The sequence below is a fragment of the Miscanthus floridulus genome, chromosome 17 (genome assembly GCF_019320115.1).
Source record: "Miscanthus floridulus cultivar M001 chromosome 17, ASM1932011v1, whole genome shotgun sequence".
Lineage (NCBI taxonomy): Eukaryota > Viridiplantae > Streptophyta > Magnoliopsida > Poales > Poaceae > Miscanthus > Miscanthus floridulus.
This window is the reverse complement of record NC_089596.1, coordinates 42,377,142-42,521,320: the sequence shown is the minus strand read 5'-3', so window position 1 is coordinate 42,521,320 and position 144,179 is coordinate 42,377,142. Positions and strand designations below refer to the sequence as shown.

The window sequence follows — 144,179 nt, the reverse complement described above, 5'->3', positions numbered from 1 at the left end:
TGGGCCCTCTGGATATTCTTCTCCGAGAGGTTCCTGGCCTCTTTGAGTTTTTCATTGTCCTCAGCAAGGGGCTCCATTCGCTTTATCAACTGGCGGCGCTGCTCGGTAACTCAAGATATTTCCTGTGAAATGCACGATGATAGTATCGTTAACCAATTCCAATAAACAACCAGGACCTTTCTAGATGAAGTATTCACATTGATCTGTTTCATCACACCGGTAAGGGCAGTCTCCAGTCTCCTAAACTCCTTGGTGGTGTCCTCCTCTTCGACAATCACTATTTCATCATCGCGCTTTTGGAGGATCCATACTACTTGGGGTTGAGGTTCATCACGCACAATCTCCTCCACCTCGTCCTCCTCCGTTGCAGCCGGGGCACCACCTGGGGCCTCGGTGGTCGGATAGTAGGTCCGACCATGCCCTCCAAAGCATCGGGGATTACCGTCTGCACCTTCGGCGCCGAAAGCTTTTCCACTCCCGATTCCACCATTGCCAAAGGTGCTGTCGCCGACTCAGTCACCGTTGTAGATAGTCGCTCACTGCCATCAAGCCCACCAGGGGTAGCAATTGGCACCCCCACATGCTCCCGAGCACTCGGGGACTCTAGGATGTGGTCTACTGGCATCTCCACCGCTCCAAGGCCAGTTTCTGGTTGCTGCTTAGTCTGAGCGGGCGAGGTTGGATCTGTTGTTTGCCTTGCACTGTATCAAATCGGTTATTTAGTCACAACAGAAGTAAGCAAAATACAGCAAAGTAATGTCAGCACAAGGACACTTATGGTTTGGTCTGATGGTTCAATTTCTTGAACCGGCGGTGCTGGCCTGAGCCTCCGGGCGCAGCCGTGGGGTTGACTCCCGTGCTTGGCGGGGGAATTCTTGGCTCTTCCTCGGTCGGCCTTGGTTCCGCCTGCTGCTTCGGGTCTGCTTCCTTTTGTTGCTCGGGGATTTCCATTGCTCGCCCTGTGGGGACTTCTGTCGTCTACTGCATAGAAATTCCCTCCGCTCGTTGCTCGAGGACTCTCCTTGTCAGAGCTTCATGGACTTCTTCGCCTACCCCGGGTTGTTCTTCTACGCATGGGCTGTGTGGAGGATTTTTCGTGCTCGGGGGAGGGTTCGCGATAATCTCATCATCGTTAGACCAATCGAACACCGCGGTCCTTCGTGTTCGATTGGTCTGATCATTGTCAAGTGAGATGCTGCCTGGTTTGCGGGGAGCGGTAGCCACTGTTTCCTCTTCTTTTGGGCCAGCTCATCTACCGCCGGCCTCTTCTCCCAGATTTTCGTCGACACCGGGGGAGGACTCTCCGTCCGACCAGTATCCATACCTCTAGACTCTGAGGGGACGACAACAGAGCTTTCTTCAGGTTGAACTGGTCGTCGTGCATCCACTGACGGTGGCCAATTGTTCTTCGGCACACTCGAGAAATACATTGCCCTATCCTGTGAATGGATCTTCACATGAGTAGGATCAGTTTATTGCTCGGCAAATTACAACATATAAAAACAAAAAACTTCTCAAAAACACATAGTCAGGATATTCACCTGAGGAGGTAGATTCTTGCAATTGAAGGGCTTTGTGTACCCTGACAACCTAAAGGAGGCTAGCGGAGCAAACAACTCGGCAGTCCGCTCTTCGACGATGTTCCTGGATAGTATTTCTAGCCTCTCTCGAGTACCGTCGGTCTCCCCTTTGAATTCAAAGCCTGGGTGCGCCCTCTCTTTGCAGGGCTATAAGCGGCGCACTATGAAACTTGCTGCCACCAATCCACCAATGGTCTTCACACCCTTTATCAAGCCGAGGAGTTCATTCACTTGCTCCATGTTGTCGTTGCTCGGCTACTCCGACCAACTCCTCTAGCTTTCTGGGATGTGGTCGGCATTACAACGAACCACTGGGTGGCTTTATTTCATATAGAACCATCTAGTGTTCCACTCCTTCAGCGACGTGTTCAGCGGTATGGTAAGGTATTCACTCGCCATTCCATCCCAAAGCTGGAGATACACCCCGCCGACCACCTTGGAACCAGCGCCGCCTCTCTTCTTTAGCCAGAATAAGTGACGAAAAAGATTGAAGTGGGGTAGGATTCCGAGGTATGCCTCACAAAAGTGGATGAAGATTGAGATGTGCAAAATGGTATTGGGGTGGAGATTGCATAGAGTAACCCCCCAGAACTCCAACAGATCCCTCAGAAATGGGTGAACAGGAAACCCAAACCTGTGCTAGAAATAGTCTTCGAATACCACTGCTTCGTCGGTATGAGGCGTGGGAAAGGACTCGCCGAGGGCTAGCCGCCATCCGATGGTAGCACGATCAGGGAGAACACCAGCTTCCACCAATCGGTTCAGCTCAGCTTCTCCTATTCGTGATGGCACACACTCCTCGTCGTGTTGGGCCACGGCGTCTGCCTTCTTGGGACTCGTATTCTTTGATTTCGTAGCTCCTCTCTTCGGCGCCATCTCTTAGATCTGGTTAGGGTTTGGTGGTGGAGGAAAATGTGGTTGCGGATTCAGCGGAGCGAGAGATGAGGAGGAAGATGAAGTGGAAAAGGTGGGAACGGGGTCTACGGCGGCAATATTATATAGGATTTTCGCCACCGTTCCGCATTCAAGGGTTTTTTGGGAACCGTTCCCGCGATCTGCGCCGCTCCGATTTCTTCGATGCGGCATATGGGCCTTTACCTAGGCTTCTGCGCAACCACAGCCCATGTCACTCATTTATCGTTGCCATCAGTTGCTCCTCGCTGAAATATCGCTGACGTCTCTACCATTTATTGAGGCTCAGTAACTGACACTGTATAGCTGTTACTCTAGTTTTTTCTCCATAGTTCGATTTCTCCGATGACTCTGCCTGTAGCTTGGGGACTGGTGGCCTGCTCCATTGGTCTTTGATTGTTTTTCTATTTCTGAACCTAGCACCACGTGACTACGTCACCTACTATCAGGCTTGGGGACTAAGTGGGCACACTTCACCTTGCGGTGAATGTGCTTTGTCTCTTTTTGGGCCACGCCTGGGGACTGGCTGCCTGCTCGGCTGGTTTTCTACTATTATTCTAGTTTCTGACCCTGGCACCACATGACTACATCATCTGCTATCAGGCTCGGGGACTAAGTGGGCACACTTCACCTCGCGGTGAGTGTGCGGGACTTTTTCTTGAAGACTACATGCCTATAGAGGAAGATTGACTCCTACAACTTTGTTTGGACTCTAAGTGGGCACACTTGGTCCACTGCGGAGAAATTTTTGATTATGAACTTGAGCTCCTTACACCCTTATGGCAAGCCATACTTGGGTCACACTGCTCGGCGATAGGTCACACTGCTCGGTGGCAGTTCATGCTGCTCGGCGATGATTCATGCTGCTCGGCGATAGGTCACGCTGCTCGGCGACAGGTCACACTGCTCGGCAATGGTTCACACTACTCGGCGACGGTTCACGCTACTCGGCAGTTCAGCATGGTGGTTGGACCATGAGCTTGACTGCTTGGTGTTATTCGCACCTGCTCAGACGAGCTCAAGACGGCATTGCACAACGGGTACAAGGCGCTCGAGGACTAGCTGTGGGGTGTACGACCCCAGATACCCATGGCAGGCCACATAGGCTACGCCCCTGGGGTGGCCTAGCCCACAAGAAGAAGCATTGCGGGGCACAACTCTGCTCGGTGCCTCTCGCATGGCATCGGAAACATATCCTAAAGATACTATGAGATATGTTAGGATATGTATGATCCCAAGATTCCTGTAATTAGTTATTACTTTCCGGTTATCTCTCAGATCTAACTAACTTGTAACCCTGCTTCTTGGACTATATAAGGCGGGCAGGGACCCCCTCTAAAATTACGGCATATCATACGATAGCTAATACAAACCAATAGACCACAGGAGTAGGGTATTACGTCATACTGACGATGTGAACCTGTCTAACTCGTGTGTCTCTGTTGCCTTCTTGTTCTTGATCTTACGCTCCTCTGCCGATCAATCTACCTTCTTGGGATACCCCTTGGAGGACTATCGATGATATTCTATCGACACAAACCCTACATGGTGATGCCCGTGACTGCATCAACACCAATCTCGATGCTCGTAATCGCATCGAGAACAGTCGTGCCCAGCGTCATCAGGCGGAACTCCAACACCGACAGGAGTACAATGACCAACACGATGACCCCGTCGGCCTCTGACCACTCCCTACTATTGAGCCGATGGGACCTCTCCCCTTCATAGTAAGGTTGCGAGCCGTACAGTGGCCCGCAGGCTTCAAGATCTTTGGGGTCGATCCCTACGATGGCAAGGCTAATGCCGAGCAGTGGATGCAGCTCTATGAGATCGTTGTACGTGCTATCAAAGGAAATGCCGATGTAATGGCAAACTATTTGTCCGTCATGCTGTCCCAATCAGCCAACAATTGGCTTATGGGCCTAAGGGGGGACTCCATCAAATCTTGGAATGATCTCAAGAAAGTCTTCGTCAAGAATTATATGGCGACATGCCAGCAGCCTGGCATGAAATATGATCTAGAGAAACTCCATTAGATCTCTAGGGAACCTCTGTGAGGCTACATCAAGCGCTTCTCAAAAAACAAGGAACACTATCCCCAACATCGAGGATAGCGAGGCTATTGTCGCCTTCACCAAAGGACTCCATCACCATCAGGAGCTGCGCTCTAAACTCTACCGCAAGAGGCCGTAGACAATCGGCGAACTCCTCAAGATTGCAAACTCATACATAGATTTAGAAGAAGTTGATTGGTAGTTCAAGGACAATGTTTCTCGTGCTTCCTACTTGGATCGCCACCCATGTCGTGATGATGATCGCCGTGAAGAACGATGTTATGAAGATTGCGACTGGCGCTACGATGATCATGAGCGCCATCATAATGACTGGCCAGAGGGATCAAGGGCTGCATAGCCACGTCACCGCTGACCAAAAACTTCATCAACAACATAGAGCAGCCACATGCTAAACGCAATTTCAATGCTGCCTATAAAAAGCTCCTTGACAGTCCGTGCCCAATTCACAAGAACAACAAGCACACCATACGGCAATGCTATGGCATGGCCAAGGTTTTCTACGATGAGGAACACAAACAGCAGACGCACAAGGATGATGAGTCAGACGACACCAAGGAGGAGGAGTGTCCTAAGGATGCACGACCTACTTTCCAAGATGCCAACAAGACCGTTGCTACAATCTTCGGAGGATACGCCGCCTCTGAGAGCAAATGTCAGTAGAAGCTCACCGCTCGGCAGGTCATGTCGATCACCAAGTACGACACGGTCACCGATCCCAAATATCTAGACTGGTCGGAGCATCCTATCACATTCAATAGGGCCGACCAGTGGATAGATATCCCATACCCTAGGCGTTTCCCACTCGTGCTGGATCCAACCATCCGTAATATGCGGTTCAAGAAGGTCCTCATTGATGGCGGGAGTGCCCTCAACATCCTCTTTGCCGGAGCCCTAACCGAGTTAGGACTCATGAAGGATGATCTCGTTCCTATTGATTCTCCATTCTGGGGTATTGTACCTAGCAGAGCGTCCCAACCTTTGCGGCAGATCACCTTGCCAGTCTAGTTTGGCAGCGCCGACCACTTCCGTACTAAGTATGTGAATTACTTTGTGGCAGACTTCGACACCGCCTACCACACCATCCTTGTCCTACCAGCTGGTCGTGCCCCATTATGTCTACCTTGTGTTGAAAATCCCAATGGAGCAGGGCGTTCTTACCCTGCGTGCCAACGTTTGTACCGCCTATGATTGTGAAAGAGAAGGACTCGCCATCGCCGAGGCAATAGACCTCTCCGCCAGAATGGAGTCTTGCATCGTCAGCTCCAAGAAGGTCCATACATCATAAACGCTATGATCCGACCAGGGTCATATAGGCTCTATTGTCAAGGCGGTGTAAACATCCCTAACTCATGGCACATCGAACACCTTAGGCGTTTCTATCCTTGAGACGTTTTACAAAAGATATGTACCTTTTTTATGTATATATGCATTTCAATAATGATTTTATCTATGAAGTTTTCTCCATTTGTTTTCCATAATTTTTCTTGAATTACTTATTTCTCCATACTAAACATCTTTGAGACACGCATTCTATCGCCATTCGATTCGCTAATCAGACACGCTCTCATTTGCGCTACCCAAAAGCCGCTCTGTCCTCGATTTAGCATCCAAGTATGCACAAGCAGTAGCGCTCCACGCCATGGGGGATTGGCAGCGGCTCCTTGGTGATGCTTATATCCCCAAGTATGCATGAGCAGTAGCGCTCTGTGCCATGAGTGATCGGCAGCGACCCCTCGGTGATGCTTATATTCTGAAGCATGCATAGGAATCTTGGGATAGAATGCCCTCCACGGTCTCCAAATTTTGCCACGGTCTCCAAATTTTGCCACGGTCTCTATATTTCGCCACGGTCTCCATATTTTGCCATTGTTCTCCATGTTCTACAATGTTCGCCACAGTATAGTGCTAAGCACTCTCCAAATTTTACTCCAATGTCCAGTGCTAAGCACGAGGATTTCATTCTTCTTACGAATATGAACAAACTCCAAATAAACATAAACTGCTCTATAGGATATATAATTCACTGATATATCACTCGTGATAAACTCTACTCTACTTTCTTCATCACTGCGTTCATATATTCTGTTATCCATCCTACATATTTGTATTGCAGGATTATCGTGTAGATGGTTGCACCACCTGACCTTTGGATTTCTCCGCTGATCAACTAGTTGGTCGGACTGTTTGGCGTTCACATCTACTCGACGTCACTTCATCGCCGACCAGTTGTTTGGGCTGCTCGGCGCTAGATTCTTCACCAACCAACTGGTCGGATTGTCTATCCCTTCATCATCAGTGATGTTGGGGCCCACCTGCTAGGCTGGGGACTCTTTGGTGTTCAGATTATTCGTGCAAGCGTCGCTAGCTAAGTTGGAGACTCCTCGGGCGATCGAATTTTGCTATGTCTCGACTATCGAGTCGCCTTTTGGCTCACTACATTTTGCCGACACTGCATGTCATATGTGCTATCAAGGTGCTCCATGTTGTCCAGATCAGGGTGCTAATACTAGGCGGCACGTCAGGAGCCTTGAAAAGTATATCTATCGCAACAACCCGGTGCTAAGTACTTTCTGTTTTCTCCATGTTTTACTTTTCGGTGTTATTGAATTTTACTACCCAGTGCTAAGCACGGGGACTTCATCCTTCACACTTAATTCTTTGATCTTGCTATAAGATGTTTCTATATCTTACAACAGGCTCAGGGACTAAGTGTGTACATGGTGAATGTACTGTTATTCCTTCTTACTGGTTTTTAGCTAAGCTAGGGGCTAGTTGTGTGCTCGGCTATGCTGGGAGTTGATTATCCTGATTTAGTGATTGTTGTAATTCTTTGATCCTGACACTAGGTACATTCTTCACCTACTATCAGGCTCAGGACTACAATGTATACATTGCACCTTGCGACGCATGTATCAATATGAACATCCTCTTTGACTAACCCATAGATGATGATCATCTGACTTCCCCAAAGAAGCCTAAGTGTGTACACTTCACCTAAGGTCGATGTCTCTGGCAGGCTCCGCCGCTGCTTTCTTCGCCGATCAACTGGTCAGACCGCTAGGTTCATGACCTTCGTCGTCAACCAGCTGATCAGACTGTTTGACACTCACTTCTACTTGATGCTCACTTCACCACCGACTAGTTGGTTGGGCTAATCGGTGTTCATTTCTTCACCAACTAACTGGTCGGATTGTCTGTCGCTTCACCGTTAGTTACGCTGGGGGCTCGCCAGCTAAGCTGGGGACTACTCGGCGTTCGGTTTGTTCGTCGCTTCATCGCCAGCTAAGCCGAGGATTTCCTTGGCGATTGGATCTTGCTACGTCTCATTGGTGTGCTATCAGCTCGCACCATGCTGTTCAGATCAGGGTGCTAATCTTGGGCAGCACATCTGGGTCTTGATACACACATATCAGATGATGTAGCAAGCTTTCAGATTGATTTTCTTTGACCCTGCTACAAGATTCATTCTTCATCTTTCAGCAGGCTCGAGGACTAAGTGGCTACACTTCGCCTAGCGGTGAATGTAGTGCTCTTTTCTTGATTTACCCTCCATATTTGACTAAGTCATGGACGATTCCTCGCAAACGGAGTTTTAGTGGCTACACTTCGCCTAAGGTGGAGAATTTTTAAATTGTTATCTTGAGCCCCTTACATCCTTCTAGCTAGCCTTACTTGGCTAAGTCTGAGATTTACGTACTAGTTAAACCGGTTGGGTTTGACTTTCACTGCTCAGTTCACCAGTTAAACTGGTCGGTTTCAACTTTCACTGCTCGGATCACCGGTTAAACTAATTGGCTTCATGTTAAACTGCTTGGACTTGCTCAAGACGGTGTTGCTCAGCGGATACAAGGCGCTCGGGGACTAGCTGTGGGGGGTATAACCCAGATACCCACGGCAATGGACATGGGCCACAGCACCAGGGGTGGTCCAGCCCATAAGAAGAAGGCGTGTGATGCAAGACACTGATCGGCATGCATCACACGGTTTTAGGAAGGAATCTTGAAGATAGAGAAGGATCTGTTTGGATATGATAGATATCATATTCCTTGTAAATACTTACCATATACCCGAATAGATCTAGATCTAACTGACTTGTAACCCTACCCCCTAGACTATATAAGACGGACAGGGACCCCCCCCCACGAACTCATGTCACATTCAATACAATCTAACAAAGACACATGACATAGGGTATTACGTCGATCAGACGGTCCGAGCCTGTCTAAATCGATGTCTCTGCGCTTGTGTCACCATCCGGTTCCTATTACGCGCACCCTCTACCGATTCATCTACTACCGTGGGTATATCCCTCGGTAGACTACCGACCAGATTTCATCGACACATATATATTTTAGAAAACGTATTTCAGTCGATTGCACTTACCATGCATATACACACGGTACAGCCTTATCTTTTTTTCCTGTTATTTAAACCTCTATATCCATGCATTGGTTGAGAATTCTCTGTCCACCACTATCAAAGCTCGGTAGGCCATGCATGTATGTCGGATCGCTTTCCTTTTTCTTCTTCTGGAATAACATCATATGTGTCTAAACCGATACGATGTGTGGTCAAGAATATATCAATTGTCGCCATCTCTTATATAAAAAAATTTTGTCACTATCATAGTTCATCTTTTAGACTTTTACTAGCAAAAATGCCTGTGCAATACGACAGGAATAAAATATTATCCGACCATAGATAATACACCAAGATAGAGTTCAACGGTAGCAACAACATCATGGCAACTGCCAGCCTTTGCAAGTGATACTTAGTTCAGTAGCTCTTTTTGGTCTTCCATGAACTAAGTATAGATAGACCTTTGAAACTGGACGGAAGAGGGTGCAACATAATAGCGCTTCTGTCACATCTTTGGGAAAATGTAGTAAATGTGGTTGGCTGACAAAGTTTATCTGACCATCCATTAGTTCAACAAAACATTTGCTGATGGTCAATCCAATTTCAGTACCACTCGCCTGCGTGAAAAGTGTACACACCGTGCCTTGGGCATCCAATGGTGTGGACATCATAGGGCATTTCAGTTTTCTCATAAGCAAAAGCTTGAAGCTTTCCCAACTATTTCAGCTCTCAGCAGCTTCAAAACCACTTAAGTGTGTTGAGAGAAACACTGGTTGCTACAGTAGTTTTCTCATCTTTGTATGTAGTCATCCCATTTGCCACTGTCTCAACTTTGGCTTTTGTTGCAAGATTTGAGAGATTTTCAATATGAACTTGTTCAAAAATATGTCCCTGTTCTGTGAACTGTTAATGCAAGCAAATATAAATCATAAACTAAGCTAGCAAACAAACTTCAGAGTACTAATAAAACACTGCAGTACATTTTGCTAAAACTATGTGGATCTATCCCTAGTCTAGATAAAATGGCCCTCATTGTTTGGAGACATGCTTGGAAGGAAAGGTCATGCAGGCTTACCTTAGTTGAGTTGCCCACTAAATTTGTAATTTTCTGTCAAGATCTTCCAGGACCACCCAACAAGATTTCAGGAACTCTTTTAGAGCCATATACATCAAGCTACAATTTTGCAAAATAAAAGGAAATTAGTAAGGATAGAACAATAAGTTAGATATGCCCGGATGTATGATTATGAAACAAGTATCAATCAAAAGCTTGACAATACTCATACAACAGCAAAACATTTTAATCCTAAGGAAGTTGGTATTGGCTAGACATGAAATTGAAAACCAACAAGTCTCTACTATATTTTTTTTGAAAAAAAACAGTCTCCTATCAAAGCACTATTTGTCATCAGACACTACTCCACACAATTGCAGTACATAACGTGGTGTTGGTTCTAATTAACAGACAGACCAGACACTTATGGGTGACCTGAGCTATCATGGCCAGGATGTTTGCAGTCCAAACCACCAGCAAATATTGACCCATGGATGATGGATCTGTTAGCCCACTGGATCACCGGCTCAGGTGAGTCGACCACTCACCAGTCTTGCCGACCATGGCCGAGCACGATAGACGTTATCCGACAACACACTATGGTCAGAGGTAGAAGAAAGAAGTGAGAACAGAGCACACACACAGTACAAACACCAGCGTTGGCCAGAGCCCTGTATAGGAGATGACAAATATAAACTCTCTTTGTTGAGTTGCAGTGGCAAATTTATATATACAACTCTATCCATCTAGTCCCAGTACAACTGTCATGCTGCTACAGTGACTAGATAACACAGTAGGACTGACTTCTACGCCTGTCCCTGCCATGGCTACAGTGAGGCAGGTGAGCCGTTCGGCACCTGCCCCTGCAACGGCTACAGTACCACAGCAGGGAGCCTTTTCGGCGCCGTCTTCCCTTGCTGCATGTTCACACAAGGAAGCAATATATTATCTAACAATTCTTCCCCTAATCCTACTGCTATCCCTTCTACCCCTCCATGCCGATCATCTTCTTTAGCTCCGCGAGTCGAAGACATCCGAGCGGCTTGGTGAGGACGTCCGCGAGTTGCCGACCAGTTTCGACGAACTCGATGACGATCTGCCCTTCATCAACACAGTCCCTGAAGAAGTGGAACTTCACGTCGATGTGCTTGCTCCGGTCGTGGAGAACCAGATTCTTTGCGAGGGTGATGGCGGACTGGTTGTCCACCATCAGTGCTGGTGGGTGAGCTTCCGCACCAGTCAACTCGCCTAGCAGTCGGGGTAGCCACACAACTTGGCATGCCGCTGGGGCCGCCGCTACGTACTCTACCTCGCACGTAGATAGCGCCACCACCTTCTATTTGAGCGACAACCATGAAATTGAAGCCGACCCAAGGAAGACGAGCATGCTAGAGGTGCTCCATCGTCCATCGATGTCCCCTACCATATCTGCATCGCTGAACACAGTGAGCTGCAACCTACTCTCGCCGGTCTTGGGAAAGATGATCCCCTGATCCACCGTCCCCTTGACGTAGCATAGTAGCCGCTTCACCATAGCCCAATGATCCTCTCTGGGATCCTCCCTGAAGCGACTGACATAGCCCACAGTGAACGCAATGTCCGACCTCGTGTGGACTAGGTAGCACAGACCGCCAACGATGCTCCGGTAGAGTATTGCATCCACCTTCACCGTGGTGCTGGCCTTCGTCAGCTTCAGCTGCTCCTCCATCAGAGTCACGTCAGCTTTGAGGCATACGCGCTCTGACCGAGCATGAGTTCCTCCTTCCCCTGTCTCACTTTGATGCCGAGGTAGTAGGAGAGTACACCGAGATCGCTCATTCGAAAATGAGCTGCCATCTCGCGCTTGAAGCAGTTGATGTCCTCCGTACACGTGCCGGTGACGATCAAGTCATCCACATATACGCCGACGATGAGCTCCTCCTTCCTCCATCGCCGCATGTAGAGCGTGTGCTCGGTTGTGCACCGCTGGAACCCAAGCTCGCCCAGTGTGGCATCAAGCTTGGCATTCCACGCTCTTGGGGCCTGCCGCAGCCCATAGAGTGCCTTACGTAGTCGGAGCACCCTGTGCTCCGCTCCATTGACGATGAAACCTAGAGGTTGCCTGATGAAGACTGTCTCCGCTAGCTCACCATTGAGGAAGGCTGATTTAACGTCCAAGTGATGGACGCGCCAGTCCTTTGTTGCTGCCAAGGCTAGTAGCAAACGGACAGACTTCATACGCGCTATTAGTGCAAAGACTTCCTTGAAGTCGATGCCCTCACGCTGAACAAAGCCTCGGGCAATGAGGCATGCCTTGTGCTTAACAATGGCGCCAAGCTCGTCCTGCTTGACCTTGTACACCCATTTCAGGCTGATCAGATGGCATCCTAGAGGTGGATCAATGAGCTCCCAAGCAGCGGCGGACCCAGAAAATATTTCAGGGGGGCTGAACAACACTATTGTTCGATCTTAAGTCTCAGCCCCCCTACACTAGAATTTTGCCTAAAAATTCATGGGGGCTCCATAGGGGTTCCACTGCTGTGAAATGGGTAGGGGGCTTGAGCCCCCCCGCCCCACCACTGTGTTCGCCCCTGCTCCCAAGTCTCATTTTCCTCGACCGCCTTCATCTCCTCTAGCATCGCCCGTTGCCAGTTTTCGTCGTGCTCCGCCAGCATGAACGTGGGCGATTCCTCTGCACTGACGAGCAGCAACTCTTGGTCATTGAGCAGTCTTCCAGCCAGGCCTGAGGACCTTGTGCCATCGATGATGTCATCCAGCCTATGGAACCGCACCTCCTCACCTTCGTGGAAGGCATCCACGAACTTAGTGATGTCACTTGGAGGTGAGGCGAAGTCGATCGGCATTGATGGAGTTCCTTGTTCCGCCGGAGTGCTCAGCACGTCACCTTGAGTGCTCGGCACCCTAATTGCAGTGCTCGGCCCTACTCCTGGATAGCATGTCACCACTCCTAGAGCGGTTTGCACCCCTCCCAGAGTGCTTGACACACGTCTTGTAGTGATCGGCACCACTGCAAGACCTCTCAGCTCCGTGAAAGCATCTAGGCCCCTAGTTGGGTTTCGGTGATTAATGACAATACAAGATTACTATGACTAACATGTGTTTTGTAGATGCAATTAAGTTAGGCCATGGTAATGGAGATCGATCGGGCAATCAAAGTTGTCATACCCCTACGATGGAAATCGTTTCGGTTTTCAAAGGATGGACGACAAGACTTAGAGTAGTTTAGGACTTTGTTTTTTCCTTTGGCCGTACTATTAAGGGGGGTATGGACGGGTAGCTTGACCTAGTTGAGTCTAGTGAGTTAGGTGTGGTGCACACTTGTTAAAACTAGCTTTAGGTAGCTCCTATGAAGCCCTTTGATCCCATGGAGCAAACTTCATTCACAAATGATCGAGAGTTGGAAGTGAATGGAGGGTCAAATACTGACCGAACGCTGGCTCCGGTGCGACCGGACGCTGGCCGTAGGGTCCGGTCAGTTCATTTGACCGAGGAGATCAAGTCTGGTGTGACCGGTAGCTGGAAGGTCAATGTGACCGGACGCTAAGGTCCAGCGTCTGGTCGACTCCAGTAAGGGTCCAGACTTGAGAAAGTGTGACCGGACGTGTCCAGTCAATACTGACCGGACCCTGAGTATCCAGCGTCCGGTCGAGTCCAGTAAGGTTCCAGTAAGGGTTTTACGCGACCGGACGCGTCCGGTCAGTGCTGACCGGACCCTACCAGCGTCCGGTCAACTCATTACTACTGGTTCGTAGGTTGAACTGACCGGAGCGTCCGGTCAACACGATCGGAGCGTCCAGTCACCCCGTAGAAGCTCATAACGGTTCATTTTTCAGGCTGCCTTATAAATAGAAGCTCCACTCGTGTGTGGAGTCACTTTTGCTCATTTCAACAGCTGAGAAACATGTTTGTGAGTGCCAAGAAGAGCAAGGTCCTAGTGAGGTGTTTGTGATTTGAGAATCCAAGAGTGAAACCTCATTAGTGAATCAAGAGTAGACAAGTGTGCATCCATCTTCTCATTAGGCTTCGCGTGGTCAAGTGAGAGTTCGTGCTTGTTACTCTTGGTGATCGCCATCACCTAGATGGCTTGGTGGTGATTGTGAGCTTGGTGTTCACCCGGCGGAGCTTGTGGGTGACCCAACTCAAGTTGTGAGCGGTTTTGGGTGATTCGCCGCGACGGAGTGTCGAAGAATCAACCCGTAGAAAGCACTTGATCCTTGCGCGGATCAAGGGGGAGCTACACCCTTGCGCGGGTGCTCCAACGAGGACTAGTGGGGAGTGGCGACTCTCCGATACCTCGGCAAAACATCACCGTGTTCCTCTCTCCATTTACTTTGAGCATTTACTTTAAGTATTTACTTTGAGCAATTCAATACTTGTCTTTACATTCATAGAATTGCCATGCTAGAGTAAGTTTGGAACATAGGTTGCAAGTTTTTTGTGTGTTAATTTGATAGAAACACTTTTCTAGGCACAAGGGGTTAATTGGGCTATCCATAGGATTTGATTATTGCAAGAAAATTTAGAATTAGCCCAATTCACCCCCCCTCTTGGGCATCTTGATCCTTTCAATTGGTATCAGAGCCTCGTGCTCACATTTTTAAGCTTAACCGCTTAGAGTAAGATGTCTCACAGGGATGGACCTCCTCCTATCTTCGAGGGGGATGATTTTCCATATTGGAAAATTCGCATGGAGGCATACCTAGAAGCTCTAGATGTTGGAATTCTTAGAGCCGCCTCTCAAGGGTTCCCAACACCTAAGAATGCCGCACAACTTCAAGGTGATGAAGTAAACTATGAAAAATGGAATGCAAAGGCTCACAACACCATCTTTAGAGGCCTTTGCAAAGATGTGTTCAATCGTGTAAGGAACCACAAAGACGCCCATGCACTATGGTCGGATGTTTGTGCGCTCCATGAGGGAACCAAGAGTGAGTGTGAGGAACGCTATCATCTTGTAATTAAAAAGCTAAATTCTTTTGAGATGCTTCCCAAAGAAAGTGCTAATGAAATATATTCTCATTTAAATGTTCTTGTAGAGGAAGTCAATGGGCTTAGACTTACTCAAATGTCACCATCCGACGTTGTGAGAAAGATCTTGAGTGTCCTCCCCATTGACAAATATGGGCACATTGTGACCATGCTACATCAAGGTGATCTTTCTGCCACTACACTGACACAAATCTTGGGAAAGATCAATGCTCATGAGATGTATATGCACATCACGCCACAAGATGGCTCATCCTCTACAAAGAAGAAAGAGAAAGACTTAGCATTCAAAGCTAGCCAAGATAAGGGCAAGGCAAGACTTGAGTATGAGAGCTCAAGTGATGAAGATGATGAAGAAAGTCTTGCTCTCATGGTGAAGAAGACCGCCAAGATGCTAAAGAAGCTAAACAAGAGTGGCATCAAGTTTGATGGCAAGAAGAAGAAGTTCTTCACTAGCTCAAGAAGAAAGCCAATCTCTGAGATTGATTGCTACAATTGTGGTGAACTTGGACATCTAGCTCATCAATGTACAAAGCCCAAGAAAGACAAATTCAAGAATAAGGGCAAGAAAGATGATTCAAGCAATGAAGATGAAGACGAGAAGAAAAAGAACAAGCCATACAAGAAGAGAGATGGCAAAAAGAGGGACTTCTACAAGAAGAAGAAAAGTGGCAAGGCCTACATTGTCGGTGATTGGCTCATGGACATTGATTCATCCAGCGGATCATCCGATGATGATAGTGACAATGAGAAGGTGGCCGCCATTGCTATTGATCGTGCATCCTCACCACCACCATCGCCATCATCCTCTACACACCTATGCCTTATGGCCAAGGGTGAACGCAAGGTAACTAAGAGTGATGATAGTAGTGATGATGAGCAAGCTAGTGATGATGATAGCGATAGTGATGATGATTCACCTATATATGATGATCTTGTCAAAATACTAAGAAAATACACTAAGATCATTAGAAAGAGTAGAGCTACAAATGAAAAATTTGATGCTAAAAATGATTCACTCTTAGCTAAGTGTGATACATTAGAAAAGGCTAATGATGAGCTCAAAGAAACAAATGATTCTATATCATCCAAACTCAAGGAGCTCAAATCTTCTAAGAAAGAGCTTAAAGATAAACATGATAAACTTGAGTGGGTGCACAATGAGCTTATCACTAGTCACAACAAGCTAAAAGATGAATATACAACTCTAAAGATCAATTATGATACCCTTGTTATTGCACAAGAATTCTTACCAAATGAGCCACATGATGCTACTAACCATGTTGTTAAGATTGATATAGCTACCTCATGTGATGATTTAATTGGTGAGAGCATTGAGCATGGATCTAGTAGCAAAGGCAAGCAAGTGGTTGAGTGCAATGACTATGATGAGTATGTCAAGCTCAAGAGTGACAATGAGAAGCTCATGAAAGATCTTGAAGAGATGAAAAGTCACAACACCATTGTGCTAGAAACTCTTGATCATGACAAAGAGTTGATCCTTGAGAATGAGAAGCTCAAAGAAGAAAACAAGAAACTCAAGGAAGAGAAGAACAATGATATTCTCAAGGAAGAGAACAAGAAGCTCAAGATGGAGAAAGAGCATCTCAAGGTGGGATTGAGCAAGTTTGCTAGAGGCAAGCATCTCCAAAGTGAGCTACTCATGAATACCGTCATGAAGATGGATAGAAGTGGCATTGGATATATGGCAAGTGTAGAGAAGATGAAGGCCCAAGCTCAACACCAACAATCAAAGCCAAAGCCAAAGCCAAAGCCAAAGAGATGTTTTGAGTGTGGACAAGAAGGCCACTTTGCTCATGAGTGTCAAACTCCACCACCACAACCCTTGCCCAAGCATGCTAGACCCTTTGCTTTCAATGCTCACTACATGCTTAGAAAAGATTCTAGTGGAAAGATGAAAGTCATGTTCTTAGGACCCCCAACAAGAGTAGGCCTAAGAAGATTTGGGTGGCTAAGTCACTTGTTGAGAAGGTGAAGGGCCCTCAACAAGTTTGGATCCCTAAAGCTTGAATCTCTTGTGTGTAGGTGAACTACAAGACCGATGGAAGTCATTGGGTTATTGATAGTGGTTGCACTCAACATATGACCGGTGATCCTTGTATGTTCACCTCACTAGATGAAGAGGTAGATGGACAAGAGAAAATAACATTTGGAGATAATTCAAAGGGCAAGGTTAAAGGATTGGGCAAAGTGGCAATATCAAATGATCATTCCATCTCCAATGTGCTCTATGTTGCTTCATTGAGCTTCAACTTGCTATCCGTTGGGCAATTGTGTGATCTTGGCTTTCAATGCTTGTTCACCGAGAAGGAGGTTGTTGTATCCAAGGTAGATGACAATCAAGTGATATTCAATGGATTTAGATACAACAACTTATATCCAGTTGACTTCACCTCCGAAGATGCAAACTTGAAGACTTGCCTATTCACCAAAACAACACTTGGGTGGCTATGGCATAGAAGACTTGCTCATGTTGGGATGAGCTCACTCAAGAAGCTTATGAAGAATGATTTGGTGAGAGGGTTGAAGGATGTGAAGTTTGAGAAGGACAAGCTTTGTAGTGCATGTCAAGCCGGCAAGCAAGTTGCAAACACTCATCCAACCAAAGCTTTCATGTCAACCACAAGAGTGCTAGAACTCCTACACATGGATTTATTTGGACCAACAACATACAAGAGTTTGGGTGGAAATCTCTATTGTCTTGTGATTGTGGATGACTATTCAAGGTATACATGGGTGTTCTTCCTTCATGACAAATCCAAAGTTACATCTTGTTTCAAGAAGTTTGCTAAGAGAGCTCAAAATGAATTTGAAGTGAAGTTCAAGAAGATAAGAAGTGACAATGGCAAAGAGTTTGACAACACAAACATAGAAGCTTATTGTGATGAAGTTGGAATCAAACATGAAGTCTCCGCCACCTATACTCCTCAACAAAATGGTGTAGTTGAGAGGAAGAACCGGACTTTGATCACTCTTGCAAGGACAATGCTAGATGAGTACAACACCCCCGAAGCTCTATGGGTGGAAGCAATCAACACCGCATGTTATGCATCCAACCGCCTATTTCTTCAAAAGTTCCTTGTCAAGACACCGTATGAGTTGCTCAATGGGAAGAAGCCGGACGTCTCCTTGTTTAGGGTGTTTGGTTGCAAGTGCTACATCTACAAGAAGCGACAACACCTAGGGAAGTTTCAAAGACGTTGTGATATAGGTTTTCTTGTTGGTTACTCATTGAAGTCCAAAGCATATAGAGTATTTAATCATGCCACCGGCTTGGTTGAAGAAAACATATGATGTGGAATTTGATGAATCTAACGGCTCCCAAGGAGCACATGAGAATCTTGATGATGTAGGTGATGAACCATTGAGGGAGGCTATGAAGAATATTCTGGTAGGAGACATCAAGCCAAAAGATGATGAAGATGAGTACAAGTCATTAACCAACCTTCTTCATCAAGTGTGCCACAAGATGGTGAAAAAGATGGGAGAGTAGAAAATGAAGATACTCATATCTCCCATGAGCAAATGGTGGTACAAGCACAAGATGTTGATGCTCCACAACCTCCTCCTCAAGTGGTCAATAGAAGAAATACACCTCTCCTACAAGATCATCCACAAGATCTCATCATAGGGAGTCCATCAAAGGGTGTAATGACTCGATCTCAAAAACTTACTTCATTTATTGCTCATCACTCTTTTGTCTCTTGCTATGAGCCTACCAAGGTAGAAGAAGCTCTTAAAGATCCGGATTGGATAAATGCCATGCATGAAGAGTTGAACAACTTCACTCGCAATGAAGTTTGGACTCTTGAAGAGCGACCAAAAGGTGCAAGAGTCATTGGAACAAAGTGGGTGTTCCGCAACAAGCAAGATGATCAAGGTGTTGTTGTGAGGAACAAGGCAAGACTAGTTGCAAAGGGATTCTCTCAAGTTAAAGGTTTGGATTTTGGAGAGACCTTTGCACCGGTTGCAAGATTAGAAGCCATCTGTATCCTTCTTGCATATGCATCACATCATGAAATGAAACTATATCAAATGGATGTGAAAAGTGTATTTTTAAATGGCTTTATTAATGAACTAGTCTATGTTGATCAACCTCCCAGGTTTGAAGACCCTAGATATCCTAATCATGTTTATAGGTTGTCCAAGGCACTATATGGGCTTAAACAAGCCCCAAGAGCTTGGTATGAGCGCCTTCGGGACTTCCTTATTGAGAAGGGCTTCACCATTGGGAAGGTCGACACTACACTATTCACCAAGAAGCTTGATGGGCATATCTTTATTTGTCAAGTATATGTTGATGATATCATCTTTGGATCATCAAATAAAGACTCATGCAAAGAATTTGGTGAACTGATGTCAAAGGAGTTCGAGATGTCCATGATTGGTGAGCTTACATTCTTTCTTGGTTTTCAAGTCAAGCAAATGAAAGAAGGCATCTTCATCTCTCAAGAGAAATACACTAAAGATCTTCTCAAGAGATTCAAGATGGATGAATGTAAGCCAATCAAGACACCAATGCCTACAAATGGACATCTCGACCTAGATGAGGGAGGTAACCCGGTTGATCAAACTCTCTACCGTTCTATGATTGGTAGCTTGTTATATTTAACCGCATCTAGGCCCGACATCATGTTTAGTGTGTGTATGTGTGCTAGATTTCAAGCTAGTCCTAAGGAAACACATTTAATTGCCGTAAAAAGAATCCTTAGGTATCTTAAGCACACACCAAGCATTGGCCTTTGGTATCCCAAAGGAGCTTTATTTGAATTAATTGGCTATTCCGATTCGGATTACGCCGGGTGCAAGGTTGATAGAAAGAGCACATCCGGAGGGTGTCATTTGCTTGGTAGATCACTTGTGTCTTGGTCCTCCAAGAAACAAAATAGTGTGGCTCTGTCCACCACCGAAGCATAATACATTGCCGCGGGTGCATGTTGTGCACAAATTTTATACATGAAACAAACTTTGCTAGACTATGGTGTAGTTCTAGAAAAGGTACCTCTTTTGTGCAACAATGAAAGTGCGGTAAAACTTGCAAATAATCCGGTTCAACACTCTCGCACCAAGCATATAGATATCCACCATCACTTTCTAAGAGATCATGTGGCTAAAAATGATATATCACTAGAAGGTGTAAGATCTGAAGATCAATTAGCGGATATCTTCACTAAACCGCTAGATGAGGCTACATTTTGTAGATTGCGGAATGAGCTCAATGTACTTGATTTTAGTAACTTCACTAAAAATTGAGCTTGTGTTGTCCCTTGCATTCATTGTATTATACAACATGCTTAATTTGTGGCAATGCATATAGGGCTTGTCTAACATGGTTAAGATAACTGCCGAAAAGCGTGTGAAGAAGCTTAATCTTGGATCAAACTTGACAAGCAACTAGATTTACTTACAAGTATTGCATATGCATGAATGTTGTTTTGTCGTTTTGTTTCATTTGCCCTCTTGTTGCCTATTTTCTTAAAAAGAATTATAGCCTAAGGCAAAATATTTTGAAAAATATGAGGGTTTGAGAGAGGTCACTCACATCAGTCCCAATTGGTGTCTATTTGGATCTTATTCAAGTTGGGACTTGATTGGGAACAGGCAGCGCGAAGGAAGTTTGAAGATTTGCTGGAAAAAGTGCTCCGGACGTTGCTGTCCAGCGTCTGGTCAGTTCACAGGAGGTGAACTGCTACTAAAGGAGTGATCGGACGCTGCGTCTGTGCGTCCGGTCAGGAGAGGATCCAGCGTCCGGTCGATTGAAGGAAGAACAAGTTGTACTGACCGAACCCTGCCTGTGTCCGGTCATGGACCACCGGATGCGTTCGGTCCCGATTCCAGAGGAATTGGACCTCTCTGGAATCGACCAAACGCTGGGTGGTAGTGTCCGGTCGCTACCACCGGAGCGTCCGGTCAATGGATCTCGCGTGATTTCAAGTCTCTTTTCCGTTTCCTTCTCTGTCACGTTCGGGACCCTCATATAACCATGCCTTTCGGGCTCTTTTCTCCTTGACCTAATCCAGTTAGCCCCCAGCGCCGCTGCATCCAGCCCTAGCCCTTGCCGCCGCCAGGTTGCCGCCGCTGCTCACCCGCGCCACCGCAGCTCCATCCTGAGCTCGCATCTCCCGCGCCCAAGCTCACCGCGGCGCCACAACCCCCGTGCCGTTGCTCCTTGCGCCAGCCTCGCTGGTCACCGCGCCGCCGTTGAGGAACCCTCTACCGAGCCTCACCACCCATCTCTCACGTGTCTGCGATGCCGGAGTCAAGACCAAGGGGCTCTCAAGGCCTTTGATTCAACCCTTACCCTACCTCCTTGATCGGTAAGGCTAGACATTTTCAATCTTGATCTATTGTGACCTAGATTGAATTGCAGTGCACTGATTCCCCATTGCATTCAGGGCTTTTGACCTAACCCTAGCTGGTTCCGAGGTTCCCCCACGTGACATCTCATCTTTTCTCGGATCGCTGTTCGTCAGGTAGAAAGCCATTCATTTCAAGTTTGTATCTACATTGCTTTCTCTATTAGGGTTTCGCATCTATTAGACATATTGTATTTATTTGTATATCCATCTATTCTATCATGCAGCGTGTCATGCCGCTGAGTTTCGTGTGACAGTTGTCAGATAACTCGGGGCCAAGCTTGTGAGTACGGACCAAGGCCAAGCCTCGAAAGCGGCAGTTTGACAGTTAATCTTGGTCAGTGACAGTTCATCATCTTGTCAGTTCAGATGGCTCGCACCAAGAACATTGGTGGTGGCCCAGGTGATGATGATCGGAGGCCCCCGCCTCGCTAGCCTATAGGATCGAAGGGCAAGTCAACCAAGCAGGTGACATCCAAGAAGCGCAAGTACCCCGACGCAGAGACAACGAGAGCAGCAGCTGTTGCAGAGGCCGTAGAGCGTGCCGAGAGAGGTGGTGCCCACAGTGGAGTTGTCATTGCAGATTAGCCGGTTTCTCTAGCAGTGAGAGCTATGCTTGAGGAGGTAGAGCGTCGTCATGGTAGTCCAGCTAGGACTACCACGCTTGCAGGACAACGGGTTGCCATTGAGGAGGGTCAGTCAGCAGAGCAGGAGCCAGTTCAGCAGACTCAAGAGGGCGAGCAGGCACAGCAGACCCAGGAGGCCGAGGGGACAGAGCCGACACCCTAGCTTCGCCGCTCTGGACGGGCCCGTGTACCAGTCTCACCGAGGCCGCCGACACAGCGGAGGGGATCACGTCCACCACCTAGACCACAGGGTCCACCTCCAGTGGTGCATCTTGACTTGAGGGCCACCACTGCCAGATAGGTTCAGCAGCTGCAATTTATAGAGTTTGAGGTTTGGTTTCCTCCGAGGAGGGATGAGAGAGTAGCTGAGGGTTTCTACACGCCACTGCAGGAAGATTTCTACAATGCTTATCTCAACAGTAGGGCAGTGTTCAGATCTCAGAGAGTCTGTCGGATAGAGTCTATTGTGGCAGCAGCCGGAGAGCACATTCGGCCTTACTTATCATATTTGTCAGGGTTGACAGATTTGATTGGACAGACAGGAATATATGTACCATCTTGGGTTCGTCAGTTTTATGCTTCACTCTTCATCGATCCACATCACAGATTTATTCACTTTGCTTTCAGAGGCAAAGACTACAGAGTGATGAGTGGCAGGGCCAGAGAGATACTGAGGCTATAGGAACAGCCTGTCAAGATGCATGAGGTTTGTTATGGACAGCAGGAGCCTCCCAGGCATCCTCATGGAGGGCAGGTGCCCCCTATAGATTTAGTGCGACATTGCTTCAAGGAGCCTTTTGGTGAGGGGTCGAGCAGAAACCCCAGTGACTTGACTCCTACAGCGAGAGTGCTAGAGGCCATTATCAGGAGGACACTGCTTCCCAGGTTGGGATATAGGGAGGGCCTGACTCGCTTACAGCTTTGGCTTCTCAATGCCCTGATGCAGCAGACAATATTTGATATCTAGGATCTTCTTCTTTCAGAGATGGAGGATACAATAGCTGAGGGATTCAAGGGTCGCAGGCAGCTTCCCTATGCTCACTAGATCACGTTTCTCATTCGCAGAGTAGTGCTTGATAAGCCCCCAGGTATGATGGATGAGTATACAGGTGCCACCATAGAGTTCCCAACTTACAACCTGTCATAGAGGATCAGACACAACACTCCTCAGGCACCCAGATAGCCTAGCCGTCGTCCCGACATGCCAGAGTCAGCAGCTCAGCAGGATGAGATTATTAGAGGGATTGCATCCACTGAGGAGGAGGAGCTAGAGGCACAGCAGGAGGTGAGCGAGTATAGTGACAGCTCTAACGACGACTACCAGCCTATTTCTCAGATGCCTCCACGCAGACATGATGCAGAGGCCGGTAGCTCCAGTTCTGCTCCACCTGCTCCGCAGATAGACCCCGCTCTCATTGCTATTCTTGAGCGGATGCAGCAGACACAGGATAGATAGGCATAGGAGATAGCTTCTACTTTTGCCCAGTTTTAGACTCGATAGGACGAGTTCCAGAGGCAGCAGCAGGCCATGCAGCAGCAGCAGATGCATCTGCAGCAGATACTCTTATAGCAGCAGCTTATGGGTTTCATGCAGCATGTAGTGACAGCTCTTGGGGCCCCACAGCCACAGTCTTCGCCCCAGCTTGCTCCGCCTGCCACCACTTCGACGATTCCAGCAGTACAGCCCAGTGGGCTCCAGAGTCAGGGACAGCCTCCAGCTCAGTTTACTTCACCTCTTGTATAGGTGTCCCAGTGGTTGGCCTCACCCGTGGTAGCCCTGCAGTTCACTCCACTTCAGACGGGCTTCACACCAGAGCAGTCTTCCTCGCTATTTGTGCCTGACACGTCTATCTCTAGGAGTCTTGGAGCATCGTTCCGCAAGTTGACCAGCATGCCTACTCCGCCTCATATGCATACCGCCGGTCCATCTACAGCAGCTCCAGTCGCAGTGGCTACTCAGAGGCTCCCCTCATTTGTCGCCTCGTCAGATCCTACGACAAATATACTAGCAGCTTCATAGGCAGCACCAGCCCCAGCTCAGACCCAGACTGCTTCAGCGACACTTCCTGCTTCAGAGGGTCAGCCAGTTCAGAGCTCAGGGTTAGATGATGATGGCGCCCAGTTCCAGCTTGCTCCTCGCACCTCAGCGCCCGGCTCGTCTGCTGCAGCCCCACGGACCGACCCCTAGGTTTTGGTGTTTGATGCAAAAGAGGAGAGGGTTTGAGTATGTAGTCTCAGGGGGAGCTACATTTAGGGGGAGCTAGTTATCTAGTATTAGCTTATTATATATATTTGGAGTTCTATTTGTGTGATACACTATTACTTATGCATTCATGTGTGTTTACTTTCATGCATTCTATTATATATATGTGATAGTGCTATCTATATGATTGTGATATATGACATGTGTGCTTTCTACTTTGCATTATTTAAATGTCATATCACTTGTGTTATGCTCATTTGACTTTGCTTCCACATTTAAACTCTGTTGCAAATGAGCTTTGTTAATCGTACTCATGCTTATTTCACATCCTTTGAGTACATTGTGTTGGCTTGGGTCATGTAAGCTTGACTAACAATTTTGTTCTTATCGACAAAAGCTTATATGAACCAAGCCCGTCAAAAACCTCACTCTTTCACATACTCGAGGTGGTATTGTCATCAATCACCAAAAAGGGGGAGATTGAAAGCATCTAGGCCCCTAGTTGGGTTTCGGTGATTAATGACAATACAAGATTACTATGACTAACATGTGTTTTGTAGATGCAATTAAGTTAGGCCATGGTAATGGAGATCGATCGGGCAATCAAAGTTGTCATACCCCTATGATGGAAATCATTTCGGTTTTCAAAGGATGGACGATAAGGTTAAGGATGACTAGTTCTAAGTGTCGATTGGAGTTGGAGAGACACTTAGAGTAGTTTAGGACTTTGTTTTTCCTTTGGCCATACTATTAAGGGGGGTATGGACGGGTAGCTTGACCTAGTTGAGTCTAGTGAGTTAGGTGTGGTGCACACTTGTTAAAACTAGCTCTAGGTAGCTCCTATGAAGCCCTTTGATCCCATGGAGCAAACTTCATTCACAAATGATCGAGAGTTGGAAGTGAATGGAGGGTCAAATACTGACCGGATGCTGGCTCCGGTGCGACCAAACGCTAGCCACAGGGTCCGGTCAGTTCATTTGACCGAGGAGATCAAGTCTGGTGTGACCGGACGCTGGAAGGTCAATGTGATCGGACGCTGAGGTCCAGCGTCCGGTCGACTCCAGTAAGGGTCCAGACTTGAGAAAGTGTGACCGGACGTGTCCGGTCAATGCTGACCGGACCCTGAGTATCCAACGTCCGGTCGAGTCCAGTAAGGTTCCAGTAAGGGTTTTATGCGATCGGACGCGTCCGGTCAGTGCTGACGGGACCCTGCCAGCGTCCGGTCAACTCATTACTACTGGTTCGTGGGTTGAACTGACCGGAGCGTCCGGTCAACACGATCAGAGCGTTCGGTCACCCCGCAGAAGCTCATAATGGTTCGTTTTTTAGGCTGCCTTATAAATAGAAGCTCCACTCGTGTGTGGAGTCACTTTTGCTTATTTCAACAGCTGAGAAACACGTTTGTGATTGCCAAGAAGAGCAAGGTCCTAGTGAGGTGTTTGTGATTTGAGAATCCAAGAGTGAAACCTCATTAGTGAATCAAGAGTAGACAAGTGTGCATCCATCTTCTCATTAGGCTTCGCGTGGTCAAGTGAGAGTTCGTGCTTGTTACTCTTGGTGATCGCCATCACCTAGACGGCTTGGTGGTGATTGTGAGCTTGGTGTTCACCCGGCGGAGCTTGTGGGTGACCCAACTCAAGTTGTGAGCGGTTTTGGGTGATTCGCCGCGACGGAGTGTCGAAGAATCAACCCGTAGAAAGCACTTGATCCTTGCGCGGATCAAGGGGGAGCTACACCCTTGCACGGGTGCTCCAACGAGGACTAGTGGGGAGTGGCGACTCTCCGATACCTCGGCAAAACATCGCCGCGTTCCTCTCTCTATTTACTTTGAGCATTTACTTTAAATATTTACTTTGAGCAATTCAATACTTGTCTTTACATTCATAGAATTGCCATGCTAGAGTAAGTTTGGAACATAGGTTGCAAGTTTTTTGTGTGTTAATTTGATAGAAACACTTTTCTAGGCACAAGGGGTTAATTGGGCTATCCATAGGATTTGATTATTGCAAGAAAATTTAGAATTAGCCCAATTCACCCCCCCCTCTTGGGCATCTTGATCCTTTCACTCCGCTATGGGAGTGCTCGGCACCCGTCCTGGAGTGGTCGCCACCACTACAAAACCTCCCGGCATGACTCCTAGCGTGCTCGGCATCCCTTTAGGAGTGCTCGGCACTCCTCCCTAAGTGCTCAGCATCCCTCCCAAAGTGCTCGTCACTGCCCCTGGAGTGCTCGGCACTGCCCCGGGAGTGCTCGGCTCTGTTGCTGGAGTGCTCGGCACCCCTTCTAGAGTGCTCGGCACCTCTTCCCCAGCGTCTCCACCACCATGGATGACTAGGTGCTCGACGACAAAGGTGCTGGTGAAGCCACCAACTCCCCCCGTGCTTGGTCTGTTCCAGTCCCAAGCCGCCTTCTCATCGAACATGACGTCGCGTGATACAAGTACCTTGTCTCCACGTGGGTCATAGAGCCAATACGCCTTGGTACCCTTCGCATAGCCCAAGAACACCATCGGTGTGCTCCTGTCCTCCAGCTTGGTGAGGATCGGTTTCGTCTCCCTAACGTGGCCGATGTAGCCGAATATCCGGAGGAAGGACACGCTCGGCTTGCGCCCATACCAAGATTTGCACGACGTCTTGCCCATCAGGGCCTTGGTCGGAGCGTGGTTGAGGATGAACACTGCCATGGTCACCGCCTCACCCCAGAACCTTGCTGGCATGCCTTTGGCCTTCATCATTGATCGAGCCATGCCGACCACCATCTGATTCCGCCTTTCCACCATGCAATTCTATTGTGGTGAGTACGGCGTCGTGTGGTGGCGCACCACACCCTGATCTGCGTAGTACGCAGTCAACTCCACTGAAGTGAATTCGCCACCGCGATCAATCCTCAGCATGCGGAGCTTCTTGCCGCTCTTGGCCTTCGCGCACATCTTGAACTTCTTGATCGCCACCGCCGCTTCGTCCTTACTCGTTAGGAGTTGCAGCCACATGTAGCGACTACAATCATCCACGAGCAGGACGAAGTACCGCCTACCACCGTCTGTGGCTGGCGTGATTGGCCTATAGAGGTCGCCGTGGACGAGCTCGAGAGCGTCCTCCACGCGATACTTGGCCGCTTTTGGGAATGGTAGCCTCTTCTGCTTCTCGGCTAGGCAGCTGTCACACAGCTCACCTCCGTGCTTGATGTGGGATAGCCCTCGGACCATCTTCTCTAACCGACCAAGCGCGTCGAAGCTGACATGTCCGGGTCAGGCATGCCACAGCCATGGTTCCTTGGTCTGCCTTGCCGCCAGGCACACTGGCTGCTCTACCTTCAGGTTGAGTAGGTACAACCGGTTCAGGGACCTCTTCACCTTGGTGAGAAGTTGCTGCTCTCGGTCCCTGATCCTAAGGACTCCATCCTTGATCAGTACATTGCTACCACGCTCATCCAGCTGACCAATGCTGATGATGCTAGAACACAACTGTAGGATGTAATATACATCTGTTAGTGCGTGGTGCTCCCTGTTCAAGAACCTGAAGATGATGGTGCCGCGTCCTCGGATAGCCACCCTTGAGCCGTCACCAAACTTCACCTTACCGGTAACATCGTCGTTGAGCTCGGAGAAGGATGCCTTGGAGCCTGTCATGTGGTTGCTGGCACCAGAGTCCAGGTACCACCGCTGCTCCTAGTCGACGCCCACACATCCGAGGTGGACTTAGGCGCGTGGTTCATCGAGGTTGACAGCCTTTAGGGCCTTCCTAGGTCCTTCCACCGTCGTCACCTCTTCCTTCTCCTCGGTCTCGACGTCGTGCAGTGCACATAACATCTCCATCAGGATAGTGGTATCATCATCATCATCGGCTTGCGCTAGATGAGCCTCAACCTTCTTCTCCTGCTTGCGGTTTGGGCACTCCCGTGCCCAATAGCCCGTCTTCCAGCAGCGCCGACAGACATTGGGGTCGATCTGCTTCTTCTTCATCGAAGAAGCCTTGCCGCGGCGTTTGCCATCGCCACCGTGGCTGGAGGAGGCTACCCCGGAGTTCCTCCGAGCAGCCCACTCCTCCTCTATTAGCAGCAGTTTGCCGCTGTCCTTCGTTGCTATCGCCTGCCCTAGGCGCTCGTCCACCACCCGCAGATGGCCTGTCACATCCTCAATGGTGAGGGTGGACAAGTCCAGCATCGTCTCTATGGAGAGAGTGATCTGGATGTACTTTGCCGGCACGGAGTGAAGGTACTTGGAGACCACCTCCTCTTCGTCGATGGTGACGCCGTGGCTCTTTAGCTTGCTGATGAGCGTCTATAGGCGGAGGAAGAAGTCCTCGACCGTTTCACCATCCTTAAACTTGTGGTTGGCGTACTCATGCTTCAGAAGCTGGGCCGTCGCCTTCTTTGCACGGTCGGAACCAACGCGCATCGCCGCAATAGCCTTCCACGCCTCCTTAGCAGAGCTCTTTGCCCCCAACGGCTCCCTATACTCCACCGGTACAGCAGCGAGGATAGCCTCCAATGCTGACATGTCATCCTCCTCATTGTCGGTGCTCTTGTCAACAACACTCCAGAGCCCTCGGGCTCTGAGCTTGACCTTCATGGTCACCGACCACTCTCCATAGTTGGTGCGAGTTAGCGTCTGCCAACTGGTGCCGCTGACCTCCCGCACCGTGCAAACAACGACCTCCTATCGTGGTTGGATAGCCATAGCAGTGTCACTGCTGTCGTCCATCTCCAAACCATTCGTCATCGCCAGCGGTTAGTCCAGCGACGGCGCTTACTCGGCTTTGATACCACTTGTTAGCCCACTGGATCATCGGCTCAGGTGAGTCGACCACTCACCAGTCTTGTCGACCATGGCCGAGCACGACAGATGTTATCCAACCACACACTATGGTGAGAGGTAGAAGAAAAAAGTGAGAACAGAGCACACACACAGTACAAGCACCAGCGTTGGCCGGAGCCTTGTATAGGAGATGGCAAATCTGAACTCTCTTTGTTGAGTTGTAGTGGCAAACTATATATACAACTATATCCATCTAGTACTGGTATAGCTGCTCTACTGCTACAGTGACTAACACAGCAGGACTGACTTCTGCGTCTGTCCCTGCTGTGGCTACATTGAGGCAGGTGAGCCGTTCGGCGTCTGCCCCTGCAGCGGCTACAGTACCACAACAGGAAGCTTTTTCGGCGCCGCCTTCCCTTACTGTGTGTTCATATAAGGAAACAGTAGATTATCTAACAGCATCCAGCAACGGTGCAGTTACCAAATGTGGAATACTCGTTGTTCAGCACTTGTTACCATTTAACTTTCTATCTGAATCCAAAAAATCTGGTTCAGAACATTTAATTTTCTTCGAGGGTCGATTATCAAAATCCTCAACAGCACTTGATTCAACAATATGATCCATTCTATGTAAAAACAGCAATAAACAAAATATTTAAGTCAAATATGTTTGCAGCAATAACCAAACCAGAAAAAAAAAACAAATTTCACATATTACAATGAATCACGTATTGGCCAGCAATAACCATACCATAAAAAATCTGATCTTTTTCGGTACATAAGAACAATCAGTGAGGAAGCTAACCTTGTTGAACATGTGTATGGCGAGACCAGAATATTTGGACGTGTGTACGGCAAGATCAGGTGCTCGGCGAGATAAGCTACCTGTTGTGCTTGTCGAGGTTATCCCAAAGGCACTAGCAATATAAAAGTACGAAAAAACCAGATCGAATTCGGGTCGTATGTGGAGTTCGTAACATACCATGGATTTGATTTTTCGATTTGATTAGAATCCAATTCCGATCCGATTCGGACTCCCTCGGCCAACACGGCGGCGCCTGCAACTCGAAGAACGTGGAAGCTGGGCGGCCGGGATAAGAGGGTGGAAGGTCCGGATGTGAACGCGCGTGTGGCCACGCCGGCCGGCCTACGTGGCCACGTGCTCCGTCCGCGAAGCCTGCAACGGCCGGGACGGCCAGGCGGGTTGGCAGCATGCGACGTTCGGGACGAGCGGGCGGGTGGCCTGCTGTGGCCGCGCTGGGCGTCCCGATTTGCTGGCGGAGCCGTCCTGGTTAGCCGAGGGGAGCGGCGGCGGCGCTGAATGGAAGCATCGGCGGCGCGGGAGTGAAGCGATGCGGCGGCGGCATGAGGAGACGTGATGAACCTTTTTTTTAATCCGCGACGTGAGGAAAATCGGGTGAGTGCGCTGCATGCGAGCAAATGGGATCGGGGTGAGTGGACCGGGACGGTTGGGCTGAATTGAATGGGCTGGATGAAAAAAATGCCGGAAATTTTGCCTTTTGAATTTCCTTTTGATTATTAGGGATAGATTATGAACTCTGACATACTTCCTCTGGTCCTAAATAATTGTCATCGTTGGCATGAGTGCCGTAAGTTTAACTCGATTTATAAAAAATATGTGCAACATTTATATTTCCAAATAAATTTATTAAAAAACTAGATATAAAGATCTTTTCCAATGATACTAATTATGTATCATAAATATTAATATATTTTAATATATATTTAGTCTAAGTTGTTTATCGGGAAACCAAAACGACAGATATATTTAGTCTAAGTTGTTTCTCAGGAAAGCAAAACTATAGATACGTAGGGTCAGAGGGAGTACCACAACAACGGGCCATGCACGGTCAAACATGAAACCTTTTGCACACGCAGAGTAGCTCATGCTACTGTGTTGCCGCGCTATGTATAATGCCATGCAGTAGCAAATTAATTATTCACGCAACAGGAAGAACGACGTTGACAAAAAATGTGATAGGATTTACTGTTTGATGTACTGTAGTTTCTATGATCTGAGCCGCACAAAATGGACCTAACAGTTGACGGTACATATGCACCTAGGGAGGCGATGAAGATCGCAATTCACATGTACGGGTAGATATTGCTCATATCATATTTATTTTCATATTTTTTAAGATTCATCAGAGCTATATACGGATACAAATGCAGATTTGTTTTTGTTATAAATAAGAATTAATGTGCTTCGAATACGGGACAAGTTACATCTAGATAACGTTGCTCAAGAATATTTCTTGGAAACTGAATAAAGACAACACAATATCTACATGTATAAAATACAAAAAGCACAAATTACCTCATATTTAAAGCATAAATTTATTTATGATCAAATTGCTCAAACTATTCTCAAACTTATTTTTTCTAAATTAAAGAATATTTGCATTCACTAACCATTTGTATTTATTTAGTTTACTTTTAAGTTTTTAAAAATAGTAGTTGAATTTAAACTTTGTTCATAATTCATAGTTCTATATGAATTTTATAAAATATGGCCAATTATTATTCACTTACCGTTTCTGGGCTGAAATTTATCTTTTATTTTGAGTCTACAGAGCCGCGGTGATAATGTTTCACCGAGGCCGGCAGGAGGCAAAAACAATTTTCACCCCTGGCTTTTCGCTCACTACACCACACTTACAAACCAACGGAGGAAACCAGTTTCACCATTTATTTGAAAGCCGTGGACACGCGCAGTGGCCAACTGGCCTTTGAGCTAATGGGACTGCCAGCTTGGTGAACGATGCAACGATGAAAATCACCACTGTTACCACCGCAGTGATAGCTATTTTCACCGCTGGTTTGTTCGGCCACTGCGCTCCACCTGCTACAATGATCCGGTGGTGAAAAGCAGCGAGAACAAAAAACACTTTTCAATCCTCTTCTTCATTACTCCCTCCACTTCTTTGCACGTTCCTTCCACCCTTTATTTCTTCCCCATTCTTGCGTCTTTTTTCACTAAGGTCCTCATGGAGGCGTGTGTTAGCTTGAACTTGTATTCTCAAACTTATATATCTCATGTTCTTGAGAGAACAATGTGGTCGGATTTGATGTATGGACTCTTGACTAGAACCGAATGTATATTTAAATGCATTGTGTAGGTTGTGGGCATGATGTGATCATAATACTAATGCTACTATTTATTATACTACAATTAAATTAGTATTTTGAAAATCCATTATGACCTCCTGCTCTAGACAAAACGTTTTGTTGATATGGTAAAACTGGCGATGGATGAAGACATCACCGCCGGATCAAACGCCACACCGGCTATAAAACGATGAGCTCTTCATCACCAATGTTGATGATTTCTTCGTCACCGCCGGATCGTACGCAAACCGACGGTGATGTCTGCTTCATCACTGCCACATCATATGCTAAACCGGCGGTGATAGAGACAACATTGCCACCGGATCAAATGACACACCGGCGAAGATGAGCTCTTCTTCATCACTGCCAGGTCTCACACCGCATCGGCGGTAATGATCACTTCATCATCACCGGATCAAACAACACACCAATGTTGATGATTTCTTCGTCACCGCCGGATCGTACGCAAACCGACGGTGATGTCTACTTCATCACTGCCAGATCATATGCTAAACCGGCGGTGATAGAGACAACATTGCCGCCGGATCAAATGACACACCGGCAATGATGAGCTCTTCTTCATTACCTCCAGATTGCATGCCGCATTGGCGGTAATGATCACTTCATCACTGCCGGCTCAAACAACACACCAATGGTGATGATTTCTTCATCACCGCTAGACCGTACACCAAATCGACAGTGATGTCCACTTCATCACCGCCGGATCATATACCAAACTACAGTGATAGAGACAACATTAGCGACAGATCATACGCCAAGCCACTGGTGATAACCTTGGTTACCATTGCCCACTTTCACAAATGCTGACGAAAACCGATAGTAAAAGAGGGTTATGAACTAACATTCTATAGTAGTGATTATCCGACTAGATATCCAATATCCGACGAACACTAGCCTTCTTAATTATATTATAATATTATTATCTGATGATGTGAAAATTAAAAACTATCAGAATCTTGATTTGATATTTATGAAAATGTTTGGATATCCAAAAATATATCTAAATTAATATGACTCTATTCGATCGATCAGACGTCAGAAACTATCTGTATTATTTATATCCCTGTATGCAACCTACCCCGCACAGGTACGTATGCTATCCAAGTGTCAATTATCTGTCTGTAAGGATATTGCAGAGGATCTCGTTCTTTCATGATTATTCTCGAAGGCTCATACACGGAACTTATATATTATATTAGATTAGATAGATACCAGACAACAGATGAAAAACCTTGTCTGCATTACTCTACTTTTGCACAAAACACAGCTTTTCGTAGCTAGTAATGGGAAAGGCACTCCGCATGTACTAATATTCTTTCTAGCATACATAGTGGCTTGAGCATACCGTTGTCTCTCCAGCTTAACATTTGTTGCTGTGTGCTATAAATAGGCGACCATTATCGTAGCAAATGAAGAACCAGCCACAATTTAGGTCCTATCCTCTTGCGTCAAGAGAGACTCGTAAAGCCATCAGAGCAACAATGGTTACTAGCATTCGCTTCATAGTTGGAATTATAGGTATTTTCTGTCTTCAAACTATGACCCTGCTGATTTATTGTTCAACAACTTCGCCTATACCACCTCGCTTATCGTCTCTTTCTTGCAGGATCTGTAGTCTGTGTGCTCCTCTATGCGGTTCCAGTGTAAATGACTACATGCATATCCTGAGCTAATATGATCCCAAACACAGCATGGAGCGTATGTGTGGCTAACTAATTTCTGTAAATTTTTTCCAGGCTGACGTTTAAGAGAGTGGTAAAAGAGGCCAGTGTTGGAGAATTCTCATGCGTCCCATATATCCTAGCTCTTTTCAGTGCCTTCACTTGGGGCTGGTACGGCTTTCCAATTGTGAGTGATGGGTGGGAGAACCTATCACTCTTTGGTACCTGCGCTGTTGGAGTACTCTTTGAAACTTCATTCGTCATCGTATACATATGGTTTGCACCAAGAGACAAAAAGGTACATATACTTAGGGCCTATTTGGATCCCATGGCTAAAAATTAGCCCACCTTGTGAAAATAGATTAAACATGAGCTAATTATGGAAGGGCTAATGGACTCTAACCACCAATTAGCCCTCACTGATTCTTATTAGCCTAAAATTAGCCCACGTTTAGGCTTTCTAATTGGTATCCAAAAATATGGGTTAATTATTAGCTCTCTCATCCAAACACCCCCTTATTCTGGATGTTTCGATGGAATGCATGATGCTAATGCATCAGTTTAACCTAGATAGTCATATGAATAGTATCAATTCTTCGTACATGTGAATGTGATCACTCAAGTTTAAAAGTTTAGAATTTATATATATGTTCACATGCTCATCATCGGTGATACTAACATTACCTTGCAGAAGTTTGTCGTGCTAATGGTATCTCTGGTTGTGGCAATGCTCTGCGTGATTGTATCTTTGTCAAGCTTCATATTCCACACACACCATCAGCGCAAGCTATTTGTTGGTAGCATTGGTTTAGTGACTTCCATGTCGATGTACTGCGGTCCGCTTGTAGCCGTGGTGAGTACTATCAGTTATCACAGGATTATGGATTACAGATATTTAACATTTAACTGGAATCATGCATGACAAAAACTTACAACAGTGACCTAACATAGACCAACCACTGTATTTAAAACTATGTTCAAATTATTAGAAAACTAGGTTACTTTCTAATGTAATATAACGGCTACTACTAACAAACCAAAATACTACAGAAATGAAATGAGTTTAGATATGAAGGCTAAAACTCTGAAAGAAAAAGTCTTCTAATGGTGCACTGATGGAAGTATTTTCTTAGCTCATCCTGCTTTTCTTTTGACCTCCCATAATTGCAGAAACAAGTTAACAGGACAAAGAGTGTGGAGTTCATGCCTTTCTTGTTAGCTCACAGGATCACCGGCTCAGGTGAGTGAACTACTGACCAGTCTTGCCGAGCACCCACTAGCTAAGCCGACCATGAATAAGCGTTGTCCGTCCCCACACACTATGGCCAGAGGTTGAAGAAGAGGGAGAACAGAGCATACACACACAGTACAAGACACCAGCGTTGGCCGAAGCCCTGTATGAGAGATGACAAATCTGAACTCTCTTTACTGAGTTACCGTGGTAGTCTATTTATACAACTCTATCCATCTAGTCCTAATACAGCGCACATGCTGTAACAGTAACTAGATAACATACAAGGCTGACTCTGCGCCGGCCTCTGCATGTGGCTACAGTGCTGTAGGTGAGCCGTTCTGCGCCTGCACCTGTAGCGGCTACAATATCACAGCAGAGAGCCTTTTCGACACCGCGTTTCCCTTGCTGTGTGTTCACACAAGGAAGCAGTAGTGTATTCTAACAATTCTTCCCCTAAACCTACTGCTATCCCTTGTACCCCTTCCATGCCGATCATCTCCTTCAGCTCCGTGAGTCGAACACGTCCGAGTGGCTTGGTGAGGACATCCGCGAGTTGCCGACCAGTTTCGACGAACTCGATGACGATCTGCCCTCTATCGACACAGTCCCTGAGGAAGTGGAACTTCACGTCGATATGTTTGCTCCGGTCGTGCAGAACCGGATTCTTCGCGAGGGCGATGGCGAGCTGGTTGTCCACCATCAGTGCTGGTGGGTGAGCTTCCACACCGGTCAACTCACCTAGCAGCCGGCGCAGCCACACAACTTGGCACGCTGCTGTTGCCGCCGCTACGTACTCTGCCTCGCATGCATATAGCGCCACCACCTTCTGTTTCAGCACAGCCATGAAATTGGGGCCGATCTGAGGAAGACGAGCACGCCAGAGGTGCTCCGTCGTCCGTCGATGTCCCCCGCCATGTCTGCATCGCTGAACACAGTGAGCTGCAGCCTACTCCCACCGGTCTTGGGAAAGATGATTCCTTGATCCACCGTCCCTTTGACGTAGCGCAATAGCCGCTTCACTGCAGCCCAGTGATCCTCTCTGGGATCCTCCATGAAGCGACTGACGTAGCCCATGGCGAACGCAATGTCCGGCCTCGTGTGGACTAGGTGACGCAGACCACCGACGATGCTCCGGTAGAGTGTTGCATCCACCTTCGTCGCAGTGCTAGCCTTCGTCAGCTTCGGCCGCTCCTCCATCGGAGTCACGCATGGCTTGCACTCAGCCATGCCGCTCCGCTCCAATAGCTTGGAGGCATACACGCTCTGACCGAGCGTGATTTCCTCCTTCTCCTGTCTCACCTTGATGCCGAGGTAGTAGGAGAGTGCGCCGAGATCGCTCATTCGAAAACGAGCCACCATCTCACGCTTGAAGCCCTGTATGTCCTCCGTGCGTGCGCCAGTGACGATTAAGTCATCCACATACACGCCGACGACGAGCTCCTCCTTCCCCCATCGCCGTGTGTAGAGCGCGTGCTCGGTTGCGCACCGTTGAAACCCAAGCTCGCCCAGCGTGGCGTCAAGCTTGGCGTTCCATGCTCGTGGGGCCTGCCGTAGCCCATAGAGCGCCTTACGTAGTCGGAGCACCCTGTGCTTCTCCCCTTTGACGGCGAAACCTAGAGGTTGCCTGATGAAGACCGTCTCCGCCAGCTCACCGTTGAGGAAGGCTGATTTAACGTCCAAGTGATGGACGCACCAGTCCTTTGCTGCTACCAAGGCTAGTAGCAAACAGACCGACTCCATGCACGCTACTGGCGTAAAGACCTCCTTGAAGTCTATGCCCTCACGCTAAACAAAGCCTTGGGCGATGAGACGCGCCTTATGCTTGATAATAGCACCGAGCTCGTCTCGGTTGACCTTGTACACCCACTTTAAGCTGATCGGACGACATCTCGGAGGTGGATCGACGAGCTGCCATGTCTCGTTTTCCTCGATCGCCTTCATCTCCTCCAGCATCACCCGTTGCCAGTTTCTGTCCCGCTCGGCCAGCGCGAACATGGGTGGTTCCTCTGCACTGATGAGCAGCAGCTCCACATCATTGAGCAGCCGATCAGCCAGTCCTAAGGGTCCTATGCCGCCGACAATGTTGTCCAGCTTGCGGAGGCGCACCTCCTCACCTTCATGGAAGGCATCCATGAACTTAGTGATGTCACTAGGGGGTGAGGCGAACTCAATCAGTGTTGACGGAGTTCTCTGTTCTGCCGAAGTGCTCGGCACCCTAGTTGTAGTGCTCGGCACTACTTCTGGATAGCTCATCATAACTCCTACAGTGCTCGGCCCCACCGTAGGAGTGCTCAGCCTCAGTCTTGGAGTGTTTGTCACCACTGTAAGACGTCTTGGCTCCGCCACGGAAGTGCTCAGCACCCATCCTGGAGTGGTCGCCACCACTGCAGAACCTCCTGGAGCCACTCCTGGCGTGCTCGGCATCCCTCCAGGAGTGCTCGGCACTCCACCCGAAGTGCTCGGCATCCCTCCCGAAGTGCTCGGCACTGCCCCAGGAGTGCTCGGCTCTGTCGCTGGAGTGCTCGGCACCTCTTCCCCAGCGTCTCCACCACCGTGGATGACCAGGTGCTCGACAACGGTGCTGGTGAAGCCGCCAGCTTCCCTCGTGCTCGAACTAGTCCAGTCCCAAGCCGCCTTCTCGTCGAACACGACATCGCGCGAGACAAGCACCTTGTCTCCATGTGGGCCATAGAGCCGGTACGCCTTGGTACCCTCCACGTAGCCTAGGAACACCATTGGGTGCTCCTATCCTCTAGCTTGGTGAGGTTCGGCTTTGTCTTCCTGATGTGGCCGATGCAGCTGAATGTTCGGAGGAAGGACACGCTCGACTTGCGCCCATACCAAGCTTCGAATGGCATCTTGCCCATCAGGGCCTTGGTCGGAGCGTGGTTGAGGATGAACACCACAGTGGTCACCACCTCCCCCTAGAACCTTATTAGCATCCCTTTGGCCTTCATCATGGATCGGGCCATGCCGACCACCTTCTGGTTCAGTCGCTCCACCACGCCATTCTATTTTGGCGAGTACGGCGCGGTGTGGTGTCGCACCACACCTTGATCCGCGTAGTATGCCGTGAACTCACTACACCATAGCCCCAGAATAGCAACATACCGTGGGTCGGTATAGGTCGATATAACGACGCTCCGTCGATCGGTATAGATCTATGCCGACACTTACTTGCAGCTGCTAAAAGTGGCATTAGTATAGCCTACGCCGACCAACAAGTTTTTAGCGACCAACGGTCTGACGCCTTAGAGGCTACATATACCGACACATAGTTTAAAGCTATAAATACTTTTAGCAACTAACAGTCCAATGCAAATCATTCACATAGAGATAGTATATATGTTGCTAATCAGCAGTACATAATAACCTAAAAATAATCTATTATCAATGCACACACATTCACTACAAGATATATTAACCATAACTGATTCATTCATATATGAGTAGCCCAATATAAGGCCAGTCAGATTCAAGATCATAAGTACAAAATTGATTAGAAGCTCGCAAACATGAAGTTTGTGCATGAGCAAGCCATCAACATCCCTATATCTACCTCATGTGACCAAAATTCATACATCCACCACTTGTAACCAAAAGCTTAGCTCACTAACACCGTGAGCTCACTGCTCAAATTTCACTAACAGTGAGCTCACAGTCTTATCTCTAATAGGTTCAAAACAAAACACAACTTCGATGAGCCCTTTTAACTTGTCGACACCATCAGGTACGCTGCCTAGGCCTTGCAGGATGGCTGAAATGCAATATGAATATCCAATTAGCGACAATTTTTACCAAAATTGGAGAAAGACAGCCAATAAGATAAACTCCAAGAGGTTCTCTAAAATTAATATCCAAATTTTATAAAAAAGGAAAGTTCAATGTCACAAACCATTGTAAATGAAATAAATAAGTAAACTGATACTACCTAACTCAAAGCAATATATAGATTTACTATATGGGCTGGCACTGGAGGTTAACATATAAGATGATGAACTAAATATACATGCTGATATGACTAATAAAATAACCATCAGCGTGTAAATACTAAATATGCAGTGCCAAAAACATACACGTTTACGAGAACACCATAACTAGCAGTTTCACAGGATGTATACCCTCGTTTTTTCAAACAGTGCAGCTGTACAGGAGGAACAATCATATGAACACACAAGCAGCAGTATGTGTACCAAAGATCCTACCTTGTACTAGAGGAAGAATCATATGAACACACGTAAAGAGCAGCAGCACGCAGCAGTACCAAACACGCTGGCAGCAGCAGATCAAACACATAGGTAGCAGCAGATCAAACACTAATAGAACCACAATACTGAACTTTGCCTCGGCTTGCAATAAACAGATTGTCCATGTTTCTTTCCCCTTCTCCACACCTGAAAAATGAATAAAAATATCCTTCAAGCAGTGCAGGAAAATATCCTTCAAACTTTGATATGTGCCAGGTGCAGAGCTAGGAATAATGCTCATATACGCAGAATAATTAGTAGTTAATGATATCACAAGTAACATAACATGCTATAACTTGAAGTGGCTAGGCTCCAGGTATTGACAGGGAAACATGCATGGAAGGCTATGTTTGATTTAGCTGGAGGTTTTTTTTATGTGAGTATGATCTAGAAGCTATTTTATCTTTGAGCAAACTTGTCAATCACTCATGCATAAAAAACTCTGGTGCTGCAGTAGTCGATGGAAGCGGGTTAATTATGTTAAACAAAATTAGAGGATATGGTTATCTACAACACATACATGGACAAAATTTCAAATACAGGTACTGGATTTAGCAGCCACCCCTAAACTGTTATTTATTTGGGGGTTGTCAAGATGGAAATCCATAACTTAAAGAGATGAACAAACACAAGATTGACGATTTACATAATAAGGAAATCCTACACACTCAACTAAACTATCGATCAAGGCCTCCAAGGACTAACTGGGTTAATGTGCAAATTATGAGAGTAGCAACCTTTGACTCCACTCCCAGTCCTACTGAACTAACTGATGCATGAACACATTTTAGAACACCCAATACATCATATCTGCAACAGCAGAGACAGCGGGAAGGAACTCACGTTCTTGTCACACCCGGGTAGGAGATGTTGGCGTCGTAGTGCTGCACGCCCATGACGGTCTCGATGCTGTCGGCGATGAGGTCGTGGGACTGGAGGCTATAGCACATTCCGCGGGTGCCCATGGTTTACAAACCTGTGAACCATTTGTGAGCTAACTGGAGAGCATGTACTATTAGTGTAAGAAGACCAACTGATTCTGAGAAAACAGGCAGCAGCCTCTTTGATCACCTGTGTTGTAATCAAGTTGGCTGTCCCACGGTAAGCAAGAAACATGAAATTTGGAAAGGATATTTTGTTCTACACTACAATAGAAGTGATGGCGTCTATGGCTTTGTTTGGTGCATGTAAAGTTTCAGTAGCCTAGACTCATATAGTGTGTATTTTCCAATAATCAATTGGGCATTATGGATTGTAGATTTAGGTTATATGGAGTTCTTGTTAGAAACAAAGCTTGACGTCATCTAGTATTGAACTTCTGTAGCCCTACCAGTCTGTACTCAGTTCAACACAGGTTAAAGACTTGTAGGTAACCATAAACTTAGCAGAAATTCAGAACTTTCAAAGTTGTGGATTCGTGAAGAGCTACAATTCTCTAGCCAATTGCAACAAGCATGATTGCATGAACCAATTTTTTTCAACAATTTGACGGTGAGAAAAAGCAACACAAAAGTGTGGCCTCTGTAAACTTGTTTAATCACCGTGAAAACAGTAAAAATTGAGATAAAATGAGCAGGGCATCTCTCACCATGGGGGTCGAGGAGGAAGACCTGGCACGTGCATCTTTTCGAACACCACGGTGCTGTGTGCCTTAAGCCCGGTCACGAACCCATCATAGCCAATGAGGGAGAAAGCGAGGTGGTGATGCCAAGGCAGCTGAGACGGTGGCGCACCCGCCGCAAATCGGGGGGAGAGAGAGAGAGAAACAGTAAGGGAGAGGCAGAGAGATACCAGCCTCCTATTGAAGTGCGCCTGCACAGCCTGCTGTGGCACATCAGCGAAATAGTGCTCACACAGCTCACCGCCGTCACGCGACGTGTTGCCGCCTTACTTCCTGGGAGAGGTTCCGGCCCTGTGGGGAATGATGGCAGTGAGAGCAGCTGCCGCGGCCTCGGCCCTGGGTTGGGCGCCCCACACCGACGCGAGGAGCTCGGTGCTCGGAGCCGTACCCGCGATACAAAGCGACGTGCACGGATTCACATAGGGAAGACCAAGGGACGAATGTACCTGGTGGTGCGAGGGTGCGAGGGCCCTCTTGTCCATCCCGGCCCGCCGTGGCGTTGGAGAGGTGGCGGCACCCGCACACCGCACGCCCCGCCGCAGCCTCGCCTAGCCCAGAGGCGACGAAGTAGAGGTGAATGGCGACGCACCGGCCGTCCCTGCCCCTACCCCTGAAACACAGCCTCAGATTCAGCATGTTCCTTTCCCCTTCCCCCTCCCCGTATGTCCTCCTCTTCCCGCACCACCACGAAAGGTGCCACCCTGCTCCCTCAGCGGCCCCTCCACGTCCACGTCCGCGTCATGGCGTCCTACGTGGCCGACGGCCTGGTCTGGCGCGGTTGGCGTTCTGCGGCCTAGCCTCGCGTGGGGGTTGTGCTGCTTAAGGGAAGGGGACGGGGAAGGAGGAACTGGAGGGCGACGCACTTGGTTGGACGAGCGGGGAGGAGATGGGCGGCGCACTTTGATTCTGAGAGGGGGAAGGGGAAGGGGAAGGGGACGGGGAAAAGGGCGACCGGCGGGGTAGATGGGAAAATTTTGGGAGATGAGCGGGGTAACGAAAGACTAGGGTTTAGATACGATGGGCTCGTGGGCCCTAAAATTTTACCATGAACGGCCTTAAATTTTCATGTGTTTCTTCGGCACGATGCACAGCTACGTTCAATAGCGACGGATGGTCAGCCTCCTTTACTATTCTATTCCGACCCACCATTTGACGCTATAGGTAAAAACTTATACCGACCAATGGTTTATTGGAACAAGTATATGTACCAACTCTTAGTTTGTGGGAGAGTTGTACCGACCAACAGTTTAATGGTGATAATGAACTTATAACGACACACATGTGACGCTATATTAGTGTTGTGGTGTAGTGACTCCACTGAAGTGAATTCGCCACCGCGATCAGTCCTCAGCACGCAGAGCTTATTGCCGCTCTCGGCCTCCGTGCGCATCTTGAACTTCTTGATCATCATCGCCACTTTGTCCTTGCTTGTCAAGAGTTGCAGCCACATGTAGCGACTGCAATCATCCACGAGCAAGAGGAAGTACCGCCAACCACCATTTGTAGCTGGCATGATCGGCCCGTAGAGGTCATCGTGGATGAGCTCGAGAGCGTCCTTCGCGCGATACTTGGCCACCTTTGGGAATGGTAGCCTCCTCTGCTTCCCAGCCAGGCAGCTGTCACACAACTCGCCTCTACGCTTGATGTGGGGTAGCCCTCGGACCATCTTCTCTAGCCGACCAAGCGCGTCGAAGCTGAGATGTCCGAATCGGGCATGCCACATCCACGGTTCCTCAGAGTGCCTTGTTGCTAGGCACACAGGCTACTCTACCTTTAGGTCGAGCAGGTACAACCAGTTTAGGGACCTCTTCACCTTGGCAAGAAGTCACTGCTCCTGGTCCCTGATCCTAAGGACTCCGTCCTTGATTAGTACCTCGCTATCGCACTCATCCAGCTGACCAATGCTGATGATGCTGGAACGCAGCTACGAGATGTAATATACATCCATTAGCGCGTGGTGCTCCCCGTTCTGGCACCTGAAGATGATGGTGCCACACCCTTGGATTGCCACCCGTGAGTCGTCATCAAACTTCACCGTACCGGTAACATCGTCGTCGAGCTCAAAGAAGGATGCCTTGGAGCCCGTCATGTGGTTGCTAGCACTAGAGTCCAGATACCACCACTGCTCCTAATCGGCGCCCACACGTCCGACGTGGACTTGGGCGCATGGTTCGTCGAGGTTGATAGTCTTCAGGGCCTTCCGAGGTCCTTCCACCGTTGTCACCTCTTCCTTCTCCTCGGCCTCGACGTCGTGTAGTGCACAGAACATTGCCATCAGGATAGTGGCCTCATCCTCATCATCAGCTTGCACCAGATGAACCTCAGCCTTCTTCTCCTGCTTGCGATTTGGGCACTCCCAAGCCCAATGGCCCATCTTCCCGCAGCGTCGATAGGCATTGGGGTCGACCTGCTTCTTCTTCTCCAAAGAAGCCTTGTCACGACGCTTGCCATTGCCACCGCGGTTGGAGGAGGCTGTCTTCCTGGAGTTTCTCTAAGCAGCCTAATCCTCTTCTGTCAATAGCAGTTTGCCGCTATCCTTCATTGCTGTCGCCTGCTCCAGGTGCCCGTCCATTGCTCATAGATGGCCTGTAACATCCTCAATGGTGAGGGTGGACAAGTCCAGCATCGTCTCTATGGAGAGAGTGACCTGGATGTACTTTGCTAGCATGGAGTGGAGGTACTTGGAGACCACCTCCTCTTCGTCGATGGTGACACCATGGCTCTTCAGCTTGCTGATGAGCGTCTGCAGGCAGAGGGATAAGTCCTCCACCATTTTACCATCCATGAACTTGAGGTTGGCATACTCCTGCTTCAGAAGCTGGGTTGTCGCCTTCTTTGCGCGGTTGGAACCGACATGCTTCACCGCAATAGCCTCCCACGCCTCCTTAGCAGAGCTCTCCACCCCAACGGCTCCCTGTACTCCACTGGTACAGCAGCGAGGATAGCCTCCAACGCTGACATGTCATCTTCTTCATTGTCGGTGCCCTTGTCAACAGCATTCTAGAGCTATCGGGCTTTGAGCTTGACCTTCATGGTCACCGACCACTCTCCATAGTTGGTGTGAGTCTACGTCGGCCAACTGGTGCCGCTGACCTCCCGCACCGTGCGAACAAAGACCTTCGGTCGTTGCTGGGCAGCCACAGTAGTGCCACTGCTGTCGCCCATCTTTGAACCGTCCGTCATCGCCGGCGGTTAGTCTGGCGACGATGCTTGTATGGCTCCGATACCACTTGTTAGCTCACAGGATCACCGGCTCAGGTGAGTGAACCACTCACCAGTCTTGCCGAGCACCCGCTAGTGTTGCCTAGCTAAGCCGACCACGAACAAGTGTTGTCTGTCCCCACACACTATGGCCAAAGGTTGAAGAAGGGGGAGAACAGAGCATACACACATAGTACAAGACACCAGCATTGGCCGAAGCCCTGTATGGGAGATGGCAAATCTGAACTCTCTTTACTGAGTTGCCATGGTAGTCTATTTATACAACTCTATCCATCTAGTCCTAGTACAGCGCACATACTATAATAGTAACTAGATAATATACAGGGTTGACTCTGCGCCGGCCTCTGCATGTGGCTACAGTGCTGCAGGTGAGCCATTCGGTGACTGCACCTACAATGACTACAATATCACAGTAGAGAGCCTGTTCGGTGCCTTCTCCCTGTTGTGTGTTCACACAAGGAAGTAGTAGTTTATTTTAACATTTCTACCTGTCATTGTTTTCCTTATTAACCAGTTTTACTTGGATGCTGTATGGAATCCTAGGATGTTGTGAACCTTAGTTCATACGAGGGATAGGGTGGATAACCATTGCCAAGAGGAAGGTCGGGCAAAGTCGGCGTGGAGCGAGACTAGAGTATTTGGGGGTTTCCCAAGGCCAGGTAATGGTGCCAGGGTTTTTGCCTGGCTACCGCAGCAGAGGTGAGATTGAAGACAAAGTAGATGAGAGGTAGGAGATAACTTGTTTCTTCATTGCTTAATCCATTCCATTGATGCTGGTTACAATATATAGGAGCTAAGCTCCCTGCTAGGCGCACAAACTCTAGCCCTTTCATACTTGAGGCAACTTCAACTACTCCTTAATTGCTATTAATAGCCTTAATGACATTGGCCCTTTTAGCCACCAGCCTCCTCGGGCTGTGCCAGGCCATGCGCTGCCTTGGGAGCACCCCTGCATGCAGCCATGCACATGACATCTCCCCCGTCCTTGAAGACCAGCTCATCCTCGAGCTAGAAGCATGGAGAGCTATCGTTGAACCTGATGGCGTCCTCCTGGATCCCATGGGAAGAGCCCAGCAACTAGCTTCTAGAAACGGGGGGGCCGGTCGCCCTAGAGTTCACCCTGGCCTGATCCCCGTGAACCAAGGAAGGATGCCGCCGCTGGATGCTCTTGTTGTAGGGCAGCGACCCTCCCTTGCAAGACACTGGAGGAGGTGGTGAGGAAGTGGATGAGCTTGGCCAAATCAGCCATGGTGGATTTTGCCCTTGGTGATGAGATTGGGAGCAGCAAGGGTGATGAGATGGAGGTAGCAAAGAGTGGTGGCGAGGATGGAACAGCGGTGGGAGGTGTGATGGTGGTAGGTGGTGGCGTATGAATAGAGGAGGGACACCCTATTGAAAGTGTAGTTCTGATCGCTGCCCGCATCTTCCTTGTGGTGAGCCTCACCATGAATCCTCACGCCACCGCTTGTAGGCGGACTATAGCCTCCTCATGGAGAGACCACACCCACCGGTGTGCCAGGAGCCCTCATGCTACCGCCTGAAGCAGCACCATAGCAAGGCGTTCACGCTCTAACTTCTCCACATAGCGGTTGAACATCACAACGAAGCGATCCATGTCCTCTGTGAGACGGCGCATCCCATTAGCAAGGGCACCAATGGCATCATTGATAGCAGAAGCCATGGACATGGATCGAAACCAAAGCTATCTGATACCAGATGTTGTGAACCTTAGTTCATACGAGGGATAGGGTGGATAACCATTGCCAAGAGGAAGGCCGGGTAAAGTCGGCGTGGAGGGAGACTAGAGTATTTGGGGGTTTCCCAAGGCTAGGTAATGGTGCTAGGGTTTTTGCTTGGCTACCACAGTAGAGGTGAGATTGAAGACAAAGTAGATGAGAGGTAGGAGATAACTTGTTTCTTCATTGCTTAATCCATTCCATTGATGCTAGTTACAATATATAGGAGCTAAGCTCCCTGCTAGGTGCACATACTCTGGCCCTTTCATACTTGAGGCCCCTTCAGCTGCTCCTTAATTGCTATTAATAGCCTTAATGACATTGGCCCTTTCAGCCACCAGCCTCCTCAGGCTGTGCCAGGCCATGCGCTGCCTTGGGAGCACCCCTACATGCAACCATGCACATGACATCTCCCCCGCCCTTGAAGACCAGCTTGTCCTCGAGCTGGAAGCATGGAGAGCTATCGTCGAACCTGATGGCATCCTCCTGGATCCCATGGGAAGAGCCCAGCAACTAGCTTCTAAAAATAGGGGGGCCGGTCGCCCTGGAGTTCACCCTGGCCTGATCCCCATGAACCAGGGAAGGATGCCGCCGCTGGATGCTCTTGTTGTAGGGCAGCGACCCGCCCTTACAAGACACTGGAGGAGGTGGTGAGGAAGTGGATGAGCTTGGCCAAATCAGCCGTGTTTGATTTTGCCCTTGGTGATGAGATTGGGAGCAGCAAGGGTGATGAGATGGAGGTAGCAAAGAGTGGTGGCGAGGATGGAACAGCGGTGGGAGGTGTGATGGTGGTAGGTGGTGGTGTATGAACAGAGGAGGGACACCCTATTGAAAGTGTAGTTCTGATCGCTGCCCGCATCTTCCTTGTGGTGAGCCTCACCATGAATCCTCGCGCCACCGCTTGTAGGTGAACTACAGCCTCCTCACAGAGAGACCGCACCCACTGGCGTGCAAGGAGCCCTCATGCTACCGCCTGAAGTAGCACCGCAGCAAGGCGTTCACGCTCTAACTTCTCTACATAGCTGTTGAACATCATGACGAAGCAATCCATGTCCTCTATGAGACGGCGCATCCCATCAGCAAGGGCACCAAGGGCATCGTTGACAACAGAAGCCATGGATATGGATCAAAACCAAAGCTATCTGATACCAGATGTTGTGAACCTTAGTTCATATGAGGGATAGGGTGGATAACCATTTCCAAGAGGAAGGCTAGGCAAAGTCAGCGTGGAGGGAGACTATAGTATTTGGGGGTTTCCCAAGGCCAGGTAATGGTGCCAGTGTTTTTGCCTGGCTACCACAGCAGAGGTGAGATTGAAGACAAAGGAGATGAGAGGTAGGAGATAACTTGTTTCTTCATTGCTTAATCCATTCCATTGATGCTGGTTACAATATATAGGAGCTAAGCTCCCCGCTAGGCACACAGACTCTGGCCCTTTCATACTTGAGGCCCCTTCAGCTGCTCCTTAATTGCTATTAATAGCCTTAATGACATTGGCCCTTTCAGCCACCAGCCTCCTCGGGCTGTGCCAGGCCATGCGCTGCCTTGGGAGCACCCCTGCATGCAGCCATGCACATGACATCTCCCCCGCCCTTAAAGACCAACTCATCCTCGAGCTGGAAGCATGGAGAGCTATTGTCGAACCCGATGGCGTCCTCCTGGATCCCATGGGAAGAGCCCAGCAACTAGATTCTGGAAACGGGGGGGGGGTCGCCCTGGAGTTCACCCTGGCCTGATCCCCATGAACCAGGGAAGGATGCCGCCACTGGATGCTCTTGTTGTAGGGTAGCGACCCGCCCTTGCAAGACACTGGAGGAGGTGGTGAGGAAGTGGATGAGCTTGGCCAAATCAGCCGTGGTGGATTTTGCCCTTGGTGATGAGATTGGGAGCAGCAAGGGTGACGAGATGGAGGTAGCAAAGAGTGGTGGCGAGGATGGAACAACGGTGGGAGGTGTGATGGTGGCAGGTGGTGGCGTATGAACAGAGGAGGGACACCCTATTGAAAGTGCAGTTCTGATCACTGCCCGCATCTTCCTTGTGGTGAGCCTCACCATGAATCCTCGCGCCACCGCTTGTAGGCGGACTATAGCCTCCTCACAGAGAGACCACACCTGTCGGTGTGCCAGGAGCCCTCATGCTACCGCTTGAAGCAGCACCGCAGCAAGGCGTTCACACTCTAACTTCTCCATGTAGCGGTTGAACATCACGACAAAGCGATCCATGTCCTCTGTGAGACGGCGCATCCCATCAGCAAGGGCACCGAGGGCATCGTTGACAGCAGAAGCCATGGATATGGATCAAAACCAAAGCTATCTGATACCAGATGTTGTGAACCTTAGTTGTGGTTGCCCCCAGTGTCGTCGTCGTGGCTCCTTCATTGCCGACTCTCGACGTCGAGCTGCTCCGGTCGAGCCGCCCATGTTAGCCTCAGTCGTGGTTGCCCCCAGTGACTGTGGGGGTCCTTTCTTGGCAATGATGAGGGTTACCATGTGCTCTATTCTTGGCCTAGTGCGGGTGCTAGTCGTGGCTTGGCGTGGGGGCGCCCGCGTTGCAGGATTGCTACGCATACTCCTCCCGCACCTCCATGCCACCACCCGCTCTCGTTAGGCTCCAATGACATCGTCTTGGGCCCCTCCCTCTCCATTGGTCGCTCTGCCTTACAATGTGTGCGTCATTGTTGGCTCGCTCCCCGACACCTATGCATACGCCATAGTCACCTCCACTAGGGCCGGAGGAGCACCTTCCTGGGGTGAAATCTGTGTCATCCAACATGTGGAGGTAGAGGCAGCAGAGGCCACTTTGTCCTCGGCCCTTGTCGCTCTTGTGGAGGCGTCCATCCATGCATGTGTCATGGTGTGCCACGTTGTCTCGTACCTACCTCTCTGAATTCTTTGGTGTGGATGGGGAGAACATTACCATCCATGTGTGCTCCTAAGGACTTCCTAGTCTTCTTGTGTTTCAGGGTATTCTTTTTTGTTTTGAATGAACCGACGTTGACAATGTCTGTTCTATTGATATAGAACAAGAATACCCTATGCCAAAACATGCTATCACTGCCGGAGTATCATTGTCAAGTGTGCTTGAGCCGGAATCACTGCCAGGTGGTAAGGCGAGAATCTAGAAAATAGACGGTAAGCTAATCAGCCGGCAGTGATGGCGCCTATCATTGCCGGCTGATACCACCACCAGCAGTGAGTTCAAGCTATGAGCCGGCAGTGATAGATATCATATCATTGCCAACTTATGCTACAACCCGATAGTGATATATCTCTGCCGAGTCAAGATACAACCTGGCAGTGACATTTTGCATGTCACTATTGGTATTCATTCTGGCCTGTCAGTATTAGTTCTTTTTGGCCATTGGATCCACCTAACTATCACAACATTGATTCTCGACCATTGATCACACCTACCACCATTGCTTCTGGTTATAAAAGCGGTGTTCTGAGGCCTCCATGGCCAAAGATGAGGTCCAACCTGCTGGCCAATTTAGTATGCAAGATACCTCACCATCATAATATTTTTGCCACTTATAATATCGACATATATGGGCTCTTTTGTGGGAGAGAGTCCTACACATGTGTATTTCATTATGTATAGTCACGATGATGCACACGAGAGGTACTAGAAGAATGTTTTGTGAAGATGGAGAGCCCAACCTCAGTGCACCAGTTGGTTTTATAAACATGCTTGTCGGGGCACCGGTTGGTTGTCGGACTACGTTAAGCTAGTGGCTCGAAGTTGCTCATCACCCCTCCAACTGGTTGGTCTGCGTTGAGACAGCGGAGGCCACTTACTCATCATGGGGTCCAAACCCTTATGCACTTCGGTTGGCTCTCTCCATCTCCTCTGGCATTCTCTTGCACCTCTAAGACTACACTCGGGTGCTAGAAGAACGTTTGTGAGGTGGTTATATTGTAATGTGTTTATAGATTTCGATTGTAACAACACTCTAGTTGGTAAAATGATTGTAATATGTTTGTAGTTTTTGTACTATTTTTCTATACTTCAAATGATTCCTTATTTTTCTATAGTTTAAACCAATTATTGTGTGTGTGTAGCATCACTCTCGGCCAATTCACAAATTGCATCAGAGTGTTTCATAATTTACAAAAATATTTTGAATCATTCAATCTACAAACTTAGACAGATATACAATATGTAACAAAACATTTAAGGGGTACTTGGACGAAGCCCTGAAGTGGAGTTGCCTGGCTTGGAAGCTGCCTATGATATGCCTGTACTTCATTTGGTTGAGACCCTAGCAACAAGACTGGCACAGGCCACACCTGGCTAGAGGACGAAAGTTGCCTGGTCTAATCGCGTGTGCAACGCTTTTTCTCATGATGGAGTCTATACAATACGTAGCTTTCTTGTAACAAAAATAATGATTATTTCTAAACTACACAAACCATTCTCTTATGATTTTTATCTTTTATTATCCGGGTACATAGGCGCCTTTGAGAACTTGAGAAGCAGTATTAATAATATTATTTAAATACTTAAGTATATTATGCCTTCTGAAAATCAACTTATTACCATTCCATTGCACAAGAAAACATTGTTATGTCTTTCATTAGCTTTTCCAGGCGTAGACATGCAACCAAACATATCAACTCCCAACTAGCTTGGCCAAGTGGATTTCATCAAATTTCTAGGTGTCGGCCCCTCAATTTGAGAGTCCTAAGTGCATCCGTACTTGCGCCAGGATCATTGTCGGTGTTTTGTAAACCAGACTAGTAAATTTATACGATTGCCGTGCTGCTCTAGTAAGATGATGGTAGCATCCAAAAGACATGAGGATTTATACTGGTTTAGGCCAGAGCCCTACATCCAGTCTCAGAGAAGATCGAGTGCGTGTTCCTTGCTTCAATGCTCTGAAGTTCTTACAATGGGGGGGTGCAAGAATGGTGGAAGAGGAAGGAGAGCTAGAGCTAGGAGATGGACTACCTGGAGAGAAGCTCAGGAGCCCTGCTACGATGGAAAATGAGTGAAATGGTAGAGGATGTGAATCATGCCAAGATGGTTGTCCTGGCTGCCCTTATATAGAGATCGGGGCTAGGGTACATACAAAGCAATAGGTTCTCCCGACCGAGGGGGTCGCGAGCCTGAGGGAGGGCCTAGCTAACTTGGCTTGCAAGCTATGCCATCTTGTGGAGCTCATCCGGGCATGGCTGTCATCATGGTCTTGTAGCCACGTCGTGGTATGACGTGGCGTGGTGCTATAGTGCCTGTTGTGCCGGCATTGTAGGCACGATGGTGGTTCGCCAGCCGTCCTATGCGACGTGGTCTCCTCCATAGTCTTCGTCATCGTCTCCTAGTTTTCTAGGGTGTCGTACAGGAGTTAGTAGCCGCCCCAGGTTGTTGATCGTCTGGCTGTTTCGTGGAGCTGAGGGCCACGATCCCGATCATTGGGGTCATTGCTCTTATCGATCTGAATGGCCTTTAAGTCAAGACCCCCATCATGGATCCCATCCCATAGTGGGTGAGATCGTACCTGCGTCCTATCAGACCGTATCTGGCCGGTAGTCATCGTACCTGTTGTCATCGCTTTATGGAGGTATTGTTTTGTCTGTGCGGTGTGGCACAGGGATGGTGTCTGACCGGACTGAGGTGACTGCTGTCCCCTCGGTCCTTGCTAGGCCAGTGCAACATGCTTGTTCTTGTCAAAACATGCACGCTTGGCTAGGCTCGACCTCTCCCCATTCCTCCCAGGGATCGTGACGAGGGAGAGGTCGTGTCGGTGTTTCGAATAAACACCAACTAGTAAATTTATATTTGTTGTGCATTAGGCCCGGATGGTGTGCTAAAGGACACAAGGTTTATACTGGTTCGGGCAAAATGTCCCTACGTCCAGTTTGCTGCTGCTCATGTTATTAGCACCAAAAAAGGTTTGTAGTAGGGGGTACAAACGGTCGAGAGAGGGACAGGTCCCAAGTCTCTGATGGAAAGGTCGAAAGGATGCCGAGAGCTCAGTTGCTGCTCAGCTATGTGTAATGTGTAGGATTGATCCGTCCCTTTAGTGGGGTGCCCTGCCCTCCCTTTTGTAGACCAAGGGGGAGCAGGGATTGCAGATGGGAGAAAGAGGAAAAACTAGAGGTAGAGAAGGTCCTTCGAAGGTGCCGGGTCATCCTTTTCCCTTGAGCCTGCCCTGCTAACATGGTAGATTGTGCCAGGGATAGCATGTTTGTTGATCCTGATAGGGCCATGCTCTGGCTTTGGTCTGCTAGCGATCACGTCCCATCCTACTCCGGCGGATGATGCGACGTGCCAGGGTACCAAGCCATGACACTATGGGGAGCAGACGGGGAAGTGATCATACGTCCATACTATAGATGATGTGAGTTCCCTCCTGGATTGTAGTGGTTGTCGTATGCCTATGTTAGGATCCACGTCTGAGGGCTGATGGTGGTGCCCACAACACTATAAGATAAAAGTCAGCGCCTGCAATACTATTCAGGCTCTGTCATGCCTAGAAGGGCTTAAAGCTCTTGTCCTATCGTATTCTGATGGTACTTTCCTATAGGCGTGCAGGGCATGGTCCTCGGTACTGTGGTTGACTTAAGTGTCCTGTCTTACCCTATGCTCGTAATTATGAAGGGACAGGGTGCAGTCATCGGGCGAGGCAGAGCCAGCCTTAGGACATCGGGCGAGGTGGAGCCTACCCTCGGGCGTTAGGCGAGGCAGAGTCCAGCCCTTAGGGGTCGGGCGAGGCAGAGCCAACCCTCAGGGGCCGGGTGAGGCAGAGTCCGACCATCGGTCGTCGGGCAAGGTAGAGCTAGCCCTCAGACGTCGGGCGAGGCAGAGCCAGCCCTCAGTCGTCAGGCGAGGTGGAGCTAGTCCTTAGCCATCAGGCGAGGCAGAGTCTACCCCTAGACATAGGGCCAGGTGGAGTCCAGTCCTCAGGAGTTGGGCAAGGCGGAGCCAACCCTTAGGGGCCAAGCGAGGTGTGGCCAATCCTTCGGTTGTATGGGCAAGAAGTGCAGTTGCATTCTTGTCTGTTTGGAACCATCAACGTCTGATGGTTATTAGCTCCACCTCATTGGGTACCCCTGTATTAGGTCCGCGATAGTAGCCCTCGAGCCCCCAGATGATTCAGATAGAATCGCCCGGGGGGTGATTTGACTTGCCAGAGGGTGCACATGAGCGCACCCACCAGGTGTAGCCCCTGAGCCCCCAGGTGATTCGGATAGAATTGCCTAGGGGGTATTTCGTTTTGCCAGAGGGTGCGCGCGAGTGAACTCATCAAGTGTAGCCCCCAAGCCCTTGGGTGATTCAGATAGAATCGCTCGGGGGTAGTTTGGACCCTTCGTGGGTATGGCTGTGAGATTTGGTGTTTTGACAACTAGATAGTCTAAAGGGAACCCTTGTATCCCATTCATGGGGATTTGTCCAGGGTCAGCCCGGTTGAGACTCAATTGTGGATCAAGACTCCCTTGAGGCTTGAGGCTCATGCGCCTGAGTTTTGGCCGCTCATGAGCCCATCCCTCATTGGGATAGCCATCAAAACTATTGGGCCAGCCCTCAAACTCCTAGGCCCAGGCGGGCCATAGAAATACTTTTTGACCCGTATCCCTTCTGCGGGAAATGTGTCCTAGTCTGCCCAGGAAGGCGAAATGTCCGGCATGATTTTGGTGGGAAAGGATAGGGATCGTGGATGCATATCCCGCGATGTTACGTGGTGGTGTATCATGGCAGGCATGGAGATCTAGGTGGATGGTCGCCCTTCTCGCATCCGTCACCCCTATAAAACCAAGGGGTTCGCCCCCAGGGTTTTGTACTTTGCCTCCTTACCTTTGCATCTACATCCTCCACCACCAATCGCTTGAGCCCCCCGCACTCGCATCACAGCCGCCGTCAAGCTTGCATCCAACCACCCCTCCCAATTGTTCAATGGAGTCGTGGTGCAGATCTGATATCACCCTTCAACGCCTAGAGGGCCTTGTTCGCCATGGCCTCCTTTGCCCGCGGACCACCGTTGAGGAGTGGCGGCTGCCCAGCAATGAAGACGCACCGTCACCGCCTGAAGGGTATGTCGTGTCCTTCGCTCACTTCCACGAGCAGGGATTCACCATACCTGCCCACAGGTTTCTTCGGGGCTTGCTGCACTACTACAAAGTGGAGCTGCAACATCTTACCCCAGCGGAGTCCAACACATTGTGGCGTTCGTTGCCCTGTGTGAGGGATTCCTAGGGATTAGTCCCTACTTCGACCTATGGTGGTATTTCTTTGCTGTCACCCTCTTGAAGAAGCGAGAGAAGAGGCAAGAGCTGATCGTGCCGGTGGGATGTGCCAGCATTCATCTCAGCAACAACCGGGTAAATGAATACCCATCGATGCATCTGTCGACCTCCAATAAGGGGTGGCATTCGCTTTGGTTTTATGTCAAGGATGACTTAGCCACCCCTTGCCAGCATTCTCTGGGCGCATTGTCGAAGAGGTCCCAAAGCCATGGAAGTGGGGGTGTCCCAGATAAAGACAAGAAGAAAATCCAGGACCATCTTGCCACCATCCAAATTCTGAAGGAGAGGGGCATGAAGGGGTCAGGGATCATCGGCGCCTATCACACACGGAGGGTGGCACCGCTGATGAGTCACATGCTCCCCCTGTATCTAATGGCGCTCGAAGCACACTCAAGGGGACGGCACTCGTAGAGGAAGCGCTTCCCCCCTCTGAAGTGGTGCAACGCATCAAGGAGGTGATGGAGCCCTTGAAGGATGGCGCTAGCGTCGTTCTTGATTTTGTGTATCCAGTGCCGGAGCATCCCCCAATGTGGCTAGAATCGGGGTACATTAACTTCATAAGTTCTCTTTGCCCATGCCTCTTTTTTAATTGAACTTTCGACTCCTTGATGCTGACATTGGGATAGCGGGACCAGCCGAAGATACTCCTCTTTATAGATAGCTCAGCTCCACTACCGAAGGACCCACTCATGGCGACGGCGAATCGCACCGTGGCCGAGTGGGATAGGAAGATGAAGGAGGTCACAAGGAAGAAGAAGCAGGAGAAACTGTAGACACGGGAGCGAGGAGAGGAGACGGACAGTGATGACGATGATGACAACGACGACGAGGAATATGATGAGGTAGCCACCAACATTGAGTGGGATGCCTAGGAAGTGGGGACGCGCTGACAGGTACCTACTCATCAATGTAGGGACCCTTCCCATTCCACACAGGGGAAGATGCGGCCATGAGACCAGAGGAGGCAGATGGCCTAGGAAGTGGGGACGTGTTGATAGGTACCCACTCATCAATGTAGGGACCCTTCCCATTCCATGTAGGGGAAGATGCGGCCGTGAGACTAGAGGAGGCGGGCCGGACCGCCGGCCCGTCCTTAGCACCATCAGGGGTGGGCGGATCTACTGCCGCATCCGAGGTGCTAGTGGGGGGGGGAGGGAGTGGCCCTACCGCCATGCCTCAGGAACCAACGGGGATGGGTAGACCCATTGCCGCGCCTCAAGAGCCGATGGGGGTGGGCGGATCTGTCGCCGCGCTCGAGGTGCTGAGAGAGGGGAGTGGCTCTGCTGCCACATCCTCGGACACAAGGGAGGCCGACCCCTCTACCTAGGTGCAGGGGGTAGGCTCCAAATGGTCCTGCCCCGATGAGACAGAGTAGAGACCTGGGGGTTCGTCCCCCAAACGGCCCCGCCCAACAGCACCGATGTAAGCCATCGGTTTCTCTACTTTTTCTCTATTTTTCTATTTTTTCATAGTGCCTCATGCCTTTTGTTTCTTCTATAGCATCGGGAGACGGGTTAGATGGGGCACTTCTATAGTGCTGGTGCCCAAGAAGACCCTCGCCCTTTAGGCAAGGTGGGGGCACCGCCTAACGTTGCTCCCATTTTGGGTGGGAGCGGAGCCGGCGTCATAGCCTCATCGGCTGGTCTAGCGCCACCCGCGGTGGTGCCCGTGCCCTCGATGGGTCAAGCTATCAGTGAGGCTGTAGAGGCGCCCTCAGAGGTTGCCGTTCAATCGGTGATAGAAGTGATGCTACTACCGACACTAGGGCGGGCGGAGTTGTTGGCTGCACCCGTTGTGTCGACCACGGTAGGCGCGATGCAGCTAGACAAGGTCTCATTAATGGAGGTGGAGGTGATGGTGGCTACGATGGATGGGTCGTAGCCAGAAGCTATCATGGCAGCGCCTAAGGTAGCGACACGTCACGTGCCACCGACGGCCCCAAAGATGACACCCGCCGTGGGCAGGACCGAGGAGGTCATGGCCTAGGGACCCTCAGACACCATGGTGGTTGTCGAGGAGACCAGTAGGGAGTTGTCCCTGGTCCTACCATCGGAGGGCCACTAGCCGCCCATGCGGGATGAGCGCCCATTTCGGTGGATGAGTCCGTGGGACTCGGCGTCGGAACTCTTCACCCTCAATGATGCCGCCGAGGGCATGGAGTGGGAGAAGCTTAGCGAGGGGTTCATGGCCGCACTAGAAGCTCTGAACTAGGCCAGTGGTGCTCTTTGAGATGTAATCATTCCCACCGACCGGGTATTCACTTGGTCCTGCCTCTCGATCTCTTTTTCTTCATCTATTTTTGTTTTCTGACCACCGTCTTTTTTCAGTCTCTTATTGCTCATAGCCAGTAGAAATCCTAGTTCCTTCATGAACACAAGGAGGATTGGGACCACCTCATTAATGAGGCACGACTGCATAGGGACATGACCGCCTAGCTTCGATAGAGGGTGGCCGAGTTGACTCCCCTTGCTGCGGAGGCGGACAATCTTCGATGGCGGGAGGCCAAGGCCTATGGGGATGCGGAGCTCGCTGAGAAGTCTTTTGATGGGCTATCAGAGAGGGCATGGTGGGATCAGGAGGAGGCCGCCAGAGTGCAAAAGGAGTAGGATGAGCTACTCAAGTGGGACGCCAAGGCCTGCCAGCGGATCATTGACCTCCTGGATGAGGCTGAGAAGGAGCGGGATCTTAAGCTGGTAGCCGAGGAGAGGCCAGTGGCCCTAGAGTAGAAGGCAGAACTAGACACCGAGATGGTCGCCCGGCTACACACGGAGCGAGACGAGCTATGCCATACTATGTAGAGGCTCCACTCGGAGCGCGGCGCGGCCTACGGGGAGCACGACCAGGCCGTCCGAGAGCGCAATGAGGCGCTATAGAGGATTAGCTCCCTCCAGGCCGAGGTGGAGGCCACGAAAGCCTAGAAGCTGGAGGCTGAGGGTGCCACTGCTAGACTGGCCATGGATCTCACTGAGGCGAGGAGTTTTCTTCTAGTAGAGAGCGGTGAGCTTGATATCCTGAAGGTTGCCCTTGCTGTAGTCTGCGATGACCTGCAGGTGGTGCAGGCGGAGGGGACCAGCTTGCTCATGGCCCATGCTACAGATATTATGGTGCAGGTGCACTAGTTGGAGAAGGAAGCTCTTCACATGGGGATCATCCAAACCTTCACCGTCGCTCGCTTGCATTACGACGACAACATCGATTTTGAGGCGATGAGCCTCAGTTTCGCAACTGGCTATGAACTCTCTGAGCTGGATGAAATAGAAGCGGCGATGACTCCTTTTGCGGAAACCCTAGCAAGCAAAATTGAAGACATGGTTCTCCCTAAGAGGGGATAGTTAGTCAAATGAGTCTGATGAACATTTATCTGTAATCTATTGGACAAGTGTCGGCACTTTCATTTTTTGAAAACAGATTCACGACTTTGTTTCGTTAAACAAATTCACAATTTCGTTTTGTTTGACTGAACTTGCTTTCTTCCCTTTTGGCATTCAAAAAAAGGTGCTCATTCAATCCGACCCTTCTGTTTGTTAAGGCCATAGGGCCATAGGTGTATAAGAGGGGAATTTTGATTATGCTGGTGAGCAAAGTTACCTTAGCCCTAGGGGCATGGTTTTTTTGCAGTCTTACAAGCATGTTTGGTTATTTGGTCCCACAAACCTTGCCGCTAACCTTAACATGAGGAAGAGGGCCGATGCAGCCACTGTTTCAAAAAAAGGAGGTATTTACCTTTATTAGGCCCCGAGTGAGATTTGACCCCTTGCGGTCGCTGGGGCCAGATGTTACTGGAGACCGAAGTGAGGGTAGCAAACTTACTCTTGTATTCGCACGTACCCCTTACTTAGGATTTTAGCTATCATTCTATGACCATACGTTTGGTCTCATTGCAAGCCCGGCCTTCCCCGAGCCCCCACGCGTGGTGGGGATTCGGTCAAGGGTCGGCTCGTTTTGTAACTGTCGCTCCGTTCATGGTTTTCACAACTGGAGGGGTTGAGGCAATGTCGCCTACCTCGATGGTTCAAGTGACGCGCTTGATGAGCTCACTAATGGGGATGTTCGAACAAAATCCAGTCCCATTGCTCGTGACGGGGTCAGAAAAGCCCTCGGGTGGCATTCCGTTGCTCCGTAACCCGCCTTCCAACAGATTCCCCTCAATGGGGATTCTATGGGCTAGGCTAGAGGCCGGATTGAACTAGAAGGTTGAGATGACCCTATCCACCTCTATGCGGGTTGGGCAAAGGCTGCTGTGGCTCATCTGCATTTTCTCCCCTGGCTCTTGTTCGACACGAGGTGGCCTTGGGCCCTTCGTGGGCCAGCCTTCGAACCTCGGTCTCTCGATCTCGGATCGGGCAGCTCAAGCCTCCGATCCCCTTGGGGTCTGATAGGGGTCGGCCATGTTTCACACGTCACCCCATCCTTGGTTTCTGCAACTAGAGGGGCTAAGCTGATGACACTTGCCTCTATGGCTCAAGCGTCACGCTCAATGAGCTCGCTAACGGGCACGTTCATGTGGAATCCGGGTCCATCATTCGCTGACAGGGTCGGTAGAGCCCTGATGTGACATTCCACTACTTCTTAACCCACCTCCTGGTAGATGCCCGAGCCATTCAATAGGCTCAGGTGGCCTGTTGGCCTCTCCTCGACGGAGATTCTGTGGATTTGGCTCAAGGTTAGAATCGAACGAGAAAGGTCGAGACGTCCGTGTCCGCTTCTGAGCAGGGTCGGGCAAGGCCGCTCGGGCTCATCTTGGTTTTTCTCCCCTAGCTCTATTTAGCATGAGGCAGCCTCAAGCCCTTCACGGGCCAGCCTTTGAACCTTGGTCAGTTGCCGCTCATATCAAATGAGGCGACTACTGCTTCGTGACATGACGCGAAGCGTTGAGATGTAGCAATTGCATATGCAACGTTTGGACATATGTACGATATAATGGAAATGAAAGTGAGGGTTGGTGGTGTTACCTTGGTGGCATGAGTGACCGAAAGTTCTTACCAGACATGTCCGTGCGGGGTTTGGGTCCGACGTTTGCGATGGGGCTGGTGTAACCTACACGAGTATCGCTATTTTTCGTTTCTGTCTCTCGGTGGTGATTCGAGCTGTTCGATTGACTTAGGTGACCTAATAGCTTCTCCTTGAAGGAGATTCCATAGGTAGACCCCTCCGAACCCTTCTCGAGAAGGCAGATGCTAAAGTCAGGGGTGCGGGGACAAAGAATTTGATTACGCTGGTGAACAAAAAATGCCGTAGCCGCTAGGGCGTAGGGTGTGACAGTTCGTCTAGTTTTACTCAAAGTTTTACACCCGCACACCATGCCTCTGGTTTTTAAATGTAAGGAGGGGTTGAGTGAAGAGAATGTCTAAACAAGTAGACACTTTCAGCAGCCCCCAAGCGATGACCGCGCCCTTGCCGTTGCTGGGGTCGGAGGCATGGTAGTAAAATTGACACGCAAAGTAAACAAGGGTGCTTATCTTTTATTGGCCATTCGTTCGGTGTTTGCCTAGGCCATCCGATCGACCTAGGAGGCCCGTTGGGCTCCCCTTGATGGAGGTTCTGTTGTTGGGTCCTTCTAGGTCTCGCCTGGGGAAGCGGAGAGTCGCCTACATGCGGGTGCGCCTTGTTTCTCGCGCCCAGCGCATGGTAGTGGCAGGCCATGCCTGGGCCATGTCCCATTTGACCAGGCATTGTCTCATCGAGCAGGGCGCGTCCCGTTGATCAAGACACGTCCCCTCGAATTCCCATCAGCATAGAATGCCCATCTGCATTGAATAGGGGAAGGGAGAGGGTTTTTCGTCCCAACCTTTCACCTTTCTCCAACTGCTATGTCTCCTCCTTAAATAGGGGGAGGGAGAGGAGTTCTCATCCCATTCCTCCACCCATTCTTGAACTGCTGCCTCCCCTCCTTCTTCCTTTTCACCGAGCACGTTCACATGTCATGGTGGTTCCTAAGTGAGAGAGGTTAATGCGAGGGAGGGGAGAACTCAGAGATCCATTCATGAATCTAGAGTGCGATGTCGAGCTAGAGGTCATCCAACGTAGATGAGATGGTGCTAGCCACCTTCGCCGAGAAGGGGCCGTTTCCGCCGAAGGAGGAGGTGCAGTGGAGGGTGCTGAGCATCATTGGCTTTGTCGTCGTCCGCGAGGCCTTCGTTAGGATGTAGCCATACAGAAACCTCTCCCGGTGAATCTTCTCCGGGTGCTTCGCCCTTGCAGCTGCTCAGATCGGCTAGTTCATGAAGTTTGATGAGATGTCAGAGACATCCATCAGCCATGGTGGCCATTCTTCAGCGGGCAGCGTGCCCCGTCCAGGTGCCGTTGTCAGGGTTGCGGCTGATCATGATGGCATAGTCCCTGGACGCCCTAGCGAAGACACCACGGTCACTGATGTGGTGCTCGACGTTGCAGACGATGACATCCTCAAGGATCCCATGGAGCGGTAGGACATTACCGATGGAGAGCATGGCGCGGCGACCACAGTGGTATCTAGAGTAGAACTATGCAGAAAATGTAATCGTTTAAGTTGTGGGGGAGCCCCCGTGTGAACAGTCTTTTGTATTCATGAATACATCAGTCCTTTTTTGTGATGAAATCACTTTGTAAGCGATGAATTTGTGCAAAAAATGAACAAGTTCATAAATTTTGTTGCAGCAAACAGCTTTTCTCCCTCTTTTTGTAAAAGAGGTTCAGTGCCTTCCGACCCTTCCCATAGTTAAGGTTGCGAAAAGCTCGGAGTGCGGGTGAGCCAATTCTGATCATGTTGGTGAGCAAAGAGACCATAGCCACTGGGGCGTGGGTTCCCCGCAGTCCTACCAGTTATACTCAGAGTTTGTTCCCAAAATCCTAGCCCTTAGGACTTACCACGAGAAAAGAGGCACAACACAGAGAATGTTTGCAAGATAAACGTACTTATACTAGCCCCCGAGTAAGGTCCGACACATCACACTTGTAGGGGTCAGACGTCATGAAAGATTGGGGATTTTTTTATGACAAAACTGATAAGAGAAAGTATGTGTTTAATTAGGGGTAAAAATGACGTAGCTGCTCAATATTCCAGGCGTTGGTGAAGACCTCGTCGTCAATGGTTTTCAATGTGTAGGTGCCTGGCCGGAGTACTTCCATGACGACATATGGCCCCTCCCAAGGCAGGGAGAGCTTGTGGCAGTCCTTGTTGCTCTGCACGAGGCAGAGAACCAGGTCCCCGACATTGAAGGCTCGGTCTCACACCCATCGGCTGTGGTACCGTCGCAATGCCTGCTGGTACTTGGCCGAGCAGAGGAGGGCGACGTCACGAGCTTTGACTAGCTGGTCCATGGCGTCTTTGAGGGATGCCTCAGCTCCCTATTCGTTGTATGCTCTAATCCTTGGTGCTCCATAGTCGAGGTCAGACGGGAGGATGGCCTTGGAAGGCGTGTAGCCGATGGCTCGGCTGGGAGTTGTCCTTAGGCTCTAGAGCATCGTGGGGAGATCAGTGACCCAGCATGCACCAAACTTGTTCAACCGGTTGAAGATCCTAGGCTTGAGGCCCTGTAGGAGCATGCCATTTGCGCGCTCGACCTGCCCGTTCGTTTGGGGGTGCGCGACGGCAGCCCAATCAACCCGGATGTGGTGTTCATCGCAGAATCAAAGGAATTTCTTGCCGGTGAACTTTGTGCCATTGTCCATGATGATGGAGTTTGGTACCCCAAAGCAATGGATGATGTCGAGGAAGAATAGCATGACTTACTTAGATTTGATCACATAGATTGGCCGAGCTTCTACCACTTTGTAAACTTGTCTATGGTGACATGCAAGTGGGTGTAGCCCCCAGGCACCTTCTTGAGAGGTCCAATCAGATCGAGCCCCCAGACCATGAAGGGCCACGTGATGGGGATCATTTGGAGTGCCTGGGCCGGTAGGTGAGTTTGCCGAGCGTAGTACTGACACCCTTCATAGGTGCGTACGATCTACTTGGCGTCGGCTACCGTAGTGGGCTAGTAGAAGCCCTATCGGAATGCGTTTCCAACCAAGGTTCTAGGCATAGCGTGGTGACCATAGACCCCACCGTGTATATCACCCAACAAATGCTTCCCCTGTTCGATGGGGATGTAGAGCTGTAGGATCCTGGTGTGACTTCATTTGTAGAGTTCGCCCTCTACAAGAACAAAGGACTTGGCACGACATGCGAGCCATCAAGCTTTAGTCTTGGCTGTCGATAGTGTGTCACAGAGGAGGTAGTTGAGGTAGAGTGTTCTCTAGTCGACCAGAGGGTCGGGCTCTGTCGCTGGATCCTCTTCAAGCTCCATGACCTCGGGGCCAGACGGAGCCGTCGATCGGTTAGCCCCCGGGCTATATCGGATGGACCATCGTTGGCCTGCTCCAACCCCTCGTAGCACACCGAGGACTTGTGTTGGTCACTGGTGAAGACACCTATTAGCACCGCTCTTGGTAGGATGCCACCTTTGCAAGCGTGTCGGCCGCCTCATTGAGGCGCCTTGGGATGTGATTGAGTTTGAGGCCATCGAATTTGTCCTCCAGCCGTCAGACTTCTTTGCAGTACGCAGCCATCTTGGTGTCATGATAGCTTGACTCCTTCATGACTTGGTTGACAACCAGCTGGGAGTCGCCTCAGATGTCGAGGCGTCAGATGCCCAACTTGATGGCAATGCTTAGGCCATTGATGAGCGCTTCATACTCAGCCACATTATTGGACGAGGGGAAATGGAGATGAACAATGTACCTCATGCGTACCCCGAGGGGTGATGCAAAGACCAGCCCCACATCGGCACCCTTCTTCATCAGCGATCCATTGAAGTACATTGTCCAATACTCTTGATCGACGACCGTCGATGGCGTTTGGACCTCGGTCCACTCCGTGATGAAGTCTGCCAGCACCTGGGACTTGATCGCCATTCGGGAGGCATATGTAATGCCCTGATCCATCAACTCGTGCGTCCACTTTGCGGTTCTTTCCATGGCATCCTAACTTTGGATGACCTTGCCGAGGGGAATGACATTGCAACCGTCACTAGGTGTGACTTGAAGTAGTGGCGTAGCTTCCTCTTGGTGATGAGGACGGCGTACAAGAGTTTCTAGATTTGGGAATAACAGGTCTTGGAGTCGGATAGTACCTCGCTGATGAAGTACACAGGGCATTGCACCTTGAGGGCATACCCCTCTTCCTCCCGCTCCACTACTAGGGCGGCGCTGACCATTTGCATGGTGGCCACTATGTATAGCAGAAGGGATTCTCCATCGGTTGGAGGGACCAAGATTGGGGCCCTTGTCAGAAGCAGTTTGACCATGTCAAGTGACTCCTAGGCCTCGGATGTCCATTCGAAGAGGTTGGCTTTTTTCAAGAGCCAATAAAGGGGGAGACCTCATTCACTGAGGCACGAGATGAATCGGCTGAGTGTGGCGAGGCACCCTGTGACTCGCTGAACCCCCTTTGTGTTCTAAATTGGGCCCATCCTTGTGATGGCTGAGATTTTCTTTGGGTTGGCTTCGATGCCATGCTCGGAGATGATGAAGCCGAGCAGTATGCTCCTCGGGACCCTGAAAACACACTTCTCGGGATTGAGTTTGATGCCATTCGCCTAGAGTTTTGCAAAGGTTTGCTCAAGATCGGCAACGGGGTGGTCAGCCCGTTTGGACTTAACCACGATGTCGTCAACGTTGGCCTCAATGGTCCGCCTGATGAGGTCCCCAAAGCATTTGAGCATACAGCGCTGGTACATTGCCCCAATGTTCTTCAGACCGAACGACATTGAGACATAGCAAAATGATCCAAAGGAGGTGCTGAAAGACGTCACGAGCTGGTTGGACTCTTTCATTGTGATTTGATGGTACCCGGAGTATGCATCGAGGAAGCAGAGGGTTTCGCACCCTGAGGTAGAGTCGACTATTTGGTCTATGCATGGCAAAGGAAACAGATCCTTTGGGCACGCCTTATTGAGACCCGTATAGTCAACACACATCCTCCATTTCTCGCTCTTCTTTCATATAAGAATGGGGTTAGCTAACCACTCTGGGTGGTATACTTCCTTGATGAATCCGGCCATCGATAGTTTTGCTATCTCTTCACTGATGGCCCTATGTTTCTCCTTGTCAAACCGACGCAGGCGTTGCTTCACCTGCTTGGAGCCTAGATGAATCTTCAAGGTATGCTCGGCAACCTCCCTCGGAATGCCTAGCATATCCGAGGGTTTCCATGCAAAGATGTCTTTGTTGCCGTGGAGGAAGTCGACGAGCGCACTTTCCTATTTGGAGGAAAGTGAGGTACCAATGCATACCATTTTGCCCTTGGAGCTACTAGGGTCTATGAGGACTTCTGTAGAACCCTCTGTAGATTTGAACGACCCAGTCGACTTCTTAGCGTCGGGCGCTTCTTCGGTGACCTCTTCCTTGAGGGCGGTTAGCTCCCCAGAGGCGACGATTGCTACGGTGTGACCACAACACTCGACCTTGCACTCATAGGCGCATTGGAAGGAGGTGCCGACGGTGATGACCCCATGGGGGCCTGACATTTTTAGCTTGAGGTATGTATAGTTGGGGACAGCCATGAACTTTGCGTAGGATGGACCTCCTAGAATGGCGTGGAAGGTTCCAGGGAACCCAACCACCTCAAAGGTGAGGGTGTCAGTCCTATAATTGAACTAATCCCCAAAGGCTATGGGTAGATCGATCTACCCAAGTGGCATGGCCTGCTTCCTCGGCATGATGCTGTGGAAAGGCACTCGGGTTGGGTGAAGGCATGTCCAGTCGATGCCCATCTCATTGAGTGTCTTGGCGTACATGATGTTGAGGCCGCTGCCTCCATCCATCAGTACTTTGGTGAGTCTCTTTGGGCCGACGATCAGGTCGACCATGAGCGGATATCTTCCTGGGTGCAGGATGCTATCTGGATGGTTGATCTGATCGAAGGTTATGGTAGACTCTGACCACTAGAGGAAGGGAGGTGTGGCCGGTTCGGCCGTGTAGACCTCGCGGCGTGTGACCTTCTGACGACATTTGGAGTCATAGGCCACTGATCCTCCGAAGATCATAAGGTAGCCATTCGGCATTGGAAAGCCATCATCCTTTTCCTTGGCATCATCCATTGTGGGGACAGGGTCCTTTCCTTGCTCCCCTTTGTTGGAGCCTCTGGATAGGAACTGCCGCATGAGGCTGCAGTCCTTGAGTAGATGTTTAACTAGGAAGGCGTGGTTTGTGCATGGCCCCTCGAGTAAGTTTTTGTAGTGGTTCGAAGTGCCCTCCATGGGCTTCTGACCACCCTTATGGTTAGCAGTGGCCACGAGCATGTCCTTGCACCGTTGTTTCTTGTTCTTCCTTTTGGCGGAATGATTAGAGGTGCCTTCACTGGTGCCCTCGTCCCGCCTTGCCTTGCCCTCGGGATGATCGAAGATCGCTCTGACCGCCTCTTCTCCTGAGGCGTGGCTGGTGGCGATGTCCAAGAGTTCCTTGGTGGTTTGTGGGCCCTTGCATCCTAGCTTATGAACCAAAGACTCATAGGTAGTCCTAGACAGGAAGGCTCCTATAACATCAGCGTCGGTGATGTTAGGGAGCTCATTGCACTATCGGCAGAAGCATCGGATGTACCCATAGAGGGTCTCACTAGCCTTCTGGTGGTAGTTCTTGAGGTCCCATGGGTTCCTAGGGTGCTTGTATGTGCCCTAGAAGTTCCCCACAAAGATCTCCTTTAGATCCATCCAACTCTGGATCGTGTTGGATGGTAGGTGTTCCAACCATGCTCGTGCCGAATCGGCTAAGAACAGTGGAAGGTTGTGGATAATGAAGTCATCATTATCCACACCATAGGCTTGGTAGGCAAGCCAATAGTCTTTGAGCCAAAGTCCGGGGTTTGTCTCCCCAGAGTACTTAGGGATATTGGTAGGTGGTCAGTACCTTGGTGTGAAAGCAGCATTGAGGATGTGCCAGCCAAAGGCCTAAGGGCCCGGTAGGCCAGGGCTCGGGCTCCGGTCCTCGCCGCTGTCGTAGCATCCGCCACGATGAGAATGATAGCCATAGTGGGCTCCTTCTCTCAGGTCGCTGTAGGTGCATCTATGGGCGTTGAGGGTGCTGCGTGCATCGCGCTTGTAGCCAAGGAGCTGATGCACCGGGACCGTGGTGCGCTGCCTGCCGCCTTGTGGTGCCTAATGGACTAACACATCCCTGGCAGGGTGGGCCAAGGTTGTGCGCTGGCTGGCGTCGAGCTCGCATCATCAAGACAGTGAGCTCTCAGCCTGCTATGCCACCACAAGCTCGAGTAGCGTGCGAATCTCGCGGTGGGCCTAACGATCCTCAGGCGTTGCGACCTCTTGAAGGCCATGGAGCGAGGCCATCATGGCGGTGATGTTCTGGCTCGCTCGGGCAAAGGGAGGAAGGGCTTCATCATCGGCGATGATCCTTCGGTTCACATCACGGGCCCTAGCGCGTGCGTGCCCACCGTCTCCACGGCGCTCGATCTCCCGATCGAGCCCCACGCATTCCTGCACAAGCTGGATTCCGGCTTCCTCGATCTCTTGCTTTTGGGCTTTTCAGCTGCTCCACTCCCTTGTGAGGTGGAGCTGCCATCTCCCCTTCGGTTTCGTCACCGAGGTTGCCCACCGGGGTAGCATTCTTCATGGGGATGCTTTCGACGTGTCCCTCATGGGTACCCACCATGAAACATTCCTAGGAGGGGTGATGGTTCCCCCTACCAGAGTCAGTGCCAGAATCTAACCTTGGCTCCTCTGTGAGGAGGCTATGGAGAGATTCTGTGATGGTTTCGATCATCCCCATGAATTCGTTGTTCATGGGGAAAGGGATCATGCGTGGTGCCACAATGTGGCTAACGGTCACCGCGGTGTTGTGAAGACTAAATGGAAGCATCGTCGGGGCGCTCCGTGCGGAGTGTTCTAGAAAGAGGGTGAGGTGGCATAGGTCCTCCCTAGACGGTTGGGTCCAAGGGAGACGCCAAGCTGGAGCTCAAGCCTCCCGTAGTTGAAGCCGATGGAGGGGAGAGATTGGATGGCGGCGTGGGCCAATGCCAACTCTCCTCCCCACCATGACGATGAAGTCCAGGTCACCGAAATGCACATGTGCACCCAGAACCTAGCTGATTGCATGGCTAGCCATCCAAAGCCTAATATGGAATGCGCAAAGGTCCCCTACCTGGCGCGTCAACTGTAGGTGTTTCGAATAAACACCAACTAGTAAATTTATATTTGTTGCACGTTAGGCCCGGATGGTGTGCTAAAGGACACAAGGTTTATACAGGTTTGGGCAGAATGTCCCTACATCCAGTTTGCTGCTGCTCGTGTTATTAGCACCAAAAAAGGTTCGTAGTAGGGGGTACAAATGGTCGAGAGAGGGACATGTCCCAAGTCTCTGATGGAAAGGTCGAAAGGATGTCAAGAGCTCGGTTGCTACTCAGCTATGTGTAATGTGTAGGATTGATCTGTCCCTTTAGTGGGGTGCCCTACCCTCCCTTTTATAGACCAAGGGGGAGAAGGATTATAGATGGGAGAAAGAGGAAAAACCAGAGGTAGAGAAGGTCCTTTGAAGGTGCCGGGTCTTCCGTTTCCCTTGAGCCTACCCTGCTAACATGGCAGACGGTGCTAGGGATAGCATGTTTGTTGATCCTGATAGGGCCGTGCTCTAGCTTCGGTCTGCTAGCGGTCATGTCCCATCCTACTCCAGTGCACGATGCGGTGTGCCAGGGTACCGAGCCATGACCCTACGGGGAGCAGACTGAGAAGTGACCTACAGTAGCTTTGCATTTTTTCTCCACTTGCCTAATTACATGGTGGTTATATTTTTTAGGAAGTGATGGGCACTAATCTTTGGCATGAGTTTCTGGAAAATGGTTCTCCACATAACCTGGTGGATGTGCTCTATTGTTGGCAAGCCATTGCTTTTGGTTTTTGAGTTCCTAGAAATGATTGTGTGCACAAACCTTAGTATGTTAAACACAAAATACTAGTATTGCTTGTTGTGATGTGCATTCATGTAATCTTTTGGTGCCTGACTTCAGTACACAAACATATGGTGTGCAAGACAGATTGTATGTTACATGTACTGACCTCCATGTGATGTATGTGTTTCTATACCATTATTTGATGGACATTAAGCTTGAAAGTGTGTTTGATATGTGCTAAATGTTTTCTAATTGTATTTATTTTTTTGGGTGTATTTATAGTGTCCTGTTGAATAATCTGTCGCTATAAATACATGGACTATTGGATGATCTGTCGGTATATGCTTGATAACAGAGCACCTGTAAAACTAGCAATGGACTATCTATAGCTATAAATATTCAGTGTAGCAGACTGTCTATCGCTAAAAGTACTGTCTGACGCTAAAGATTTTAAGTGACAGGGCTTACAGCGTCTACAGAAGTCTATCGCTATAACTTTTTAGTGTCAGATTATCTGTCGTTGTAGCCACTTTTAGCGTCAGATCATCCATCTCTAATCTTGGTGTTGTGGTGTAGTGAATGCAAAAACTAAAACCACCACACCCTAGTGGTGGTATCACTAAAAAGCTCTCAAGGAATGACATTGTAGGGGAGGCAAGACGAAGCAAAAAATGAACTTGTGAGCCCTATCGTAGTGTCGCAACCCCAGGGATCAGAACGTGGGGAGGAGGAGAGCGGCAGGACTGTCTAGCTCCAACAAACACCTTGGCAACCACTCCGATGCCAAGATGGAGCAAAAGGGAGGCCAAAGTGCAGCCATGTCACAAAGGCAGCACGCCCCCCTACACAGCAGCTACGCCATCCTTTCCTTCTCCAATCGCAAGATCCCTTCTAGCACTAGTTGAAGAGGCACCACCAGCTTCCGGGCACTACCGGTGACCCCCAAAGGGACACATGATGGGAACCACGCGGTTCTCCTCGAACTTCTCTGTCCCATTTCCTTGCTCTTTCAATAGGAAGAAAGGGAATGATTCATAGACACCGCCATGAGTGGCTCGGGCGGAAGGAAAGTCCATATTTATAGGCCCAAGGGCAGACCAAACAATCTAGGGCCCCTACACCGCATGGCGAACCAAAAGAAGCCACAACCAACAACAGATGCCCGTGTAAGGTCGGGGAAAAATGAGACCTTCCTAAAGGCAAAGCCGGTTCAACGTCAATGAGACCGCTCAGCCCCGCCTAGGTCGTGAACTTCGATATGCAGCACATTGATATGGCAGGGCTCAGTAGTCACATATCACAACGTCAGGGCATCCTAATGGGGTAAAACCACAACGGCCACCTACCGCATTAAACGCACCTACCCGCAAGGGATCAAGCGACAAAGTACGAATAAGCCAAGACTATGACCCCATGCTCTAACGCACACGCATATCAGCGCTTTCACGATTACTTCATGATCATAAAAACACCCGAGGGCTATTGTCGGGGTTATAACCCCAGGGTGTCTCAAGGCACCGATTAGTTAACAGGCCGTGCGGCCCGAAATATATCAGCTAGCGAAGGCTCGAGCGACTAAGGCCCAGCTAAGCCAAGCAAACCAGGCCAGATGCTAAGGCCGAGGTCAGTCAAGACCCTCTCCTCATGCCTTAGCTGTACGGCACTCAAAGGGCACACAACCTATTAGGGACCGAATACTGGGGTACCCAATGAGGTGGAGCTAATAACCATCAAATGTTGATGGTTCCAAATAGACAAGAACACAACTGTATTTCTTGCCCATACGACCGAAGGATTGGCCGCACCTCGCCCCGCCCCTGAGGGTTGGCTCTACCTCGCCCGACCCTCGAGGGCTGGACTCCGCCTCGCCCGACGTTTGGGGGCAGACTCCACCTCACCTGACGGCTGAGGACTAGCTCCACCTCATCCGACCCCTGAGGGTTGGGCTTCGCCTCACCCGATGACTGAGGGCTGGCTCCACCTCACCTGACGTCTGAGGGCTAGCTCCACCTCGCTCGATGGCTAAGGGTTGGCTCCACCGTGCCCAACGACCGACGGACGGACTCCGTCTCACCCAGCCCCTGAGGGTTGACTCCACCTCGCCTGACCCTCGAGGGCTGGACTCTGCCTCGCCTGACGCCCGAGGATTGGCTCCGCCTCACCCGACGTCCCAAGATAGGCCCCGCCTCGCCTAACGTCCCGAGGCTGGCTCCACCTCGCCCGACGACTGCACCCTGCTCCTTCATAAAGACAAGCTTAGGGTAAGATAGGACACTCGAGTCAACCGCAGTACCAAGGACCATGCCCTACACGCCTGCAGGAAAGTACCATCAGAATACGACGGGACAGGCGCTTTAAGCCCTTCTAGGCATGATAGAGTCCGAACAGTGTTGTAGGCGCCGAGTTTTGTCTTACAGTGTTGTGGGCGCTACCATCAGCCCTCACCTAGAAATATTCCAAGTATCATATCCACAGGGAAACATGTGAGACTAACTATGGTGTAACTTAACTGATGGTTACAACAAGGTTAGGATAAACAGGAGCGTAGAGAGGATTACTAAGGTTCTCTAGTTCTAACTTAGGTAAGCTATGTCCTCTACCATTCAACTAGGGATATTACTAGGGAAAGACACTAGCAGAGGATGCTTTCCTTCGTAACCGGGTCCTATTTGGCCTATAAACGGGAGGTGGATTATAGAGGACTCAACAAATGTGTCACACTTGCGTTCTAACGCTACTTTGCGATCTACCACCGGTGCAGAATGCAGGGTGCATCCATGATTAACCCAAGTCTAAGAACCATGCTTACACTTACGATTAATATGTTACTCCCCCTAGGAAGACAATAAAGCACTCAAAAGAGTCATGATCCTGATGAACAATATAAACAAGATGCTTACTTGAATTAGAAGTTGATTACTAGAGAAGTCTTAGAAGCAAGCTCAAATAGAACTTGGATCCGCCAAGGTACAAGGCGTAGAGAGAGCACTGACAGGCCGACACCTCCTCTAAACTCTTCCCTCACTCTCTATCTCACTATTTCTATTTATAAGACTAGATCCTATAGAGAACTAATCTTCTTTTAATAGCTGGCTCTGATCCTGATGAGCAGGATATGAATTAGGGTTTTAGGATGGCTTCAGGGAGGGGGTACAGGGCTGTATATATAGGGGGTAGCGTCAATTTTGGACCCTCAGATCAAACCGACTTGAATAAATGCCGTAGGGATGATCTTTAAGGCGGTTGGGAACCATTATATGAAGGAGAGGCTGACCGGTGGACCTAGTAGGCTGGCCGTCCTGCTGGTGGGGCCGACTGGCCCCACTTGGAAGCCTCTCGTAGTCTTCTTTGATGTGGTGTCCTCTGGTGTCCTTTGGAACCTTTTGGAGTTATTTATGCCACTGTTAAGCGTGATTTAATCTAACGATTGGGTCCACCTTGATAGTTTTCGAATTAAATCCTCCTGCAAACATAGATTTGCCAAAACTTGTGGAATTTATTAGTTTTAAACCCCTAGACCTATGTTGGTGATCCTTTTTATGCATTTATATAAGTTATATTGATGATTTATGATGAACGTTAACTACCGTCAACAAGATGCATCTAACCCCAAACTCAGCGCTTATTGGATGCTCGATAATAAGTAGGTGCATCTCACACTTGAGCATAACCTCCATGTCACACTCGCCATAGAAGTACATGGGAGGCTTAGTGTAACCCAAGCGCTAGAGTGTCTCCCAAAGGAGCGGTGGGAATCCTCCAACGGTCAAACAGTCCGAATGCTCCGTATGTCGTCCATTGCTGCAAAAATTCACCATAGGGGTTAGAAACATTTTTGCAACACAAATGAGAAATGACAATGAGAAATGTAATAGAACCGACCAAATCATAAGAACGTAAGTACAAAAACAATCACCGAAGTGATCAAATTCCTGCACTTAAGCTCCATAATCTCGGTAGTCCAAAAATCACGAAGGATTTCAACCAACTCTCGACATACAAACCAAGACCATAGTGATTCAACACAACACAACATTCGTTACAACATTTCACAAGTAGCATTCGGATTACATCCATTAGAGTTCAAATAAAATATTACAAACCAAGTTCAAATTATGCGGAAGCAACATAGTTTAGTACATAACTTCATAGTTTCAAATACATTGCCAGATCTCAGTCATGTCCCACAAAAGCATCTTCAGGTACGAGAACTAGGAGAGACCGCGCCCAATGGTCTAGTCTTCATCCCTAGCTGGGAGAAGGCAATACTTGCAGCAACCAAAGTAGAACTGGCCATCTGCAACAGGTGGGAGATAAACCCTGAGTATGAGAAGGTCCTCAGCTAGACTTACCCGTCAAAACCAAAAATAAAAGACACCAAGGGTCATGCAAGGCTTATGAGGTGGGCTAGCTGGACACAGTTGCATAAAAGAGCTTATGAATGTAGTGCCCAATTTAAACCTAGCATCAAGCTTATCATCATTTACCTGTCCACTAGATTAGCACCTGTACTAGAGCACTCACTTATTAGGAGCAAACAATATTAACCATAGCAGGTATAATCAGGTTGTCATCATCATATCATCATTTCTGAACCATCATGTTATTTAGTGTATCTACTTTGGAGATAAGCCCGTCAAGTTCTCACTAACTGGGAGAGACGGCGACTCGAATCGAATTACAACTCAGCTGAGGGGGTATTCCTAACTCTCACCCTAGCATACTTTGCAAGGGTAGCCGTGGGTCACCTTTGGAACAACTCAGGAACCAAATTCGCGGGTTCAATCAGTGCCAGCACTCTTAGGGATTACCCTTCTGCCAGGACGATCAGGACTTTTAAATCACCTGCCCTTGGACTCACGCCTACGGCTCCCTTCCGAGGCGCACTTTATACTTATCGACTCCTGGCCTGAGGTGAGCTACTCGGCTTCGTGGTCGGACTTCGGACACGGCCAACTAAGAGAGAGGCATGCGTTCAACATGAACAGGAAAGGCTCCAAGATTCAGTCCTTAAGCGACACAGACGGAGTCACTGTAAACCGGCAAGCCTCCATCCGGTCTTCATTTCAAATTAAGATTGGTTCTTTTCCACGATAGCAAATATAGCCAACCATGCCATATGTATCTTCCTATATCTCGCAGGTGACAGGAAATCACCTGACTTCTACCGTGTTTAAGCAGGGCTAAGCACTACATGAGCCTGAGCTACATAGGATTTAGGGTATCAACATCTGGACAAGGTTTGGATAACCAATGCAGCAAGTGTTTGCATCCAACACCTAAACTTAATGCAACAATATATATATGTAACAATAATACTTTAACTGCATTTCGGAAATTAGGAGGCTTAATATGCTCTGGGGCTAGCCTTTCACAAAGTTGCACGGACGGTGATCCAGGCACTCAACGGCGACCTTGTCTGGCACTTCTCCCAAAAGCTACACCTCCTGAACCTCCGGTGTTGGCTGCTGCTCCTCGCTCGGTTCCTTGAATTCCAGCAGTGTCACACCTTCCGGTACACCTATTGCATGCCGATGCACAAGATAAATATCATGGATGCATAAGGAATGACTTGATGTTCATGATGAATGGATCACAGTAAGTGTTTAACGAAACATCACTGGACACTAGTTTACCGATTAAGAATAGCTCTATTCAAATCACTTTAAAACATGTATCTAACTTAACTTGAAGAACAAGATCAACTTACCTAACTTGAATAACCTAAGATAAAGATGCTCATCTTCAGTTAAAGGCCTAACACCTAGGAACATTACCACAAGCTTAGGAAATAGTAAAGGCATACTTAAATCAAAGTTAAGGTTTCACATGCAAACGAGTAGTTCCTTAATTCAATCATAACCAGAGTTCTCTAAATTCAAATGACTTGCAAGAGGACATTCTAGAAAGCTTATGAAATTCTCTACAAATCATTTGTAAACATCAAAGCATGATTCTTACGTTAACCAAATCGAATTCCAGTAAACCTAGAATCTGTCCAGAAATGACAGGTTTACTAAATTAATTATTTAGTGATGATGCAAAAGCATAATTGGACCAAACCAAGTTTACCAACTTGTTGTGCATACCAGAGGAACATCAGAAAGTATAGTGCCAACTTCTAAATAAATTATTTAATGCCTTTTTTAATTTATTTAGTTAATTAGGTGATTAAAGCAATATATAGTAAAACTGTTTAGAAAAATCTATAAAAATTACAGTAGCTATCTCATGCTTCACATAGACTACCATAAAAATTTCAAAGCCATTGGATAAGCAGAACTTGCTGTATCCAAAATAACAGATGGCATGTCTATTTCTAGCATAATTAGGAAACCCTATTGAAAAGTGTCAAGCAACAGATTTCTTATTTTTCCTAGTATAACACTAGCATAAGAATAGCACTCACCAAATTTTACCTTTACTGGATCTATAGAAAAATTATGAAAATTCACACAAGATCCATCCATGCAAACAAGAGAATTTTCTATCTCCTACATACAGTGTCCAAAATGTATGAAAATTTAACTACAAGCTATTCATGATATGAGCAATACACCATAAAAATTTCATGCCATTTGGAGCTACACAGAAAAATATATAATTACCCCTATTTTCTCCATGATTAAAAGAGATAATTAGCAACTCCATTTTTCATAACAGAACATGGCATAAATTATATTTTTAATATAAACTAGACATTATCATGAACTCAACAAAATTGGAACCACATCATTTGAAGCTACCAACTAGGAGATACATATTTTTGAATATATACACAAATCTATGAAAAGAATAAAACAAAAACGAATTTGAAACCCTAACTCTACTGCTGGGCCGGCCAGAAGGACACGGCGGCCCACAACGCATGCGCAAGCGCAGCTCAGCCACGACATGGCCCAGGCTGGCTCCCACCTCCGCTTCAGCGACTGACACACGGGACCCGCGAGACAGTGAGACAGGCAGGGGAGGAAGAAGAGACAGCGACGTAGCTTGTCGTCGGTGATAGCTCCGGCGTGGCTATCGGTGCTACGGTGTTCGCCTCAGTCATGCGCATCTAACGGTGCCATCTATTGAAGCTATTGCTGCGGCAAAAGGGGGTGGCGACGGCAATGGCAGCGCACGGCCATGGCTTGGCTGGCTCCGGTGAGGCTACTACGTCATGGCCCTAGTGGCCTACTCTACGAGCTTCAGCGTCACTCACAGGACCTAGCCCAAGCGAGAGAAGGGATGGGAAGGCTACGGTGGCAGTTGGCCACATGGAGTGCCAACTTCGGCGAGGTCCCGCCAGGGCGGTGGTGGAAGAAATGGTGAATACACCCTTACCAAGCCCCAATCACCCCGGCTGAAAGGTGGAGGTGGTAGAGGAGATCACGGCGAAGCTAGGAGCAAGATGGCTGACGCGTTTTTGCGATGGCGAGCACGCAAGGCGATGGCGATGGCGATGCTCGGTTAGAAATGGAGGAGCTGCAGCGGCTTGTCACTGCGCGCGGTGGAGGCGAAGGAGATGCAAATGGAGCAGGCGAGTGTGTCGGGCAGGCGCTGGCTTTCATCTGGAGCTCGGACGCACAACATGGAGATGTTGGTTGAGCATGCACACCATGCAGTGATCAGCTCCTGAGCCGGTCGGCCACGGCGAGCTCTGTCTGTTTTCTGAAATTTTCGATTCAGTGTTCAATGACGACGACTGATAGCGTGAATTCGACGTGTCAACACGGCTAAACCATTGATCCATTGCAAAAACTGTGTACATGAAAAATGTAGGCGTACCATCCATCTACAACTTCTTTTCAAGGACCATCATCTAATTCGCCATGGATCAGAAGTTACATCAAGCCAAAGGTGACTCAATCAAACTAAAAATGCAGTTAGGACTTAGAAATATTTTTCAGTGTTGAATCCACCATCAATAATGACTTGTGGTCCATGTTTGAGGCTGTTCCACACATTTTCATGAGTTGATCATAAAACAACTTTTGTTCCTTGATAAATTAGCTACAACTTTGGTAAAGAGTGCACAGCCATGCAAGGTGTCTAAGTTGATCTTTTGAATCAGTCAAACAGTGGCACCCTAAGGGTCATTAAAAGTCAAACCTCCACTTGAGGGCATTTTTGTCATTTGGATCCACATGAACAATGTCCCAACAATTACCCTAAGTGTAGTTAAGGTGTATTAGACCATAATCAACCACTTTACACAAGTGCTATACCAATTTCTAATGATCACATGTGATGAAACACAAAACAATCAATTCACTCAAATGTTGCAATTTCATGTTTCACATGTTTCATGGCCTTGTTGTTATTTTATACTTGTCATATTACTACCATGTTGCCATGTTTCAAGGTATGAGAAACTCATGTTGCATACACATGTTTCACTACTACCATTCACATGCAAATCAAGTATGAAACAAACAGAATTGCGAATGTTGCATATGTATGTTTCAGTGACAATGGCATGATGAGATAAATGATGCATATGTTTGTGAAATGAAATGCACTTATGTGGAAGCCAAACACCTAGGGTGTTACAGCCCTCCCCCCTTATAAAAATCTCGTCCCGAGATTTGGAAAGCGTACCAATCAGTATAGAAAGCCAGATAATTTTCCTTTAGATAATCTTCCCGCTCCCAGGTTGCATCCCGATCACTATGATTACTCCAAACTACCTTGTATAACTTAACTACTCGTCTACGAGTCACTCTTTCTTGAGTATCCAGAACCTGCATGGGCTTCTCATAAGAAAGATCAGATTTCAAATCAATTCTCCTCATTGCTACTCTTTCCTCGGGGATACAGAGACACTTCTTCAGCTGGGACACATGGAATACCAGGAATAGAGCTCCCATCTCACGTGGTAGATCGAGTTTATAAGCTACTCTTCCACTTTTCTCGATAATGCGGTAAGGTCCAACATATCGAGGCTCAAGCTTCCTTTTGATTCCAAAACGTTTTACTCCTTTCATAGGGGATACCTTCAGATAAACATGGTCACCTACTTCAAACTCAATAGGTTTTCTTCTCTTGTCGGCATAGCACTTTTGCCTAGCCTGGGCGGCAGTCATATTCTTCTGGATAGTTCGGACTTGCTCTTCGACTTCTTTTACAAAATCAATACCATAGAATCTTCTTTCTTCGGGTTCCACCCAGTTCAAAGGAGTCCTACACTTGCGGCCATAAAGAGCTTCAAAAGGAGCCATTTTGATACTCTCTTGATAACTGTTGTTATAAGAGAATTCAGCGAGAGGCAACCATTCCTCCCAAGAGCCTTTGCAAGAGATAAGACAAGCTCTAAGCATGTCTTCAAGAATTTGATTAACACACTCAGTCTGTCCTAATGTTTGCGGATGATAGGCAGAACTACGGATTAGATGAGTGCCAAGGTTCTGATGTAAGCACTCCCAAAAGTGAGCCGTGAATTGCGGTCCTCTATCTAAAACAATGGATTTGGGTACACCATGGAGACGTACCACTTGTTGAAAGTAAATCTCAGGGTGATAGGTAGACTTGATCGGAATAAAGTGAGCGGATTTAGTTAGACGATCTATGATAACCCAAATGGAATCACAACCCTTGTTGGTAGTGGGTAATCCAACAATGAAATCCATAACAATTTCTTCCCACTTCCAGCCAGGAATAGAGAGTGGCTGCAATAATCCGGGCCTCATGTGAATAGCCTTGACTCTGCAATAGTTATCACACCTTGCCACGTAGGCTGCGATTTCTTTCTTCATCTTGGTCCACCAATAATACAGCTTGAGATCTTGATACATTTTACTGCTACCAGGATGGATGGACAATTTAGAAGAATGGGCTTCAGCCATAATTTGATTTCTAAGTTCTTTGTCTTTGGGTACTATAAGCCTATCATTAAACTAGAGAATTCCTTTGTCATCGACCCTAAAGTGCTTGGTCTCTTGCTCTTTCATCTTCCGCTTGATGTGAAACACACCCACATCAGTCTTCTAGAGTTCGATAATTCGACTTCTAAGAGAGCAATCCACAGTGATATTGTGGAGTACTACAGGATGAAGGAGGTGTGCCAGATGAAAGTCTTCACTAACTAAGGAATTGCAATGGGCCTTTCTGCTTAAGGCGTCAGCAACCACATTGGCCTTGCCAGGATGGTAGTGCACTTGAAGGTTGTAGTCTTTGATCAATTCTAACCATCGTCGTTGATGCATGTTTAACTCGGGTTGTGTAAAGATGTACTTGAGACTTTTATGGTCAGTATAGATGTTGCACACATTACCTAGCAAGTAATGTCTCCAAATCTTCAGGGCATGAACAACCGCGGCTAGCTCTAAGTCATGGGTAGGATAATTGACTTCATGTTTTCAAAGCTGGCGCGAAGCATAAGCAATGACTCGGCCCTCCTGCATAAGAACATAGCCCAAACCAGTGCCACATGCATCACAGTAGACATCAAAAGGCTTCTCGATGTCAGGTTGTGCCAATATAGGAGCAGAGGTTAGTAGGGTCCGCAAAGTGTGGAAAGCCTCTTCACACTTCGGAGTCCATACAAACTTCTCATCCTTTTGAAGTAGTCGAGTCATGGGCTTGGCGATTTTTGAGAAATCCAGGATAAAGTGACGATAATAGCCAGCCAAACCTAGGAAACTTTAGACTTCTGTGACCGTAGTAGGTGCCTTCCACTCTAGGACTTCTTGCACCTTAGTAGGGTCAACCGAAATTCCATCCCCAGATAACACATGACCTAGAAAAGGTATCTTGTTCAACCAGAATTCACACTTGCTGAACTTAGCATAAAGCTGGTTGTCACGTAATCGAGTTAGAACAATTCTCAGATGTTCAGCATGCTCTTCTTCATTTTGAGAATATACAAGGATATCATCAATGAACACGATGACGAACTTGTCTAGTTTCGACATGAATACTGAATTCATTAGGTACATAAAGTGTGCCGGAGCATTTGTCAACCCAAAGGACATGACAAGGTATTCGAAGAATCCATAACAAGTAGAGAAAGCTGTCTTAGGTATATCTTCAGGACGAATTTTGATCTAATGGTAGCCAGACCTCAAATCGATCTTGGAGAATACCTTAGCTTTGGAGAGCTGATCAAACAGAATATCGATGCGAGGAAGAGGGTATTTGTTCTTGATGGTAACAGCATTAAGGGGGCGATAATCCACACACATGCGCAGAGACTCGTCCTTCTTCTTCACAAAGATAGTCGGACAACCCCAAGGAGAAGAACTAGGCCGAATCAAACCTTTCTTTAATAGCTCATTCAACTAACTCTTCAGCTCAACCAACTCATTGGGCGGCATTCTATAGGGCCTTCGAGAAATAGGAGCCATACCCAGAATGAGTTCTATCTTGAATTCTACTTCACGGCCCGGAGGTAATCCAGGCAAGTCATCAGGGAAGACATCTGGAAACTCACAGAGAACTGGTATATCTTCAATGGCTTTGGCTAGGGTAGCATTGGCTGTACTGTGGATAGCGATATCACGAGGTAACTGCACTAGAAAACCCTTCTTATCCATAGGATCTCTCAACATTACCACACGGGTTGATGTATCGATCAACACTCCATTCCCGCTTATCCACTTCATCCCTAGGATTACATCGATTCCTACCCCCGGCAGAACTACAAGATCCGTAAGGAACTCTCGATCCCCAATTTCAATCTTTACATCTTTAACTACTTGGTTAGTCATGATATTATTTCCAGCAGCACTAATACAATAACCACCCTTGACAATTGTAATCACATTCATCTTATGCATAGATGCAAAAGTAGAACTCACAAAGGAATGCGAAGCACCCGAATCAAAGAGCACAACTGTAGGGTGATCATTAACAAGAAACTTACCAGCGGTGACCACTTCACCAGCAGGAATTTCCTCCACAGTAGTGTAGTGAACACGCCCCTGACGGACATTTCCCTAAGCATTCTTGGGAGGATAGGGACACTTATTAGCCTAGTGACCAGGCTAGTTACAGTTCTAGCACGGCCTGTTTGCTGGTGGGACATTGGAGCTGCCCTGCCCAGAGGTATTCTTTGGCAAGGAAATTGTGTACCCCTTGTGGAAACTAGTTTTAGCTTGATTCTTCTTCTGAGGTGGGCGGTACCAGACATTAGCATTGGGTGGATGATACTGGGTTTTGGATACCACTGGTGCCTTAGACTGAGAAGCACCTACCTCAAAGTTTCTTTTACAGGTTTTGGAAGCAGCATATACTTTATCATTATTCTCCCGAGTCAGGGTGTCACTGATAAACTCATTGAAGGTGACACACTTGCAGTTGCCCATAGACTTCATCAGTTTAGGGGAATGTCCCCTCTTGAAGCTAGCTATCTTTTTGGCATCAGTATCAACAAACTCCGGAGCATACCTCGCTAGGTTGTTAAATGCCTGGAGGTATTCATTAAGACTCTTATTGCCTTGGGTTAGCTTCATGAACTTAGTATGCTTAATGGCCATGAGACCAGGAGGAATAAAATGTCCCCTGAAAGCTTCCTGGAACTGGTCCCAAACTATCTCGATGTTTGCAGGGAAGGTGGTCCTATGATGGGTCCACCAGATGCCTGCAGGGCCTTGGAGCTGGTGTCCTGCATACGAGGCCTTCATACCTTCTGTCAAATGGAGCAATCCAAACCTTTGCTCTATCATGCTCAACCATTCATCAGCTTGTAATGGTTCTTCTGCCTCTCTAAAGATAGGAGGCTTTGTGTCCATGAAGTCCTTAAAGTTGTTGTACTGGTTCGGCTCAGGTCCCTGGTGGACATGTCGATCCTCGCGGTTAGCCATTTGGTGCATAGCCTCAGCTAGCATGCGCTGACTTTCAATGACTGTCTGCATTAACTCAGTTGGTGTGGGCGGTGGAGGAGGTGGTTGTTCCTCATCTCCCATGCTACGACCGCGACGAAGGTTATAAGCCATCTGCAAAATTTATAGCCAATGAGCACTGACGATGTGGAAATTTTTGTAGATGAATTGTATAATTATGCCAAACTGATTCCATTGGAGAGAATGCATTTATATAATCAATAGAGGCACAATCATTCATCACAATCACACAACTCATCAAGCGCATCAATTGACACATTAATGCGATGAACTTAACCAACAATGAGATCTGTAGACCGCATAGACGGAAATTATCAAAGGCTCACATACATGGAGCATAACATGTTTGATAGGTTACATTCAAGCCATAGTGGTTCCAAACTTTCATCCAAAATAACATAGGGTCCGATATTACATCCCAACGATTAACTTATTACAAAGCTACTCGTTCATGCATGAGGATCAACAAAAGACTAGCTCTAGCGCATTAGCTAAGTAGTAAGCTAAACTACGCATCGTCCTCGGAGTCAATGTCGAAGATCTCTCCTCCATCTTCATCACTAGCAGGCTCTAACTCCTCATCTTCCTCCTCATCAGGTGGAACGTCCTTAGGTCCATTGACCTCCATGTCATCATCACCTTCAGCCATGATGACACCAGAGCCCATCTCATCCTCATCATCCGATGGCAGGAGAGGGTGAAGTTGATTGTGTAACAGGTGAACCTCCTCATGGAGATGGTCATTGTACTCTTTGGTAACTGCCAACTGCTGCTCTAGCTCCACCTGTCGTGCTCTCAACACATTCTCCTCGTGCCAGGCTTCATTTCGTTGGTTCAGCATGTGAATCAACATACGTTCACAGTTGTGGTGAGCAACTGTCAACCTCTGAACCTCTAGAGTCTCTTGGTCCTGTTCCTGTGTTACTTGCTCCAAACGGTGCTGAGCCGCATTCCTCTCAGCAGTCACCCGGGCCAGCTCTGCCCTCAACCTTTTCGCCTTAGTAGGCTCCGGACGGGGCTCACGAGGAGCTAACCGGTGATGAGGTGCCCTGCCTCCGGCGGACTTGCGAGCAGTCGCGCCATCTGTAGCAAAAAGTTGCAACGTAAGGGGAGAATCATTTAAGGGATACAAAATTTAATTAGTCGAGACCATCAATTTTAAAGGAGGGAGTAATGCAAAAATGCTATGTATGCTTGAACATGATGCATGCACGATCCGTACGTCCTCACAAACCTAGAAAAATTTAAAGGCTAGCGAAATATACGGTGGCATACATACGTTCTCTCGTATACGGTAGCTAGTCGATCTACAACGATACATTGTTAGTGTACCTGCAGAAAATTTCATTTCAGCCCAATAATTTCCCAAAATGCATGTAAAGTAAGCAGTAAACTAAATACTTTCATACATACATCCCCCGATGTATATATTCTAGTATCACAGCTACCCGACAGAGATACCCACATTTAAGTACTCTCATAGATACATGATCGAACATGTAAGTATGCGAGCAACCACAACTACCCTCCCCTAGACCGATGGTTGGACGGTCATGCTCTCACAACTCCCACTTACCAGAGCATAGAGGTATTTTGATCCATACATTACCACCCAAGCGGATGGCATCCATACAATAGCACGCCGTATGGACAACGAAACAAAAACAAGCAGGAACCCCCAAGTTAGTACTTTAATAAGCCACCTAAGAGTCCTTATTTGGGCATAAGGGATATGACCACTGGCAATACTTAGTATTTAATTTAGTATTTTCACAAATACTTTTGTTTTAATACACAAATGACATATTTAGTGTTGAATCTTGCTCTGATACCAGCTGTAACAGAACCGACCAAATCATAAGAACGTAAGTACAAAAACAATCACCGAAGTGATCAAATTCCTGCACTTAAGCTCCCATAATCCCGGTAGTCCGGAAATCACGAAGGATTTCAACCAACTCTCGACATACAAACCAAGACTGTAGTGATTCAACACAACACATCATTCGTTACAACATTTCACAAGTAGCATTCGGATTACATCCATCAGAGTTCAAATAAAATATTACAAACCAAGTTCAAATTATGCGGAAGCAACATAGTTTAGTACATAACTTCATAGTTTCAAATACATTGCTAGATCTCAGTCATGTCCCACAAAAGCATCTTCAGGTATGAGAACTAGGAGAGACCGTGCCCAACGGTCTAGTCTTCATCCCCAGCTGGGAGAAGGCAATACTTGCAGCAAGCCAAAGTAGAACTGGTCATCTACAGCAGGTGGGAGATAAACCCTGAGTACGAGAAGGTACTCAGCTAGACTTACCCATCAAAACTAGAAATAAAAGACACCAAGGGTCATGCAAGGCTTATGAGGTGGGCTAGCTGGACACAGTTGCATAAAAGAGCTTATGAATGTAGTGACCAATTTAAACCTAGCATCAAGCTTATCATCATTTACATGTCCACTAGATTAGCACCTGTACTAGAGCACTCACTTATTAGGAGCAAACAATATTAACCATAGCAGGTATAATCAGGCTGTCATCATCATATCATCATTTCCGAACCATCATGTTATTTAGTGTATCTACTTTGGAGATAAGCCCGTCAAGTTCTCACTAACCGGGAGAGACAGGCGACTCGAATCGAATTACAACTCAGCTGACGGGGGTATTCCTAACTCTCACCCTGGCATACTTTGCAAGGGTAGCCGTGGGTCACCTTTGGAACAACTCAGGAACCAAATTCACGGGTTCGATCAGCGCCAGCACTCTCAGGGATTACCCTTCTGCTAGGACGATCAGGACTTTTAAATCACCTGCCCTTGGACTCACGCCTATGGCTCCCTTCCGAGGCGCACTTTATACTTATCGACTCCCGGCCTGAGGTGAGCTACTCGGCTTCGTGGTCGGTCTTTGGACACGGCCAACTAAGAGAGAGGCATGCGTTCAACATGAATAGGAAAGGCTCCAAGATTCAGTCCTTAAGCGACACAGACGGAGTCACTACAAACCGGCAAGCCTCCGTCCGGTCTTCATTTCAAATTAAGACTAGTTCTTTTCCATGATAGCAAATATAGCCAACCGTGCCATATGTATCTTCCTATATCTCGCAGGTGACAGGAAATCACCTGACTTCTACCGTGTTTAAGCAGGGCTAAGCACTACACAAGCCTGAGCTACATAGGATTCAGGGTATCAATATCTGGACAAGGATTGGATAACCAATGCAGCAAGTGTTTGCATCCAACACCTAAACTTAATGCAACAATATATATATATATATATATGTAACAATAATACTTTAACTGCATTTCGGAAATTAGGAGGCTTAATATGCTCTGGGGCTTGCCTTTCACAAAGTTGCACGGACGGTGATCCGAGCACTCAACGGCGACCTCATCTAGCACTTCTCCCGAGGGCTGCACCTCCTGAACCTTCGGTGTTGGCTGCTGCTCCCTGCTTGGTTCCTCGAATTCCAGCAGTGTCACACCTTCCGGTACACCTATTGCATGCCGATGCACAAGATAAATATCATGGATGCATAAGGAATGACATGATGCTCATGATGAATGGATCACAGTAAGTGTTTAACGAAACATCACTGGACACTCGTTTACCGATTAAGAATAGCTCTATTTAAATCACTTTAAAACATGTATCTAACTTAACTTGAAGAACAAGATCAACTTACCTAACTTGAATAACCTAAGATAAAGATGCTCATCTTCAGTTAAAGGCCTAACACCTAGGAACATTACCACAAGCTTAGGAAATAGTAAAGGCATACTTAAATCAAAGTTAAGGTTCCACATGCAAACAAGTAGTTCCTTAATTCAATCATAACCAGAGTTCTATAAATTCAAATGACTTGCAAGAGGACATTCTGGAAAGCTTATGAAATTCTGTACAAATCATTTGTAAACATCAAAGCATGATTCTTACGTTAACCAAATCGAATTCTAGTAAACCTAGAATCTGTCCAGAAATGACAGGTTTACTAAATTAATTATTTAGTGATGATGCAAAAGCATAATTGGACCAAACCAAGTTTACCAACTTGTTGTGCATACCAGAGGAACATCAGAAAGTACAGTGCCAACTTCTAAATAAATTATTTAATGCCTTTTTTAATTTATTTAGTTAATTAGGTGGATTAAAGCAATATATAGTAAAACTATTCAGAAAAATCTATAAAAATTACAGTAGCTATCTCATGCTTCACATAGACTACCATAAAAATTTCAAAGCCATTGGACAAGCAGAACTTGCTGTATCCAAAATAACAGATGGCATGTCTATTTCTAGCATAATTAGGAAACCCTATTGAAAAGTGTCAAGAAATAGATTTCTTATTTTTCCTAGTATTACTCTAGCAGAAGAATAGCACTCACCAAATTTTACCTTTACTGGATCTATAGAAAAATTATGAAAATTCACACAAGATCCATCCATGCAAACAAGAGAATTTTCTATCTCCTACATACAGTGTCCAAAATGTATGAAAATTTAACTACAAGCTATTCATGATATGAGCGGTACACCATAAAAATTTCATGCCATTTGGAGCTACAAAGAAAAATATATAATTACCCCTATTTCCTCCATGATTAAAAGAGATAATTAGCAACTACATTTTTCATAACAGAACATGGCATAAATTATATTTTTAATATAAACTAGACATTATCATGAACTCAACAAAATTAGAACCACATCATTTGAAGCTACCAACTAGGAGATACATATTTTTGAATATATACACAAATTTGTGAAAAGAATAAAACAAAAACGAATTTGAAACCCTAACTCTACTGCTGGGCCAGCCCGAAGGACACGGCGGCCCACAATGCATGCGTGAGCGTAGCCTAGCCACGACGCGGCCTAGGCTGGCTCCCGCCTTCGCTTCAGCGACTGACACACGGGACCCGCGAGACAGTGAGACAGCCAGGGGAGGAAGAAGAGACGGCGGTGTAGCTCGTCGCCGGTGACAGCTCCAGTGAGGCTATCGGTGCTACGGTGTTCGCCTCAGTCATGCGCATCTAACGGTGCCATCTATTGAAGCTATTGCTATGGCAAAAGGGGGTGGCGATGGCAATGGCGGCGCACGGCCATGGCTTGGCCAGCTCCGGCGAGGCTACTGCGTCACGGCCCTAGTGGCCTACTCTATGAGCTTCAGCATCACTCACAGGACCTAGCGCAAGGGAGAGAAGGGATGGGAAGGCCGCGGTGGTAGTTGGCTGCGTGGAGCGCCAACTCCGGCGAGGTCCCGCCATGGCGGCGGTGGAAGAAATGGCGAATACGCCCTTACCAAGCCCCAATCGCCCCGGCTGAAAGGTGGAGGTGGTAGAGGAGATCACAGTGAAGCTAGGAGCAAGATGGCCGACGTGTTTTTGCGGTGGCAAGCATGCAAGGTGACGGCGATGGCGACGCTCGGTCAGAAATGGAGGTGCTGCGGTGGCCTGTCGCTGCGCGCGGTGGAGGCGAGTGCGTCGGGCAGGCGCTGGCTTTCATCTAGAGCTCAGACGTGCGACGTGGAGACGTTGGCCGAGCATGCATGCCACGCGGCGATCAGCTCCTGAGCCAGTCAGCCACGGCGAGCTCTATCCATTTTCTAAAATTTTCGATTCAGTGTTCAATGACGACGACTGACAGCGCGAATTTGACGTGTCAACATGGCTAAACCATTGATCCATTGCAAAAACTGTGTACATGAAAAATGTAGGCGTACCATCCATCTACAACTTCTTTTCAAGGACCATCATCTAATTCGCCATGGATCAGAAGTTACATCAAGCCAAAGGTGACTCAATCAAACTGAAAATGCAGTTAGGACTTAGAAATATTTTTCAGTGTTGAATCCACCATCAATAATGACTTGTGGGCCATGTTTGAGGCTATTCACACATTTTCATGAGTTGATCATAAAACAACTTTTGTTCCTTGATAAATTAGCTACAACTTTGGTAAAGAGTGCACAGCCATGCAAGGTCTCTAAGTTGGTCTTTTGAATCAGTCAAACAGTGGCACCCTAAGGGTCATTAAAAGTCAAACCTCCACTTGAGGGCATTTTTGTCATTTGGATCCACATGAACAATGTCCCAACAATTACCCTAAGTGTAGTTAAGGTGTATTAGACCATAATCAACCACTTTACACAAGTGCTATACCAATTTCTAATGATCACATGTGATGAAGCACAAAACAATCAATTCACTCAAATGTTGCAATTTCATGTTTCACATGTTTCATGACCTTGTTGTTATTTTATACTTGTCATATTACTACCATGTTGCCATGTTTCAAGGTATGAGAAACTCATGTTGCATACACATGTTTCACTACTACCATTCACAAGCAAATCAAGTATGAAACAAACAGAATTGCGAATGTTGCATATGTATGTTTCAGTGACAATGGCATGATGAGATAAATGATGCATATGTTTATGAAATGAAATGCACTTATGTGGAAGCCAAACACCTAGGGTGTTACAAGAAAGGTTTGTCAATTATATTATTATTAGGTCTACGGCTATTGCTATCGCTATAAATTTACCTAACGCGTTCTAATCCTAGGGCTTTATCCTACGGTCAAGCTTGGCTCTAATACCACTCTATCGGCCCCTCAATTTGAGAGTCCTAAACATATGCATCTACAACCACCCTTTCAAAGTCTTTATGAACAGAAAGTATGAGGGGGTTGAAGATCTTGTGTGTGGCAATATTGGAAAGACCGATTGATTCAAGAGATTTCTCATGTGAGCATGGATTTGATGAGGTGTTCATGAAATAACTTCCATGCTCATCGATCTCATCTTTCTTTTCAAGCTCCAAGGGTGTTTCTTCATGAATGTCTATAGGCAGAAACATTGTCTCCATCATTCCATGCCTATGACATTCATTAGACATTTTATTGTCCAAGATTTCCCATGGATTGGTGGCACTCGGGTTGATCTCGTATAAGGCCTCCTCCAAACTTGGATGGGTCTTGTTTATTAAAGAGATTGATTTAAGCTCACCATTTGGATCTAAGCCAAGTTTGGATTCTACCCATAAGGCTTTGTCCTTGTCCATCTATTCTTTAGCAATGGTATATGAATTCTTAATACATTCCAGCCAATTCTTAATACATTCTAGCCATTGTCGTTGCTCTTCTTGGTCATCCTTGCAGTCTTCATGACTCCTATGCTTCAGTTGTTTTAATGGATTTCTAGGGTCATCATGAGACTTAGGAGAAAGAGCATAACAGGGATCATCGGGGTCAAGGATGGGTTGAGAGATGGGTTCAAATAAGACATCTAATGTGGTCATAGAAGGGGAGAAGATAGGATAGGCTAAATGACTCAGCCCTCCTTCTATGGGTTCACTAGACATGCCACCCTTGAGTTCTTCCCAATGTCCTACATGGGAATAAGGATGCTTTCTAAGAGATCACTTCTTGAGAAGATTTAAATTATATTCGCTTGAAGGTCTCTTGTGGAACTGAAAGTCTAAGCTTTTTCCCAAAATCAGCATAAAAAAGATCATCCTCAAAAGAAATTTCAAAAGGTTGAATTTCTTCTTCCTTTGGAGGATTTGGAGTTTGGGGTATAGATGGTTCGGGATTGATAGCTAAACCTTGGTATTGAAGTGGTTGTGATTTGGCTATCAAAACTTCCTCTTCTTGTTCATGAGATAATTCCTTCTCTTCCTCGGAGAGTTTATTAGGAATGCTAGTGCAGGGAGTCCTTCTACTAATTCTATCAAGCATAGAGCTTGCTTCACTAGCAGACAGACAAAGGAAAGCTCCTCTAGAGGCTGCATCAAGGAATTCCATGGAATCCTTGCTAAGACCCATGTAAAATGTTGAAAGAGCATTGGGTCTGGAATAGCAAGGTTTGGGCCAGTGATGATGAGGTCAATAAAATGATCCCACAATGTGCCAAGAGATTCTCCTTCTAGTTGTCTAAAATTTAGAACCTCTTTTCGAAGGCTAACCACTTTAGAGATGGGAAATAAACGTAAACAAAATTTAGAGCATAACGTTTCCTAATCTCCTTGCATACTTCCTATGGTTTGACTATACCATTGTTTAGCTCTTCCCATCAAAGAGAATGGAAACAACTTCCATCTTAAGGTATTGTCTAACATGCCAGTGATACGCAAGCATGCATAGGTCTGTGCAAACTCCAATAGGTGAGAGTATGGGTTTTCGTTGCCTTCTCACGAGAAAGATTGATCCCGAATCAATTTTATAAAACATGGGCACAACTCATAGCCAGGTGTTAGGATAGGCTCTACAGATTTTGGTGGCTCTTGGCGTGCACTCGTGGGTATTGATAGATAGGAGTGGAATCCATAGTGAAAGAAAAGGAATAAAATAAAAGAAAGAATAAAAGATAAAAGGTTAAGCTAGATTCGTAGTTAATTTAGCAATCGTTTCCCCAGCAATGGCCCTAGAAAAGCTTGTTAGTATATTTAACGCACATAGATAAATCCACAAGCATATGGATACCACTGTAGCTTTCACCCGGAAGTATTCCAAGTATCGTATCCATAGGGAAACATGTGAGGCTAACTACGATCTAACTTAACTAGGGGTAGCAACAAGGTTAAGATAAATAGGAGCGTAGAGAGGAAAACTAAGGTTCTCTAGTTCTAACTTGGGTAAGCTATGTCTTCTACTATTCAACTAGGGACATTACTTAAAGAAATACACCAGCAGAGGATGCTTTCCATAGTAACCGCATCCTATTTGCCCTTACAAATGGGAGGTGGACTACAGAGAATTCAACGAGGCTATAAGAGTCATCCTCGCGAGCTACCACCGATCCGGAATGCAGGATGCATCCACAAGTAACCAGAGTCTAAGCACCATGCTTACACTACAATTACAACTTTACTCTACCCGGATAAAGAATAAAGCACTCAAACGAGTTGTGAACCTGATGAATAATATAAACAAGAAGCTTACTTGAATCAGAAGTTGATTACTAGAGAAATCTTAGAGGCAAGCTCAGATAGAACTTGGATCCGCCAAGGTGCAAGCCATAGAGAGAGCACCGACAAATGTCGGTTCTCGACTTCCCCCTAGATTGCATCTCACTCACTATCTCACTATTTCTAGAGAGAGCACCGACAAAAGCCGACACCTCCTCTAAACTCTTCCCTCACTCACTATCTCACTATTTCTATTTACAAGACTAGATCCTATGGAGGACATATCTTCTCTTGATAGCAGGCTCTGCTCCTGATGAGGAGAATATAAATTAGGGTTTTAGGATGGATCTAGGGAGGGGGTAGGGGCTGGTATATATAGACCAGAGGGTCAATTCTGGACCCTCGGATCAAACTGACTTGAAAGAATGGCGTAGATGCAATCTAGGGGGAAGTCGAGAACCGACATTTGATGGAGGGGCTGGCAAGTGGGCCTAGGGGGCTGGGTGGCCTATAGGTGGGCTGGCTAGCCCCACATGGCAGCCCCCTACCCTCCGCTTTGGTGGTTTGCCTTCTGGAGTCTTCTAAAGCCTTCCCATGCCAGTTTCGCTGTGGATAAACGTGATTTGTTTTGACGAATAGGTCCTCCTTACCGGTTTTCTAGATAAACCCTGCTGAAAACATAGATTCACCAAAACTCGTAGAATTTATCAGTTTAAACCCCTAAACCTATGTTGGCAATCCTTTTTATACATTTATATAAGTTATGTTGATGGTTAATAATTGATGTCAACGATCGTCAACAGCTAGCGCCCGTGTTTGCCTTTAGTCATGGCCTGGACCTCCACCCTAGAGGTCTAGATCCCGTGATCCATGATGGACATACTCTCGGAACTCCTCTCGGGGGTTGCATCCCAGAGTACACCTACATAGGGGGACTAGCACCCTCTCTCACCACTAGCCACAGCCAAGACTTCCACCCAGGAAGCCAAAGGCCCGTGGCTCATGGCGAGCTCACCCGAGGCATGGCCCACGGTGGCCACATCCTTCTAGGGAATCATGAGATCACTTGAACCAATGGATCAACACCTGTCATTGGCTACTCCCTAGACCAGACTCGCCATGTGGGAAAATAGGACGCTATGGTAGAGCCACGCCCTAGACAACGCTGCCGTCGCTGGTGGAACGTAATGAGCCAGGGCACACACGAGCGGCAAAACTACCCACCGCTGGTGACCCAGTGGCTCGGTGGCGCCATGCCGCATAGGACCGAGCCTAAAACTAGGATCCATCCTTGCATGATGAACAAGCCACACAGCAAGTCCACATGAACTGTCAGCTATCACTCGGAGGCATATGCATCCAAGGAAGCGGGCTCCTTGAGTGCACCACGTGCCGCATCGAGCGAACCAGACCATGTTGTGCTTAGAACCGACTTCAACAGCAATGGGTCATGCCAGCTCCCCGTCAAGAGCAGCAACCACACCCAGAAGTGAAGGCATAGTGACAACGACATCGGCGCACCAAGAGTACTCAAGCACCAGAACACACAAGCCCTCCTGGCCAAGGATGACAACAGGCTGGATATGAAAAAGGCACCCCTGGGGGCTCGTGAGCCTACCGTGGACGCTGAGCCAGTGAAAGTCAACCTGTGGCAGCACGAGAGGATGATCCGCGCCAGACATGACCACTCCAAGTAATCAAGAAGTGCCCTCACCCACTCGCACCCCACGAGCCATGACAGCTCCACCGCAAGCGAGCACTCGGGAGCTTGCCTCAGCACAAGCAGCGGCAGCAGGGGGAACGACCGCACCCCGAACAAGCATCAGTGATATCAATCCTATCCCTCTCTTTGTTATTTGATCACATCCACATACGCGCATAGATACAACGATGAACGTAACCAGCTAAGACATGGCATAGAATAAACTTAGGAACACAGAGCCCACACGATTCGTCTCGGAGGCATTTCACCTTCCAGACGTCCTGAATCGCTTCTCACGGGTGGTCAGAATATCATGACCCATGGGGGGAGCTTACATGAGGCCCCCTACCAGCACATATTCCCAACGCCTATGACATGTAACACTATAGAGACATAGCTCAGCACACAACCTCTAACCAGCGCTCGCGCGCTATGAACAACCAATCCGTAAATAGAAAACATAGGCCCGCTTATGCTGGGCACAAACAAAAGCAATACAAACACGATAGAAGCAACACGATAGCATAGGTGGATGGAAGCAAAAACCATCGATGTCAAATCATGTGCATAAATAGTTTGAGCGTTACAACTTCCCTCACCGGCAAACCATGTGGGCTGGCAAACCGGGGACACCTAGTGCCACTTAGGAGACCGAGCTACATCCATGAAGATGATCCCTCATCTTCATGATCGCCGTGGCGGCCTCAGTAGTGGCAATCAAGTCATCCATTAAAACTAGCCCCCCACCGGGCTCCGAAAGCCATGCCTAGGTGGCGATTCTCGCTCAAGGGACCTTCCCGAGGATGAGCACTATGATCTAGAAAGTCCTATCAAAACTTAAAAATAAGAACCCAATGAATAGGAATTTGTGGAAATAGGAAACTCACCATACGCTCACACCAGCGCGGCAGTTGCTAGCACCCGCGCCTCGGCAACCTCTTCCTCCACCACCTGGAGGGCCACCAGGATATAGTCCACGCAGGCCTTCAGCTGAGCCACCTCGCTAATAGAACTCGAATGCAACCGGCGGGCCTCGTCCCTTTCGAGCACAAGCTCCATATCCCTTGTCGCCCGATAGCAAGGGATAGGGGACAAGAGCTCACTGGCTCCAAAGCTAGAACAGGCTGGGAACGAATAGAACCAGATGGGCCTCTAGTCTCCGACACCATTGCCGAAGAGATGATCCTGAACACACCCACGATTAACAAGAGCACAGTCAAACCCGAAGAACGACACAAAAATCACTTACCCTTGTTTTCGCATAGAAGACAGAAGGAGCGACGGCAGTCCGTCGACCTCAGGGGACTCTATGCGAAGGTGCTTCCCATGATCCATCACTAGGGGAGCGATTATAAGCGCACGAGCAGAAAGGAGAAGGAGGCAACTCAGGAAACGGGAGAACGACTGTTGGTATAAATTAATGCACACAGAATAATCAGCAAGTGCACAGATATTATACCGTTGTAGCACTTCACCGAATAATCAGCAAGTCCTAATTCTACTATGCTCATTGAAACATATCTCTCTTGTTTAAAACTTACAAATACTTTGCAAGAAAACATGGGCGATCTTATTCATCTCTTTTTTTCAGGCGGGCCTCTAAGTACCCATTGTTTTAGATATCTTGGACACTTCTCCATTTTTTCATTTCTTTTTTGTCTCTCTTTCTTTTTATGAATAACTTTTGCATAGCCCATGTCTCAACTTTTCAAGAGAGACATTTACAAGAACTTGGAGCATTTATCCTAACAAACATATTTTTGTCTATTCCTAGTGTAGGAGTAGAACATTTTTGGGTGGATGGAAAACATATTGTTGCGTACTCCTAGTGTAGGAGCAGCAGGTATATGTGGAGTGTACGTGATCTTGATCTTGAGAGCACGATAAGTTTCTCAACAAGGATCACAAGGTTTGACCAAACTCAACACCATGACAAGTAGTATATGTAGAAGGTTTCCCTAGTCTATATATCATGTATGGCTCTGGTAGGACATTGGTTTACCACAAAGGAGAGGTGTAGCTATTCATTTTACTTTTTAAAATAAAACTCTCCAATAACAAGACATCAAGAATCAAGTTCTCATTATTCTACTATATCTCATTCCACAACAACTTAAGTGACATGGGGTCCCTCATAATAAGTTCCCAATAGTAACATGACTTCTAGGAAAAGTATTATGTGAGTCTATCCTTAAGTCATGACTGAAATAACATTTCCTCATGTTTTAAGTTGTTTTATCAAGTCATTTTCAATTTGGTTTGAAATGAAAAGCAAAACATGTGAAAATAGAGTGTATGGGCCTCAAACCTGACAGTGGACGAAGCATGGGGCGAGGTGGCATAGTGATGGGCTCGGCATCCCATAGAGGAGGCCAAGCAGCCCACTCTAGGGTCTACTCGAGGCCCGCTTCATTGTACATGGTTCTTGGCTCATTATTTTCTAAGCTTCGGAATTTTCGTGATCGAATTCCGTATTGTTGTCACGGTGTGTCTCCCCCACACTTGTTTCCCTATATAACTTTCTACACAACATGTGGAGATGAACACATATCCAAAAGAAATAATATGACTCCATTAATTTCAATAAGGCACTTTATTACACAAGCACAAACTTTAACTAACCTAACACAATCTTTTAACCATCTGAGCTAAGCAAAAAACCTAAACACATAATAACACTTAACCTAACACTTGTGCCTTCTTAATCGACCTATTACTCAGTTTTGCCCTTTATTCCCAACATAGCGGGAAAGGATAGAGATTTCGCTTTTTAAATTCTTCCACTGAAGATGCTCTAATTCCATCCTATTATGCATAACTTCGAGAGTCCTAGTAAGGAGATTGGTCTTCTCTTGGAGGGTTGTGATGGTCTAGGTAAGAAGATCAATTCTCTTCTCTAGGGATGCAACTATCATCCTTTGATGCTTCTTTTCCCTCTCTAGTGGAGCTGGTGTAGGTCTCTTCGTTGTCTCCTTGGGTGGAATGATCCTGATCCACCTAGGTGCAGCTCGTACGCCGTCAAAAACTACTCGAGGCATGGCCATAGTGTATTTGGCACATGAGACCTCCCCAAACTTGTTAGTCTTCACACTCGTTAGCATCTCATTGGGTCTTGGGGGAAAGAGCTTGACATTCTTCTATACTTGGATCATTAGGCCCTCCAATTGATGCGACCTGTCCTTCAGGAATAGGAGCTCCTACGACGGAGTGAGCACAGGTTGATGAACTTGGGCGAAAAGATTGTCCATAGCTTCTTTCTGGAGGAACTAGAGCTAACTGCTTGCGAGGAACAATGGCTTGAGGGAGAGGTTCTCCTACAGGAACAATGACTATAGGCTCTTCTATAGGAGGTAACTTGTTGAGGTCGGTCTCGAAGGGGATGATCTGCTTGTCGGCCATGGGAACTAGAGCAGAGGAGAGCTTTGCTATTGTTGGAGAAGAATGCTTTGATGGGATGGCTATAGAGGCAGGTGGAGGCTTGTTTATATAGGGGGAACAACTTGAAGTAGGGGTCAAGATCTATTCCTAAGGGTGCCATACGAAAGGATATGCAAATGAATTGAAAAACTATGGGATTCTAACAAGGAAGCATCTAGAAGACACAAGATTGTTGAGGGAACACGAGAAGGGCTGACAGTGGACTAGGTGGCCTAGGGGTGGGGGCGGCCAACCCCACATGTCATCCTCTTGGGGTGATTTTTCTTATGTCAGTTTCTAAACTCTATCTAATCCCAAAAAGTATATTTTTGCATTACAATTCATTACGGAGGATGGCAGTGGTGTAATTTATGGTAAAATAAGAAAATCTACCTCATCCAAATCCACAGGTGGTTTTTTAGGTTTTAGAAAGATCTTGACACAGTGGCCATTTATCTTGAATAACGTACCTTCATTGTTTTGAAGTGTTACCGCTCCATGTGACGAGGTGGTTATCACCTTGAATGGTCCTTCCCATTTTTTCTTCGAAGTTTTCCGTGCCCAAATAATTTAACCCTAGAATTAAAAAGTAATACCTTATCTTCGGGAGTGAACTCCTTCTTCTTGATCCTCTTGTCATGCCATATTTTGGTTCTCTCCTTATATATATTGGCGCTATGATATGATTTTTCACGCCATTCATCAAGCTCAGAGAGTTGCATCTTCCTCTTGGTTCCTGCGGCTTCAAAGTCCATGTTCCATCGCTTGATGGCGTAGTGAGCTTTGAATTCTAGCTCAATAGGTTGATGGCAAGTCTTTCGATAGACAATTTGATATGGTGACATTTCTAACGGTGTTTTATAGGCCATTCTGTAAGCCCATAGTGCATTGGGTAGTCTATCCTTCCATGCAGTCCCCATCTCATTGACTATCTTTTACAGAATATTCTTGATTTGTTTGTTTGATGTTTCTACTTGGCCACTTGTCTGAGGGTGATATAGAGTAGCGACATTGTGATGGATCCCATGCTTCATCAAATAGTGGTGGAAGTTCTTGTCCATGAAGTGAGTTCCTCCATCACTAATCACCATCCTTGGAACTCCGAATCTTAGAAATATTATTTCTTCAAACATCTTCTTGGAGTTCTTTGCATCAGCAGCTCTACATGGCATGACTTCAACCCACTTGGAGACATAGTCAACTGTCACCAAGATGTACTCATAGCCTTTTGACTTTGGAAACAGGCCCATGTAGTTGATTCCCTAGACATCAAAGAGCTCTATCTGGAGGTGGTTGGTGAGTGGTATGGCATCTCTTGAATTGATATTCACGTGCCTCTGACACGCTCCACATCTCCTGATGAAGTCTTTCGTGTCTTCATACATGGTTGGCCAAAAGAATCCACTCTGCCAAATCTTTGAATGAGTGCAGAATGCCCCATAATGTCCTCCATATGGTGATGAGTGGCATCGTTCGATAATCTTGATGCCTTCCTCTGCCGGTACACATCTTCTAAGCAAACCATTAGAAGATACTTTGAAGAGGTACAGCTCATCCCATATGTGGAGACGACTTTCATAGATGAGCTTCCTTTTGTTCTCCCCTGGTGGTACATAAACTGTAACCATAAAATTTACAATATTTGCGTACTAGGGGTAGGATTTCGTGACTTTGAAGAGCATGTCGTCTCGCAGCGAATCATTGATGGACAGTCTCTGCAAATTCTCAAACTGCATTCTAGACAAGTGATCGACAACAAAATTTTCTACTCCCTTTTTATCTTTTATTTCTAAATCAAATTCTTGGAGTAGCAAAATCCATCTTATTAATCTGGGTTTAGTATCTTTCTTAGTGAGCAAGTATTTTAAAGCAACATGATTAGTATAAACAATCACCTTAGCTCCTACTAAGTAAGATCTAAACTTATCAATAGCAAAAACAATAGCCAAGAGTTCTTTTTCAGTTGTTTCATAATTAAGTTGAGGTCTTGTCAAAGTTTTGCTAGCATAAGCAATTGCATGATGCTTTTTATCTTTAGTTTGTCCCAAAACTATCCCCATATCATAATCACTAGCATCACATATAATTTCAAAAGGTAGCGACCAATCAGGGGGTTGTATGATTGGTGTAGAGATAAGTGCTTTCTTAAAAATGTTAAAAGATTTCAAGCACGCATCATCAAATTCAAAGGGAACATCCTTAGCCAAAAGATTTGTAAGTGGTCTAGCAATATGTGAAAAATATTTTATAAAGCGGCGGTAAAAAACAGCATGACCAAGAAAACTATGGATTCCTTTGATATTTATGGGAGGAGGTAACTGTTTGATTACTTCAATTTTAGCTCTATCTACCTCAATCTCTCATTCGGACACCAAGTGTCCAAGCACTATGCCTTCTCTAACCATGAAATGACATTTTTCCCAATTAAGGACTAAGTGCTTTTCTTCACATCTTTGCAAAACCTTGTCTAAATTTTCAAGACAATCATCAAAAGTTTTTCCATAAATAGAAAAGTCATCCATGAAAACTTCCATGATTTCTTCAATCATATCAAAAAATATAGACATCATGCATCTTTGGAAAGAAGCTGGAGCATTACACAATCCAAAAGTCATTCTACGGTAAGCATAAGTTCCATATGGACATGTAAAGGTGGTTTTTCTTTGGTCATCTGGATGAATCGGTATCTGGTGATAACCTGAATACCCATCAAGGAAACAGAAGAAAGAGTGATTTGCTAGTTGCTCTAACATTTCATCAATGAAGGGCAACAGAAAGTGATCCTTCTTTGTTGCCTTGTTAAGTTTTTTGTAATCTATACACATCCAGTGATGGTTCTTTGGGGGATTAATTCATTCTTTTCTATTTTAACAACAGTCATACCTTCCTTTTTAGGCACAACTTGCACAAGGCTTACCCACTCACTATGTGGCACGGGATAGATGATCCCGACATGCAGGAGTTTCAAAACCTCTTTCTTAAAACCCTCTCTCATCGCATTATTAAGCCTACGTTGGGGCTCCATAAAAGGTATAGAGTTAGGATCTATAGGGATGTGATGGGTGCAAAGAGCAAGGCTAATTCACTTAAGGTCTTGGAGTGAGTAGCCAAAAGCAGAATGATGCTTTCTAAAATAGTTAGCAAGCGGAGGGATTCTTCCTGAGTGAGTTTATCACTTATGATCACAGGAGAATCCTAATCATTATTGAGAAAAACATATCTAAGACCAGAAGGCAGGGGTTTAAGCTCAATGGTAGGCTTAGGTGGTTCTAGCAATTCATCTAGAGGTTCAGGGTCTATAGGATTTCCGTCTTCTTCTTTGATGAAGAACTGGGCATCATCTTTCAGGTTGGGTTCGATCAAGTCATCAAGAGATGCAGCCTTAACCTCTTCCATTGGGTCTTCCTTGGGAATTGGCTCACTCTCAGCATTTGGAGAATGAGTAATGGGTATAGAAAGCTTAAAGTTTTTCCCAAGTCTTATATTCAACTTCCCCGTTTGTCCTTCTTGGATAAGTCTTTCAATTGATTATCCTATCAACAGGTCAAACTCCATAATATCAAAGATATAGAAGCTTAGATGAACCTTAGTTCCTTTTACCTAGATAGGAAGGACAAAAAGTATTCCCAAACTTGGGAGAATGTGTCCTGAAAGACCTTTTAATAACTTTGTTGTTGGGGTTAGTGGCATGTGTTTCAATAAATCAAGAGCAAAAGATACAGACATGATGTTAACACCCACAACTAGATTGTAAAGAGCATTGAAAGGAGCTTTATTAATTTGGTAATGAATGGAAATAGAAGGTGAATCTAAGCGAATCACATCAGAGGAAAGCTCTGATTCTTATAACCATTCATTACTTATAATAGACACTAGCTCTTTCATAGTCATTTTAAGGAAAGCTTCCTCAGAAGGGTCTAAAGGTTCATGAAATGATGATTTCCTAGACTTCTAGGGTCTCCTCATAGTATGGTAATTTGAGGTATTTCCATATTCATCAAAAAGTTCATCCTCAAATTCAAGCATGAAATCTAAAATTGGAGTTTCCTCCTTTTTCGGTGGTTCAGGATCTAAAATAGCTGAAGTTGGTGATGGGTTTTCTATGGATTCAGATTTAGCTATCTAGGATTCTTTCTCTAATGGCTTCTCTTCTACTTCTTCAGGGATGTCCACTAAGATTTTAGTAAGAATGTTTCTCCTCGTATTGGCGGAGACATGCAAGAACGAGCCTCCTGAGGCCATATTAAGATGCTTTGAGGTTTTCCTATTAAGACTCATATAAAAGTGTTGAAGAAGAATAGGGTCTTGAATGGCAAGGTTAGGGCCATTTTTAATAAGAGTATTAAAACATTCCCATGACATGCCTAGAGATTCTTTTTTATTTTGTCTAAAAGATAGAACCTTTAAACGAAGTCTGACTACCTTGGAGATAGGAAAGAATTGCAAGCAAAAGCTAGAGCATAGGGTACAAGCCATAGAGAGAGCACCAATAGGCTGGGACTCCTACAAAATTCTTTCCTCTCACTCTATCTCTCTATCTCTAATACAATACTAGATCCTATCAAGGATTGATCTTCTCTTGATTGCTAGCCCTAATCCTAGTGGACATATGAATTAGGATTTCTAGCTTTTTAGCTCTCAGGATCAAATGAGGCATGCCCTGAGGGGGGTTACAGGCAGGTATGTATAGGCTGGAGCATCAATCCTGAGCCCTTAGATCAAACCGACTTGAATAAATGGTGGAGATGCATCCTAGGAGGCGGTGGAGAACCGACATAACAAAGAGGATGACAGGTGGGGCCCATAGGGGCCAAGCCATCTCTAGGTGGGGCTGGCTGGCCCCACATGTTAGTGGGTCAAGGCTTGCTTCGGTGGAGAGCCTCCTGAAGTCTTCTGGAACCTTCCCACGTTGATCCCATGGCAGAATTTCGTGATTTCCTTTGACGAATAGGTCCCCCTTTACGGTTTTCTGATTAAATCCTGCTGGAAATACAAATTCACCAAAACTCGTGGAATTTGCCAGTTTAAACCTCTAAGTCTATGTTGGTGATCTATTTTAGTCATTTATGGAAGGTATATTGATGGTTTGTGATGAATGTTAACTACCGTCAACAACGACACCTCCCATAGTGCAGCACTCCAGTGGATTTTAGCCGCAAAGATAACCTCAGCAAACAAATTAGGCCCACAACCATTACTAAATACTTTGATAATCCTACAGAGCAGGAGCAGTAATTAGGTGGAATGCGGAGCAGCGGCCTCCCACACGATGACCCAGACCAGGTAGGCCCTACTCGTTTTCATGTTTCCATATTGCTTTGGTTTACGTGCCTTCATTCAGAGGATGCCTCATTGCCTGCGAGTGGACATCATCAATGCCGCATGATCAAGGAGGTCGCATGCCCCTAGATCTATGTGCAAGAGTGACCTACCACGAACACGACCCCGCGTTGTGCTTAGGATACATACTCTTGGGCCGACCCCTAGAAGGACTCGAGGCCACAAAAGGGATAGGGGTAGGGAGGAGATGGGCCCTTGTGGCTCTAATAGGTGGTGTGGAGCCACATGACCATCTCTCTCTATGTTTGAGTCATCTGCTTCAAAGTCTCCCGGGTTGACCCCCTTTGGGGTGAGGCATCTTGCCCTTCGGCTACTGCGGAGGCGGTTGGGGACCAACGGGATTGACGGCTGATGATTTATGGGACATCTCTCGACAAGGCACAGTTGAACTCCATGTCAATTGGGGAGGATATCAGGTCCCACTCGAATTACCCATCGACTCCGATGAGGCGCAGCACTCTGACTGTGTGGTTACGGTGGACAAGCCTCTCCCCATGGGGTGAAAAATGAAACCTGCCTATAATAAGGCAATACGACCCTTTGGGTTGGGAAAGCGTAGTGGGAGGAAGCCAAAGCCAAGCCCGAGCAGTCCTGATAATCGAAACGGGGGCACGGCTGGTCCCTCCTCGCATCCTAAAACCATGACTTGAACCCAAACCGCAAGGCCTCGTGCTCCCACAAGAGCTGGTGACCCTTTCAGGAGGGATCGTCACCGTGGGCGGCTGAAAGTCACATAACAGTGCCTTCCTCATGAAGTGACACTATAGCTCATAGACATTTGGGAGGAGAGGTCCAAGGTTGCTTGATGACCTTGTTGCCCTACACGATAAGAGGCCAATGACTCACCCGAAGCCTGCAATCCTCAAGCTCACAGACATTTGGGAGGAGTGGTCCAAGGTCGCTCGACGACCTCGTTGCCCTATGCGACAAGAGGCCAATGACTCACCCAAAGCATGCAATCCCAAAGCTCACAGATATTTGGGAGGAGAGGTCCAAGGTCGCTCGATGACCTCATTGCCCTGTGCGACGAGAGGCCAATGACTCACCCAAAGCCTGCAATCCTCATGCTCATAGACATTTGGGAGGTGAGGTCCAAGGTCGCTCGATGACCTCATTGCCCTACACGATGAAAGGCCAATGACTCACCTAAAGCCTGCAATCCCCAAGCTCGCAGACATTTGGGAGGAGAGGTCCAAGGTCGCTCGATGACCTTGTTGCCCTGCGCAACGCGAGACCAATGACTCACCCAAAGCCTGCAATCCCCAAGCTCGCAGACATTTGGGAGGAGAGGTCCAAGGTCGCTCGATGACCTCATTGCCCCACACAACGAGAGGCCAATGACTCGCCCAAGGTCTGCAATCCTCAAGTTCATAGACTTTTGGGAGGAGAGGTCCAAGGTCGCTCGACAACCTCACCGCCCTACGCAGCGGGAGGCTAATGACTCACCCAAGTCTTGCACCCTTGAGCTCATAAATACTCAGGAGGAGAGGTCCAAGGTTGCTTTACGACCTCACCACCCCATGCAACGAAGGACCAATGACTCACCCGAAGTCCGTGTCCCTAGACTCACAAATCTAATCTTGTCCGAACAGGTCGAAGGTCAATGAGGTCTCACTCAGATAACATGGCCACAAAACACGTGCAGCCAAACCGCATATAATAAGCAACAAAAGCCTCACAAAAGGGCTACAGCAACACCAGAAGGAGGATTCCTTGAGCTTTTATTCATATCTCATATGATTACAAAGCAATGTGCGGGCGATCCGCACACAAGGAATCACTACACCACAACACCGCTTCACCGTCAGACATCTGACGCTAAAAATTATATTTTGCGATGGATGATCTGACGCTAAAGATAACTCAGAGATCATCTGACGCTAAATCCTCTTTTAGCGATTTAATGTCTGTCACTATAGGCATTCATATTTAGCGTTGAACCGTCTGTCGCTAAACATTTGTATACCATGCCTCTGTCTATCGCTAAAAAATAAGTGGGCCCCGCCTAGCTCGAGCGCGCCACTTACATTGAGCTACCGCGTCTCGCTTACATCAACCTCGCGCGCATATTTTAGCTGGCCATTAGGTACAGTGAAAACCCTAGCCCTAAATCCCAAATCCAGTGAAGTGATCCCGCTCGCCGCCCTCTCCCTCTCCCAAATCACACCCGCCGCCAGCTCCCCCTCAAATGGCGCCCGCCCAAACCTAGGTCCCTCCCCCTCCGTCCCAAACCCGCCTGCCCCGCCCCACACCTCCTGTCCTGCCACCCTCTGCTCTCTCCCAATCTCGCATTCCCTAGCTCCCGCCTATCGCGCCGCCCATCCCCTGTGAGCACGCTGCCCCGCCCCCAGCCACTGCGCACGCGACGCGGCGACGTTGAACGCCCGCCCTTAGACAGAGGAAATCCCGCCCGCCTCTAGCTCCCTGACCACGCTGTCTGGAGCTCCTACGCCCGAGGAAGCCACGCCCACCGCCTGCTCCCTGACCGCACTACCTGGAGCGCTTCGATGGAGGAAGCCCTGCCCACCCCTAGCTCCCTGACCGCGCCACCTTGAGTGCTTTGAGATAGAGGAACGCTGCAGCGGCAGCTGTAGCCTCCACCGGTGGAGCACGCGACTGGGAGCGCTTCCAGCATCACCGCGACTCCGATTCGTGCTTCTGTTGTAGATCTATCGGTATGTCCAAAAGCCCTGTCCTGCATCTTTCTTTTGGGCTGCTCCCTTGCTGTTGTAATCTGGGTACAGTTTCTCTTTTGCTGCACTAGTTTTTTTAGACTTAGATTGGCGTGTTTGGAGCACAGATTGGAGATTGAGAATTTCCTGAATAGCACAAGAGACAGGTTAAGGAACTTGCTTTATGGCTTGTGCATAAATTGGATTTGACAACCCTTGTCTTTGGTCTGAGAGCTTCTGCCAATCTGCAGGTCTTAAATAGCGATGGTAGAGGGAAAAACATAATAGCACATTGTGTCCTGATTAATTCTTTTAGAAGCCAAGCAGTATGCTAGGAAGAATTTAGTTTTGTGTTTTTTTTCTAATGAATCAAGTTAACCATAAGGTGACTCGTGTAATGCAAGTGAGAGTGCAACTCTACAAGTTCTGGTATTTGGGATTTTTGAAAATGATCCATTTACCCTACTTACATGATTCCCCTACTAAGGCTGTATTACTGTCAGTACAAGGAAGGCCCTTGGTGTGAATCTTGTTGATAGTAGGATTGATGTGAACTGTGCATACAATGCATGCACTCAAGGAGGACGAAGGACTGATTATGAAATAGAACTTTTGCTGCTTCTATTATCCATCTAAATTGGGATGTGTAGTCATTTATTACCTCTGAAATAAGTCAACACAGCAGCCTATATAATCCCTGGACGTAGGCATGCAGATTTTAATGTCACCCATTACCCAAAACAATTTGTTTGGTGTAAATACCTGCTAGGTTGACCCAGTAAGTTTTAGTTCTTCCATTGAGCTGACCTCAAGGAGCTTCAATCCATCAGCTTTGTTTGTTTCACTCCATGTTTAAATTATCAGTTCTTTTCTTGTAAGTTCAAAACAGTGGTGTTGGTTCGTCCATTATTTGCACAAAGGTACTGCATTTGTTTGCATAGTTTACATGTTCTGCATGGTGACTTCTCTAGTCAGGAGATTGATCTGGATACGTTGAATGCTTTTTCTAGAATTTCTCAGTGCAATTCTAGTTGTTCTAAGAGCATAATCCCTCATGTGTTTTTTGAAGTGTAAAATGCTTATTCCCTAGAATTCTCAGTTTACAGTGTGATTCTAATTGTTCTCGACCACTATGATGCTAAAAAGGAAAATTTTGCCTTTCCAAATGTAGTTCAGTTATCTGGCATAATCTTAATACTGTTCCTTCTTCCTTCTGCTAGAATACAATCGTTCATTTCTTCTATTTTTACTTCAGGTTGGAACTGGTGAGAGCTTGGTCCCCCATAGACATGATGCAGCCCATTCAATTATAAACAAGACAACTACACCAACAAATGGTGGCCCTCCTCACTGTGCTCATGATGACCTTGTAATCTCCTTGTCTTCCTGCATTCTTTTGGTTTCATATACGTTCCTTGCTTTAAAATTCTTATGGGTGCATCATTTATGGGTGCATATTTACTAGAGTTTTGATTACTGTTAGGCACAAACCAGAGGCATGTTTCTCTTAGTTGATGTGATAATTTACTGCTGAAATTTAAACTTGACTGAAAGTTAAATTGGTTAGAGGCATTTGTCGCACTTAGGCGCAAATGAGGCCTAGTGCTTTAGATGATAACTCATACTGTACTTCAGTTTTACATAACTTGTCTACACTTTCTGATTCCATGGTTATAAAAGTAAAAAACTTAAGTGAAAAAAATTTGTTATACTAGTCTCTTGCTTACTTTTTCTAAACAAAGGTGTCTTGACCTTTTTACTGATATTTGTATTGTTTTTAAGCTGAAAAGGAGCCTGATTGTCTAGTTAAAGAACAGTAGTATTATTTTCAGATGCCGGGCCTCATTAGCAAGAAGTATTATTTTTAGATGCCGGGCCTCATTAGCAAGCAGAAGCTGTTTAGTTAAATTGAATCGGTTGGGTAATGAAATTTAGAGCACAAGCATCTTCCTTTTTTTTCTCTAAGCACAAGCATCTGATGCTCACATGTATGGGTACAAGACTAGTTAAGCAGCAAGGTCCTAATATCTAATGTAACCATTTAGCTGACTTAAGTCCTAATATCTAATGTCAAACATGTAACCATGATACACTTGTAATATATTTCCTGCACCCTGACTTTTGGGATTAATCTATAGATGCTCATCCCTGTTTGTGGTGTGGGAAAAAACACGCCCAAAAGTTTACTTGAACAAATATGTACTATTATACTTGCTTCTTGCTACAGCTAGTTACAACCATTTTGTGTTTAACAGGCAGCCCAGCTGTGAAGATATAATTCAGGGATTATTTATGCCATGTGTACAAAGAATATTCCTTTTGGGCATTCACAGTTACTTAAAAACTTGCTACTTTTCACTGGGCCACTGAGAATATGCTTATCATGTCGTAATTATGCTGATTTCCAAAGTATCATATGCTGAGCATTACTGATGACACATTGTAAATATCAGTCTTGCTAAACAATCAATTGTTTCATTGTCGGTTCTTGTAAATATCAGTCAAGCATTGAGTTTATCTCAGTGTCTTGCTAAACAATCAATTGTTTTCATACACGGTTCGTTTGTTCGTTCGTTTCTTCAATGTGCCCACTGCCACCTTATCTCTGCTCCATTTCAACTGCGCTTGTTTGGGTTGACGATGCAGTTCGCATTGTCCTCATCCCATATAACTATGTACAGTCTCAGTTTCAAAAACAGTGTCCTCAGAAGCATATTACTGTTACTGACCACTCTACCAAACCTTTTCAGCGCAGGGCTACAGTGTTGTTCTCCCTGAGAAATTGCAAACCGGCAAGTGGAACATGTACCGGTACGTGCTTCGTGTTGTTATGAGATACAGTGTTGTTCTGTGGCTCCTGTTGTTGTCTTGCAGGTCCGCGCGTTCACCTCTAAGGCTGATAAGTAGATATCCCGACACCCTAGACATTGGAACGCTGCATGATAATTTTACGAAAGAGGCTGGGACCTTCTCTCTTCAATCTGACTTTTTATCTCTTTATTTTCCATCTAAAACTTTTGTGGAAAGTTCTGTTTTTATTTTGTGAGAAATCGTCGTAATCTTTTAGGCAAAAGGTTACATTTTCCCAAATTTTGCAGGTATGCAGTTGAGACTTTTACAGACTGTAAATACCTGGGAACAAGAATCAGAACTGATGGGACAATTGGAGAGTAAGGATTAGCTATCTAATAAATGCCTTATTATTGCCTGCAGTGTCCTTTTTATCCAAACTGATTGACTGATTTGTGCAAGTGACAAATAATGTTTGTAGCTACAAATGGATGACATACGGAGAAGCTAGCACGAGCAGGACTGTAATATTCTGTGTGCCTCAAACTCTAAGCATTATGAGCTTTAATCACTTCTCTCTTTCAACCTTCAACAATTACTAGTTCCTAAAATAAAATTTGCAAATGAAGCCTATGATGAAGCTGCATGTCAGAAGTCATCTTAGTCATAACTAGTGAGGCTGGAACTGCTCCAGGGATTCGGACCATTCTTTATTTGTACTTGTATAACTCTGATAACAGGTTTCTCTAGCATAAAAAACATCGTATAGTATGGGACAAGTGGCAGCCATGACAACCTTTTTGCAGGCCCATATACATGAAAGATATGGTTAATCTTGTGGATACTGGGGCCTGATATTTAAAGAATAAAATTTTTATTCTTATTTTGAAAAGCTACATTGGTTTATTGATGCCATTTAGCTTTCAACTTCACATTATTATAGTATTATTATGTCATTCTACATTTAAAAGACGTAGGCTGAAACTATTATCTTACTCATAGTTATCTATTGATGGCAGCTGTTAAGTTTTATAGCTCAAATGCCATGTGTTCGGCTTATAGTGGTAAGTCTAGGCTGCTTACTGTTGACAAACACAATGTAATATTCATGATTATTCAAGGACCTTTCCTCCTTAATTTTCCTAGTTTCTTTGTCTAGGTAGTCAGTGGAGATGATGCAAATATGCCATCAACTCCAGTTACTACTGGAGTGGAAATCATAACTTACTCCAGGCTGCTCATCTAGGTGCTCATGATGATTTTTATCTTTTAACTATTTCAAACACTACATAAAGGGGTAAAGGCTACCATGGTATAAGTTGCTTCTCATAAACTGCATGATTTTACTGAAGTGGATACCCTTATTTCTCAATGTACCTGAACTTAAGGAAATTTTGATACAACTGCATGGCAGCCATTTTCATTGTCATTAATCTGGAATGGCCTAAGTCAGATTTGTGGATGCACTCAACTATAAGTATCCCATGTCCTTTTGGTTCCCTGTTTTCTTCTTGCTCTTTTTCCTTGCCTATGTGCTTCAAGAGTTTGGCCCTTAGAAAGTTGGTGTGATTTCACACCTAAGTCGCACATATGTACTGATGCACTCAACTATAAGTATCCCATGTCCTTTTGGTTCCCTGTTTTCTTCTTGTTCTTTTTCCTTGCCTATGTGCTTCAAGAGTTTGGCCCTTAGAAAGTTGGTGTGATTTCACACCTAAGTCGCACATATGTACTTATGTTATTTGTATTATGTTCCTAAATTTTATACGTGGGATGCCATGATTTCTTTACCATCCTTTGTTGAGTGGAAGTTAGATCTATCTAGAATGCAAACTGAATCTTCCGGTTCAGATTAACCTGAAAGTTTTGTATCTGCATGCTTGTATGGCCATAGACCTGACTACATTCTAGGAGAATTAAAACTGTGTTCGATGCATTCTTGCACTTAAGATGTATGTCTGACAGTGAAAAAAGTAACCAAGGTCATTCATTTTCACAGAGTGATCCCAAACTAATCTGAGTAGATAAATATCACTAGCAGAAAGCTAGGAACCAGCAAATAACATTTAACTCACTGCTGTAATACTACAGAAGTGATGATTTCATCTTGTTCCATCCTGACATGCTTGGGGTTTATTGTTTATTCCTCATTGGTTGTAGTAGATGACTATTTAACTGCAGTAGGAGAAAAAACCTGTAATTTGGCTTGAGTTTCTAGAAAATGGTTGTCTACACTTGCTGATTACACGCCAGGATCACGCACAAGTACGCACCAAAATCACAAGAATGGTACACAATACATATAATAAAAGGTTCCGAGCTTTATTGGTATCTAAAAATAAGGTCATACAATAGTGGCCCAAAGGGCCATGGTCATAGGCTACATATCTAACAGAATACTATGGTCATGAAATGACATTATTAGTGATCTCTAGAGTGAGATTATTATACAGCGAAGTGGTGTCCTATTCCACAGGCAACTTGAGCACGGCCGGAACCCTAGCCTCGATATCATACTCCGATGAACGTATTTCCTTGCGTGGCTCCTAATCCTCATGGAACGTTTCCTCGTTGAAGTCATAGTCCTCTTCCGTGCTGAAGTCTGTGGGTCAACAACGGGTGAGTACATACGTACTCAGCAAGCCCTAACCATACGGTGGAAATAGAATTGTAGTGGTGATTATGATTAAGGGTTGGGTCCTAGCGGAGTATTACCATTCCCACTAGTCCCCGGGTGAGCATCAATTCCATTACCAATTTCATTACACATAATAGTAAATCTAATCATAGTATCCCATCCTAGCATTTGCCCACTCCAAGCGTGTGACTATTCGAATAGGTTTGATTAACTCTGCAGAGGTGTACAAATTTCCCCACACGATAGGTGCAACCTCATCCAAAATCAGTGGATGAAATAGACCTAACAAGACCTCATACCCGAATGTACTTGACCTTAGGTATCCATATAACTCTACTATGGCTTCTCAAGGGTTGGAAACACACAAATTCTAGGAAGATACCTAATCGTCCCAACATGATGATACCTAATCATCACAAAGATAACATGGCTCGAACACGGCCAGAAATAATCATGGGCTTGAACGTGGCCAAAATCTCAAAAGCTTAATGCAGAAGATCACATAGCATCCATGCCAACCGGACCATGGAAGAAAACCTACCCCCCATGTTAGCTCCTGATATTCCGCTGCCTACACTGGCCTCCTAGTAGAAATTATACTTCTATCTAACGGGGTATAAGATCAAGCCTACCCAAATAGACATGTGGCTGTATGTAATATCTCACTAGGCGAGAGGGACTATGAACTGGTCCTTAGGTGACCGAGGCGAGTATCTCCCACAGGAATCCTCTCCAGGCATCCCTGCCATGGTAAACTACCTCCATAGTTTACCACCACTCGCCCCTTGTCGATGTGTAGTTTCAGGTTTACCAATTTTAAGTTCCATTATTAACCCTAAGTTCATTCATAACATGGAGCTCATAAAATAACAAGATAACTATTTATCTTAATTCAACAATAATCATATCAGAATAACTGAGCTCATATTCTAGGGTAGTAATCTTATAGTCATTATTGATGGTAGATAACAAACATTATAAACCATCAATATAACATGTATAAGGGCATGAAGGTAATCACCAACAAAGGTTTAGGGGTTTAAACTAACAAATTCCACGAGTTTTGGTGAATCTGTATTTCCTGTAGGGTTTATCTAGAAAACCGGCAAGGTGGACCTATATGTCTGAATTAATCTCGCTTAATCATGGCATAAACAACTCTAGAAGGTTCTAGAGGACACCAGAGGGCACCACACCGTGGTGGAGGGCGAGAGGCTGCCGGCCAGCCCCACCTGTAGACCGGCTGGTCCCCCTAGCCCACTGTCAGCCACCACCTCATTATGTCGGTTCTCCACTGCCTCCTAGGTTGCATCTACGCCATCCATTCAAGTTGGTTTGATCCGAGGGCTTAGGATTGATGCTCCAGCCTATATATACCAGCACCTGCCACCCCCTAATATATCAAAACCCTGATGAAGTCATTTGAGAATAGAGAAACCCTAATCATCCTTAGAACTCCACCATATTCTAGGGCATAGTTAGCTAGGATAGGTCTAGAGGGAGGCAAGGTTTGCTTGGATTCCCGATCTTGTCAAGAGGGTGGCTTGGTATAGCTTTTGTACCCCCTCTCTTGTTTGTATCTCTCATAACTTTTATATGTTTGATACAATTGTTATGACAATGTTCTTTATATCATTCATGTTCCTAGTTATAATGTTCATCGTCTACTTTGATTATATACTTAGTATAGCTAGATTGTCATCATGTTCAAGAATAAGTTCGTATAGCGCTCGCTCTGGTGTACATGGGGTGAGTGGTCGGAATTGTGCAAGCATGGTGCTTATACGTTGTTTACCTATGGATGCACCCTATATTCTGGGCCATGTGGTAGATCATAGATGTGACACTCCCGTTGAGTCCTTTGTAGTCCACTCCTCGAATATAGGACAAGTAGGATCTAGTTACGAAGGAAGACAAGCTCTGTTCTTAATCCTCCTTAGTAATATCCCTTATGAGTAGATATGAAGTTGATCTTAGCCAAAACTACAAGGTGTAATTGCACTAATCAATGTATGCTTTGACTTATAATTAAGAATGACTTTGGAATTATTCCTCTAATATTCTACTTAGCCATGCTAATGCCATAGAAAGGAGTACTCTGAGTGATCAATGATTAGTTATTACTTACCATTCATATACATTTATGTCATGACTTAACCCTGTTATGAGTAGAAGTTGGTTATGGTTTGTCTCTCCATCTTGCATATAAGTTATCAATATATTCCAACTGCCCGTCCTTCCCTGTGGTAAAGTTATAAATAACGATACTTGGAATACTCCCGGGTGAAGTGCTACAATGGTATATTATCTGTGCGCTTGTAGATCCTTTCATATATATATTTATATTTTTTCTAGTCACATAAAATATTAAAGTACTTCTTAGTGTCATTTTAAGTGGCACTAGGAAGTATCATTAAGCATTTCTGGCACCATCGCTAGGGTTGACAACTTAGTAAAAATGATGCTAGGAATGTCAACAACATTAGGTGGCTACATAAACAAGTGACAAGTTAATAAATACCAACAGTCATGTTTTAAAATTTCAGTTGTTTAAAGCAAGATGGTAGGGAGGGGAGCTAGGACCTGCCTACGTCATTGTCACCTTTTGGCACGTCTACGAAATATGGGTCCTCGTCCTCCTGGCGATTACCGTCGTCTGTCGGGCATATCGATCGAAATAAGACTACCGCCAACCATAAAAAAGGGCAAAAGCAAACATAGAACAATATGGTGGTACCAAGTGCAAATGATAGAGCTAGATTTTAGATGAATTTTAAAGGTGGTTTCATGTAAAAAGGAGTTTGGCTTTAAAAGTTATATATTTTAGAAGTTTAATCTATAGCTATTTTGCTAGGTAGAAATTTATATGCATTTTCTGATACATGAAAATATGTGCAAACTACATGATTAAATTCCCTAATGCATCTAGTTTATTTACAATTTTTCTAGGAATTTTTCTAAGCTAGGAAGATGTGTTTTTAGCTCTCTGTGTACACTAGCCAGGTGTACCTATTGACGGTCGTTAACATCAATCATAAACCGTCAACATATCCAGCATATGTACTTAATTTCATCACCAAACATAGGAATAGGGGTTTAAACTAATGAATTCCATGAGCTTTGGTGAATATATGAATGGAGGAGGATTTATTGAGAAAATAGCCCATGTGACCTCTGTCATACTCTCCAAACAAGCAAACCGACATTAGAAAGAGATTCGGCTCGTGAAACCAGTGGAAAACAACTCAAGATGGAGTCTAGAAGTTTCCACCGGAGGGTGGGGCCCACCTATCACAGAGACAGGCCGGTCGGCCCCAACTGTAGGCCGGCCAGCCTATGGGTCCCACTGGTTAGCGTCTCCTTTCTACGTTGGTTTCCCACCGCCTTTAAGAGTCCATCTCCGCCGTTGATCAAGGTCGATTCATTCAACGGTGACCGAGGGAGTTGACGTGGATCGATAACATGGTGATTCCTTACCCTGTACTCCACCTCGGCCTATATATAGCAGCCCCTACCTAGAGCCATATTGGAAAACCCTAATTCATATTTCTCATTGAGATCAACACACACCACGAGGATTAGGTCTAGCTCTCCAATGTAGTAGATTAGTAGCTCGAGAGTGAGGGTCGAGTTAGGCTCATGCTCAAGTTCTGGATCTAGTCTTGGAGGCTTAGCAAAGCCTTATATCTTCACTTCTACATCTTGTAAGAAAGTAATTCACACAAATTATGGACAACAACCCGTATTTCAAATTTGTTGTATTCCCTTAGGTATGTGTCCATTAACATTTTGCAAGAAAGAATGAATCTACTCTGTGCCTATCCATGGTTTGGTATGAACCTACCAAACCACCACTTTAGCTGTGGAACAAACAGAAATGAGATGAGTGCCACAAAAAGGATCACAATGCAAGCACTCACTCATAGGAAGTGGACGAACAAATCAATAGGCCACAAGTAACTTTGAAGGCAACCTAGCGTTTCTAGAACTCAAGCTAGGAGGCTGATGAGAAATAGGGTCCAACTCACCTCATATCAGCCAATCTGATGCCTGCTTTCATCACCTTCGAAGACACCATCTCGCACGTAATCAACTAGGACAAGACATCGAGATGCCACTACATCATGGTGTACATTCTCGTGCTAACAGACATCATCAATCAATGGTTCACTGCTGACTATGCCTTATGAGACCATGAACAACCACGGTTGCAAGATGATGCCCTTAAGTCATTGGAGATGAAGCTTTCATGCAAGTACCAATGAGGTTCCTTCCTCGACCATCAAGACGGCTGGCATATCGCTAACAAAGAAAGAAGAATAACTCTCCACCATGCCGCTGGATGACAAAGACAAGCAAGGAGGAACTTGAGTTGCATCTCCAATGAACCCCAATTCATCAACCAAGAATCAACAAAAATCAAGAAAGGTTGATGGAAGAAGAGCATGCAATTATCTATATCCTCATCTCTAGGATCGAGGCTTAATACAAGGAAATGTCCTGCTTAACGGACTACGAGCTCTTGTCAATAGGTAAATCAGATAAGCCTCCTTCAGGTATGTTTGTCACTAACCATTTCAATAAAAAAAAGGAAAACACCAAGCATTATACAACGTAAAATCACATTCATAGGAGAATTCTATCATCCATACTTGATTCTGCATTCTGCAAAATTCAAATATGGGGGATGGAGTTCTTCAAAATATCTCATGTCATGTTGCTAGTTTATCTTGGTCATCCCTACCTTTATGATGAGCTCAACTTACTAAATCTCTATTAAATAATCATGCTCCTTTGGTTCACCATACATATTCTTGTTTCTACTTGAATAAATCTCTTGAGCCTTTCAAGCTTCCTTGTTTTGTTATAAGTATGCTTTGGAATACTATTCGAACATAATCACTAGATCAAAACATACTTGTATAGAATTCGGTGGTACAGATAGAGAATGTTAAGAGATCATTTGTAGAAACAAACCAAGGTTTGAGGAATTCTTTAGAACAATCTCACACATCTTTGCCTTAACCTTGTTGAAAATTTGATGTAGTGGTGAACAAAAAGGTACATTATTTAAAACATGGGATAAAGATTTTATGCTAACTAGAATGCTAAAGCCAACTCTATTATAGCATAGAAATGACCTTTAGCTCTATGACACACTATCCTTGCTTTGAATCATTCGTATATTCCTTTAGGTATGTGTTGTCTACTAATCCTTTGTAGAGAAGAAATGATAAAAAGAGCAGAAGGTCCAAACAAAGTGTCGAGATCCACAAAAAAAGGAACAAAAAGATGGCATGACAAAAGAATGAGAAAGGAGTGCGACATAGGAGACAAGATGCTCATGAATAGCCCAAGCATGGAAAGCTTCAAGCAGGAAGAGAAGACCACCACAAGTCATCTATCCTTCATCACATGGTGTCATCACGCTCGAATAATAAAGGTAACATCTTAAGGTAAGTGGTCATCATTTTCCTCTTGATCTTGGTATGCACATAAATGAAGACACAAACACGTTTGAGTTACAACTTTGCTTGATTCAACCTAATTAACTCAACATGTGTTGTTCCTTAAGTTTGTTCATAGCACCACTTTTTGTTGATCTCATAGTCTTAACCAAATGAGCTAAAATGTTGCATATCTTATCTTTGGAAGATGATAGTCATAACCATGTAAAGTTTGATACATTATAAACATGTACAATCCTTCCATAGGTTAAGCAACTCCACTCTTTTTGTCATCCTTCTGATCTTATCACCCATGATATAAGAATAAATAATGCACATAACATTAACTCTATCATGATTCAATGTGCCTAAGGCTAGAGAAGAGTAAATAAAGTTTTGGTTCTGTTGGTGATTTTCCACCAACAGAGCCCATGCACTTGATTTCTATCTTGTCTTTATGAGCAGAACACACTTCTAGTAAGGTGTGGGGGAGTCGATCCCCCAAATTCTACAAGTGGAAGTTCTGAATTCAACAACAGGTTCATAACCCTAGATGAGAGGACAGCTGCCATCCAAGGTATGTTACATAATCACACATAATGGTAGGTTACTATGGGATGCAAGGTGGCCAGCCTCTAGCAACAATAGTAACACTAAAACCAGAACTAGGAAGCTCTTTTCCAGCATCTCCACATCCGGCCAACGCATTGAGAACCATGACAATAACCAACTTTGGGGAGAGGCACCCCATTGTATCGAGCTAAGTATTTGCTTTCCTTTTTTTATTTTATTATTTTTAGGTTTCCTTTATAAAAAAAGTTGAATAACTAAAAACAAAATAAATAGTTATCCTTATAATAAGTGCATATATATATAGTTATAATGTGTGATCTAAAAAATGAAAACAAAATAAAAAGAGTGTGTCTAGTTTGTTTTAATTTGTTTTTAAGTGTTGAATAAAATAAAAAGGACTCTAAAGATAATCTTTTAAAATGGAAATGATGAATAGTTGCTCTGCTGTAATTCCTTCCAAGTACCTAGTTTTTAGCCTTAAATTCTCCCAAGTTTTGGATAAGATTGTTTTGATATAAGGATTTACTCTCAACTTGAAACTCATGGGTAGTATATGCTTGATCTAAGTCTAGGTAATTAATGGATATGATATGAGAAGGTTTGAGCTGCTATTTATCTTGTTCCAAGTGACACTAAAATTCTGGAGATTTATCTTTTGAAAAACTCAAATGCTATATGATGAGTTCCTCTATGACAAAGCTTAAATTCCCACCAGAGCCATACATGTTATTTAGGCTAGGAAAACCTCCACATATATGCTGCTTGTTTTTGTATTGAGTTTTGTCAAGCTTTGTTGACCCTTATGAGAAGTTTGTCATGCTCTTTAAATCAAGATCACGTACACTCCACCATCATATGCACTACTCCTACACTAGGAGTAGGCGCAAAAACATTCAATTCCATTTAGATCCACCCAAAAATGTTCTACTCCTACACTGGGAGTGAACACAAAAACATGCTTGATAGGTTTTTCCATCCACCAAATAAATGCTCCAAGTTCTTATAAGGTATCTCTCAAAGTTTTGTTGCAGAAAAAAGACATGGGGCTATGCAAAAGTTATTCATAATAAAGAGAAAAAGAAAAAAAAAGAGTTGAAAAAAATGGACAAGTGTCCAAGATATTTAAAACAATAGGTACTTAGATGCCCGCCTGAAAAAAGAGAGATGAATAAGATAGCCCCTGTTCTCTAGCAAATATTTTCAAGTTTTCAAAAGAGAGATAAGTTTTCAAGGAGCAAAATAGAATTAGGTTAGCCACCATATATATTCACCACATATCCACACACATGCACATCTTGATTTGATTGTATGACTCAACTCTCTTTGGATCCAAGGTTTGACTTTACAATATATGCAATGCAAGTATGCTCTTTCATGCTTTCTCCACTCCTATGAGCTCCACCTAAGCCTTAGTTGTAGGAAGAGATGGGCATGACATCTTTATTGCCTTGGTGAGGATCCACAAATACTACATATTTTGAGAGACTTGAGAGTGTCATACAATGGAATCTCTAAGTTTTATTTTAAAAACATAGAAAAAACTCTAGAACAATGGTGGAATAAAGAACTTGAGACATAGTGCTTGACTTGATTGTTCTGTCTTTCAATTACTCAAGACCCAAGTGAAGGCTAAGAAGCCCCATAGTTGAAGGTAATATGGGTAAGTTTGCAAGTCAAATCGGTTTATTCTAATCCAGAGGAGAATTTTTGATTGAACACCTATGTACTTTTGAGGCGTGAAAGCATTGTAGCAACTTCTGATCTAGTGTTCAAGTTTAACTTTGCTCAGGGACTAGCAAAGGTTAAGTGTGGGGGAGCTTGTTCATGGTCGTTAACATCAATCATAAACTATCAACATATCCTGCATATGTACTTAATTTCATCACCAAACATAGGAATAGGGGTTTAAACTAATGAATTCCACGAGCTTTGGTGAATATATGAATGTAGAAGGATTTATTCAGAAAATAGCCCTTAGGACCACCGTCATACTCACCAAATAAGCAAACTGACATTAGAAAGAGATTCGGCTAACGAAACCAGTGGAAAACAACTCAAGACGGAGTCTAGAAGCTTCCATCGGAGGCTGGGGCCCACCTATCATAGAGACATGCCGGCTGGCCCCACCTATAGGCCGGTCGACCTATGGGTCCCACCGGTTAATGTCTCTTTTCTACGTCAGTTTCCCACCTCCTTTGAGAGTCCATCTCCGCTATTGATCAAGGTCGGTTCATCCAACGATGATCGAGGGAGTTGACGTGGATCGATGACATGGCAATTCCTTGCTCCCTACTCCACCTCGATTCCTTGCCCCCTACTCCACCTTGGCCTATATATAGTAGCCCCTACCTAGAGCCATGTTGGAAAACCCTAATTCATATTTCTCAGTGAGATCAACACACACCACGAGGATTAGGTCTAGCTCTCCAATGTAGTAGATTAGTAGCTCGAGAGTGAGGGTCGAGTTGGGCTCATGCTCAAGTTCTGGATCTAGTCTTGGAGGCTTGGCAAAGCCTTATATCTTCACTTCTACATCTTGTAAGACTTACTATCAACTCATCATATTATTATCTATATGGCTATACTTACTTTGAATATATATCTTGCTTAGTTGAGGTTATCATTACTTTTGTGTGTGGGTTCATAGAGTGCTTAGCCAGCTATAGTTTATCGATTGGGCTAAGTAGCCGAGTCTCGTGTAAGCATGGTGCTTATACGATGCTCTGCTTATGAGTACACCCTATTCTCTAGTTGTGTGGTAGCATCGGGTGGTGACAGTCCCGTCTATCCTTTGTATTCCACGCCGAATTGAGTAGGTTCTTAAATTGTAGGACCATAGTCGCGTTAGTAGAGTTATCTTTTGTGGATGCTCTACTATCTAAGCGGTGTCCCGAACTGCACAAGAGTAGAGTTAGTCGTAGCTATAGTTGGGTGTATATATACTTTGACCATGTAATAAGAATGTCATAGGAACCTACCTCACCCGTTACTCTCCCGAGTTGACTAGTTTACATTATCTTAGTGATCTACCCTTGAGTGTCATTATGCTTTATTCCTATCATTACATTCACCCCTGCTTTAGTTATACTGGTATGTTGATTAGTAGACATTCCTTTGTTATCCAATAAATCTTTACTCCATTGTTTTCCTGTGGTAAAATAAAAATAATGATACCTAGAATACTCCTGGTAAAATGCTACAATGGTATTCTATTTGCACTTATAAATACTAATAGTACCCAGTGTTTTCTAAAGCATACCCCACACTATGTGTGTGGTGTGTGTGTGCGGATGACAGGTGGGCCACCCTTCCACATCAGCGAAGATGACGGTAGTGGTGTTATGGCCAAGGGCCCACATCAATGAAAGAGGGAGAGAGGGGGAGGGACGGATGGGAGGCGGCGGTAACGGCAATGCCATCATGCACCTAGCCCACACGGTAGAGATAGAGAGGGGAGAGGGAGACGGCGATGGGTAGGGGTGACCACCGTGATGCCAAAACAGGGGAAAGGTAGGCCTAGCTCACCGAAGTTGGTCATGCTAGCGGTGTTGGCCATCGGTGGTGACCGGTGATGGGTGTACGGTGCTCGCTGGGTCATGCCACGGCCGATGGCGGGGTTGTCGTCTGTAATGGGTGCCCACGGTGGCGGTGGTGGCTCGTCAGAGGGAACCCAGCGATATGAGCCTCTATCGTTGCAACCGGTAATGTGTACTTGAGTGCGGGTGAGTGGGGGTGATGTGGTGCCCTAGGCGACCTTGCCAGTGATGGCTGACGGCCATGGCGGCTTGGCAAAGCAAGGCGCATGGTGGTAGCACAACACACAGAGAGACGACTAACTAGCTAGCAAAGGAAATAGAGGAGGGACTCTAGGACTCAACGATCACTCTAATCGGCCAAAGACGTAGTGGGGAAGAAGAAGGGGGAAGGCGGCATCAATGGCGCTGGCGAACTCCTGATTTGGGGGAAATTGGAAGAAGGTGGAGAGGAGGAAGGGAGAGGGGAAATGGAGGGGGAGATGGTGTGTTCCCGCCCTCGACAGAGCGGATGGTGGAGAGGGCAAGGCGAGAGCATCGCCGGCTAGGCCTATTTATAGGCCGGCTAGGTCGTTCTCGGTGATGAGATATTTTCCCGTGGCCGGTTTGACCTTGTTAGGTCACTTTGCCATAGCTGGTGCTTGCCCATGTGCACGATGAAGTGCCTTGACAGCTACTCTGGTGGCTCGGCGCGGAGGCGACCATGGAGTCGACGTTGATGAGCTCATAGCGAGGGAGGAGAGGGGAGAAGAGAAGAAAAGAGGGGCGTCGTGGGGTCCTAAGGTCTCATCATGTCACCGTTTACCTTTGCTGGCACTAAGGTGGAGCTGGTGAGGCATTGATGCATGGCGCTATGCCACATATGACTACTGGCTATGAGGTGGACGACGAAGCTGACACTAGGAGCCCGGGCGTCAGTGAGGGAGAGGGAGAGAGGGAGGAGCGCGGGCACATGTTGGGCTGGGCGAGGAGTTGGTTCGGCCCGTGTGGGGAGGAGGGGGACAGAGAAGGAGGGAGAGAAGGAGATGGGTTGCTGGTGCATGCCAAGTGACAGAGAGGGAGAGAGATTGAACCCAAGTGGCTTTTCTATTTTCCTTCCATTTTCTATTTCCTAGATTATATATATGTATATGTTTAAATGATTTTGATTTCAAATTTGAATGCATGAGTATGCAAAGTGTACCACCATAAGTTCAACAAGTCAAGCAAACATTCACACATCAAGTTTTGTTTTCCTATGTTAATTTTATTTATAAATATTACCTATGTTGGTTATATATTCTAGTTCCAATGCAAAGTTTTAAAAGTTCAAATTTTTAGTGATTTTTTAAACTAGGTCAAATTTTATGGTGTTACACTAGGCAACTCTCAGGTAATACTTTGCCAGGCAAATCATCTAGGACACCAACCAAACAGTCCCTTAGAGTCCCTATATAATGTAGACAATCCCAAATTGCACTAAACAAACTAAACCTACGATGCACTTCAATAGAACATTGATTTTGCATCTAATTCTAACTAAAAGAGACAAATTCTTTGTTAGTTCTTCATCGATGGATTTCTTCTGATTCACCTCTTCATGCACATTAGGTGCACTCTCATCAGAGAGCTCAACCACTTTTTCTAGTAGCTTAACATATTTTCTAGCCAGTACCAATCATCGCATCCACTACCATCCCACTGAAATTAGAACACCAAATCAAGAACTTCAGACAAAAATCATCACAAAAAATGGCTACTAATCACAAAAAAACTAACCATATGATCTGGACACTTGTAGAAGATGCAGCCATAGTTGGGACCTTCCTTCTTCACCCTAAACTCCAACAAAGTGTGCTTCTTACACTCGTCGCATGCAATGAGAGGGAGCTATGGCCTCAGATGTTGACGAAATCTATGCGAGGCTAAGGACCTAGACGGGGACGCCATCTATACGGCAAGGTCAGCTCCTTTTTTTGGCAAAACTAATTACGACAAGGGAGACAAGGATAGGATATTGGGGATGAATGGGCCTGCACTGGTCAAACCAAGCAAATTAAAGGCTTGGACCATATATTACTACTGGGTCAAAACATAAACCGACAGTGATAAGGTGCATCAATGTTAGTTAAAAGCTAACCCAACAGGGGCATCACTACAGGTTACAAACTAACCCGGCAGTGATCAAGGAACATCGCTATCATTTTCATAATTGGCCTGGTGGTGATACTAGAACAACACTGTATATTTAAGATGGGAAATAGTAGTGATGTCCTTTCCCTATATATTGGAAATTTCTATTCCTCGCCATCCGATCTGCCTCCCTAGCACCAACATTTCATCTCCCTTGCGCTTCCATCTGCATCTGCACCGACTGCAAGAGACCTAAGAGCACCGCCGCCATTTTTGACTTCGACACCATCTGCCGTGCTACATCCCCATCCCCATGGTCTACGTCCGCGCTGTTGTTAGCCCAAGGAGCGCCGCCGCCCATATCCTCTCCTTCAACTTTCAGTGAGGTGTCCAACCTACATTCTTTGTTGATTTTATATTCTTATAGTTAGCAATATGTTTATGTGATGTTAAATAGATAAGTCGCTAATCTGTTTACAATACTCTATCACACACATTAATTACCAATGGCTAATCTATTTGCAATACTCTATTAGCATATCTTATTTCAAGCAATCAAAAGCTACTTTCTAGTTATATCATTTACAATGATGTGCTACTATTTAGAAAGTGTCATGAAGGGTGAACCAAATTGATGGTTGCCTATTGGTCTTGTGGGAGAATATTACATATCTATTGAACCGATTTCTGATTACTATGAGAAACATAACTTGTGTGTCCATGATCAGTCATGCCGGGTCATCAACTTCCTCCAAAGGCACTTAGATTCCTCGCCTTGGAGTTATGTTGTGTGTGCTGACTTTGTAGCTGGCACGATTCCCTTTTGTGACCATAGTAAGTAAGTACTACAAAGCAATACTCTGGACAAACATTGAGAGCTCAAGAAGGATTGTTGATGGTAGTTAACACTCATCACAAACCATCAATGTAACTTGTATAAATGGCTAAAATAGATCATCAACATAGACTTAGGGGTTTAAACTGACAAATTCCATGAGTTTTGGTGAATCTATATTTCCAGCAGGATTTAATAAAAAACTATCAAGGGGGACCTATTTGTCAAAGGAAATAATGGAATTCCATCGTGGGATCAACATGGGAAGGTTCCAGAAGACTCCAGGACGCTCTCCACCGACGCAAGGCTCGACCCACTGACATGTGGGGCCACCCAGCTGTAACACCCTAGGTGTTAAGCTTGCATAATTTGACTACATTGCATGAGCATAAGCATCAAGCATTCACATATAAGCTTTAACATATGAAACTTATGATTAAAACATTCTTGTTATTTTATGTTTCCTTGTATGTATGCATATGATCATATGTGAATGAGTGCAAGTGGGTAATGTTGGTCACTAAAACACCTTAGCTACACTTGGGATGACTAATGGAACATTGTTCATGTAGATCACTTTGCATGATTAAGCTCCTAAGTGTTGATATGCATGTTGACCTGGGGAGTTTTATGTGTAACCAATGTATGAAATGCTTGTGTGACCTTAGGAATACATTAACACATGTTTAGAATATCATTATTAACAACTTTGGTATTCATAACTAGAGCTAGTTTGGTCACTAAGACATAGGTATAGTGTAAGTCATCATTTGAATGTGGCATGTTTTACCTAGTTTGAACTATGTCATAGAGAGCTTGCATGGATGTGTTCACTAAAGAGAAGTTGTAGTATTTGATGAAAGGAACAACTTTTATTTTTGGGTCATAGGCTAGTTCAGCTCCTAACATGCTTGAAATTGGCTCACAAAAATCAGCATTTCACTGTTTTCAGCACTTTGGAAAATGTCGCTAAGTCTTTGGAACTTACAGTTTGATAGGAGCTACTTTGTGTTGATTTTACTCTCTATCTATTGAGAATTAGGCTTTGATTTCTTAAGAAGATTTGTAGCTAGTACACAGCTCTACAAAACTGGTTTAGACATCGTGCACTAATTCACCACTGTTTGGGATTTAGAAAGGGATGAAATCATGCTGTCAGGCTCACCATCAGGCACTGAAGAACGCCGGGGCGCACCGGGTCATGGCCGACTGTGGACAGACGCTGGCCGCCGTGTGGCCGCCGCTGGCCGACGCCAGGCCCTCGACGCTGCACGTTGGCGCTTGATATCTGAGAGCTACGCGCCTCATTTCCACGCACATGCGCTCACTCACTCACTCTCTAGCGCCCTCTCTCGCTCTCGCCATGGAAAAGTGCAGCGCTGTCGAGCACCGTGCAGCTCCGCCGTTGCCTAGTGCTCATTCCGCCATGCCATTGCCGCCTCCATCTTGCCCATAGCTGCGCTACATTCCCCTGTACCTCCTCGATGTGATTGCAGCACCGAACGAGCTTCAGTGAGGGCGTATTCACTGTTTTCGTCCTCGCCGGACTCACGACGTCCATTGTGGCCTCCACAGCGAGCTCACCGCTGCTAAGCTCGCTTGGGCATGTCCTTTGGTTCCTCACATTGGGTTTGGCTAGGATGTGTGCTAGCTAGTAGCATGATGTTACCATGTTTGGTTGTTTCGCCGGCGCGAAACACGATGACCCGCACCACCGTGCACGTGGGCAGAACTCGTCGGAGCACCTCGCATCACCTAGGTTGCCTAGTTAGACCCACATCATCACCATGGTGCTTGTGTGCTCCTCACCTAGCCTCGCCATGGACTGTGATGGCTGGCACACCATAGCGCAGCGTCGCCGTGCAGCTATGGCCGGCGATGAGCACGCTCTGTCGCACCTACGCTGCCACCATCTAGCTCAATAGGTGCGGTTTGGTCTGTAGATCACGATGGTATGTCTGGTTTGACCGGAGACCTCGCCGTCGGCGAGATATCGCCGGTAGACCACCGCACTCTGCTTTGGGTCACTGACCGTTGGACCCCTCTGACCCGTGGGTCCCCTCTGTCAGCGACTGTGTATTAGGGTTTTTGTTATTTCTTTCATAGATTTTGTACCAACTTTGAAAAATCATAAGTTGAGTTGTAGAGATCCAAATATTGTGAACCCAATTTTGCTGTGTTCCTCATGAAGTGTCGTGTTTTGGAAAAATATGAAATGCACAGTTTATTGTATTTTTCTTGGTGATTAAATTGTATTTAAATAAGTGCTTTTTGCATGTTAGTAAAATTGTAAATTAGATATCGTGAGCTAGAAAAGTGATAAAATTGTGATTCCAATTTTGTTGGTTTTGTGTTGACATGATCTAGCTAGGAAAAATATTGATCTTGCAGTAAACTTGATTGAAATACGATCTTTCTATTTATCTATTAATAAATGGCATTTTCTGAGTAAAATTGTAGGGATAAAAATAACATATTGATATGCAAATTTTTTGTTCAGTAGTAAGGCACTAATATGAAGCTAGAAAAAATATATAATCTGTTGCTTGACACTTTTCTATAGGGTTTACTATTTTCACTAAAATAGACCTTGCTAGCTTGTCATTTTTGCATAGGATGTTATACATGATCAAATGTTATTTACCATGATGTTTTCTATGGTTCTTATGATGCATAGTAACTGTTGATGTTCATAGTAGGACTTAGAAGCAACTGATTGTATGCAACTAATTAATTATGGCTTTATAATTCAAATAGATGGTTACACGTATAGTTTCGGTTGCATGTATGATTTCATGTTGATAATGGCCTTTGCTATAAAACTTGTTAATAACAAAGTTGTAGATAACTTACTAATCTACATTGTGTTAAATTTTCATGGTCATAGGCTTTAGGGCTTAAGAGTTTTAGCTATTACAAATTTGCTGTCCGAGATGTTTACTTTCCGAACAGATTTGGTTGACTGAATTGTTTAACCTAGATAACTATTGAATCAACTTGAGAGTATTAAAAGAAAGTTGTAGACAATTTCATAAGATTTCCAGAATGTCCACAATCATATTATTTTGATGTATATAACTCCAGTTATGGGTAAAACAAGTAGCTATTGTTTTGGTAGTTTGGTAAATGAATGGCAGAAGTATTTGCTTAAGTAATAGAGAATAGATATCAACCAACTCAGTAAAAATAGAATGCACTTGTTATTATCTTAATTCCATACTGTTCAAAATACTTACAAGGATGCATTCATCATGTTTTATCATATTATACATGTCGTCATACATGCATTTGCAATATCTTATTCCATGATCATGCATATAGGATCGACCGAGGCGATAACGTTGCTGGAATTCAATGAAGAAGAGGAAGGGGACCTGCAAGTGATTCCTCAAGCCATAGCTCCTGAAGAAGAGGAGCAAAATCCAGAAGAGCTCCTGGAGTGCCCTGATCACTGCCCCACCTCCTTTCTGAAAGGCAAGCCCCGGAGCATTCTAAGTCTCCCAGTGTTTTACAAAATATTACTTGAGTCCTTTATGATTGATGCATTAGGTTATAAGAGTTGTCTGGAAACACTTGATGCATGGAACTACCTTGTCTAGATATATACACCTTTAACCCTGTGTAGGTCTAGGATCGAATATCTGCTTAGCCATGCTTAGACTGGTAGAACTCGGGTGATTTCCTGTCACCCGCGAGATATAGGTGGATACCAAAGCACGGTTGGCTATAATTGCTATCGTGGAAAAGAACCATGGGGTATGTAAATGGAGGCCAGGTGGAGTCTATGTGTGGTTTGACTCATGTGATTCTGTCTGTGCTGATTAAGGACCATATAGTTGTTGGCGCTGTTTGACAAGATTGAACACATGCCTATCACTTAGCTGGCTAGATAACTCATTCCAACCACGAAGCTGAGTAGCTCAACTCAAGGCGGGCCCCGCTCTATAAGAGTGTGCACTCTAGATGGTAGTAAGGATGTGCAGGGAGCCAGACGTGAGCCCAAGGGCAGGCCGGTCCTAAACGTCCTGGCAGTTGGTTGTCCCTGATTGTGCGGCGCTGGGTGAACGCGTGGAATGTGGAATTGAGTTGTACCAAAGGTGACCTAAGGCGACTAATGATCTGGTTTGCCTAGGTTTGTGTTAGGAATAAATTCTCTGCTGGCTGAAATCGATTCGAATCGCCGTCTCTCCCGGATATTGAGAAACTTGGCTGGTACCAACATCGTAGTAATTGTATTATGGAATGTGATGGTTTGGATAAAGATGGAATTACTACACCTACTATGCTTACTATTGTATGCTCTTAAAATAATATACCACATGTTTGGCACATGATAGCTTCTAATCTAGAGATGGATAGCTATAATTAACTTGATGACTGAAGTATAATTATATAATTGAGTTAATTGCTTTCTATGAAAAATGTTGTTTAGCTACCTCGACTTATATAGCCTTGCATAATCATTGGAGTCAATTTATTTCTAGTTTATGATGGTAAGTCTAGCTAAGTACCTTCTCGTACTTAAGGTTTTATTCCCATTGTTGCAGATGGTACCGTATGTAAATGGATGCTTCTTTATTAATCCTTCTATATGCTTTTGTGGACTGTGATCATATATTGGCACTATATTTGAACTATGTGACAAATGCTACTTTGGAACTTAATTTGCTTCCGCTACTATCTATCAAACTTGGTTTGTAATAACTTTATTTCGTACTCTGATGATGAAATGTATCTGTGAACTTTATGTCATATGTGACATGTATGTTGAATCATGTACGATCTTGGTTGTATGCGGATCATTTATCGAGACCCATCGTGGTACTCGATAGACTACTGGGTTTATATGGGCTCAAGTATGATAGTGCGACCGCTTGTGGGCTACCATTGTACTTGTGCTCTTATAAATTGGTCGGTTTGGCGATAGCTGGCATCAGAGCAAGGTTCAACATTAATTGCCACATGTGTATTTAAAACAAAGGTTTTTGTTTTCCAAAACCATTTTCTAGCAACTAATAGCTATATAAATAGGTATTTGGAACCTAGAGTTGAAATCTAAAGTGTGCCAGTGATCACTTTCCTTATGCCCAGTTAAGGACTCTTAGGTGGCTATTTAAGTACTAACATGGAGGTTTTTACTTTTGTCGTCCATACGATGTGCTATTGTATGGATACCACTCACTTGAATGGTAATGTATGGATCAAATGCCTCTACGCCAAGATAAGGAGGTAAGTTGATGAGTGGCATGACCGCAAGATGTGAGCGTGCGATCGAGGAGAGCTAGCTTTGGTACGACTATGTATGCATGCTTGCATGTGTGTATGGTGCGTATTTAATTGTGGGTAATAACTTGTCATCGGGTAGCTTTGATATGGAAGTATATGTATGGGTATACATATATGGAAGTATTTAGATCACAACTTAGAGCCCAGATGTACATTCTGCATATATAATTGTGGGGTTGGGCTAAAATGAAACTCTTGTGTAGGTACACTAACAACGAAATGTGTAGCCCCACTAGTTATGCTATATATGAGAGAACATATGTATGCCACCACGTATGTCATTAGAAATAATTTTTTCCTAAGTTTGTAAGGACGGACGGAACATGCATGCATCTTGATAAATCATTATTAAATACTTGCATTGTTCCTCCCCTTATAAATTTCTTACTAGGTCATGTAACTCTTATCCATTATGACTTTGTCTCATGAGAGTTGCATATGTTGTTGGTACAGATGGCAGCACTAGCTGGAAGTGAGAATTTCCGGATGATGTTTGGAACAACTGCTTTGCTTTGGAGAGTCTTGCACTTTGCGAGGTATCATGAACCACCCCTCTATCATTGGAATGAAGAGTACCTAGAGGGACAGCCATAGTATGAAGTGCGACTAACCATACCAGCTCGCACACAAGCACCCTTCTTGTAAGAGTGGAAGGTGGAATATGAAGGGAGAACTCCTTGGGAAGCTGCCCAAGTAGTAGCCTTCGAGGTATTGAGTCAGATCTACCAGCAGCATGGGGATGAACTTACTAGCAGTGCCGCTGGTGTTTTTCCTCAGGTGGATCCATCCACAGCAATATGGGAACAATGCAACCACAATGCATTGATCCAAGATCAGGATGAGCGGGCAAATAGTTCTAGTCCCGCTATGAGTGCCATGTTTGCAGTGATGAAAATGTTCTATACTTGTCAGGACACCATGGATTTCTAGCAGGAATCCTACACTACTTGCATGGATAAGCTAATGAGAGTCGAAGCCACACAACGTAAGCTCAAGAAGCGTGTGTGCAAGCACAAGAAGGTAGCGAGTGAGGCTCGATGGGAAACCAATCAAGCCTATGTAGCTTTGGGCAATCTCCACACCCAAATGGAGCAAGTGGATCAACAGAGAGCTGCAGTCCAAGAAGCTAGAGCAAATGATCAAGCAATGCTAGCAGGACTGCAGGAGTAGCTACAGGCCACCCGTGCTGAGGCATCCATAGCTATGCGCCAGCGAAACCTAGCAAACAAATGTGCCACTATAGCAGAAGTAGAATAAGATAGGACTCGTGCCGTGAGTGCCATGTAGGACCGTGATGAGAGGAACTTGCGCCAGCAGCTTGCATAGGCCCAGCATGTAGTGATGGATCTTCAGCATGAGGTGCATTACCTGAACAACCAGCTCAACCCAATCCTTGACGGGGAAGAAGATGGTCCAGATAAGTTAGTGGAAGATCATAGCTGGAACGAGGAAGAAGTGGAGCCAGAGGAAGGGGATGATCCTATCTCCGACCTCGACAGTGATCATAATGAGGATTAGAAGTGCTTAGTGACTAGTGGAAACACTAGATGTACCCTCGCTATTTATGTAATGGACCTATAGTTTAAGTTTGGTATTTTTGATGGAACTATCATGTAATATTGGTACTTGCATGTTATCTCACATTTGGTTGAATGTTAATGCAATTCTAGTTTGTTTTGTCGGTGATTATGACTTGAATGTTAACGCGCTGCGAGCCCGATAAGTGATCAAATTGGTGATGTCATGTTGCGAGAATGAATTATTGTGTCTCTATTTTATTATATGAATTTAAGATTCTCTCTAGTAATTTTAGTTTGCCATGATTATACAATTCATCTGCAATCTCTTGACATCATACAATAATCACTTATTATTGCAACTTTACAGATGACTCGCACTCATGCAGGAGCAGGCAGTAGCCAAGAGGGCAATGACAGTGACTTACCACCACCGCCACCACCATCTGCTAATGAGTTCTTTGCCCAATTCTTGGGAAGCCAGAGGACTATGGAGGAAGCCCTATGCCTCATTGCGTAGACTACGGCTTGTGCCCGCTAACAGCAACAAGGGCTGGAGCCAAACCAGTACAGCACCTTCAAGGATTTTCTAGATACAAAGCCTCCTATTTTCAAGGTGGTAGAAGAACCACTCCAAGCGAATGAGTGGCTCAACACTATTGAGCAAAAGTTCCGTCTGCTGAGGGTCACTGAGCACCAGAAGGGAGAGTATGCGTCCCATCAGCTACAAGGACTGGCCGAGATTTGGTGGACCCATTTCCTGTCCTCTCTACCTACCAATGCACAAGTCATGTGGGAGCAATTCAAATTAGCCTTTAGGGGACATCACATTCCCCCAGGGCTAATGTGCATGAAGGCAGCTGAATTCATGCGGCTCACACAAGGGACGAAGACTCTTACTGAATATATGCATGCTTTCAACAATCTATCCTGGTATGCCCCAGGTTTTGTTGACACAGAAGAAAAGAAGATAGAAAGTTTCAAAAGAGGTCTTAGTACTAAGTTGATGAAGACTATGGCCAACTCCAAGTGCACCACCTACAACGAGTTCACTAGTGATGCATTGACTTAGGAGAACCATAACAATCTACATGCGGCAGCAAAAGGCCGCAAGAGGGCAGCTAAGGCAGGTGCCTTAGGATCTTCATAGTCCTGAGCTCTAGTGGTAGCTAGGCCATAGTTTCTACCACCAGCACCCAAGTTCCAACCTCCTCCACCAAAAGCTCAGAATAGTAGACCTCAGAAGGTGTTCCATAAGGCGTTCACCATTGCCTTACCTAAGGGGAATGGAGGGCAAGGAAGCTCCACAGGACCTAAGAACAATCAACCCTGCTTCAACTATAATCAAGTGGGTCATTGGGCCAAGGAATGCCCCCACCCTAAGAAGAACAACAATCAGAACCAAGGAAATTAGAGGCAGGCAAATCCTAAGGCACGTCCTAGATACGTGCACTATACTACTATTGAGGAGGTACCCGCATGAGAGGTTGTCACCATTGGTATGTTTCTTGTCAACAAGCATCCCGCTATTGTTTTATTTGATTTGGGAGCTTCTCATTCATTTATGAGCCAAGCATTTGCATCTAGACATGATCCGAAAGTAATTGAGGTAAGCAAGAGTGGTTATAGTATAAGTTCAGCTAGGGCTACTATTTCTACAAATAAGATTGTTAGAAATGTGCTCATCTCTATACAAGAGAGGGAGTATACAACGGATCTAATAGTATTGCCTGGATTATCCATAAGTGTAATCTTAGGCTTGAATTGGATGAAAGATCATGGTGTTCTCATTGACACTAGCACTCATACTATTATGTTGAGAGAACCTAAGGGAGCTAATGCTTTCCTAGTACCACTTTCCCAAAATTTTGAACTCCAACACTTGGCTTGTGCTATCCAAGCCACTACCCTTTGTGATATTCTAGTGGTTTGTGAGTTTCCTGATGTATTCCCAGATGAGTTACCAGGTTTACCACCTGGTAGGGATGTGGAATTTCAAGATTGAGTTAGTGCCAGGTATGGCACCTATCTCAAGAATACCCTATAGGATGCCACCAAATGAGCTAGCTGAGATTAAAATTCAATTACAAGAACTATTGGACAATGGTCTCATTCAACCTAGTTTGTCTCCATAGGGATGTCCAGCTTTGTTTGTGAAGAAGAAGGACAAGTCCTTGAGAATGTGTGTGGATTATAGGCCACTGAATGCTATGACCATCAAAAACAAGTATCCCTTGCCTCACATTGACATCTTGTTCGATCAGTTGGCAAAAGCAAAGGTATTCTCCAAGATCAATTTGAGATCAAGCTATCATCAGATAAAGATCAGGCCAGAAGATATACCTAAACCAGCTTTCTCCACTAGGTACGGCTTGTATGAGTATTTGGTCATGTCTTTTGGACTAACAAATGCTCCTGCCTACTTCATGTACTTGATGAATTCGATATTCATGCCCGAGCTCGACAAGTTCATGGTTCTATTTATCGATGATATCTTGATTTATTCAAAGAATGAGGCAGATCATGTAGAGCATCTGAGGATTGTTTTTGTCTAGATTGAGGGAACATAAGTTATATGCCAAGTTTAGCAAATGTGAATTTTGGTTGAGTAAAGTACCTTTCTTAGGTCACATCTTATCGAGGGATGGAATTTCTGTAGACCCCTCTAAAGTACAAGAGGTCATGGATTGGAAGGCCCTAACTTCAGTTCATGAAGTTTAGAGTTTTCTAGGGTTAGCAGGATATTATCGTCGTTTCATTCCAGATTTCTCCAAGATAGCTAAGCCCATGACTAGACTACTTCAGAAAGATGAGAAGTTCAATTGGACACTAGAGTGTGAAGCAGCTTTTCACACCCTAAGGACTCTGTTAACTACAGCTCCTATTTTAGCACAAACCGACATTGAAAAGCCTTCGATTGTTCTGTGATGCATCGGGTATAGGTTTGGGGTGTGTGCTCATGCAAGAAGGAAGAGTTATTGCCTATGCTTCTTGGTAGTTGAGAAAGCATGAAGTCAATTACCCTACACATGATTTAGAACTTGCAACAGTTGTTCATGCATTAAAGATATGGAGATATTATTTGTTGGGCAATGTATGTCATATATATACTGACCACAAAAGTCTCAAATATATCTTTACCCAACCTGAGCTGAATATGAGATAGCAAAGATGGTTAGAGTTGATTAAGGACTACAATTTAGAGGTGCACTACCATCTAGGAAAAGCCAATGTTGTAGCAGATGCACTTAGTCAGAAATCTCATTGCAACACTGTGGAAGCATTGTTGGAAGATGGATTTAATTTGTTACATCCTGTTGTACTGCACAATATCACCATTAGTTGTTCACTTGAGAGCAAAATCATAGAACTATAGAAAATAGATGTAGGTATATTTCACATCAAGAGAAAGGTGCAAGAGCAAGAAACCAAGCATTTCAGATTAGATGAAAGAGGTGTGCTATGGTTTGAGGACTGACTTGTGGTACCGAAGGACCGTGAGCTTAGAAATCAAATTTTAGATGAAGCTCATTTGTCCAAGTTGTCTATCCATCCGGGTAGTAGCAAAATGTATCAAGATTTGAAGACCTATTTTTGGTGGACTAAGATGAAGAAAGAGATCATCGCCTATGTCGCTAGGTGCGATAATTGCAGTAGAGTAAAGGTCGTTCATTTGAAATCTGCCAAATTACTTCAGCCTTTGCCTATTCTAGGCTAGAAATGGGAAGAAATTAGTATGGATTTTATCACAGGCCTTCCACTGACACAGTAAGGACATGATTCCATATGGGTCATTGTAGATCGTCTCACCAAGTCAGCACATTTTATATCAATGAAGGAGGTACGCTGAGTTGTACATTTCTTAGATTGTGAGACTACATGGAATACCCAGGACTTAATCTTAGATCGAGGACCATAGTTTATAGCTCATTTCTAGGAACACTTGTACCAGGCTTTGGGAACTAAGCTAATTAGAAGTTCAGCATACCATCCACAAACTTCTAGACAGACTAAGCGAGTGAACCGAATCTTAGAAGATTTATTGAGAGCTTGTGTTATATCTTCCAAGGGTTTGTGGAAGAAATGGCTACCTTTAGCTGAGTTCTCCTACAACAACAATTATCAAGCAAGCATCAAGATGGCTCCTTTTGAGGCCTTGTATGGTAGAAAATGTAGAACTCCGTTGAATTGGATTGAACCTGGAGAAAGAAGATATTTTGTTATTGACTTTGTCACTGAAGCTGAAGAGCAAGTGCACATTATCCAATAGCATATGAAAGCAGCTCAGTCAAGACAAAAGAGTTATGCTGATAAAAGAAGAAGACCACTGACTTTTGAAGTGGGAGACTATGTATACTTGAAAGTGTCACCCATGAAAGGAGTATAGAGATTTGGAGTGAAAAGAAAGCTTGCGCCTAGATATGTAGGGCCATACAAGATTACTGAATGGAAAGGGAATGTCGCTTACAAATTGAAACTTCCACCAGAGATGAGTGCAATATTCAATGTCTTCCATGTTTCTCAGTTGAAGAGATGTCTTCATATACCTGAGGAAGTCATTGCACCCACCAACATTAAGCTCCAATCAGATTTGACCTATGAAGAGAAACCAATCCGAGTGTTAGAAGAGATGGAAAGAGTAACATGGAGTACGGTCATTAAGTTCTACAAGGTGGTGTGGAATAATCACAGTGAACAAGATGCCACGTGGGAATGGGAGGATTATTTATGTGAGGTTTATCTTACCTTTTTACAAGAATGGTAGGTCTTACAAATCTCGGGATGAGATTTTTATAAGGGGGAGGGGATGTAACACCCTAGGTGTTAAGCTTGCATAATTTGACTTGCATTGCATGAGCATAAGCATCAAGTATTCACATATAAGCTTTAACATATGAAACTTATGATTGAAACATATGAAACATGCTTGTTATTTTATGTTTCCTTGTATGTATGCATATGATCATATTTGAATGAGTGCAAGTGGGTAATGTTGGTCACTAAAACACCTTAGCTACACTTGGGATGACTAATGGAACATTGTTCATGTAGATCACTTTGCATGATTAAGCTCCTAAGTGATGATATGCATGTTGACCTAGGAGTTTTATGTGTAACCAATGTATGAAATGCTTGTGTGACCTTAGGAATATGTTAAACATGTTTAGAATATCATTATGAACAACTTTGGTATTCATAACTAGAGCTAGTTTGGTCACTAAGACATATGTATAGTGTAAGTCATCATTTGAATGTGGCATCTTTGACCTAGTTTGAACTATGTCATAGAGACCTTGCATGGATGTGTTCACTAAATCAAAGTTGTAGTATTTGATGAGAGGAACAACTTTTATTTTTGGGTCATAGGCTAGTTCAGCTCCTAACATGCTCGAAATTGGCTCACAAAATCAGCATTTAACTGTTTCCAGCACTTAGGAAAATTTCGCTAAGTCTTTGGAACTTATAGTTTGACAGGCACTACTTTGTGCTGATTTTACTCTCTATCCATTGAGAATTAGGCTTTGATTTCTTAAGAAGATTTGTAGCTGGTACATAGCTCTACAAAAGTGGTTTAGACATCGTGCACTAATTCGCCACTGTTTGGGATTTAGAAAGGGATGAAATCGCGCTGTCACGCTCACCATCAGGCACTAAAGAACACCGGGGCGCACCGGGTCATGGCCGACCGTGGATAGACGCTGGCCGCCGCATGGCCACCATTGGCCAATGTTGGGCCCTCGATGCCATGCACTGGCGCTTGATATCTGAGAGCCGCACGCCTCATTTCCACGCACACGCGCTCACTCACTCACTTTCCAGCATCCTCTCTCGCTCTCGCCATCGAAAAGTGCAGCACCACTGAGCACCGTGCAGCTCCACTATCGCCAAGCGCTCGCTTTGCCATGCCATTGCTGCCTCCATCTCACCCACAGCTGTGCCACATTCCCTTCTACCTCCTCGACGTGATTGCAGCACCGGACGAGCTTCGGTGAGGGCGTATTCGCTGTTTTCATCCTCACCGGACTCACGGCGTCCATGGCCGCCTCCACGGTGAGCTCGCCACTGCTAAGCTCGCTTGGGCATTTCCTTTGATTCCTTGTGTTATGGTTGGGCTAGGATGTGTGCTAGCTAGTAGCATGATGTTACCGTGTTTGATTGTTTTGTCGGTGCGAAAGATGACGACCCACGCCGTCGTGCTCTCGCCACCACGCACGTGGGCAGAGCTCGTCAGAGCACCTCGCATCACCTAGTTAGACCCACGTCATCACCGTGGTGCTTGTGCACTCCTCGCCTAGCCTCCCCGTGGCTTGTGATGGCCGGCGCACCGTAGCGCAGCGCCGCCATGCTGCCATGGCCGGCTACGAGCACGCTCCATCGCACCTACGCGGCCACCATCTAGCTCAATAGGTGTGGTTTGGTCGGTAGATCACGATGGTATGTCTGGTTTGATCGGAGACCTAGCCATTGGTGAGATATCGCGGCAGACCACCGCACTCTGCTTTGGGTCACTGATCGGTGGAACCCTCTAACCCGTGGGTCCCCTCTGTCAGCGACTGTGTATTAGGGTTTTTGTTGTTTCTTTCATAGATTTTGTACCAACTTTAAAAAATCATAAGTTGAGTTGTAGAGATCCAAATATCGTGAACCAAATTTTGTTGTGTTCCTCATGAAGTGTAGTGTTTTATAAAAATATGAAATGTATAGTTTATGGTATTTTCTTGGTGATCAAATTGTATTTAAATAAGTGCTTTTTGCATGTTAGTAAACTTGTAAATTAGATATCGCGAGCTAGAAAAGTGATAAAATTGTGATTCCAATTTTTTTGGTTTTGTGTTGACATGATCTAGCTAGGAAAAATATTGAGCTTGCAGTAAACATGAATGAAATATGATCTTTCTATTTATCTATTAATAAATGGTATTTTTTGAGGAAAATTGTAGGGATAAAAATATGTAACATATTGATCTGCAAATTTTTGTATAGTAGTACTAATATGAAGCTAGAAAAAATATATAATCTGTTGCTTGATGCTTTTCTGTAGGGTTTACTATTTTCACTAAAATAGACCTTGCTAGCTTGTCATTTTTGCATAGGATGTTATACATGATCAAATGTTATGAAATGTTTATAGTAGTCTATTGTGAGAACTAGAAAGCCAGTGTAATTTTATAAGAATTTATTGTGCACATTTGGTGTATGTTTGTTATTTACCCTAATTATCTAATTAAATTAATAAAGGCATTTAAGTAATTAAATTGTGATTTACCATGATGTTTTCTATGGTTCTTATGATGCATAGTAACTATTGATGTTCATAGTAGGACTTTGAAGCAACTGATTGTATGCAACTAATTAATTATGGCTTTATAATTCAAATAGATGGTTACACGTATAGTTTCAGTTGCATGTATGATTTCATGTTGATAATAGCATTTGCTGCAAAACTTGTAAATAACAAAGTTGTAGATAACTTACTAATATACATTGTGTTAAATTTTCATGGTCATAGGCCTTAGGCTTTAAGAGTTTTAGCTGTTACAATTTTGCTGTCCGAGATGTTTACTTTCCAAACAGATTTGGTTGACTGAATTGTTTAACATAGATAACTATTGAATCAACTTGAGAGTATTAAAAGAAATCTGTAGACAATTTCATAAGCTTTCTAGAATGTCCACAATCATATTATTTTCATGTATATAACTCTAGTTATTGGTAAAACAAGTAGCTCTTGTTTTGGTAGTTTGGTAAATGAATGGCAGAAGTATTTGCTTAAGTAATAGAGAAGAGATATGCACCTACTCAGTAAAAATAGAATGCACTTGTTATTATCTTAATACCATGTTGTTGAAAATACTTACAAGGATGCATTCATCATGTTTTATCATATTATACGTGTCGTCATACATGCATTCACAATATCTTATTCCATGATCATGCATATAGGATCAACCGAGGAGATAACGTTGCTGGAATTCAATGAAGAAGAGGAAGGGGACTAGCAGGAGATTCCTCAAGCCATAGCTCCTGAAGAAGAGGAGCAGAATCTAGAAGAGCTCCCGGAGTGCCCTGATCATCACCCCACCTCCTTTCTAAAAGGCAATCCCTGGAGCATTCTAAGTCTCCCAGTTTTTTACAAAATATTACTTGAGTCCTTTATGATTGATGCATTAGGTTATAAGAGTTGTTTGGAAACACTTGATGCATGGAACTACCTTGTCTAGATATATACACCTTTAACCCAATGTAGGTCTAGGATAGAATATCTGCTTAGCCATGCTTAGACCGGTAGAAGTCGAGTGATTTCCTATCACCTGCGAGATCTAGGTGGATACCAAAGCTTGGTTGGCTATAATTGCTATCGTGGAAAAGAACCATGGGGTAATGTAAATGGAGGCTAGGCGGAGTCTATGTGTGGGTTGACTCATGCAATTCCGTCTGTGCCGATTAAGGACCGTACCATTGTTGGCACTGTTTGACAAGATTGAACGCTTGCCTATCACTTAGCTGTCCGGATAACTCATTCTAACTGCAAAGCCGAGTAGCTCAACTCAAGTTAGGCCCCGCTCTATAAGAATGCACACTTTGGATGGTAGTAAGGATGTGCAGGGAGCCAGACGTGAGCCCAAGGGTAGGCCAGGCCTAAATGTCCTAGCAGTTGGTTGTCCCTGATTGTGCAGCGCTGGGCGAACCCACGAAATGTGGACTTAAGTTGTACCAAAGGTGACCTAAGGCGACTAATGATCTGGTCTACCTGGGTTTGTGTTAGGAATAAATTCTCAACTGGTTGAAATCGATTCGAATCACCGTCTCTCCCGGATAGTGAGAAACTTGGCTAGTACCAACATCGTAGTAATTGTATTATGGAATATGATGGTTCGGATAAAGATGGAGTTACTACACTTGCTATGGTTACTATTATATGCTCTTAAAATGATATACCACATGTTTGGCACAGGATAGCTGCTAATCTAGAGATGGATAGCTATAATTAACTTGATGACCGAAGTATAATTATATAATTGAGTTAATCGCTTTCTATGCAAAATGTTGTGAGGCTACCTCCACTTATATAGCCTCGCATAATCCTGGGAGTCAATTTATTTCTGGTTTATGATGGGTAAGTCTAGCTAAGTACCTTCTCATACTCAGGGTTTTATTCCCATTATTGCAAATGGTACCGTCTATCACGGATATTGCAAGCATTGCTTCTATCCCGCCATGGATGAGGAGTGAGCCTTGGGCGGGCATCTTTATTAATCCTTCTATATGCTTTTGTGGGCTGGGGTCATATGTTGGCACTGTATTTGAACTATGTGACAAATGCTACATTCGAACTTAATTTGCTTCTGCTACTATCTATCAAACTTGGTTTGTAATAACTTTATTTTGTACTCTAATGATGAAATGTATCTGTGAACTTTATGTATTATGTGACATGTATGTTGAATCATGTACGATCTTGGTTGTATGCGGATCGTTTATCGAGACCCATTGTTGTACTCGATAGACTACCGAGTTTATACGGGCTCAACTATGATAGTGCGACTGCTTGTGGCTGCCATTGTACTTGTGCTCTTATAAATGGGTCAGTTCGGTGACATTGGCCCCATTGCTAGGCTGCCTGGCCCCTATGGGCCTCACCTATCATCCTCTTTGTTATGTCAGTTCTCCACCACCTCCTAGGATGCATCTCCGCCATTTATTCAAGTTGGTTTGATCCAAGGGTCGAGGATTAACACTCCAACCTATATATATCTGCCTGCACCCCCCCTCAGGGCATGCCTCATTTGATCTTGAGAGCTGAGAAGCTAGAAACCCTAATTAATATGTCCACCAGGATCATGGCTAGCAATCAAGTGAAGATTAGTCCTCGATAGGATCTAGTCTTGTATTAGAGATAGAGAGAAACATGGTGTAAGCATGGCGGTTAGACTCAGTTACTCATGGATGTACCCTATTTTTTGGATCGATGGTAGCTCGTGAGGGTGACTCTAATAGCCTCATTGAATCCTCTGTAGTCCACCTCTCGTTAGTAGGCTTAGCAGGACTTTGTTACTATAGGAAACATACTCTGCTTATGTTTTCTCTAGTAATATCCCTAGAATTGAACAATAGAAGATAGCTTATCAAAGTTAGGACTAGAAGACCTTAGCAGTCTCCTCTACGCCTCTATTATCTAGCCTTGATTGTGGAGTTGGGTTAAGTTAGAATTAGTTACTCTCACCTCTGTTCCTTTGGGTTTGATATAAAACTGGGTTACTCTCGGTGAAGTGCTACAATGGTATAATATCTGAGCGCTTGCGGATTATTATGTGTGCATTAATTTATACCAACAAGCATTTCTGGCGCCGTTGCCGGGGAACGGTTGCTGAGTTAACTTTGAGTCTAGATTAACCTAGTATTATCCTTTTATCTTTTCTTTCCTTTTTACCATGGATCTAGAATCCAGCCCTATCTACCAATATGGTGCTCCCATGGGCACAAGCCTACAGCCACAAGAATCTTCAAAGCCTATGCTAACACCTGGCTATGAGCTGCGGCCACGGTTAATCAACATGGTTTAGGATCAACCCTTTTTAGGCGAAGTTGATGAAAACCCCTATTCTCACTTAAATGAGTTTGAGCAAACTTGTGCATGCCTATGCATTGAGGGCATGTCAGATGATACCTTACGATGGAAGCTCTTTCCCTTCTCTTTGACAGGAAAAGCTAAACATTGGTACAATCTCAATATTGAGAGTAGACAAGGAGATTGGGAAGCCCTGTGCTCTAGCTTTTGCTTGCAATTCTTTCCCATCTCTAGGGTAGTTAGACTTTGTTTAGAGGTTCTTTCTTTTAGACAAGAAAAAAGAATCTCTAGGCATGGCATGAGAACGTTTTAATACTCATTAAAACTGGCCCTAACCTTGCCATTCAAGACCCTATTCTTCTTCAATACTTTTATATGGGTCTTAATAGGAAAATCTTGAGATGTCTTAATACGGCCTCAGAAGGCTCATTCTTGCATGTCTCCACCAATACAGGGAGAAGCATTCTTACCAAAATCTTAGAGGATGCCCCTGAAGAAGTAGAAGAGAAGCCATTAGAGGAAAAATCCCAGATAGCTGAATCTGAATCCCTACAAAACCCATCACCAACTTCAGCTATCTTAGATCCTGAACCACCAGAAAAGGAGAAAACTCCAATTTTAGATTTTATGCTTGAATTCAAGGATTAACTTTTTGATGAATATGGAAACACCTCGAATTACCATACCATGAGGAGACCTCAGAAGTCTAGAAAATCATCATTTCATGAAGAACCTTTAGACCCTTCTGAGGAAGCTTTCCTTAAAAAACTACAAAAGAGCTAGTATCTATTATAAGTAATGAATAGCTAGAAGAGTCAGAGCTTTCCTCTTATGTGATTTGCTTAGCTTCACCTTCTATTTCCATTCGTTGCCAAATTAATAAAGGTCCTTTCGATCCTCTTTACAATCCAATTGCGGGTGTTAACATCATGTCTGCATCTTTTGCTCATGATTTATTGAAACACATGCCATTAACCCTAGCAACAAAGTTATTGAAAGGACTTTTAGGACATATTCTCCCAAGTTTGGGAATACTTTATGTCCTTCCTATCTAGGTAAAAGGAACTAAGGTTCAACTAAGCTTCTATATCTTTGATATTATGGAGTTCAACATGTTGATAGGACAATTAATTCATCCAAGAAGGACAAACGGGAAAGTTGAATATAAGACTTGGGAAAAATTTTAAGCTTTCTATACCCATTACTCATTCTCTAAATGCTGAGACTGAGCCAATTCCCAAGGAAGACATAATGGTAGAGGTTAAGGCTACATCTCTTGATGAGTTGATCGAACCCAACCTTAAAGATGATGCCCAATTCTTCATCGAAGAAGAAGACAAAAATCCTATAGACCCTGAACCCTTAGATGAATTGATGGAACCACCTAAGCCCTCCATTGAACTTAAACCCCTGCCTTCTGGTCTTAGATATGCTTTTCTCAATAATGATCAGAATTCTCCTGTGATCTTAAGTGATAAACTCTCTAAGGAAGAATCCCTCCACTTGCTAACTGTCTTAGAAAAGCATCGTTCTGCTTTTGGCTACTCACTCCAAGACTTTAAGGGAATTAGCCCTGCTCTTTGCACCCATTGCATCCCTATAGATCCTAACTGTATACCTTCTAGCATGTCCCAACGTAGGCTAAATAATGCGATGAGAGAGGTTGTTAAGAAAGAGGTTTTGAAACTCTTGCACGCTGGGATCATCTATCATGTGCCACATAGTGAGTGGGTAAGCCCTATGCAAGTTGTGCCTAAAAAGGTATAAAAAGAAATGACTGTTGTTAAAAATAAAAAGAATGAGTTAATCCCTCAAAGAACCATCACTAGATGGCGGATGTGCATAGATTACCAAAAACTTAATAAGGCAACAAAGAAGGATCACTTTCTATTGCCCTTCATTGATAAAATGTTAGAGCAACTGGCGAACCACTCTTTTTTTGTTTCCTTGATGGGTATTCAGGTTATCACCAAATACCGATTCATCTAGATGACCAAAGCAAAACCACCTTTACATGTCTTTATGGAACTTTTGCTTACCGTAGAATGTCTTTTGGATTATGTAATGCTCCAGCTTCTTTCCAAAGATGCATGATGTCTATATTTTCTGATGTGATTGAAGAAATCGTGGAAGTTTTTATGGAAGTGTTTATGGAAAAACTTTTGATGATTATCTTGAAAATTTAGACAAGGTTTTGCAAAGATGTGAAGAAAAGCACTTAGTCCTTAATTGGGAAAAATGTCATTTCATGGTTAGAGAAGGTATAATGCTTGGACACTTGGTGTCCGAATGAGGGATTGAGGTAGATAGAGCTAAAATTGAAGTAATTGAACAGTTACCTCCTCCTGTAAATATCAAAGGGATCCGTAGTTTTCTTGGTCATGCTAGTTTTTACCACCGCTTTATAAAAGATTTTTCACACATTGTTAGACCACTTACAAATCTTTTGGCTAAGGATGTTCCCTTTGAATTTGATGTTGCATGCTTGAAATCTTTTAATATTCTTAAGAAAGCACTTATCTCTGCACGAATCATTCAACACCCTGATTGGTCGCTACCTTTTGAAATTATGTGTGATGCTAGTGATTATGCTGTGGGGGTAGTTTTGGGACAAACAAAAGATAAAAAGCATCATGCAATTGCTTATGCTAGCAAAACTTTGATAGGACCTCAACTTAGTTATGCAACAATTGAAAAAAAACTCCTGCTGTTGTTTTTGCTATTGATAAGTTTAGATCTTACTTAGTAGGAGGTAAGGTGATCATTTATACTGATCATGCTGCTTTAAAATACTTGTTCACTAAGAAAGATGCTAAACCTAGATTAATAAGATGGATTTTGCTACTCCAAGAATTTGACTTAGAAATAAAAGATAAAAAGGGAGTAGAAAATTATGTTGTCGATCACTTGTCTAGAATGCAGTCTGAGAATTCATAGGAACTGCCCATCAATGATTCGCTGCAGGATGACATGCTCTTCAAAGTCACAAAATCCGACACCTGGTATGCAAATATTGTTAATTTTATGGTTGCAGGTTATGTACCACCAGGGGAAACAAAAGGAAGCTCATCTACGAAAGTTGTCTCCACATATGGGATGAGCCGTACCACTTCAGAGTATGTTCTAACGGTTTGCTAAGAAGATGTGTTGTAACACCTCTGTGTTAAGTATTGCAATTTGCACTTGCATTTCATGAGCACAAGCATCATCCAAGCATTCATGAACATGAGCAGATAAAATTTCATCTCATTCTTATACTTTGTCACATGAAATGAAGATTCATATATATAAGCTAATGCTCACATATGCTAGGATTTACATGTGACCAATGTATAAAATGTTTGTGGGACCTTAGGACTACCTTAAACATGTTATCAATGTCATATGGAACAACTTTAGTATACATGACTTGGACCCATTTGTCCTCTAAGTCATGGTTATAGTGTAGGCTTTTATTTTCAAGTTGTATGTTTGACCTAAGTTGAACTATAGCATAGAGTGTTTGCAAGGCAATGCACCCTTAAGCAAAGTTGTAGTACCTGACTAGAGCAACAACTTTTATTTTTGTGTCAAGGTCTAATTCAGTGCATAGCATGCTAAAAAATAGCTCATAAGTAGCAAGAAAATACTATTTTGGAGTTGCAAAATTTTTCTGTCTAAAACGAGGATTTCAGTTTAAAGTACAACAATTTAGGGCTTTGTAGATCTCAAACTATTGAGAATTTGGGAAATATTTCTAAGCAAATTTGTAGATCACTTGTAGCTCTACAACTTTCACTAATATGGTTTTCACTAACTCACCACGGATTATGAGTAACGATCGTTCAAAGTTGCTCCATCAGTCACTTTCATCTGGGCCTAATGCCGATCTGAACCGACGTCAGTGGCTGACTGGGAGCAGGCTAGGCACACCACGTGGTGGCCATACACTTAGGCAAGAGCAGGGAGATAAGGTGCACGACGCCGGTGCTTGCCTCACTTCGCTCGTGTACCTCGCCCTCTCTCACGCACGCTTGGGCAAAGCAGAGCGCCGCGCCACCGTCGCCATTGCCGAGTGTCACCGCATTCTCTCGTGCTCCACCACCGCACCTTCAGCCATTGCCACTTGCCCACTGCTCCACCATTGTCTTCTCCACCGCCCCAACCCACTTGCACTAGCGTTCGAGCCAAGGTAAGCTTCATGGCATGTTCACCATTGCTGCGACCATCACCGGAGTGCCGCCATGCTCGCGCTCGCCATGGCCTTGCTCCACTAAGCCATCTGGCTCGCTCCTTTCTCACATTAAGGCTAGCCTAGAGTCATGTCTAGCTCACATCATTAACCGCTAGCCAATGCCAACATGCTAGCACTGGTACGTGGCCTTCCGCTGTCATGCTCTCGTCGCCATGGCACCATGCACGCGGTCAAGCTCACTGGCGCCACCTCGTAACCTAACCTGCATCCTTTAGCTTTGCTAGGTCACCGCGTAGATGTAGCGAGCCTCGCCTAAGCTTACCATGGCCGGAGCTCATCGGAGCACTACCATGCAGCTCCACCGTCCGCCATGGCCACCGTTGAGCCTACTCCAGCGAGCCTCTAAGCCAACCAAGTGCACCCATCGATGCAGGATGTTGAGGCGAAGCCGTCAGTGGTGACCTCACCTCCAGTAACCTCACCAGTGATGAGCAGTGGCCGATCAATCACCGTGCTCTGCTCTGTGTGACTAACACATGGGGCTAGTTGGACTCGAGGTCCTGCTATCAGCCTCGGGGTACACTAGAGTCGGGTGTGTCTAGCATTTAGGTTTAGTTTGATTTTCTGATTTATTTCACAGATTTGAATGCATGTTTCAAAAATTCATATCTCAAGCTAGAGGTGTCCAATTTTGGTGAACCAAATTTTGTTAGTTTCATCTTGAAGTGTAGTATTTGATAAAAATATGAGATCCACTATTTCTAGTATTTTTTAGGGAGAATAAAATGTAGCTAGATAAATGCTTTTTAAATGGTTCCTATCTTGTTAAATGCATAACTTGAGCTAGAAAGGTGATAAAATTGTGATTACAATTTTGCTGGTCTTGTGTTAACATGCTCTAGCTAGGAGAAATACTAAACTTGTAGTAGTCACAATTTGAATATGGTCTTCATATTTAATCCTAATTAATTGCTAGTTTCTTGTGAAATTAATTGGGTTACAAATACATAACATATGATCATGCAAATTTTTACACAGTATTCCTATGCTTGGAGGAAGGTAAGTAAAATATTTAATCTGTTGTTTGACACTTTTCACCATGCTGAACTATTTTTACTAAAATCAGCGTATGTAACTTGTCATTTTTGTAGAGGTAGTTATACAGATTCAAATGGCATGGAATTTGTACAGTAGACTATTGAGGTCATATGTAGCCTACTGAAATTTTCTTAGAATTTATTAAGCAATGGAATTATTTATCCTATAGATCACCCTATTATCTAAGGAAATTAATAAATGGATATAAATAATTTAGTTAGGTTTAACCATGATGTTTTCTATGGTTCTTGTGATGCATATGATATGTTGATGTTATTAGTTAGGATTAAAAGTAATTGGTTATACGCAACTAGTTAATTATTGCTTTATAATTCAACCAAATGGCTGCATTTATAGTTTTGGTTGAGTTGATAATTTCATAATGATAATGGTCTTTTCTGTAAAACTTGTTAATACCAAAGTTGTAGATAACTTACTTATATACCTTGTGTTAAATTTTCATAGTCATAGGACTTATGGTTTAAGAATTATGGCTGTTAGAATTCTGCTATGAGAAATGCTTGCTCTCTAGACAGATTTGAATGCTTGAATTGTTTGACCTAGATAACTGTTGAATCACACTAGGTGTATTGAAAGAAAGTTGTAGGAAATTTTATAATATTTCCAGAATGTCCACAACCCTATTATTTTGAGGTGAATAACTCCAGTTATGGTCAAAACAATTGGCTGTTGTCTTGTAGTCTAGAAAATAATTTACAATAGTGTTTGCTTAAGTAGTATAGAAGAGATATGCGCCTACTCAGTAAAATAAGATGCAACTTGTTATTACTTTAATGCAATGCTATTGAAAACACTTATGAGGATGCA

General features: G+C 45.6%; 1 protein-coding gene and 1 long non-coding RNA gene across 6 annotated transcripts; one reads left to right on the top strand and one right to left on the bottom strand.

Moving 5' to 3' along the window:
- Positions 1–9,249: 9,249 nt before the first annotated feature.
- Positions 9,250–30,311, bottom strand: LOC136514949 (uncharacterized). 2 transcript variants are annotated; one of them, XR_010773904.1, is made up of 4 exons: positions 29,911–30,311; positions 29,734–29,813; positions 10,002–10,100; positions 9,250–9,829 (listed from the first exon to the last, which is right to left on the bottom strand). It is a non-coding gene; the product is annotated as an uncharacterized lncRNA (long non-coding RNA). The 2 variants fall into 2 exon arrangements; XR_010773906.1 differs by having other exon boundaries at positions 9,250–9,817.
- A 3,170-nt stretch (positions 30,312–33,481) lies between these two features.
- LOC136518030 (bidirectional sugar transporter SWEET3a-like) lies at positions 33,482–104,062 on the top strand. 4 transcript variants are annotated; one of them, XM_066511682.1, is made up of 6 exons: positions 33,482–33,596; positions 33,685–33,721; positions 33,815–34,037; positions 34,431–34,592; positions 34,910–34,979; positions 104,034–104,062. In XM_066511682.1, exons 1-6 carry the CDS (start codon positions 33,488–33,490, stop codon positions 104,045–104,047), a joined length of 615 nt encoding a protein of 204 aa, XP_066367779.1. In that variant the 5' UTR covers positions 33,482–33,487; the 3' UTR covers positions 104,048–104,062. The 4 variants fall into 4 exon arrangements, with proteins under 4 accessions (XP_066367779.1, XP_066367778.1, XP_066367777.1 ...); XM_066511681.1 differs by lacking the exon at positions 104,034–104,062 and adding an exon at positions 67,810–67,936; XM_066511680.1 differs by lacking the exon at positions 104,034–104,062 and adding an exon at positions 44,607–44,638.
- The last annotated feature ends 40,117 nt before the right edge of the window (positions 104,063–144,179 follow it).

Coding starts and splice junctions, on each gene's coding strand:
- LOC136518030 (XM_066511679.1), top strand. CDS start 33,488: ATGAAGAACCAGCCACAATTTAGGTCCTATCCTCTTGCGTCAAGAGAG. Junction 33,722..33,814: donor CTCCTCTATGCGGTTCCAGT/GTAAATGACTAC, acceptor AATTTTTTCCAG/GCTGACGTTTAAGAGAGTGG. Junction 34,593..34,909: donor GCGGTCCGCTTGTAGCCGTG/GTGAGTACTATC, acceptor CCATAATTGCAG/AAACAAGTTAACAGGACAAA.